General features: G+C 35.0%; 1 protein-coding gene across 4 annotated transcripts; it reads left to right on the forward strand.

Annotated features, from left to right (window-relative positions):
* Positions 1–35,691: 35,691 nt before the first annotated feature.
* AGL (amylo-alpha-1, 6-glucosidase, 4-alpha-glucanotransferase) lies at positions 35,692–111,800 on the forward strand. 4 transcript variants are annotated; one of them, XM_063107133.1, is made up of 34 exons: positions 35,692–35,758; positions 36,595–36,744; positions 47,810–48,020; positions 48,544–48,710; positions 49,538–49,741; positions 53,374–53,555; positions 53,844–53,955; positions 57,104–57,227; positions 57,578–57,680; positions 57,780–57,877; positions 58,526–58,665; positions 60,014–60,201; positions 61,820–61,943; positions 62,665–62,828; positions 63,103–63,204; positions 63,479–63,634; positions 63,753–63,903; positions 66,055–66,179; positions 66,272–66,384; positions 66,502–66,636; positions 69,542–69,672; positions 71,605–71,741; positions 71,996–72,129; positions 72,868–73,043; positions 75,987–76,089; positions 85,525–85,750; positions 87,629–87,740; positions 98,246–98,381; positions 98,647–98,759; positions 99,460–99,671; positions 100,993–101,090; positions 102,756–102,843; positions 102,949–103,082; positions 109,282–111,800. In XM_063107133.1, the coding sequence occupies exons 2-34, from the start codon at positions 36,663–36,665 to the stop codon at positions 109,397–109,399; spliced, it is 4,599 nt and encodes a 1,532-aa protein (XP_062963203.1). In that variant the 5' UTR covers positions 35,692–35,758; positions 36,595–36,662; the 3' UTR covers positions 109,400–111,800. The 4 variants fall into 4 exon arrangements, with proteins under 4 accessions (XP_062963203.1, XP_062963200.1, XP_062963202.1 ...); XM_063107130.1 differs by having other exon boundaries at positions 35,701–36,035; XM_063107132.1 differs by lacking the exon at positions 35,692–35,758 and adding an exon at positions 36,099–36,240.
* Positions 111,801–127,389: the final 15,589 nt, after the last annotated feature.

The following is a 127,389-nucleotide window of genomic DNA, read 5'->3' on the forward strand; positions in this document are numbered from 1 at the left end:
TACTTCAGACAGAAAGTTACCCATTGGGAGGGTTATTCATATAGACTGATTAATCCTGCACAAAACTACCTTCCTACCCTTACCTACTGCCTTCTTGATTGAAATTAAGCATGCTTCACAGCCAAGACTGCTTCAATTATGCCAAAAAGATAATATGTGAGCACTTCCTGGGTTTAAATATATTTATCAGAACTGAATAAATGCTGTTCTGGTTTTCAACAAGAGGAGTAATTAAGTTCTAGAAAGTGCAGAGCTTGATAGCAAACCCCTACAAAACTCTAGAATGAATGAACTCAAAGATGCTGCATGAGAAAAGCAAATTTTAATCACTAGGAGCAGCTTAGTTCGTAAATAACTAATCACTCTAGGTTAACTTCCTTTATGTTTATCAGACTGGTTTATCAGAAGCATGCCATTGACATAACACAAGTGGCTCATCAATAGCAATATTAAATTTGGTGTAGTTTTAAAACTCCTGGTTGTATTTTGGGATCAAGCTGATGGTCTGTGATAAGAGATGTCACTCCCTGTCACCCATCCTTGTCTTTTACCACCACTTTGATGCTCTTAGCCAAGTGTTCCATGGGAATGAAGGATTTTTAAAAATTAAGAATAAAGTTTAATATTAGACATGACAACTATAGCTGCAATGATGTAATGCATCTGGAAGTTGATAAATTATCTGGCAAGGTCTGAGTTCTCAGCTTTAGGCTAAATTTTGTTCACTGCCAGATTCAAGCTTGTCCGTGCTTATTGGGGAATTACCTTTGCAGGCCCCACAGAACTTTCTTTGTATGAGAAGCTCAAGTACCTCCTGAGAAAGAAGTTATTAGTCCATTCCTGTTGCTTATAACAAAATACTTGAAACTGGGTGATTTATAAAGAAAATGCCATTTATTGCTTACAGTTTCTGAGGCTGAGAAGTCCCAAGTCCATCTGGTGGTGGCAACAGTGACCCACGAGTCTCACATTGTAAGACAGTGGAAGCAGAGAGAGCGGAGAGAGAGAGAAAGACAGACTCTCCTCTTCTTTTAAAGCCCTCAGAACCACGCCCCTGACCACCATTATTAATCCATTCACTAGTGCACAGTCCTACAGTCCAATCACCTCTTCAAGGCTCCACCTTTCAATTATCATCATAGGATTTCCCGCCCTCTTAACAGTCACAGTGGGGGCTAAGTTTCTAATACATAAAACTTGGGGAACACAATTTTGGGGGGGACATAATTCAATCCACTACATCATCCTAAAGGAATCAGGCACAAGAAGCTGATTCAGTAACAGAGCCCGGGTAGGTGGGTAGCAACAATTCTGAACACAGAGAGGTGTTTGCCAGTTATATTTATTTCCAAGAACAGTCTCCAAGGACTTATATTGCAATCCTAGGAAGAGGGGAGTGATGTAAATAAAACCAAAGAACTACATATTAGTTATCTATTGCTGCGTAACAAATTACCACACATTTACTGTCTGAAACAACACACATTTATTGACTCACAAAATCTGGACACAGCTTAACTGGGTCCTCTGCTTCAGGGTTTCTCACAAGGCTGCAATCAAGGTGTTGCAATCAAGTCATCTCATCTGCAATTAAGGGATCTCATCTGAAAGATCCGTTGGACAGTGATCTACTTCCAAGTTCATGAGGTTGTTAGCAAGATACAATTCGCTATGTCCTGAGGGACTGAGGGCCTCATTTTCTTGCTGGATGACAGCCAAGGGTCGCCCTCAGTTCCTTACAGCTGGGCCTCCCCAGCATGGCTGCTTGCTTGAAGCATGCAAGCCCAGAAGGCAATGGAGAGAGTATGCCAGCAATAGGGAAGTTACCATACTATGCAATGTATGACATCCCATCACCTCTACCACATTCTACTGGCTAGAATCTAATCACAGGTCACACCCACACTCAAGGAGAAGGGATAACACAGGGCATGAGTACCAGGAGACAGGGATCATTGGAGACCATTTTAGAATCTCTCTGCCTTAAACTGGTTCATCAAAAACTAAGTCATTGGAATATCAGCAACATGCTTTAGCAGAGTTTAACATAAGAGAAGAGAAAAGCATTCAATAGTGGAGTTTGGGTGTGAGTATGAGAGCACAAACTTAGAGGGATTTAGGGGACAATCTGAGGCTGAAGGACACTAAAACACAAAATTCTTTGTATCTTAGCTTAGAACCAGCCTTAAAAAGGAAACACAAGTTTGCAATAAATGTAGATATCCACGCGGTGGCAGTAGATGCCAGGAAATTCTAACAGGATACAAAAGAGCAAGTTTATCTCCCTATGTGACAACCCACGTTATCCTTTCTGTCTGGAGAGGGAAGTAACCAGTATCTTTCTACCACCTCACCCCCAAAGCACTACCCAAAAAGCATTACCACTAAAGAGTCAGGACCCAGACAGTTCTCTGCATTCCTCCCACAAGTCCTAGGACAGTAGTAAGGGTCTTTGGGAGAGGAAATGAGGCCTTCTGGAATACATACTTATGAAGATTTATCCTATCAAGTACTAAGAGCCAAACGTTGCAGAGCTACATTAATTAAAACAATGTCATACTTGGTCAGGTGTAAAGCCAGTCTAGTTCAGAGTTGACACCACTGGAGAAATTCCAGGGGGAAAGAAGTGTCAAATAAAAGGGGGAATATTATTTCTCCAAATGAGAGACATTAAGGAGAAAGTCTTAGGGCCATGTGCACACGCCTCACACACATACACGTAAGTATGTATTCACACACTTACTGTACACAGATTCATAGTTAACACTACCCAGTCAGAGTAGATCTGGCATTCATAAAGCAGGAGGTAATTCTACAGAATTAAATGCTTCAAAGAAGTTTTATTTTCAGAGAAGTTTTATTATCTGAATTTATGCATAAACTCAGAAATCTTAAGGCTCCTTCTGATTGTTCCATCTCTTCCTAGTCAATCCATATCCAGAGAGATTGACACCTGGCAATGTTGGGATTTTTCTTTTTTTAGGTAACATACATTCCCTTTTGTTCGTAGATGGGCCAAAGAGTTTGAAAGTGCCTTATCAAATCTGAATAGTCATTTTGGTTTTATAGAGTTGATAAAAGTCAAATAGTTGGCTAGTCTTGTAGGGATAATGAATTCTAGTGTTATCCTCTGCCAACTATATACCCATACAAATCATAATAACATGTAATCATTTGAGGAGTTAATTTGAGCAAAGGTCTGAATTAACTTAAAAAGTGAGCCATGGAAAAATATGGGGAAAAGATTATTCCAGAATGAGAAAATAACAAGAGCATGCTTGTTGTTCTTAAGGAATAGCAAGATGGGCAGTGTGTTTGGAGTGCAATGAGAAAGCCAGAGAATGGCGGGCAATGAGATCAGAGGGAGAACTAGGACCAGATTATGTAAGACCTAGAAAGCCACAGTAAGGGCTGTGGATTTTACTCTAGGTATGATGGGAAGCCAGTGGAGGTTCCTGAGCACATCTGGTGGTTTTAAATGATCACAATAAGAGACATATACTAAATGTTAAATGAAGTGTATACAATATCTATGATTTGTACCTATTTGGAGAGCTAACATCTGATGAGGTATGAATTACAATGAATTACAATACATTTTGAAGATAAAGCTGACAGAATTGGATGAATTTCTTTCTGTTGTTGTTGTTGTTGTTGTTGTTGTTGTTGTTGTTGTTGTTGTTGTTTTCCTGACTGGCTGGTATGGGGATCAAACCATGGACCTTGGTGTCATCAGCACCATGCTCTAACCAACTGAGCTAATCAGCCAGCCCAGAATTGGATAAACTGAATGTGGAGATGGGAGACATAAAAATCAAGAATTATTTCCAAGTTTAAGGTTGCTGTGGTCTGAATATTTGTGTTTGCCCAAATTCATATGCTGAAACCTAATCCCCAATGCGATGGTATTAGGAGGTGGGGCCTTTGGGAGGTCATGTAATCACCTTGCAAACAGAATTAGTGCCCTTGTAAAACAGGCCTCAGAAAGTTGCCTTGATCTATCCACCAAATGGGGACACAGAGAAAAGGCACCATCTATGAACCAGGAAATGGGCCCTCACCAGACACTGAATCTGCCAGCGCCTTGATCTTGGACTTCTTAGCCTCCAGAAGTGTGGGAAATAAATTTCTGTCATTTATAAGCCACTCAGTTTATGGTATTTCTTTAGAGCAGCCCGAATGGACTGAGACAAGGGAGATGGGGAGGGATGGAGCATGTTAGGGAATGTATCAAGATGTTCTTTTAAACTAGTTAAATTTGAGATGCCTAGAGAATTGAGAGCCATTTCAGACCTCAGCAGAAGTCGGTGACTAGTTGGATCTGAGTTAGCAAGGAGGAGGGAAGCAGAAAGAAATGACACCCTGTCAAATGTCTCTCGAGCTTGCTGTGTTTGGCTCCTCGATAAACAATTCCTAATACCTTCAGGCTTCAACCAAACACATAACCAATATATCCAGGATTGAGAGTTTCCAGATTATGATAAATTCAGAATATTTTCCTACCATAATTATAATATATTGAGTAAATGTATCTGGTTTCTATTCAGCTATAACTTCTTATTGAACTACATCAAAAATAGTCATTTTTTTTTTCTTTCAAATGGTAGTCACCATTTCCTTTGAATTATGTAGCTAAAAACAAATATATAAAAATGACTTCCATCATAACTACTCCAGATTCATTGTAGGTTTTAAGGGGATATTGGGTGTAAGTATTCATTAAGCAATTATTACAAGCCTGTCGCTCACCACAGTGGAAGGATGACAAAAAAAAGTGACTTCTGCCATAGATGATCTTAATATCAAGTTCAGAGACCAAGAATAACAGGAAACAACTAGAAAACAAAGCTAGAAATGTGTGGCATTCACTACAAGGTAAAGCACTGAAGAGAAAGGATAGTGTGGAATGGAGTAGTTAATGAGGGCTTCGTGAAGGAACTATGTCTTTAATTAGACATTGAAAATGGATAGTCAAAGGGGTGGGTAATTTATTTCAGATAAAAGGGTGTAAATACATCAGCTTGGAGGGCACTGGCATTATGAAGTGAAGGGTCTGACTAGAAAAAAAGAGTTATGTTCATGAGGGCACAGAGCAGAAAAGATAAATGGCAGAAATACAAAAGTATAGGCAGTCGCCAACTAATAAACAACCCAAAATTACAAATGTACCCCCAGCTTCTTTAATATCACTCACACATACAAATATCCCATGATCAGCCTGCTGACCTTGCTTCTTACCTCACTGGAAACTTGAAGGAATTACAAGAGAAAAACATCCCAGTCACCAGCCTACCAGCATTTTCACCCTGGCATTCTGCCTTCTCTCCTGTCCTCAACATGAGCTGTGGGTGTTCCTATCTAAGGCCAATCCTCCACTTGCACGCTAGGTCCCTTCCCTCTCACCTACTCTAGGTCAGCACTCGTGCAATCCCCCCTGTGTGGATTTCTTCTGTTTGTCCCTCCAGATCCACTTTCTTCCCTTCTCTACCCTGTTCTTTGCCTGGGAGTCTGACCTGAATCAATAGGCTCCCCTGACCTCTGGCTTCCAGACTGTTTTGGCCAATGGGAAAGACTAGGGATCTCAGGAAAGGGCTGGGGCTGTGTGGGAAGAAGCAAAGTGAAGTGGGATTATTTATTTTTCCAGCTCCCTCCCTGTGGGCTGGCTCCGTTCATCCACCAAGTGGCACAAGCAGGACGCTCTGCACAGCTGTCTCTCTCCAGTTCTGGGCACCTTTCCCCTTTCCTTACCCCTTCACGCCGGAGGTGGTATTGAAGCCAAACTGTAACTAGCCCCAGGGTACCGCACTTTTCCTATGGCTTCCTTATACTCTGACCACAACTTTGTATAATAAATACTCTCCTCACATTACCCAATTTGCATGTGCTATCTACTTCCTGCCAGGACCATGACTGATACATTCCCCTTTTCTATCCAACATCAGAAGTGTTAACTTTTTTACTGAGGTCATTTCTTTCAGAAAATAGGCATTCTGTTATTTAAAATAGACATGCTGTTCTCTCGTGTTAAAAACAAAAGAGGGGGACCTAACCCCACCTGCTCCCTCTAGCTATCACATCATTTCTCTGCTCCCATTTATGGAAAATCTCCTTGCAAGACTTGTCTTAGTAGCAGTTTTGGTTCCTCTCTTCCTCCACCTATCAGGCTTTCAGCCCTTCTCCTCCAAACCTACTCCATCTACAGTTTTCCTCACCTCACTCCATACTTTCAATTTCTTAGGCTAAAAATTTGGAGTCATGCTTGACTCGTCTCTTTTTCTCACATCCAATCCATTAGGAAGTCTTGTTGGCTGTGCCTTTGAAATAAAACCAGAATTTGACCCCTCTCACAATCTTCACTGTGTACCATTCCAGTCAAATGCACCCGGATTCTTGTGATAAGCCTCTAACTAGTCTCCCTGCTTACACCTCTGTCCTCCTGTAGACTGCTGTCAACAAAATAGCCACAATGACAGTGTTAAAATGCAAATCAGATCAGGTCATTCCTCTATGCAAAAGCCCCTAGTGGTGCCTGAGTTCACGCAGAGTAAAAGCCAAAGTCCTTCCAATTTTTCGCAAAGTTCTGCACAATCCAGCCCCTTGTATCACTTCTGACCTTCTTTCTCTCCTATTTTGCTCCAGCCACATTGGCTGCTCAGACACATCTGGCATGCTCTTGCCTTAGGACTTTGCCCTGGTCAATTCCATTTGCTGGTATGCTACCCCCTGAGACACGAACATGGCTCACTCTCTCCCCTCCTTCAAGTTTTTGCTCTAGTGTCACCTTCTCAATGAGGTCTACCCTGACCTCCCATTTAAATTGCAACCCACCCCTACCATTCATGGGCACTCTCAATGCCCTTCATACTATTCACTTATTACCTGACATGTTATATAATTGACTTCCGATATTTATGATCACTTTTCTATCTTCATCCACTGCAACATAAGAGCCATTCACCAGTATGTAAGCTCCATATGATCTTCTTGACTAAAAATATAACATAGCTTATATAAGGTAATCAATAAATATTTATTGAATGATTGAATGAATGAACATTTATTGAACACTCTGCTGGATATTTTCCACTTGTTGCTCCAGATCCATTTTCCACCTTGCTCTATGCTCCAAGAGGCACACAACTATGGACCGCCTCAACAAGTACCACATGTAAATATTACTCCATTTAATCCTTACAAGAAGCTTATGAGAGAGGTAATCTTTATTATATGCATTTTATAAATAAAGAAATAGAGGTCTAGAAGGATTAAATAGCTTCTGTACCCAGGCAGTCTGATCTAGAGGCACTAATTTGCAAACTCTGACCATGCATGTCAATGTATGAGGAGACAAAAGGAATCCAGAAGAAACAAATATTGCAGGAAACAGAAAGAAACTTAAAAACAAAAAACTCACTAAAAAAAATAACAGGTTGATATAAACAAGGAATAAACAGGGGACAAGGAAAAATTATTAAAATTAAAATATGAGGGCCAAAAGCAATTATTAAAATAGAAACCATGGAAGACAAAGCTGAAGGAAAGAACAAAAAGCCTCCAAAAAAACTAGGCTGGCCAATTAAATCAGTTGGTTAGAGCGCAGCCTTGTAACATCAAGGTCAAGGGTTCGGTTCCCATACCTGCCAGCTATCCCCCCCACCCAAAAAAAAAAAAACAAGCAAGTAGATAGAATATGAAAGAAACAATAAGAGGTTTAGAGAATTTAGTTAGAGGATCAAATATCTCATTAATAGGACTTTGGCGAGAGAGAAAGAAAATGTAGATGAAGTATATTCTTAAAAATAATAATACAAGAAAATTTATCGAAACCAAAGTACATTAATCTCCAGATCAAAACTGGCGCACCACGTGCCCACCAAATGAATGGTCTCCAGGTAGAAGATAGGGTACACGAGTTTCTTAGAACAGCCTTATGAGTAACCTATCAAACAGCCTTACAAGAACCACTTCAAATAGAGGCAGTCTTCCTTCTGGCCTACTAGTGTTCCAGGACAACTACTCCTCCTCCAGGTTGGGCATTCTGCCAGCTGGCTCAGTTGCCACCTGGGTGGGCTTCTGCTCTTCACTTGTCTTCCTTGCTCCTTCCTGAGAAAACTCAAGAACTGGGTCCTCTTCAACTGGATATGATAAGGGATTGCCCTCTTCATTCTTTAGATATAGCCACAGTCTCCTCGTACCTCACAGGCCTGGACTAACCTAGAGGGACTCCCTTCAAATCTCTAGACTAGAAATAGGCACCAGTCTCTAGATTTATGTTTGCCCCAAATTCCAGGGGACACAAGCCAAGCTCTCCCCAAAATTCTATCACCACAGTTCCATGACAGCTTTGAGATGGACCTACAGGTTCTGCTGCTCGGCAAGCATCCACCTGAGAAATAAGATGCCCCTCTCTCCCTGCTTGCAGGCTTACCAATCTTTTCTATTAACTTGCTCAGAGCGAGCACACCTGGGTTTGTATATGTGTGTTCACATATACACACACATACATGCACACTTTAAGGTACCTCTGCACTCCTCCCAAGGCTGCTTCCATTCCCCACTAATTTAGTCTCTGACAAAATTCCACCCCTCTAGTCTTCCTCAAGCCCCAGTGGGCAGGTATGAGGCTTAGTTGGTGGCTCTCTTTAGAATGTCAAGAACCAAGTGCCTCTGGTCCTCACATCTGTACTTTATCTATAATTCTGGAGCAAGAGGAAAAATCTCATTCACCAGCCCTTTACACCTGGGATCCTGTTATACTGAATTTAACCCAGGAGACCAACCACAGGAAGTCCCCCATGACCACTGTGGGGCAGCCTAAAGAGTTATCAGTTCTGAATGGAACAGCAAAGAGAGGTATCCTGGAACAAAATGGTGGCAGGGGAGGCACTGGAATTATTTAAGAATCAATTTGCTGAATATGATGCTGTGTATGTGGGGGGTGGGGGTGGAATACGTTATATGTTTAAAACTGACTCTACAGACTTTTCAAAAAGAAATTTGGAATAGTTGAATATGATCGGGGGTGGTGGGTGGTAAATAAATAGAGAGGCCAAATACACAGGTGGAACTCAGGCCTTTTGCTCTCACTTCAGGGTGGTTCTAATTTTATCTGGATAAGGGAGTGCCTCACCACAGCTTAGGTTTATTCCTATGAGTGTTATTATTTTGGCTGTCCTGTGCTTCCAGAATAAGAGGAAATAAATGATAACCTTGGAGTGGGTTTTTCTTTTTGTTTTTTGGTTTTTTGTTCTGCAAAATCCATTATGTATTAATAAGGTCAACACAGCTTCAGCTCTGGAGAACAGGTGTCTGACAATTGACTCTCATCTTAGCAAAGTCAGCCTCTCCTCTCAGTATATCTGTAGAGTAGGAAATGTTGCTTAAGAAAACTTGAGAACTTCTGCAAGGGAAGAAACCAATGCCCTACCCCATTTTCTCTGAGATTTGGAGTTATGGAGCTGGACTGTGTGGATTTAGTTTAGTCACAGTGAAAGTCTAAGAGTTTTCTGAAATTGAAAGTTGTCACAAAAGCATAGAGGGGACCAATGCCCAGCGCTGAGCCCCAGAACTGAGCCACAGGAGGAAATACCATGATTATTCACTTCACAAGGCAGTGAATGATGGAATCTGCCCTAATGCAGCCCTCCTGAGGGCAAATATGCACTCAGCAGAAGTCACTACATGTTATTTCAAAGACTTGGTTACTGAAGTCTAATCTTCAGGGGCTCAGGTTTACAGCAACAGAAAGTTCATGAAGTAGTGGAGTCCAGAATCTGAACTGAACCTATTCTCCTAGATCGATCTTTTAGATTCAAACCTGCGAGAATGGTTGGAGGAAGATGAAAAAAGCAATGAGTCTGGAGTTATGGTCAGTTTGAATAGACCCTTCCCCACCAGGGAAGTGAGACGGCTCTTCCTCACTATCAGCTGCTGCTGAGGCTCCAGCCCCCTGAGCAGCCCCGCGGTAGAGGATTTAACCCCAGTTAGGCAGGGAAGACACCCCAGACTGAAGACAGGGCACCTCTAATGCGGACTTTTCAATAAGGTAGCATCAAGGCAGTGGGGATCAGCACCACCCTCACCCTCACTTGCTCCTGAGTACTGATGATCAGTAACACAGGGACCCCCAGACAAATGGAAGGAGGGCTTTGAGGGAAATGAACCAGAACTGCTGTCAATATAGGTTTGTACATTCCAGTGTTCTGTGTTCTGTAGCACTAATGGGAGCTATTTCCACCCCAAACTACAAAAATGTTCACCTCAAGTATTTTTTTTTTAATATTAGGACTTGAAAAGAAGATTTCACAACTAAAAATAACTGAGCCAACATAATGTTCTCCCACACTTTGAGGCAGCCTCCACCCATTTGATACAGCTGTCTGCTGACTCTGCCAACAGGACAGTTAAAAATAAATGGCCAGTCACCCATTAGGGTGTTGCATGATTGATTTATATGGTTTTCCATATTTATTTATCTAGATTAGTTGTCTCCAAACATTTCTACTTGTGCTCCCTTAAAAGAAATTTGAAAACCTATGTATCCTTAACAAATTTTCAAAGTTGACCACCTAATATTTTTAATATGTTGAAAAGTGTATTTATACATGGGTTATTATTTCATTGCTAGAATGAGTCAGGATTTAGCTATTCCCATTTTTCACTTATATTTATAGCACTAAAAAGCCTTGTTTTTATACATAAGTAAATGCAATTGGAAGTCTTGTTAGCAATATCACTCAATTCTTTAAAGTAAAATGCCAAAGAACACGTAGTGATCAATTGTCAAAAATTGTTTTTAATGATCTATCTAGATGACAACCTATTTATGTCCAACTTAAATTTTGACAAAAGCAATGAATTGGAAATCACCTGACTTACAAATTTGCTTATTACTCTGTCATTCAAATCATTCATTTTCAGTTTCTGGGAAGTATACAAGAAAGGTTATATCAAGACTCACCAAATGACTATTCAATTGTTTCTCTTTTACCTTTTTGTAGCACTAGCATCAGATGAAACTGGTGTAAATAAAAACTCTTGAGTTAAAAATTGTATGTTTTTGTACTTTTCCTATTGACTGTGAACAAGACTACATAATTGGGACAAATTTCAATCTTGGGTCATCATGATGTACTTTAAAAAGGAATCATAGGGCCAAGTGTGCACCAATCGGAGAGGCATCCTGCTGGAGAGGCCCAAGATCGGTGGAGACCACATGCCCTGCAGTGCCAGCACATGACCCAGCAGGTCTGCCTCACCGCCGCCACCCGACTCCATCCCCAGCTCAGCCAAGTGCACACAGATTAAAGAGACACTCAGCCAGAGAGGCCAAAGATCCGTGGAACCACATGCCCTACAGTGCTGGCACGTGACCCAGCAGGTAGGCCTCGCCACCGCCACCCAACTCCATCCCCAGCCCAGCCGAGTGTGCACTGATCAGAGAGGCACCTCCCGGGAGAGGCCCAAGACTGAAGGCGACCACGCACCCGAGGCACCAGTGGGCAACCGAGCAGACATTGAGGCAGCCATGCCAAATTGGCAGCCCCAGCAGCAGCATCCTAAAGAGACAATATTGTTGAACCAGTGGATTGTGAAATCCCCTGCCACAATGACTAAACATCAAAGGACAGATACCAGAAATATGAAAAATCAAGAAAGCACACCACCAAAGGGTAATAACTCTCAAGCTCTAGATCCTATAAAACAAGAAGCCCTTGAAATGTCTGACAAGGAATTTTGAGTGATAATTCTAAGAAAACTAAATGAGATACAAGAAAATTCAGCTAGACAACACAATGAAACAAGGAAAAGTATACAGGACCTGAAAGAAGAAACGTACAAGGAAATCAATGCCCTGAAAAAGAATGTGGCAGACCTTGCCGAGCTGAAGAATTCATTCAACGAAATAAAAAACACAACAGAGAGTTTAACCAGCAGGCTTGCAGAAGCAGAAGAGAGAACTTCTGACCTTGAAGATGGGCTGTTTGAAATAACACAAGCAGACAAAAAAAAGAAAAAAGAATTTAAAACATTGAAGAAAATCTAAGAAAGATATCAGACAACCTTAAGTGCTCAAATATCTGATTCATGGGTATTCCAGAAGGGGAAGAAAAAGGAGATTGCATTGAAAACATATTCAACAAAATAGTGGCAGAAAAACATCCCAGGTATAGGAAAAGATACAGATCTTCAGATTCAGGAAGCTCAAAGATCCCCAATTGTATGCAACCCAAAAAGGTCTTCTCCAAGACATGTTATAGTCAAATTGGCAAAGCTCAAAGACAAAGAGAGAATCTTAAAAGTTGCAAGAGAGAAGCATCAAATCACCTATAAGGGAGCCCCAATCAGACTAACATCAGACTTTTCATCACAAACCCTAAAAGCCAGAAAGGAATGGAATGATATATTTAAAATACTAAAAGACAGAGATTGCCAGCCAAGAATACTCTACCCCACAAGGCTATCCTTCTGAAATGAAGGGCAAACAATATATTTCTCAGACAAACAAAAACTGCAAGAGTTCACTACAACACAACCCACCCTTACAAGAAATTCTCAAGGGAGTACTGGGTTTGGTACCTGAAAAATAACTGCCACTGCCAAAAAAACTCAAGAAAAATCAAAACCCTCTAGAAAAATAAAAATGCCAACAATGAAGAGAAAAAAAAGTTTACCTACAAACCAATGAAACAACAAATACAGAAAACAAACAGTAAATCAGAAAGAAAGGAACAAAAGACCCTTAAGACATCCAAACAAAAATAGATAAAATGCTAGGAATAAATCAACACTTTTCAATAACAACTCAATGTAAAAGGATTAAATTCTCCAATCAAAAGACACAGAATGGCTGACTGGATTAAAAAGGAAGACCCAACTATATGCTGCCTTCAAGAGATCCACCTCACGTATAAAGACTCACATAGACTAAGAGTGAAAGGATGGAAAAAGATTTGCCATGCAAACAGAAATGAAAAACAAGCTGGAGTAGCTATTTTTATATCAGATAAAATAGACTTTAAACTAAAAACCATAAAAAGAGATAATGAGGGCCACTACATAATGATAAAAGGATTGATCCATCAAGAAGACATAACAATCATAAATATATATGCACCCAATGTCAGAGCAGCCAGATTTATAAAGCAAACTCTATTAGACCTAAAGAAGGAAATAGACACTAATACCGTAATAGCATCCCACTATCAATATTGGACAGATCATCTAGGTAAAGAAACAGTAGAGAAACACAAGATCTAAACAATACCCTAGACCAATTGGACTTGGCAGATATCTACAGAACATACCATCCAACAACCTCAGAATATTCATCCTTCTCACCAGCACATGGATCATTCTCCAGGATAGATCACATGTTAGTTCACAAATCAAGTCTCAGCAAATTCAAAAAAATTGGAATTGTCCCATGGATTTTTTCAGACCACAATGGTTTAAAATTAGAAATCAATAACAAACAAAATTCTTGAAACTATACAAACACATGGAAATTAAACAGAATTCTACTTAATGACATATGGGTCCAAGAAGAAATCAAACAGGAAATCAAAAAATTTATTGAAACTAATGAAAACAATGATACGTCATACCAAAAACTGTGGGATACTGCAAAAGCAGTACTAAGGGGGAAATTTATTGCATTAAATGCTTACTTCAGAAGAATAGAAAGATGGCAAGTGAACAACCTAACACTTCATCTTAAAGAACTAGAAAAACAAGAACAATACAAACCCAAAGTTAGCAGATGGAAAGAAATCATTAAGATCAGAGCAGAACTTAATGAAATTGAAACCCAAAAAACAAGAAAAAAGATCAATGAATCAAAAAGTTGGTTTTTTGAAAAGATAAATAAAATTGACAAACCATTAGCATGACTAACCAAAAAAAGAAGAGAGAAGACCCAAATAACAAAAATTAGAAATGAAAAAGGTGACATTACAACTGATATCTCTGAAATACAAGGAATCATTCGAGATTACTATAAACATCTATATGCCAACAAATTTGAAAATCTGGAGGAAATGCATAAATTTCTGGATGCATACAAATTACCAAAACTGAGCCAAGAAGATATAGAATATCTGAACAGACCGATAACAATAAAAGAGATTGAAGCCGTTATCAGAAGGCTCCCAACAAAGAAAAGCCCAGGACCAGATGGGTTCACTGCAGAATTCTGCCAAATCTTCAAAGAGGAAATGATATCAATTCTCTTCAAACTGTTCCAAAAGATTGAAACAGAGGCAATTCTCCCAAACTCATTCTATGAAGCAAACATCACCCTGATACCAAAACCAGGTAAAGATACAACTAAAAGAGAAAACTACAGGCCAATATCCTTGGTGAATATAGATGCAAAAATCCTCAATAAAATACTAGCTAACAGAATACAGCAACACATACAGAAAATTATACACCATGATCAAGTGGGATTCATCCCAGGGATGCAAGGTTGGTTCAACATACGCAAATCAATAAATGTGATACACCACATTAATAAAATCAAAGAAAAGCCACATGATCATCTCTATTGACACTTAAAAAGCATTTGACAAAATTCAACATCCTTTCATGATAAAGATTCTCTTCAAGTTAGGCATAGACAGAAAGTATCTCAACATAATTAAAGCCATATACGATAGGCCCACTGCCAATATCATCCTGAACGGGGAAAAGCTGAAAGCTTTTCCCTTAAAAGCGGGAACTAGACAAAGATGCCCACTCTCACCACTCCTATTCAATGTAGCATTGGAAGTACTAGCCAGAGCAATCAGAGAAGAGAAGGAAATAAAGGGCATCCAGAAAGTGAAGTTAAGCTGTCCCTTTTTGTAGATGATATGATCCTATGTATTAAGCAGCCTAAAGCTTCTATAAAAAAACTCCTAGAGTTCATAAATGATTTCAACAAAGTTGCAGGTTACAAAATCAACACACAAAAGTCAGTAGCATTTCTATAATCCACCAGTGAGCATGCAGAAAAAGAAATCAAGAAAGCTAGCCCATTTACAATAGCCATCAAAAAAATAAAATATTTAGGAATAAAGCTGATCAACAATATGAAAAATCTCTATGAAGAGAACTACAAACCACTGTTGAGAGAAATTAAAGAGGACACAAGAAGATGGAAAGACATCCCATGAGCTTGGATTGGAAGAATCAACGTTGTGAAAATGTCTATATTACCCAACGTGATCTACAGATTCAATGCAATCCCCATCAAAATTCCAATGACATTTTTCTCTGAGATGGAAAAAGCTATCCAGACATTTATATGGAACAACAAAAGACCACATATAGCCAAAGCAATCCTGAGCAAAAAAAAATAAAGCTGGAGGCATAACACTACCTGGCTTTAAACTATATTACAAAGCTATAATAACCAAAACAGCAGGGTATTGGCATAAAAATAGACACACAGACCAATGGAATACAATAGAGAACCCAGAAATCAATCCACATACCTACAGCCATCTGATCTTTGACAAAGGCAGCAAAGCTACATACTGGGGAAGAGATTGCCTTTTCAACAAGTGGTGCTGGGAAAACTGGATGCTCATATGTAGGAAAATGAAACTAGACTCTTATCTTTCACCATATACCAAAATCAACTCAAAATGGATTAAAGAATTAAATATACATCCTGAAACAATAAAACTCCTTAAAGAAAACATAGGGGAAACACTCCAGGAAATAGGAGTGTGTACAGAATTCATGAACAGGACCCAAAAAGAACTGGCAACTAAAGGTAAAATAAACAAATGGGATTATATCAAACTAAAACGCTTCTGTACAGCAAAAGAAACAGTCAACAGAGTAAAAAGACCACCAACAGAGTGAGAGAGAATATTTGCAAAATATACATCTGACAAAGGATTAATATCCATAATATACAAGGGACTAAATAACTTTACAACAAAAAAACAAGTAACCCATTTTAAAAATGGGCAAAAGAGCTAAATAGGCATTTCTCAAAGGAAGATATATGAATGGCCAATAGACATATGAAAAAATGTTCAATATCACTCAACATTTGGGAAATGCAAATCAAAACCACACTGTGATACCATCTCACTCCAGTTAGGATGGCTAACATTGAAAATACTGAGAACAATAAGTTCTGGAGAGGTTGCGGAGAAAAAGGAATTCTCATCCACTGTTGGTGGGACTGAAAAATGGTGCAGCCTTTATGGAAAATAATATGGAGGTTCCTCAAACAATTATAGATAGATCTGCCAGATGACCCAGCAATTCTACTGCTGGGAATATACCCAGAGGAATAGAAATCATCATGCCAAAGGGATACCTATACTCAAATGTTTATTGCAGCTCTATATACAATAGCCAAGAGCTGGAACCAGCCCAAATGTCCATCATCTGATGAAGGGATAAGGAAACCATGGTACATCTGCACAATGGAATACTACTCTGCTATAAAAAAGAATGAAATACTACCATTCGCAACAACATGGATGGACTTAGAGAAAATTATATTAAGTGAACAAGTCAAGCACAGAAAGAGAAATACCACATGTTCTCACTTATTTCTAGGAACTAAAAATTAATAACTAAATAAACACACAAACAAATAAAGGGTAGGGGGAAGAAGACAGAATAACCACAAAAATTCCTTGAACTATTTCAGTCAAGTGCACCGATACGATGTGGGTGGGGAGGAGAGGGGGTGGAGAGGAACGGGTAAAGGGGCATGAAAATCAAGTACAATGTATTTTGAGAAGTAAAATTAAATTAAATTAAATTTTTAAAAATTAAAAAATATTTTTAAAAGAGCAAATTCTCTTACCTCCGCTTCAAAAAAAAAAAAAAAAAAAAGAATTCTGGGCTGGCTGGTTAGCTCAGTTGGTTAGAGTGCAGTGTGATAACACTAAGGTTAAGAGTTCGGATCTCCATGCCAGCCTCCAAAATGAGAGAGACAGAATACCAACATTTAACATTTAACAATACTTAAGTCTTTAACCCATTTTGAGTTTATTTTAGTATATGGTGAGAGATGAATGTCTAGTTTCATTCTTCTGCATATGGATATACAATTTTCCAAGCACGACTTATGGAAGTGGCAATCTTTTCCTCAATGCAGGTTTTTGTTGCCTTTGTCAAATATCAGATGGCAGCAAGCTAAAGTTATTAAGGGAAAATATAGGTAAAACACTTCAGGATCTAGGTCTGGGCACAGACTTTATGAACATGGCCCAAAAGCACAGGCAACAAAAGAAAAAATAAACAAACAGGAGTATATCAAACTAAAAAGTTTCTGCATAGCAAAGGAAACAATCAACAGACTTAAGTGACAACCTACAGACTGGGAGAGAATTTTCGCTAACTGTGCATCCTACAGGAGATTAATATCCATAATATACAAGGAACTCAAGCAATTACAGAGTAAAAAAACAAATAACCCAATTAAAAAATGGGCAAAGGAGCCGAACAAACATTTTTCAAAGGAAGACATACAAATGGCCAACAGGTACATGAAAAAATGCTCAGCATCACTGGTCATCAGGGAAATGACATTGAGATATCACCTCACTCCAGTTAGACTGGCTATAATCAAAAAGACGGTGAATAACAAATGCTGGCAAGGGTGTGGAGATAAGGGAACACTCCTACACTGTTGGTGGGACTGTAAATTAGTACAACCACTATGGAAAACCATGTGGAGTTTTCTCAAAAACTACAGATAGATCTTCCACACAATCCAGCAATCCCACTTCTGGGTATATACCCAAAGGAATGGAAATCCTCATGTTAAATGGATACCTGCACTCCCATGTTCATCGCAGCTTTGTTTACAATAGCCAAGATATGGAACCAACCTAAATGTCCATAGATGGATGATTGAATAAGAAAAGTGTGGTATATATATATATACCATGGAATACTATTCTGCCACAAAAAAAAGAACGAAATTCTGCTATTCGCAACAACATGGATGAGCTTGGAGAAACTTACGTTGAGTGAAATAAGCAAAGCACAGAGGGATAGATACCACATGTACTCACTCATAAGTGGGAGCTAAGAGAGAAAGAAGGAAAGACCACCGTGGTGTGTTGGACTTGCAGAGGGAGAGAACACACCTAGGAATACAAAGTGGAGTGGAAAAAGGAAGACGGGGAGGGAGGTCAGGGATAATTGGGTTTGGGATAGGGGGTATAATCACAATTTGTAGTAATGGGCATGCTGCCCGTATGGATCTGGCCCTCACAACTTGGGCACGAGTGGTGACAATCAGCTTTGTATCTCATGAATATTCATAACCAATAAAAAAATGTACTATGCAAAAAAAAAATTTTAACAATAAACATGTTGTGCAAGATGAGCCCCTTTGTAATAGCCGCCGAGGTTCACCAGAGCTCAGGGTGAATTTTATAATACCACCGGTGTAAGGGTTAAGTCGTAGGCAAACTCAAGGAGTCAGCATCAAGAAAAGTCCCAAGTCCTTTGACGCTCCCATTGTTCCTGTGAAGAAGTATGCTGGGGCCATACCTTAATGGACACTCAGTTCAATATTCCAGGGAAGAGACCCCACCCCACTGCTACTCTCCCTTCTTATCTGGCAATCAGAGTACTTGAACTTTGGAAGTCTCAATTTGCATGCTAGCTAGTTAGAGCAGGTGACTGAAGCTAGCTTTTCAGCACATGAAGAATAGTGGGGGCCGTATAAAGTAGTGGTTTCTGCAAGAGGGAAAAATTGTGCCATCAGTTTTATAGGAAATTGAGTTCATATGTGGCTTCTCCCACTACCAAATGATAATTCCTTGTTCCAGATGGCCCATTGGTACAGGTAACCAAGAGTGAGGGCTCAGGTTCACATTTGGACAATGCTACTCCTTGTGTTATGAAATTCTATGTATCTCAATAAATGACATTTATGATAGCTTGCTGTAAGTGTATTTCATCAGATTTCTTTCACTTTATTTCTTCATCATTCTGTGTGGTTTTTAGAGAAAATGAAGAAACAGAGGATATGGTTTCAAAGTGAAGAGGTTCTTAAGAAACAAACCATAAGGTTGTTGGTATTTATCAACTAAAACGGTTTATGCTTATCTTACCGAGAATAGTTCTAAATGTGACTTCTGATACAAAAATAGTGTAAGCAAAAATAGTATATACTACCTAAATTTCAAAATGGCAACACAGTCCATGAGGGTTTCTTCCTTTTGTAATAAAGATAGAAAAAACATAGCAAACAAAACTAAGAGAACAGAGAAGAGAAAATGTCCAGTAAAGATTTTTCCCTAATTGATTTAGTGTTGTAGAATAACATAACAGAAGATCTATGACTAAGACAGAAAATATAGCTACATCTGGGAGAGATGAAAGTTCTGAGCACCAAGATTTCTATAATGTTGTAAAAACTCAAAAAAAAAAAAAAATCCAGACACAAAACACAAAAAGTTGAACTTGACAGAGAAGGCTACCAAATAGTCCCTATGGTGTTTTTTTATTTAGAAGGTACTATAAAGCTACCTAAAAATATACAACATTGATATTAATGGCAACTTATATTTTCTTATTTTCTTGTATTTTTATAGAATTCAACAGTATATAGAACCTCAGTATATCCATGCTATTGAGGAAAATGCCACGGGGAAAAAAAAGAGAGACTTCAGGTTGATCAGAGAACAAATATGAAAGCTAGAGGTAAGTCTTTGCTTCCAACTCCAAAAACAAAAATCATCAAGGAGAAAGGGGTGAAAAATATGGGGAATCCAAAAGAAAAGAAGTAACCTTTCTCTGACAAAATAAAGGAGAAACAACTTAGGGCACAGAAAGTAAGAGGTTTTAGAATTTAAAAAAGCATCCAACTGAATTGGCTAGCTGACAGCCTGCAGCTCTCTGAAAAGTAGGAAGTAGAGGATCTCTAAAAATGGAGGTTTATAACTTGAGGCACAAAGGCATGACTAGTGCTTCTCAAACTTAAATGTGCTTATGAATCACCTGGAGATCATGTTAAAATGCAGACTCTGACTCAGAAGGTCTAGCATCAGGCCTGAGATTCTGCATTTCTAACAAGTTCCCAGATGATGCCAATACTGCTGGTCCTTGGATCACACTTTGAATAGCAAAGCACTGATGACTCCTGACTTAACATGGTGTCCAGGAAACTCAAATAGAAACTCTCCACATATTTATTCAGCCATAGAAACAGACCTTCACAAGATTAGGAAATCAGTGGCATGGAGAAACAGAGTTTGCTACCAATAGCAATGAGTCACTGAATTAATTTTTGCTTTATGCTAATCAAACTTATTAACATACTGCTGTCATGAGAACACCTGTGTTATTTTTCAGATAGCCCTAGAAGCACTGAGAAAGCAGTACATGCTCACCTGGCAACATTTTATGAAAATACACATGGGGGTTATAAAATGCAGTGGCACGTATTCTACAGCAGTAACATGTGGACACCTCACAGTTGTAATCTATGGATTTACTTGAGTAAAGCATCTCATTTAAGTCACAGGTAAAGCACATGCCTTGTAAGATGAACCATGTGCTCAAGTGCCAGAAGAACATTGTTTCTTGCTCCCTGCCCACATATGTTCTGTCCAGCATGGCGGACTAAAGATATTTGCTCAGCAGAGTGAGCCCTACCAATGAGAGCCACATCTGGAATGTATTATAGAGTCTAGAATTAGCCTGTTTTCCCTACATGTCAACGGAGAATATCTGGGTGACATTTTCCAGCATACTAAATAGCAATAATCTCTTTCCCAAATTCCATGTCCAGATCCCACTATGTTTTCCCAGTATCTTAGACTGAGCAACTACCCCAGTCCTAATTTGTGTTCTAATTCTGCAACTAAGATTGGAGCCTGGTAAAGAATCCTACACAATATGACTTCTGGAGCACTGATAACCACTTCCCAACCTCTTCACTGTAGGAGGTATTATAGCTGATACCTGTGGTTCAACTCCAACACCAAGAACAAAGATGCTGTCATTCGACTAAAAGTAGTGTAATTAAGGCTACTCTTATCATGTCTCACCCAATCAGATTGAATCTTTGCCTATTTATGCCAGCCTGGATGGGATCTTTGCTGTCTCCGAAACTGTACTGTTTTATTTACAAAAAAAATTAGTCGTATGGCCAAATGTTTCCTTTATCTCTACATAATTCTATAATACCTTATGGCCAGACCCAGAAATCAAAAAACCTGATGGAGCCGGCATGGGGGGGAGGCGGGGACGATGGAGATCCAAACCTTTGACCTTGGTATTACCGACACCACTCTCTAACCAAGCAAGTTAACCAGCCAGCCCCCAAAAACCTAATCTTTAGTTCTCCGCTATCATTGACTAGCCAGAGCTTATTACCAATATTTCTTTACATTTCTGGGCCTCACTTTTCTATCTATGATATAGAGTTAATAACTATCTTGTCTTCTTCACAAAATTGTGATGAAGATTAAATGGAATCATGAATATTGCAATACTTGGAAAACCTGAGAAGTACTATATAAGTATCAAATATTATCACTGAAATTGCAAGTTTAATTTAGAAGATGGATAAACTACTTTTAAAGGCAACTTCTTCAAGCCTGAAACAATGAAGTGATAGTTAACATCATATTCTGCTTCTTCAACTCCAAGGATTAAGGGGACAACTTGATCTGTAGGAATGCCGCCAAATAAAATAAACCTTGTGTAGGTTTATGCACTCCTAAATGCATTGGCTAACAATACATGACTACTGAACTTGCAGATGCCACAGCATTCTGGGGTCAGCTTGCTCCTTACAGTAAAAACAATTCTGAACTTCCACAATTTAGCTTTTTCCTATTTTTGACATTATAAGCTAGTTAGATCATTTTATCATGAGACAATTAGATTGTCTTGCACTGAGTAGGTACCCAGTAAATATTATACTAAATAATTGATGTGTCAAAGAACTCTGTCAACCCACAGATAACACCATCTATCATAAATCCAACTATATGAATAACATATTTTAATCATAGAAAATTTGGAAAATATGTATTAAAAGTATAATTTGGTTCTACAATATTTATACAAAAAAACATCACATCATTCCACTAAATATTTCTCAGGATTGCTGAGAAATTCCATTTTAATCCAAGCTCATGGTACCTGAAATGAAGTGATGGATGTAAGATACCTGGGAGACTAGATACTAAATATTGTAGCTTTGAGAGTGGTGGCAAGAGTCCCTGTGGCTGAGCCTCCAACTAGTAGAGAGAACAACTGTGAAGAGCATCCTTAATCTTACCTGGAGCACTGCCTGGTCCACAGTGGAGAATCAGCTCCTAACAGAAGTACTATGTAGCACAAAGTACAACGCCAACAATGGACTAAGGATCAGAACTCTAGGTCCCCCAAGATTTCCGTAAATTCTATGGGAGAGACCAGGTAGGAGTCTCAAAATCTTCAAAGGCTTTCCTGTCCATTACCATCCCACGCTTCTTTACCTTGCTGAGTGAAGGCATGTCTATGAGGGCATGACAGAGCTCACTTGATTTACTGCCTAGAAAGCAGCTATCTCCTGAGTTAGGTTACCCAAAAGCCCTCCAAGTTTTCCTGAAATTCAGTTTCATCAACAAGATGTCTAACAGAAATTCCTCTGATTTCTGAAATATGGATAGTACCTCATGGTGCATTCTGATGCAGATTTCCCCCTTTTTATCCATTCTAGATTAGAGATCATTGTATTGATACAAAACAAAGGCTCTGAGAGTGACTTGTGTGCACAACTAATTAGTGGCTCAGCAGGCTCAACAATCATCTTTCCTGACATACACTGTAGTGTTCTTCCCTTTAGGTCACCTTGCCTCCTAAACGGTCCAGAATTATAAACATGAGAATGCTGTTTGATGCATTGATTTTAATGTTACTATTAAGATATAGCATGAAAGAATGAGAAAGTACCTCAAATTTTCATTACTTTTTAAAATTTATTTTAAAATATCAAAGAATCAATAAGCATTGGAAAGAAGAAAATTCAAGATGAATCCTACAGAATATATTAAATAAATATGGCATGATTTAAAAAATCAGTTCAAAACCTTAATATTGAATCGGTTCTGAATTTAATGTGTATTGCATACATTGTACCTCAAAAACGCCATTATCAAATTTAAGCCTCATATTTTTTTAAATGTAACTTTGTTATGTTTGAATCACTACATAAATTCTTTCCAATAAAGCACTTCTTTAAAAAAAGAAAATGAAACCTTATTAGTACTTTTCTATATAAACAAAGACATAATCATTTGCCTTGTCAGGGCATGTGACCTATGTTCATGGAATTAACCTTCCAAAATGCCAATTAATTTAATTTAACCTTAATGTTCTGCTGATTGTCCACTATGTTGCATTCAAAATATACTCATACAAACCCTTTACCACTGTGTAAGCAGGAAAATGACTCCCACAGTCACTGTAAATTGAGAAGAGGGCTTTTTTTAACCTTTTGGCAATAAAAATAGATTGGCCTTTGTAGTTATGCCGTTGACCTTTCCTCTGAGCTTATTTGATTGGCAGTGAAATACTTCTGTCAAGTGCTCTGGTAAATTAGGTTGGGCTGGTCATCAAACTAAGAATCTATATAGCAGGTATCACTCATAGAGCATACTTCATCTAATTTTATTTTTGCTCAATGTACTATGTAATTATCTGTATAAAATGAAGACCTACTTTGAGGGATTAGTTACAGTACCTTTATTTTCCAAAATGTAGCTTTATATTACTGTTTGGCCTCAGATAGTTTATTACTTAACTGTTGAGAACTGAATAATGCATGCATCTCCATAGCTTTGAAAAGAGAAAGAAATCAAGAATGACACGGTAAAAAAAAAAAAAAAAAAAAAAGAGTAAAGTCCTCTCTTTAATATTAAACTCTAAATCTTTCAATTCAACAATACTGAGTCAAATGGCATAAGTGCTCACTTTTGTACTATTTGCAGAACTTGGCTACTTTCATATTAATCCTTCACAGTAAATTAACTATATGGCAGTTACTGAGTTTGCCACACTCTCTTGGGGAAAGGAGAGGGGAGACAGGGAAAGGGATAAATCGTTTTTCTTCAATTACTTCCCAAGATATCTTATTAAGGATTTGCTACACAACAGGCACTGTTCTAGGTACCAGGGTTTTAGAAGAAAAGTTATTTTCTTCTCTCAAGGAGGTCACTCTTTGGTAGGAGAGACAGACACATAACTGTTATTGTCAGGATACTTGATGCATTCTTACAAGTACTTCCACTATGAAAGCTTTGTTTTGAGAGTTTTGTTCATTTTCCACCCTTCTGAGCTGACCAAAACACCCACAAAATCAGCTTAAAAATCAATTCCTATTCATAACTGAGAAAATTTTTTAAAATAAGCTTAATCAAAGTTAATGAAGAGAAGAGTGCTACTTTTGAAAAGACAGTAACTGCAACTTTTTGAGTACCATGTTAGTTGTGGGCTTACCATACTGCCATGAGATATAGAAAATTCAAGGCACTTAGCCTTTCATGTGACACTTCAAAAGGAATGAAATGTGTATTCTTAACAACAACAAAAAAAGATCATCTCAATTGATGTAGAAAAAGTGGTATACAAAATTCAACACCTTTTCGTGATAATGACATTCAACAAACTAGGAACAGAAGGAAACTACCTCAATGTAATAAAATCCATACATGAAAAACCTCATGAACATCATACTTAAGGATGAAAGACTAAAAGCATTTCCTCTAAGATCAGGAACAAGGCAAGGATGCCCAAGTTCACCATTTCTATTCAACATAGTACTGGAAGTCCTAGCCAAAGCAATTGAGCAAGAAAAAGAAATAAAAGGAATCCAAATTGGAAAGGAAAAAGTCAAATTATCTCTGTTCACAGATAATATGATTTTATATGTAGAAAACTCGAAAGATTCTACAAAAAAAACTGTTAGAACTCATAAAAAAAATCAGCAAAGTATGAGGATACAAAGTCAATGCACAAAATCAGTTGCATTTATATACACTAACAATGAAAAATATGAAAGAAAATTTTAAAACAATTCCATTTACAATAGCATCAAAAAGAATAAAATATTTAGAATTAACTAAGGGGTAAAATACATGTACAATAAAAATTATAAAATGTTGCTAAAAGAAATTAAAGAAGACATAAATAAATGGAAAAACATCTCATGTTCATGGACTGGAAGACTTAATATTTTTAAAATATCAACACAAGCAATCTACAGATTCCATGCAATCCCTATCAAAATCTCAATGATGTTTTTTGCAAAAATAGACAAATCAGTGCTAATATTCATATAGAATCTTAAGAGATCTGAAATAGCCAAAACAATTGAAAAAGAAGAACAAAATTGGATGACTCACACTTCCTGACTTCAAAACTTACTACAAAGCCACAGTAATCAAAACAATTTGGTATTGGCATAAAGATGGACATATAAACCAATAGAATAAACTAAACGGCCCAGAAATATACCCTTATATATATGGTCAAATGTTATTTAACAATGGTACCAAGACCATTCAGTGTGGGAAGGGCAGTCTTTTCAACAAATAGTTCTGGGAAAACTGGATATCCACATACAAAAAAATGAAGTGAGGCCCTTACTTAACACTATATACAAAAATCAATTCAAAATAGATGAAAAGCTAAACATAAGAGCTAATACTAAAATTCTTAGGAGAAAAGATAGGGCAAAATCTTCATGACATTGGATTTAGCAATGATTTGGAGGGGATATGACACCAAAGGTATAAGCTACAAAAAATAATTGTTAAATTGGACTTCATCAAAATTAGAAACTTTGTTCATCAAAGGACACTATCAACAGAGTGAAAAAAGCAACCCACAGAATGGGAGAAAATATCTGCAAGCCATTTATTTGATAAGGGTTTAATATCAGAAGACACAGAGAATTGAAACTCAACAACAAAAAACAAAACAGCCCAATTAAAAAATGGGTAAAGTACTTGAATAGATATCTTCCCAAAGAAAATACACATATAACCAATAAGCACATGAAAAGATGCCCAACATCACTAATCATCAGGGAAATGCAAATCAAAACTACAATGGGATACCACCTCACAACCATTAAGATAGCTACTATCAAAACCAAAACAAACCAAAAGGGTAAATAGCAAGTGTTGGTGAGGATGTGGAGAAATTGGAGTCCTTGTGCACTGTTGGTGGGAATGTAAAATTGTACAGCCATTGTGAAAAACAGTATGGCAGTTCCTCAAAAAATTAAAAATAGAATTACATGTGATTCAGCAATTCTACTTCTGGGTGTATACTGAAAAAAATTGAAAGCATCATCCCAAAGAGATCATTGTACACTCATGTTCATAGCAGCATTATTCAAAATAGCTAAAACATGGAAGCAACCCAAGTGCCCATCAATGGAAAAATCAAAATGTGGTATACACATACAGTGGAATATTATTCAGCCTGAAAAAGGAAGGAAATTCTGACATATGCTACAACATGGATGAATTTTGAGGACACTATGCTAAGTGAAATAAGCCAGTCACAGAAAACATATTATATGATTCCACTTATATGAGGTACTGAGATAGGAGTTGCTTAGTTTCCCTGGACTTGGGTTACAGGACATGCCTCTGGGTTACAAGCCATTCCCCAGAGTTTAAGTCCCCTCTTCTAGGCTCTCCCCTAGAGGAAAGTTACTGTTGCTAGTTAGGCCTATTTTCGGCACCCACACAAGGAAATTGAGGACTCAGGGGACTGGTTTATGTAAATCCAGTGGCTGAGCATGCTCAGTAGAGAAGGGTTATATAACCCTGGTAGCTGAATGGCCTTCCACTAGGGGTGCTAAAGAGCACAGAATGTTCTTGTATGTCTGGTACCTGTGATTGGATTTGACCAATGAACATGCTCCAAAAAGGAGACCAACTTAGCAGGTGCAAGATTATGTTACATAACTGGGAAGCAGCCCCTTAATTGAATATTTATTAGATAGTGAAACTATAAAAGCCAAATTCCAGCAGAAGGTGGGACTGTTGCTCAGTCTCCTAGAGCCAGCTTGAACTCTGCCTATGGTGTGTGTATTTCTTTCTTTTTGTATCAAACTTACTTTTAGCAAGTAGCTGCTCACTCTCTTGCGCCAACCTGCACTTTGTACTGAACTTTAAGCGTGTATTTCTTACTTTTATATTAAACTTGGTGTGAGCCCTGCCCAGTCTTTGGAGCATGCCACACTCTTTCTGTGAAACCTGTATTTCGTATCTGTTAAATTAAATCCGTTCTCACTTTCTACTGTGACTCTGCTCTTGAATTCTTTCCTGTGGCAGAGTCAAGAACCTAGTAAGAGGACAGGGTGGTGAGGCTTACTGTTGGCCCCCCAGACCCTTCCTCCAGTATCAGTACCTCATAGAGTATCAAAATCATAGAGACAAAAAGTAGAATGGTGGTTGCAGGGGTCTGGGAGAGGGAGAAATGACAAGTTACTGTTTAACAAGTATAGTTTCAGTTTTTTAAGATGAAGAGAGTTCTGGAGAGAGGTGGTGATGGTTGTACAACAATGTGAATTTAAAATGTACACTTAAAAGTGGATAAGATAGTAAATTTTACATTGTGTGTATTTTACAACAATAAGAAAAAATTGAGGAAAAAAATTTCATTGTAGCTCATTGTGTTTATTTTGGAAGCTTTTAACTGAGTGTGTTAGTTTTGGAAGATATTCAACTACTGACACAAGAGGGAAAAAAGAAATACAAGGAAAAAAATTTAAGATGTCAAAAAGTTAGCCTAAGTAAATTATTTATCAAACCAGAAACAAAAGTATAGATTATAATACAATTCATTCACTTCCATCTTTCATTCGTTCTTATAGGCATTATTGAATCCCTGTAAGTGCCAGGCATTGCACCAGGTAATAGAGATCCCAGTGCAATAGGGATAATACTTCTAAAAATATTAATGTGCCTTACTCATTTGCCTTTGTAACATACAAGACTTTCCCCATTTGGCCTAAGACACCTATCTGCCTCAGAAGGAGACTAGGATTGTTTATAGAATGAATGCAAAGAGAAAGAAGATTAATATTAAACATCTGACATTCAAAATAGGATTTCTCAGCAAGACTATAAGCATTTTTGAGAGAGAGAAAAATTTCTCAGTTCTTTCATCTCTCACTGATATGGATTGTGTCCCCCAAGTTTTATGTATTAGTAGCTTGATCTCCACTGTGACTCTTAAGCGATGGGAAATCCTACTATGGTGATCGAAAGGTGAGACCCTGAAGAGGTGACTAAATTTTAGGACCATGCTGTAGTGAATGGATTAATAATGGTGGTCATAAAGCAAAGGAGAGCACATGAGAAGCTACCTCTGTCTCTGCTCTGCCATTTTCTGCCATGTGAGATTGCTGCATTGCTGTAAAACCACCACTAAGGATGACCCTCACCAGATGTGTTCCCTCGACTTTGGACTTCGCAGCTTCTGAAACTGTAAGCAATAAATTTCATTTGCTTATAAATCACCCAGTTCCATGTATTTTGTTATAAGCGATAAAAACAGGCTAATACACTCATTTAACATATTAGGGGCTGTGTCTAATGGACTAGTTCCTGATAGGAAGAAAGGGAAACCCATTGCCTTGAGAGCTTGTGGAGAAGAGAAAACCTTAAAAGAGAAGATGAAAGAAACAGTCTGTTGCATCCTGACAGAAGCAAGAAGATAGTTTGAGGGGATTACTAGACTATAAACTCCATGTGGGTAAAGATTTTTGTCTGTTCTATTTATTACTGTACCCTCAGTGCATAAAACACTGCCCAGCACACAACAGCTGCAGTATTCGTTGAACGCATAGAGGGCCTTTTGTTCTGCTCCATGCTCTGAACTCTGGGTGCAGAGTGCTATGCTAGGTCCATAAAGAGGGGGGTCTCAGCATGGTTAAGAGGGTAAAGCAAGGAGATCAGTTACAGACAGGACCTAGTTTCATCCCCAGCACACATTTCACGGATCCATCATGGCAGAGGTGAAGTAACTATAGCAAAAGTTTATGAAGTGATGTCTTGGGCCTTATACCAGGAGGAGAACATTTCAGATACTCAGCAGTGAAAGTAGGAACTCAAGGGGGCAAAGGGGAGATGTCTTTAGACTCTGACCAAGCCAAGATGGAATGATCAGGAAGTTATCAGCTACAGACATCAGTAGCTTATGCCAGCATGATAACTAGGAATAGAACCAGACATATATTTCAGGTGATCCCAGCCCCTGCACAATGTCCTGTGCCAGGTCACAGCATTCAACTCCCCCACTGCAACCAGTTCATTTGAGACCTGGCTGCATGCACCAGACACCATCTCAGAAAGAACTAGGGAGAGGAAGGGACATCAAAACAATAGAACAATTATTTCAAAGAAACAGAGTTAATGAAATTTAAATAACTTGATCAGAATTAGTTTTAAAACAGATTAGACTAAAATTATTTTTGTTTTCCCATGATTGTTGGGGAATGTTAAAGGAAATTAGAGCTGTTTTTTAGAATAAATTAGTATATCTAAGATATCTAATATCTTACTATATCTAAGCAGTGTAAATAATTTCATAACTCTGCCATCCAGACACAGAGAACAGCGTCTCTGTCTCAAGGACTCTAGTGGGAAAGGGAGAAAATTTAAAAGGCAGTTATTATACAACATGATACAACATATCATATAACAAATAAGCTTAATGGATCACTTAACCTAGACCCATGGGAAGGAGGGCACGGCAGGCAAAGATTTCCTGAAGGAGATGTCTTCAGATGACTGAATGTTAGATTAACCAGAATATCCCTAGAAGGAAGAAAACAAACTCACTGTTGACACAGATGTATATAAAGTCAACAACATTCCAGTTTAATTTATAAAAACTTTGTTGATTACCAGGTCATGGAAATAACATCAGTGCCTTTGGATATAGGGTTTACTGAACAGAATCACTGAAAATGCAATTGAAGTCACATTCGTCCACCTGCTCACTGTGTGATGTTAAATAAGTTACTTAGTTTGGAGGACTCAGTTTCCTGATCTTTAAATTAATAATAATAGTGTTTATTTTGAGAATTGAATTAGCACATGTAATAGACTTAGAACAGTGCCTGGCACCTCTTAGGTGTTCATTAAATATTAGCTGTTACTAACTATTTATGGGGCATGTATTAATTTTCAAAACATTTTATACATTTTATTTTTGCAAACCTTAGAAAATAAATAACAGCTGAGGGATTAGGGCAAAAAAAGAGGTTAAATGACTTGCATAATGTCTGAGGAAGATGCTTTTCCCTACTTCTGTTTTCTTTGAAGTGTGAGATTCCCTAAACAACATCCTGGTTTCTCTTTACACTTTAACTCACTCTGTTCCTGGAGAGCCAGAGATTGGTAAATTTGGGAAGAATAATTGTGTGAGGTTGGCTCACCTCTGTCCTTCCTTTGAGGAGTGAACATGCAGCGAGCATGATTTCCTCAGTCCCTCTGTAACGAGGAGGGTAAGTTGGCTCAGTTCTAGAGTTCAGTTTTAGCAAGCTGATTTGGCTGATGGATCTAAAGCTGCATTCTCCAACAGAACTTTTCTTTTCTGTTTTTAGCGTGTTTGCTTGCTTAATTTTCTGTGTGCCAATCTTTGATTCACTCCCAAGCTTTCTGACAAAAAGCTGTGAGGTGTTTCTGAAACACCTCTCAATTTGGCCAAGCACATTAAATAATCAGTTCCTTTTCTTTCTTGGAGACATTTCTCCTACAGCCTTCCACTTTCCTGTTGCAAACTGTATCGCTTTGATAACAATTAAAATTTACAATAATGTACCATGCAAACTGTGGCAGAGACTACTAGATGTCTGCCAAAATCCATTCTCTCTTTCCTTAATAACAAAACCCAGGTTTTAGCTAGTATCATTGCTGCCTTTATGAAGGTTACATTTGTGTGTACCTTGTGACTAAGTTTTGGTTAACGAGATACAAGGAAAAATGCTGTATGGTATTTCCAAAAATTTTCCATAAAGGAAGGAGGTTCACATTTCCTTTCCTCTTCCTCCATCCTGCTGCCTGAACTCGAGTGTGACAACTGGAGCTGTGGCAGCCTTATTGTACAATGAAAATGAGGTCCACACAATAACAGGGAGGAAGCTATGAGCTGGAAGGAGTCTGGGTTCCTGATGACTTTATAGAGCTGTTACACCGGATTTGAACTGCTCACCTCTAGACTTTTATGTGAGAGAGAGATAAACTTCTCTTTTTTTAAGCCACGATTGTTTTATTTTTTCTGCCATATATAGCTGAAATAACTCGACAAATATAGAAAATCAGCTTCAAGCTTCCCTTCAAAATCCCCAGGAATGATCTTTTCTCCCCAATCAGACTGCCTACTGTGAGCTCTCCTTTATGGAACTCTGGAGTCCACAATTTTAATAGGAAGTTAAATTTATTTGCAAGGGTAAAATGAATTTGTTTTAAATTTGTAGCCAAAAAACATTTTAAAAGATTTACCCTAAGAAAAAAGAAAAGATCACCATTAAAAAACCCTCTTGAATTTCCTCCTGTCATGGTTTCCAAGCATTCCATACACTGTTTTTAGCTAATTTGTTATATCAATGCTTAGGAATTTTTTTGTGACTTTTCCTATGCAAGCTCCAAGAGCCCAAGTTTTGTTTTCTTTTGTTTTCAATAGAAATACAAATATCTTTACCTCTCTCTATATACCTCTCAATAAATTTTCTAACAAATATTTATTGTATCCTGAATAATCCTTACTTCATTCTTAGACTCTGCCCTTCCTCTGTTTTCTATGATTTGGTCTGAAACCTTGGGCTCTGCCCTTCATGGAGTAAGAAAGAAACCTTCTGAAGCCTCTTGTCTCTGCTGTGCCCTGGGAGCCTCCTCTTCATCTGATTTGTCTGACTACCGTCCTTGACCCAGCAAGGACAATCTTTTTTTAACCTATCATTTATTAAAAGCCTACTATATGCAAAATGCCATAATAGACACTTCAAGTGCTTTCTTTATTTCATCTGCTCTTCACATGGACCCTGCAAGTGAGGTGGTATTCAGAGAGATTAAAACTAATCCAAGGTTTGCTTGTCTCTACAGTTAATTTTCTTTTAGTTGTGCTATCTCCTTTTTGAAAAATCTCTGATTTTCCATACCTCTATATCATTACTCCTACTTCTCTGGCATCAACTCTATTTTCTTTCCTATCCTCCCTTTTTCTCCTCACTAGCTATATCTGTGTATTTCAAAAGTGCAGAACAAGTTGTTCAATTTAAAATGGATTTTGGAAACAAAATTCCAAGTTTTACAAAATAAAATTATGACATTTTAAGAATGTCAATATATAGCACTGTAAAATAAAATACACAGAAGATACTGAAGAGTATAAAATAAGGCAGCCCCATCCATTTGAGATCCAGAAGATCACAGGATAGGATCTAACTATAAATAATACCCCAATAACATCTTTCCTCTCAGAAGACATGCACACACAGAAACCTGGAGAAAGCCCCTCTGACCACAGCCCTTCTCCCACCCGCCAAGTGCATTAACATCAGTGTCTTAGAAAACACTCGAGTCACTGCCAAATAGCAGACATTATCCATCAGATATCCTGCAAGAAGATTCTTCTCCTGACAAGTACAGCATTAGATTATTGTGTATATATAAATCACTGTCATACACAGGACAGGCACATGACAAATGTTCACCAAAATGAAGGCTGCATACGGTACCACTGTAGTCCTAGAATACAAATTCACTGGCATTCCAAGAACTTCACAAATAGCACACGAGTATGACTTTTCTTTTTAAAAAGGACACTGTGGCTTATAAAATTAATCTTAGAGGCACATCATATTAAATGATAATGTTTCCATTACTTAACATTCTTCACTTTCTTTGACAATATGAAATCTCCAAAATTCAAACCATTTGGATTGACAAATCATCTTTTAACATTCAAGTATTTGTGAAAGAATAATTCACTTCTAAGGAATTCATTTCATTAATCTGTTTTGCTCCTTACATCTAGCTAAAACACTGGGTACTAAAGTGAGAGTTTTGCTGGAGGAAGAACTGTAGGAAAGGCTAATTTTGGAGCCCTAGAGAACAGCGATCAACAGGAAGGCCGGCCATAGAAGAGACTGAAAGTGGAAGGAGTAGGGAAAGGGAGAACCTGAAGACAAACATAAATGTGATCTGTGTTTCACAACATGGTCAGAGTCCCACTCTGCTAATATTTGTACTTACGCCAGTAGTTAGTATGTATTAAGCACAGTTCCAAGCCTTCATTTAATTTATAGTAGGTACTATTTTCATCCCCATTTCTGGAAAAACCAAAACACAGAGGTTGAGTACCTTCCAAAGCTTCACAGCTAGTTAGTGGCAGAGCTGGGATTCAAATCCAGGCAACATTTCATAATCACACAATTTAACACAGCAGGCATTCTAGGGCAGTTGCTTTTAATCTAGTTTTTAACCATGACTCCTAGTAGGAATACATGACTCAGACCATCAAAATATAAGTAATAGAAACAAAAGTTTTGTGAAATAATACTTTTACTGGATGTAATGAGTTCATATCTTTTCTATTCTGTTTTTTAAAATTGCTGGTTGCAGTTAATAAATTGATTTTACAACACTCCAATGGGTTATGACCCATAATTTGAAAAACACTACTTTAGAGACCAGGGCTACAAATGATAATTCAATATGTCTACTAGGATGGTTAATAGTCATCTCAAATTTATCATGTTTACAAAACAAACTCCTGATTTTCACCCTCCAATCCTGCTCCTTTCCTTTTTCTTCTTTCCTCAGTAAGTGGCAACTTCTTCTGCACTGTCCATATGGTAGCCACTAGCCCCATGAAGCTATTAAGCACTTAAAAATAGCTATTGAAATTGACACATGCTGGACGTATAAGATACACACCAGATTTTGAATACTTAGTACAAAAAAAGAATGTAAAATATCACAATAAATTTTTATATTGATTACATGTTGAAATAATGTCTTACATATATTAAGTTCAATAAAATATATTACTAAGATTAATTTCCCCTTTTTCTTTTTACTTTTTTAATGTGGCTACTTGAAAATTGTAAATGCTGTTCTGATTGCTCAGGCTAAAAACTTTGGAATCATCCTTGAGTTCTTTCTCTCCACCAACAAATCTTGAAGGCTCTATCTTCAAAATAAATCCAGAATTCAAAAATTTCTCACCACTTTCACTGCTGTCCCTTTTCTCCAAGATAAACACACAAGTAAGTCACTTTCTCTTGCTTGGATAATTGAAATAGCTTTCTAACTGGTCTCCTTGCTTCCTTCTTGCTACACCTTACAGTTTATTCAGCTATTCTCGCCAAAGTTATAGTGATCCTTTTTTTTTTTAAAGTCATTAAGATTACATCACTCCTCTGTTCAAAATCCTCCAATGGCTCTTTTTCCCACAGTAAAAGCCCAAGTCCTTGCAATGGCCTACAAAGCCTTACAAGATCTGGCCAACCATCCCAACCTGTCTGTCCCAATTTCTTACCTCTCTGTTCTTCACTCAGCTACAGTGGCCTTCTTTAATCTGCCAGGTATGCTCCTACCTCATGGCCTTTGCACTTTCTTTATTTCTGCATGTAGTCCTATACTCTGGACACCCTTTTCCTTCTTTCTCTCAGCTTGACATCACTTTGTTGACCTTTTTATTTAGAATTGAAAACTTCCCTCTCTTGACTCCTTCACACTTCCCCCTTCCTTGCTTTATTTCTTAAAATCTTTTATTACCCTATGTACTTTATATTTGTTTATCTGTCTCCCACCAATAAAATGTAGGCTTTCCATGAGGACAGTGACTGTTTTATTGCTGCATTCCCAGCACCTACGTGCCTGGCCAATAGCAGGTGCTCATAAAGGAGCTGTGGGTTCTCAAACCAGTTGTGGGCCGCTTACAACTAGCCATTCTCAGAAATGTATTGAAACAAATATTTCAGTTTTCCCCCCCATTATTCTTCTTGGACGTACAGTAATTCCACAACAAAGCAACAGTCTTCTCACCTAACAACCCAAACCTGTTGTCAGTTTTCTCATGAGCATTAGATGCCCTCGAAAAGCCATGAATGATGGGTTTTTCCTTTTCCCTAGGCATCTGCAATGAGTCCTGAATTTGTGGCCTAAAATACGTGCAGCTTAATCTCAGACGATCTTCGGGTCTATCCGGCGTACATTGGGTACAACTGGACGTTGTGAATACCCGTGGTATTTGCACTCTCGATTGTCTGTAGACTGGCTACACTTCACCTGCCTAGTTCTGTGTCTGCACTCAAAATGTGCCCTGTCAGAACTAGAGATGCTGGACTCCTGTTGGATAGAATGTCAGAGGCTGTAGCCAGGCCTCTTATTTTAGACTCGGGGAAATCACAGCTAAGAGAATTTAGACTAAGTAAAAAAATCAAAACAAAGAAACAAAACACATAGTAGTAGAAAAGGCATCCGAAGCCAGATCGCTTGACCCCACCATTCAGCCCTTTCCACAGAAAGACCCCGCTGTGCATCTCAGTCAGTCATGAGCTCGCAGGCTGTTAAAGGAGGGGCGCGGTGCTTTGAGGTGAGCAGAAAGAGCGGCTCAGGGGCTGCTCCCGGAGACTGTGCGGCCACCACGCTCTCGCGAGACTAGCGGTCGGGGCGAGCGGGTCTGGAGTCTCCCGGAAGTGGGCGAGCGGTGGGGACAGATTCGCTCCCACCTGGGCGAGCGTGCGCACGGCCGGGTGAGGTCGAGGGTGTCCTCGGGGGCCAGCGGGAAGCGGAGTCGTGGGAAGCTCCCCGCAGCTCACACAGCCGCCTCGGCCCTGTGCCGCCCGCCGCCGCCCCTCCCTTTGCCCTTCACGGCGCCCGGCCCTCCTTGGGCTGCGGCTTCTGTTTGCGGTTGGGCAGCCAGCCTTTCCCCTTTTGCTTTCCTTCCCGTCCCCTCCCCCCGATTGGACTCTAACGCCAGTGTGGCGGGTCCTGCAATGTCCCAGAAGCCGCACGTATAACTTGCTCGGCGTAAGTGCTCGGAATGCCGCTGGCCTCTTGGGGCAGTGCATTCTTTCTATCTATAGCTCTCTTTCTGTACATCCTATGTCTGCGGCAGCTATTCCGGGGGCGACAACTGCTTCCCTCTGTTCTCATCTCCCCATTGGTGGCTTCCGACCCGAATTTGGGAATGGGGAGATCTCCCACCTGTTATCTTTGAGCAGACTAATCTCTTGTAAGCACAAGTGCCATTTGGAGTCTTTAGAGTCGCTTGGTCTGGAGCTGCGAATTTGTCCCGAACTCCAGGCTTTCTTACTTGTATTAGAGTTCTCTGAGAATGCCTTAGGTTTTTTGTTTTGTTTTGTTTTTTAATTGCTATAATCTATAATACAGTACTTTTACTTCGGTCTTACTGTGCTCGAAGGAGGGAAACAACTATTAGTTTGCCTTTTCGGATCTTATTTCTAAGATTCATTCTTTTTTGCTCAGCTAGGGTTAAAACATTCAGAACATGTAAGTGCCGCTGTCGGCTCTGGAGAGTTTAAGGTAATAGTTGGTTTCTATATCTTAATTCCTTTTTGTTTCTTAGGGGTAACTCGTTCGACTTTGGAGTTCTTTTAATTCTTCTGAAAGATTTCAAATCCTCCAGAAGCCAAAATGGAACACAGTAAACAGATTCGAATTTTACTTCTGAACGAAATGGAAAAGCTGGAAAAGACCCTCTTCAGACTTGAACAAGGTCAGTAGCAAGTTGTTTGATTAGTTCGTTTTTGTGTCTTTTAAATATTTAATTCATTGTCGGTCGTATTACATTTTTTCAAAATTTTAAGATGTATATAATTTCCAAAAATCTTTTAAAACTTGATTTGTGCAAAGACAGTGCTGTGTTCTACAAATATCACTGATGAGGGTTGATTTTAGTTAAGAATATTTTATAGCTGTCATGTTAGGACAGGATAAAATAGTTCAGTTTTCTTTGAATGCTAACTCCCATGTAAGTTGCATATATGATTTGAAGACTATTTATTTATTATTATTTTTAACAACGTTTATTATTAAGACTTGGTAAATTACTTCATATGTAACTTTGCTTTCAGTATATCTGTACTTTTGCATTTTTATAGTTCTCACTCTTTTCCCTTACAGAAACTTAATGAGTAAAATAAATTACAGCAAAAAGTAAACTATTTTTTACATTTATCAAAAGCCTCTCAAATATGGAGACCGTAAAAGCTGAAAATATTTTCTTGCCAAATGAAATAACTGATCAGGTTATGTTGAAATACATTTTAGCTGTGACTTAAAGGATCAAATTATATTTCTATAAGACTGATTATAGATGATCTGTTTTCTTGGACTTTGTAATTTTTCAACATCGAAAAACATCTCACACTTATGTGAGGATAACTTGTGAAACAGAAGTTTAATACATGAAGAAAAAATACAGTCCCCCTCATTGGTGTACCAAATGGACGTTGATAGTCACAAACATTTTGGAGGAATTTTTTTATTTCCCTGAGTTAAGTGTTAAATTTTTGAAAAAATTTCAGTCATTAAATGTGTTACCTTCATGCCAAATGCTCATCTTTCAATTTTGTTTGGCATTTAAGATCACCGAGTACTTACTCCATTTTTGGCTTTACTGACTCTGCACTTTTCTGTCTTTTTTTTTTTTTCCCCCTACCCTCTTGAGTTTTCCTGTCAACTTATTGGTCTCTTACTGGGCTCTCTTCCTTCCACATTTTAATTAGTTGTGGGTATCTGCTAGGAATCCTTTCTTTTTCTGTTCTCCTTCACTCAAACAATTCTATGTTCTCATGGTCATAATGTTGCCTCTGTGCTGATGACTCCTTTTGAAAGAAGGGCTTTGAGCTTTGCTTTCTTCTTGGAAGCTTTTGAATATAGTGACAAGGGTAAGGAACCAGAATTTTCCTCGCTCTGCTGCTAGCAAGCTATTTGACTTTGGGCAAGTTAAATTAATTCTGAACATTAATTTATTTGTGAAATGAAGGTAGAAATTTCTGCTCATCTACCCTCCTGGGTTTTGAGACTCAAAATTAGTAATATATGGCTTTATAGTGATAAAGCCCTAAATAGATATCACTCTACCTATCTAGTTCCAGCCTGGATCTTGGCTTTGTCTTGATATTATGCTATAGAATAGCCTTAGGATAGCTCCTCTTAGATATGCTTAAGTCCAACGTGTCCAAAACCATCCTCTCCCTGTTTCCAAACTGTCTTAACTTCCCTGCTTCCCTGTTTATTTTAGTGATGTCTCCATTTTCTTAGTTTCCCAGACTAGAAACCATATATATATATATATATATATATATATATTTTATGATTTCTTCTTTGTAACTGCAATCTCTCTTTAAGCTCTATAATTTCTTTCCAAATATCTCTGCTTGTCTGTCTCTCTCTTCACATGCCCAAATATAGATGCCAGAATAATTATATGCAGTCTCTTCCCTTTTTATTAATTGGTATCTATAAAGTCAAATTTAAACACTTTTGCCAAGCTTTTAAGACATTCTGTAATGGGACTCCATCTTCCCTAGTCAAGATTGTATCTCATTGTTCCTCATCATTAATGTCTTACATCTTTATAGTTCCCCCATTCATTCCTGTTAATTCTCTTCCTAGTGGTTTTTCTCAAGCCTCTCCTTACGCTCCACTCAGATTCCCCTGTATCTATTAAAATCCCTTTTACTATCATTTTGTGTGTTGCCTACCTTTCAACTTTCAGCTAAAATTCCACCTCCTCTTTGAAGTCTTTCCTTAATTTTTTGCTATCTCCTTTCTTTGATTTCTGATTACAGTGACCATAGAACAATTAAGTGCCGAACAATGAAGTAGTGTCTAAAAGCTTGTTAGTCTTACGGTGTTGAACTAGAGTTTAAGATATGTGAGGATAGAGACAGTCATACTAACCAAGTGCAGTATACAACAGTTAATAAATACTTGCTAATTGATTACTAAAACTCCAGTTAAAACTAGCAAAAATTGTTAATTCAGCTAAGCTATTTGAAGAAGAAACTATAAATGTTTTATGAAATAAGAATGAGTGGTTGACTGTGAGATTCTAGTTAAAGCCAGTAAATTCATCTAACTGCTATAAATGGTAATATGTCACATTTTTTTTTGCAGTAATGATGTGAGTATATTATTTTACAAGAAGATTTGTAATGTGAAGGATGAAAAGAAGCGACATTGGATACAAGAAATCGTTGAGAAGGCTATTAAAAAACACATTTGGTTAAAGATAAGGGTTAAATGACATCAGAGTTGAAAAAGAGGGAAGAGAATATGAGACATTTTAAAATTCATAGGACTTGGTGCCCAACTAAATGTGGGAAAAAAAAACTGGCAATTTTTAGTTCTTTCATATTCAATTGGTCACCAAACCCTTCTTGATTTTTTTTTTCTTTTTGCTAAGAAAGGATTCCTCCTGATTTTCAAGTCTGATGTCTCTACAGATTCTTCTAGTTCAACAAGTATAAAACTAAATAATTATCTTTTCTAACCAAATCATAGCCTCTTTCTGTATTTCCTGTCTTGTTTAGTGTATTCCCTATCTCATTTAGTGTCAGAATAATGAGCAAAATTGGTATTCACCAAACCTGGGACTCTACTGTCTTTTATATAGGTTGGTCAAACTTGGAATTTTTACTATTTTTTAAAGAAAATATTTATATATAAAGATTTCTTGATTAGGAGCTTGAGTTTCTATAAATTGAATGGAGGGAAGAAGACAGAAAATTTTACTTCACACTGATAGTTTGTTTAATCATTACCTTGCTAGTTGCCTGCAAGAGGGATTTGGCTGTTCGAGTCAAGTATTCCTAGTGTTAGTATGAGGAATAGGATAGCCACACCATGTACTGCAATGACCTAAGCTAATTTTAGCAAACTGAGTGATTAATTATAGAATCTGACATGCGTAGGTATTCTGATGTTTTATCTACTGTATATAAAAATGTTAGTTTCACTGATGTGGATTAGAGTGGCTGTGTACCTCTGGGGTACGCACTGATCTATGTATTTGGATATAGAAAGAAAATATAGGATCTTTCTTTCCTTCTTTCTACCTACTTTAGTTTTTTAAAAGTAGTCCAATTTTTCTAATCTGTGAATTAACAAACACTGATGCTGTGTTTGTATGTCAGATGAGTTATAAACAAAAAAGACATTCTGAGGAAAGAGTGGAGGTTATAGGTGTAGAAGGGGTTAACAGTCACACCCTTACTTGTTTGTTTGCAGTATGTTGCCATGAATTACACTTTTTCCTAAGCCAGGTTAAGTAAATATACAGGTTATATTATCTTAAAGAATAGTCTTTATAATACTTTGTAATGAGAGATAGAGTCACCACAACATCTTTTTTACCTCACAGAAGCTATTAAACTTAGTTTTCAAACTTTGAGTTAGAAAGTGTTTGAGATTTGCTCTTTGAGATTTGTCCCTTCCAGGAATGACAAATAGCCTTTGATATATGATACTTAGAAAATATTTTCAGAAAAAATAAAAACACTCATTTGACCCTTTGAGGTAAACATGATTGAAAAAGTTCACTGCTTTTTTGAACAAAATTGATGCTATGGAGCAGAGTTCGGCACATTTTTTCCTGTAAAGTTCAGATAGCAAATCTTTTTAGCTTGGCAAGCCATACACTCTCTGTCACAGCTACTCATCTCTGCCATTGTAGTCCAAAAGCAGCCATAGGCAATACATAAATGAATGGGTGTGCCTATGTTCCAATAAAATTTTATTTACAGAAACAGGTATTGGGCTGGTTATAGTTTGCGGACCCTAGCTATGTGAAAGCATTTTGAATATGTATTTTTAGAAATGCTTTGTTCATTGTATGATTTTACCCATATAAATGAATATCTTCCTGCTTTAAAAAGTTGAAAACATATTTTTCTAATCTGTTTAAAATCTTCCAAATAAAGGGTTTCAGTTGGTTTTCAAATCATCTGTTTAATATATAAATATAGAACATTTCTGATTAGCTTGTAAAAACAATTGCTGGATGTCAGAGAAAATATAAATTTGCTAGCCACATCTCAGCAAAAATCTTTACATAATTTGTGAATGGGATTAAAAATCAATATCAAAGTTTAATAAACATAGCCACCAAGAACTTCTTTCATTTGGATTTGGGTATCTTTGTATGGTATTTTTTGCATCTCTGAGGCCATTAAAACCAAGAATCAAAATATACAGAACTTTGAGTCTCTGAATCAGTTTATCACAAAATATTAAACCAAGACTTGTAAAAATAATTTATTTAACTACATTGCTTTCACTGACAGATATTATCAATGCTAATTTTTAGTGAGAGATAAAAGATTTTTTCATCCATTAATAATTATTTAAAATATTATTTCATTCACATCTTATCCCTTTAAGTTTATATTTGTGTTTTGTAATTTACACAATCTAATAGAACATCAGACATGTACATTATGTAAATAAATATTTATATTTTGGGAATTCTTGTCTTTTTTTTTCTGAAGGTAGATCACTGATCCAAATACTGTTTTAGAGATTTTGAATGAGTTTTAACCTTTGTGCTACAAGTTCTCTGAATCCTTGTGTAATTATAAAAACAATGTTTGTATAAACTTAACAAGGGACAGGTTGTTTAAATACTCTCACATAGTCTCTGATATTTGTACTTATTCAAAACGACACCATTTCCCCGATGATAAATTTATCATTCTTGCAAAGATGTAGATATTTGTGATTCTTGTAGTCACTGAATATTTTATTTTATATTTTAATTCTTTGTGCAGTTTTTTCTCAATCTATCCCTTTGTAATTGTAGCTCTAATTTTAAAATGATTTTCCCTAATTATAAACTTATAGAAATGTATAAACATGCCTTTTTTTCTATGCTTTTTTCTTTCAAAAAAATTGAGATTATGCTATCAGACAATTTTGTAACCTTCTTATTTTGCCCTACTTAATAGCAGTATTATCATATGTATATTCTGCCTCCTTGCTTACTGCCATGATTCAGCCATACTTTTTTTTCCATACTTTTTTTCTAAACATCTACATAGATGCATAAAGTGTAACAAAATAGAATAAGTTAAAAGTGCTCATTAAATGCTATTAAATATCTTTTGATAATGTCATTTTTAATGGCTTTACAGTATTCCAGCCTGCAGATTTACCATAATTTATTTATTCATTTCCAATCATTAGATATTTAGGTGATTGTCAGTTTATTTAATTATAACAAATGAGGCTGTGGTGAATATCTTTATATATAATCTATGTTTACTACACTGTTTCCTGAAATATATATATCTATGTAGAATTATTAGGTCAAAAAATATAAAAACTCTTGATATATTAATGCCAAATTGTTTTATAAAAAAACTTGTGTATGTAGTTGCTTGGGAAAAAAATTCATAGTTTTACTGTATAGTAAGAGAAGTAAAAAGTAAGTCTCCAGATTTTCATGTAGTTACTTAATGACTCTATTTGGATGATTTGTTTCTCACTTGCTAAAGCCATTTACTATGAATAAATTTATAACCATATTTTGGTCCAATCCAGGCATATGGTTAACAATATTTATCACTAGATAGTAACTTTTTCCAGGAATGCTTATAAATTTCATTTCCTCTTGTTATTCATATGCAAAGCAGACCATTCATATTTCTCTTGGCAATTATAGAAGTATTTAATTGGATTAGAGTAAATTGGAAGAATCCAGCATTCTCTTCATGTCTGTCACTGAAATCTTTTATTCACAGAGAATATCTTAACCAATAGTTAATATTGTGGTACAGAAGAATTTACCACCTGTCAGACCTCACTGTGAGGTGTTTACTTCCACCAAAGAGCAATTTTAGCTATGATTGGAACATATCTACATATTCCCAGTTTCAGGATTTGCCTTGAACTAAACTGAGGCTTTTTTAATGTACAAACAAACAGCAATATATACTGTTTTGTCTGATTTGTATCTAGCACAACAGCTTATTTGTAACATCTTTCTCTGACACTGAAAAACCTGGCTCTCATAACCTTTATTTTTTGAGAAATATTTTTCACCAAGTGTAGAGTTCTAGGCTGAAAGTTTAATCTTTCAGTGCTTTTAAAGATGTTGCTCCACTGTCTTCTTGCATGTGTTGTTTCCCATGAGAAGTCTGCTGTCATTCTTATCTTTGATTCTCTGTACGTACCGTGTCTCTTTTTCCTCTGGCTACTTGTACGATATTCTCTTTGTCAGTGGTTTTGAGCAATTTGATTTTTATGTTCCTTGATGTAATTTTCTTCATGTTTCTTGTTTGGGGGATTTGTTGAACTCCTTGAATCTGTAGGTTTGTTGTTCCCATCAAATTTGGAAAATTTTTCACCCATTATTTCTTCATATAATTTTTTATTCTCATTTCTTCCCTCTCCTTTGAGAACTCTAATTACCTGTGTGTTAGGCCACTTGAATTGTCCCACAGGTCACGTTGAGGCTCTTTTCAATATTATAGATTCTTTTTTCTCTTTATTTTGCATAGTTTCTATTGCTATGTCTTCAAATTCTCTATTTTTTTCTGCCATGTCTCCACCTATTAATTCCATTCTGTGCAGTTTTCATCTCAGAGATTATAGTTTTTATCTCTACAAGTTTGATTTGGATCTTTTTATTATTATTATTATTTCCATGTATCTACTTAACTTTTTGAACACGTGGAAAACAGATATGATAACTATTTGATATTCTTATCTGCTAATCCTATCATCTGTGTCATTCCTCGGTCAATTTTTATTGATTGATTATTCTCATCATTATGGTTGTGTTTTCCTGTTTCTTTGTTCATATAACAGACATTGCGAATTTTACCTTGTTCAGTGCTGGGCATTTTTGAATTCTTATACATTTTCTTGGTCTTTGTTCTGGAATGAAGTTTAGTTACTTGGAAGAATTAGAAGTAGTTTAATCCTTTTGGGTCTTACTTTTATGATTTTTAAGCTTAGTCTAGAACTATGCTTTGTTTAGGGCTTATTCCCCACTACTGGGGCAAGACACTTTTGGATATTCTACCAAATACTTCATGAATTAGGAGTTTTTCCTAGTCTGTTTTGTGAGAACAAGCACTATTCCCAGTCTTAGTTATTTTCCTCACAGACATGCACTCTTCAGTGCTCTACTGAATACTTAAAGGAAGCCTTCTGTAGATCTCAGGAGTTGTCTCTCTTTGAAGCTTTCTTCTCCTCACTCACTACCCTTCGTGTCATTTGGATATGTTGCCCCCCCACCACAAGTTCATGTTGAAGTCTGATCCCCAATGTGGCAGTGTTGGGAGTTGTTTGTGTCATGAGGGCAGATCTCTCATGAATAGATTAATGCCCTCCCAGGGCAGGGGGTTAGTGAGTGACTTCTTACTCTACTAGTTCCCATGAGAGCTGGTTGTTTAAAGGACCCTGGCACCTCCCCTTCCTCTCTCTCTTGCTTCCTCACATGGCAAGAGGTTGCCATGTGATCTCACACCTGCCAGTTGCCTGACATTTTCTGCCATGAGCAGAAGCACCCCAAAGCCCACACCAGGTGCAATTGGCCCAGACTCGTGAGCCAAATAAACCTCTTTATAAATTGCCTAGTTTCAGGTATTCCATTATAGCAACACAAAAACAGATGAATACAATTTTCATCTGCAAACTGGCAGATTTATTCTTGATCTCTGCCTTGATCTCTGTAGACCCTTCGCTCCCTCTCCTCAGCTCAGGCAGTTGGCCAGGCTCTGCCTGGGTTCCTCTTCCCTATGGCTTAACTTGGAAACTCCCTCAAGGTATTAGGCAGGGGCAGTTGTAAAGATGACCTTGTTTTCTATCTCTCAGGGATCACTGCCCTTTGTTGCCTGATGTCCAGAGTCTTGAAAACCATTGTTTTGTATATTTTGTCTGTTTTTTATTTCTTTCAGGGAGGAGGAAAAATCCAATCCCTCTTAATTCATCTTTGCAAGAAGCAAGTCTTAGGTCCTTTACATCTTCTGCTCCCTCTATGTGGAATGCTCTTCCCCAGATATCCATGTGGTCAACGGCCTTACCTCCTGTTTAGTATTTTTTTACTGGTTGCTAGACATTGTGAATATTCTGTTGTTACACCTCTGGATTTTGTGGTCTTGCTTTAAAGGAGCAGTGGGTTTTATATTAGCAGCCATTTATATTATCTGTGGATCAGCTTAATCCCTTTGAGTCTTGTTTTTAAGCGTTGATGGGATAGGTTTGTAGTAGTTTTTACTCTAGGCCTACTTTAGCCCTGCTGCTTAGGGCATGACTCTTCTGGGTTCTCTACTGAATACTCCAGGGATTCAACAACATCTCTTCACTCTGGCTGGTCAGAAATCAAATGGCTCCCAGAACTATGTGAGTTCTGGGAATTGTTCACTTTACAACTCCCAGTAGTTGTTCTTTGCTTGGCCTCATGGAGTTGAATCCTACTCGTGTACAGCTTAGTATACAGGCAGGCTCAAGATGACCCTAGGTAAATTTCTGGAGCTCCTTCTTTGCATAGCTCTCTTCTCTGCCATACTCTGCCCTGAAAATTGAAGTCTCTTCAACCTTCTCAAACTCTGATCTGTCTCCTCAACTCAGTGAGACCACTGTTCCTGTGCCCTGTGCCACAGTCCAGAAGGTTCCCTTACTCTGAAAGCTAAAGAGTTCTAGGGATCACCCTCTCTCAGTGATCACAGTCCTTCATTGCCTACTTCTGAAAACAGTTGTTTCATATATTCTGGTTTTTCAGCAGAGGGCAGGTCCAGTACCACTTACTCCATCATGCGAGAAGCAGGCATCTCCAGAGTGGTTTCTTTTCATTTTTTTTCCAGTGATATTTTTAATGCATAAATCAGATCATGTCACTCATCTACTCTAAACTGTTCACTGGCTCCTCATTTCAGTCAGAGAAGCCAAAATCCTTATAATGGCCTACAAGGCTCTGTGTGATCTGGTTCCCCTGTTACCTTTCTAACCTCACATTCTACTATTCTTCCCTCAGCTTATTCCATTCCAACTTATTCCAATCCAACTGAGCTTCTTGTTATTTCTGGAACCACCAGGCCTGCTTTTACCCTAGGTCCTTTGTCCTCTCTATTTCCTTTGCATGGTCTGTGCTTTTCCCAGATAGCCATGATAGACATTTGGCTGACTACTTCACTTCTCTCAAGCCCTTCAGCTTCTCAATTACCATCCTATTTAAAATTTCTACCACCCCTTGCCATCTCCCCCTGCCCCTGGTTTCCTTATATTGCTCCGATTTTCCTTTTCTTCCTGAGTATTTGTCCCCTCCTGACATGTTAATTTTTCTTATTTATTTGTTGTGTTCGTTGTTTAATGGCTGCCTTCCCTCTCAAGAACTCATGCTCCACAAGGACAGGAGTCATTGTTTATTTTGTTCCCTGTTACATGTTAGGCACTCAGTACATAATTTTTTATTACTTTGTTGGATGTTTAATAAATCGATTAGTGTGTTTCTTTTTTCACAAAAATTTCCTTCAGCATTAAAGATTATACTAAGCAAAATTAAATTTTCTTGCCTTCATTAGTTATTGTTGCCCATCATTAATTGAAAATTATATCTATGTTTAAAATTGATATGCCCTATTCTAACAGACTTGACTATAGCCAGAATTTTCACATTCTAATAATTATAAAGAATTTTTAAAGTCTGCCTTAAACCAACCAAAACTTTTCTTCCATAGTACAGTGTTAACTGTAATGTGTTCATTTTTTTTTTCTTTCCTCTTATGGTAAAATATTTGTAACAAAGTACACAAGTCTCAGTTATATTTTAATGAGAATAACCTAACTTTGGCAAAAGTGTGACTGTACTGGCTCTCAAGGTTCCAAGAAAGGCTTTAATAACTAGACCAAGAGTAGGGATATAGGCAGTAGTGTGTCAGACGTGTTCATGAGGGCTCACAAGGGCTGATCGTGCACATCTCTTCTCAGTTCCACTTTCAATGATATTCATGTTGGTAGCTTAAAATTGTCCATGGTGGGATTGTTTCTACCAGGCAGTCAGAAAACTCTACAAATCGGGGTTTCCTACCACCCCAGCCAGTTGTTAAATCTTCATTAGCACACTGCTAAATTTGAGCAGACATCAGACAGGAGCTCACATGCCTCCAAAACTCCTATTGGAAGTCTGAACACCAGCTGATAGTTATCCTGCTTGGTTAGAGTGAGGTGTTGATCACATCAAGGTCAAGGGTTCAAATCCCTATACCTGCCAGCTAACAAAAAATTCTGAGTTCTGCCTCTCTGGAGGTTGACTTCTCTCACTGAAGACTGGCTTTGTCTGTATGGTGGGATAGTTGTCTCATGTTACCTTCCAAGTTTTACACACTATCATATACTCTGACAACATAAACAAACTCATTTTCTCTCTTGTAGTTTGAAAAATACTAGAGGTCTCTGCTTAGATGCCCACCTCTGGGTAATTAATTCACGGGTCGGGGTAGGGGGTGGGTGGGGTTGCGGGGATCATGCTAAGTGGTGTCGTGTAAAAATTTTCACGTCTTAAAGTAGCCATGTCATTAGGAATCACTTTCTAGGGGGAGGAGCAGGGGACATTATAGAGCAGACAGTTCTGTTATGTTTACTAACTAAAATATAAAATTCAGCTAAACTGGAATACAAAGTAGTTCCAAAACAGCATTAGGTATGTGGAGTTATTTTAAACATAATTGAAAAAAATCACAGTTTTTGTAATACTGTTAAAAAAATATCAATTTTTTAGTATGGCAATATAAGTCCTGCAATTAGTCTATTAAAATGTGCTTTTTGTTTAGGGTTTGAACTACAGTTCCGACTAGGCCCAACTTTACAGGGAAAAGCAGTTACTGTGTATACAAATTACCCATTTCCTGGAGAAGCATTTAATCGAGAAAAATTTCGTTCCCTGGATTGGGAAAATCCAACAGAAAAAGAAGATGATTCTGATAAATACTGTAAACTTTATCTGCAACAATCTGGGTCATTTCAATATTATTTCCTTCAAGGGTAAGTCAGGTGTATGTTGGAAAAAAAAGTTAATTTATTCTATAATGGAAGTTATTTAACTTGTACAAAGTTACTGTATGAACCATGGCAGTGCAGTTTTTACAGTGCTTTCTTGAGATGCAAATAAAGTATGGTCTTCGGTTTCTAGGAAGTAATTGTATGGCTCATTTCAGATTCAGAGTGTTATGCAATTTTTTTTTTAAGTAATGGCTTAAATTCCCTAGTTTTTTTATGCAACTGATCATGGTATGCTATTTATTTGAGTGCCCTTATTATTACTGATAGATTTTAGTAGACATTGGATGTAACATATATTGTATTATGTAATTAGGTAGAGATTGGGGAAGGGCAAAAGCCAGCTTTTCCAGTAAAGTTTATTGCAACTTTGTAAATGATTTTATATACTTAGAAGTAAATATATTTTTAAGTGGGACAACTAACATTGCAGTTAAAATCAGACTATTAGATGACGATTTTATTTTCTGTAATTAATTGAAAAGTTATTGTTTGTTTTTTCCCTTAGAAATGAGAAAAGTGGTGGAGGTTACATAGTTGTGGATCCTATTTTACATGTTGGCGCTGATAATCATGTGTTACCCTTGGACTGTGTTACTCTTCAGACATTTTTAGCTAAGTGTTTGGGACCCTTTGATGAATGGGAAAGCAGACTTAGGGTTGCAAAAGAATCAGGTAATGTCAGCTTTCTTTCTTTTATTCTTTCTTCTTTTTAAAAGTAAATATAATTATCCTCTGTGATACAGATTTCAAAGATTTGGCTTCTTTTAATTTTGCTTCTTAATATATTTAATAATATAAATAAATAGGACCCTGTGCAATTTTTGATACTTGACCATTTTTAACCTACAGAAATGGCAAATTATGTGGTTCCACTTGATAAATGAAGGAACTCTATGAAAAAATGAGATCATTATCATTTCTAAGAGTTTACTTTGACATGTAAAAATTAATAGTTAGCTATTAAAATATGTAGGAAAATGTATTACCATTGCATATAATTTTAATTTAACAGGCATTGATTAACCATCTTTCATGTGGGAGGCACATGCTACCATGCAGACCAAGAGCAAAATGAAACTTAAGTTGTATTTTACTCTTAGGTAAAGGGTAATATTAATTTTCTACTTTCAAGTTGAGTGTAGTATAAAGGAATGAGAAGTGCACTGATACAACTAAAACAGAATATGAGTACTATGGAACATTAAAAATAAGAGAAAGACGTGTGTTGATATACTTGAGTAAGATATATTTTCTGCATGGTTGTGAGTTTTTCAAATACATTACCTCATTATCACTGATGTTCTGAAAGATTTAAGTAGACTTGGTTAAAGTCTCTTGTGGTACAGCTAGAATTTAAACCCAAGCCTTTTACTTCTTTCCCCAGTAGCATGGTTGCCTTGCTAGTTATAATTACTCAGGAAAGTTTAAATTTATATTTTGTTTAGTTTTAGGATGGTTTTCATTGTTTTTTTCATTGTCTTTGTTCTCTCACTTTACAGGTTACAACATGATTCATTTTACCCCACTGCAGACTCTTGGACTATCTAGGTCATGTTATTCCCTTGCTAATCAGTTAGAATTAAATCCTGACTTTTCAAGACCTAATAAAAAGTATACCTGGAATGATGTTGGACAGCTAGTAGAAAAATTGAAAAAAGAATGGAATATTCTTTGTATTACTGATGTTGTCTACAATCATACTGGTATGAACTTCATTAACTACCTTCATTAATTTTGATGAGAATATAATATTCTGATTATTTCATTCCTCAATGTTTTATATATTAACATAAATTTTAAAAATACAAATGATTAGGTGTCCTTTAATTTAAGAAAATCACTTTATATAGTATCACTTTTTTTCTTTCAAAAGAAAAATTGTTAGTTGAGAATGCAGTCAATATATAGATAATTTGCAGTGTGATGCTTATGAAAACAGGAGAGTAGTCATAGAAGAGACATAATCATTACATATTTTAACTTAGAGTATTAATATTTTCCAGACTAACAAATGAATCCTATATATCAGGAACTCTGAAAAACTGAATGACTTCTGTTATTTAACAAGAAAATTATTGATAAACTCTCAGAAGTTAAATCTGGAAATTTTATCTTTTGCATGTTGAAAGAGCTTATTTAAGTAAAATTAGGTTTCCAGGATTCCTTAGCAGTAGACAGTCATATAAAATATATTTTCTCAAGGGGTTATCCTGGAGTAGGTGATTGCTCCCTTCACCTGTCGGAGCAGCTGGGACTGGCCTGGTGAAGCCTCTGGCCATCAGCAGCTTTTAGTGTAACCCAGTGTACCTTACAATATTATCTTCTATGCCACAGTGTAGAAAAGTCTAGAAACCACTGATTTGCATATATAAAGAACAGGAATTCTGGGTGGTACAAACATTTAAAAGAAATATCTGCTGTTTCATGAAGTAGTTTTCCAAGTAATCATAGGATCTATGATGATATATAAAAGCTCATAGATCTGGTTCATCAATTTAGATAATAATCTCCAATGATAATTGCAAACAGTCAACATTAAGTAAAGAAATAAGTACATTCCAAAATTGGTGTTTCTGTACCTGGAAACCAAGCTTCAAATTCTACTTTAAATTTTATAATATCCAAGAACTCATTATTTTTCACTTGAAAACTTGATAGTATTGATAATTACTTTGAAATCTATAATATTATTTACATCAAGTTTATCAAATCACATGATAGCATTGTATTATTTACAAACTGCATGAGTTGGGATATGGCTTAGGCAGCTGTAACAAAGAGACAGAAAAACGCAGTGACTTAACCTAGACTGAAATTGTATTAATTCTTATAAAAGGTTGAGTAGGCATTCCAGGACTTGAATGGTAGCTTAATGGTGATAGGGAGCTAGGTTTTTTCTGTCATGTTCCTCTGCTGTCTCTTAATACTTTGCTTCCCACTCTTAATCAAAAATGGCTGCTCCAGCCCCTGTTATACATTCGACCCAGCAGAAATGGGGAAAGGGAAGTCATGCCTTTTAAGGGTATGATCTGGTATATGCGATGGTACTTTAAAAAGTTCGCGGAAGAGGCTGGCTCGATAGCTCAGTTGGTTACAGCGTGGTATTATAATACCAAGGTCAAGGGTTCAGATCCCCACACCTGCCAGCAGTCAAAAAAAAAAAAGAAAGAAAGAAAGAAAAAAGCTTGCGGAAGAATGTTTTTGAAAGATAATATGAATCTTTCCATGAACTTTTTGAAGACCCCTCGTATATTACTTCTACACATATTCCATGAGATAGGATTTGTCTCTTGTCTACTTGCCACATAGTGTTTAGTTTGTCAGCCATGTGTACAGCTGAACCTTGAAAGTTCTATTACTAAAGGAAGAAAGGGAGAATAAAAATTGGGGTGGAATAGCAGGCTTTGCCACAGACTATTTTTCTGAAGCAAGCAAGAGAATCTGTGCAATATAAAAGAAGTGAACTTTGCCACAGCCTTATTTGGAAAGTGTTGCAAATCATGTCATTTCTGTGAAACAGGTTTTCATTTAAAAAGTTATTATCCAGGGGAAGTCAATGGCAGTGTGAGTATCCCAGGTGCTCTACTCTTGGTAGATGTGACCAAGATGAAAACTCCCTCTTCCCCCAGCTCCCCGTCTGGGGTTATAGTTTCACCCTGGACGGGGCAGGCTGCCTGTTTTTCTTATTCCCCCAGCCCCATGTCATAGAAGTTCTATTCCAGTTGAGCAGGCAGAGAAAAATCACAGCTTTCCTTCTCCACCCAGCCCCTACTTGTAGGGTAGATTCCTACCCCAGGTGTGGCAGGCCAAGATTACTGGAAACTCAATCACCCTAAAGCAGGTTTTGGTTCAAATGCCACAGACTCTTGGTGTTCTTATCTTGAATAAGTGTTTCTCCGTATGCTGAAAGTCCTTAGGACAATTTCCAGAGACTTTAAATGATTGTTTTTCATAATTTTGACCAATTAAATTGTTCTGAGAGACAGTGTTTATACCAAGTTCCTTACTACACCACTCCAGAAGTCCAAGTTCAGTTTTTGATTTCGATGTATGATAAAATATAGTTTGGAGTATGACTCCTTTTTCCTGTAGAACTAGAAAAAATACTTTCATTAGCTAATGTTTAGAATTCTTTCATTTTACACTTGATTTTGTTTCAAAATAATTGAGAAAAGAAACAGTTTCAGGATTTTACCATTAAAAAATTGGGATAGCTTTATTCTTAATAAGTGAAAATCCTAATTGGATATAATTATCACTGCATTTTATCTTTTTAACAAAAACTGAATTTCAGTGAATGTGATATTGAATCTAGGGGAAACTATCTTAATGCAAATTTGGGGAATTATCAATTTAACTTTTATTACAATATCTCTGGTCCTTATGTATCCTGTCTTCATCCAAGTGTTTGTTCACAATGGGTATAAATAAATGCTAAATAAATAAATGATTTACTAAATAAATGACTGAAACTGGAAGTGATAACAATTCTAAAACTCTGTAAGAGTGTTCAGCTGAGTAAGTGAGGCATGAACACATTCATTTAGCAGCAGATCAAGTGGTTAAGATTGCAGATTCTGAAGAGAGACTTGCCCAAGTTAATTCCTGGTTGTATGGCTTGGCTAAGTTATTTGTCTCTCTGTGCCTCAGTTCCTCATCTATTAAAGGATCATAATATGTTCTACATGTGTGATAGAGGATGAAGAATAATAAATCAATACATTTAACTGCTTAGAACAATTCCTGGCGTGTGGTAGGTATTCAGTAGTTGTTACTGCTTTTTATTTTCTGTATACTAAGCCACTTATGCTCTTTACTGTGAATTCAAGGGGCATTATTTAAAAGATCAAACAAATTGTGTTTAATTTTTATTTTTTTATTTAAAAAATTAACACAAATTATCTTTAATGTTGTAAATACTTGAAATACGTTGCTAAACTGATTCTGATTCTAAACTTTTTATCCATCTGATAGAGATGGATAAAAAGATATAAACTACATTCTTATTCTTTGAGCACATTTCTTTCAGCAATTTCTCAGCCTCACTTTTATCAGTCTTATCAAAATAATATGTCTTATTATCCCTTTAGGATTAGCTGTGCAAAGTAGTTACCTATAAGAGAACTAATTTTTCTTCAGTCAGGATTTTCTAAGCAGAATTAAAGTAAAAAGGAAAAAAAAGTATGGTGAAGTGGACAATAGGATACTATAACCAAATAATTGATGTGGTAGATGAGTGGTAGATGTTGATATTTTATTTCACCTTTAAACTTAACACAGATACTGACTTCAATTTAATTATGAGATAGTCCTTCATGTTTCCTTTTTCTTTAAGCTGCTAATAGTAAGTGGATCCAGGAACATCCAGAATGTGCATATAATCTTGTGAATTCTCCGCACCTAAAACCTGCATGGGTCTTAGACAGAGCACTTTGGCACTTCTCCTGTGACGTTGCAGAAGGGAAATACAAAGAAAAAGGCATACCTGTTTTGATCGAAAATGATCAACAAATGCATGTCAGTATGTATAGAAGAATACTGCACTAAAACAATAAAAAATTTTCTAAAGTACAAATTAAATATATGGCTGAAAATTATTTAGAATCTGTATTTTTTTTGGAGGGGTGGTGGCTGGCTGGTATGGGGATCCAAATCCATGACCTTGGTGTTACACGCCTGCGCTGTAACCAACTGAGCTAACCAGTCAGCCCCTAGAATCTGATCTGTATTTTAATATGGTAAACAGTATTTGGTGAAAATATTTTAAATATATATATATATTTTTTAACTATTGAAATTTTTCAGTGCATTCGAAAAATAATTTGGGAGGATATTTTTCCAAAGATTCAACTCTGGGAATTTTTCCAAGTGGACGTTTACAAAGCAGTTGAGCAATTTAGAAGACTTCTTACACAAGGTAAAGGATATACACTAGAATGTCCCTATGAAATTTAATAAATTTAATATTACTCTTAAAAGCTTAACTCTTTTTCTCTTGTTCACATCCTTATTAAATCTGTTATTATTATATGACATTTGTGTTATTTTTTTGGTATTATAGAAATCTGATTCTAGAAGCTGAGAGTTAGCAGAGGCATCTAAAGGGCATGTCATGATAGTGTATAACATAATTATTTCCCCTGAGGGCGGTATCTTACTGTTGGTTCCTTAGCAGAATGCTCAGAATATAGTAGAAATCAGTATATATTTATTAAACATAAGACTGGGAGGTAGGTAGAGCCGGTTACTTCAGCTGAGAAAGGCTCGAAACAGGCTTTGAAACTGAGGGATGTGATAGTATTCTCCTGTCTGTACTAAGAATCTTAACTAATGTAGAGGAGCGTCCAGCTGATAATGCCCACCATTAAGGCCACCTAACATCTAGTGAGACAGAAACCGAATATTAGGCAGTAATAAAAGGTAAATAAGCAAATCTTCAGTTAAGGACATAACTAATCAAGAAGTTAATTAATGTGTCTGCAACAAAGTAGGATAGAAAAAACCATGCTAAAAGAGAAATTAGGGTTTTTAGGAGACAAATTAGAAAGAATTATTATAAAGAATATATCTACAATTAGAGTAGGACAACCTATCAGTGAAGATCTTTGGGCTCTCTTAAAATAAGGAATTTTTTTCCTCATCCAGAAACCAGAGCTACAGTAGGACCCAGTTATACTGCTTACTAAGTAGAAGTCAGTAAGGCTTGAGGTCCAGGAAGCACAGAGACAGATTCACACACCCACTTTTGCAATTTTGTAATACCTTAACACAGGAATTTTTGATTATTAACTTTCTTTCATGTTTCATTTTACTAAAGGGCCTCAATCTTCCCTTTCCTCTGATATTTATAAGCTGTATTATTTATATGTAATAATGTGTGCTCATTGTAAAGAAAAAATCAAACAGTTGAGAAATATAAAATAGAATGTGTAACTTCCTCCAACACCCACTTCTTAGAGGGAACTATTTTTTTTTCTGGCCACGGGCTGGTACAGGGATCCGAACCCTTGACTTTGGTGTTACAACACCTTGGAGGGAACTGTTTATTAATAGTTTATTGCATTTATTTTCAGACTCTTTTTGAAAGAAATTTAAGTTTTATATATAGTTTTATACATTCTATATGTATAAATTATGTAGGTTTTATATTTATATCCATTTTATATACATACAAATAAGACTAGAGCATAGACTGCTCAACAGCTTGTTGTTTTAGTTGACAATATGCATTGATTACAGCTGCTTATTTCTTTTACCCCTACATAGCAATACACTATTTTAAAGTGCTTGAATTTATTTAGCCTTTTAGATGAATTTTTTTCCAGTTTTTTCATTGTTTATTCATTCATTCAATGCATATTTCTTGAACCATCTACTGTGTGCTAGACACTTCTAGGAGTGAGGATTTAGTGGTGAACACAGCAAAGTCCTTTCCTGATGGAATTTGTATTCTTATAATCAGAGAATATACTCATGTACATGTTATGTTTACTTTCCTATGTAAGTAAATGTGTAGGATAAATTGTTAGACATAGAATGACTGGGTAAAAGGACATACAAATTTTAAATACAACAGATATTGTCAAATTGATTTTCACATCAAGTTATACGAACTTACAGTATCACTAACAATACCCTCACCAACATTAGATACATTAATCTGTGTAATCTTTGTCAATCAGGCAAAACATGCCTTATTTTAATTTGCATTTTTTTGTGTATTAATGAAGTATCTTTTCACATGTTAATTAGCCATTTATATTTCTTCCATTGATGTTTCTTCCCCATTTTTCTGTTGCCTTTTTCATATTGATTTATTATTATTACTAATTCCTTATTATACAGGCCTCACCTGTATTCAGCTATATTGTTGATCTTTTAATTCTTGTGTATGGTGGTATTTTTTTTCAATGTACTCATATTTGTTAATCTTTTCTTTTGTGCATCTGATTTTATATTGGGCTTAGAAAAGATGTTCCCTCTGCATTCTGTGTTTTCTTCTAATAATCTTATTTTTATTTTTACATTTAAATATTTAATATAGCTGGAATTTTTTATGTATTACATAAAGAAGGTATTTAACTTTATTTTTATTCAGAAATGATGTTGAGTTGATAATCTGCCCTTTTACACTGAAGTACCACCATAGTACTTCAAAGTATATAGTCACACGCTGAAAGTATATCAGTTATCTGTGCTCTTCCAGTGATCTATGTCTTTTATTTTATCAATACTAAAGTCTGCTTATTAATTTACACTGATAATATAGCTTTTGCTCTTTTTCAAACATTTCTTGGCAGTTTTTATATATTTACTCTTCCAGATAGACCTTAAAAACTGGATTTTAAGAATTTATTTCTATTTTATCTTATTATTTTATTTGTGTTTTTATAAGCCATTCAAAATCTCTTTACAATAAACCAGATTTAAATTAATTATTATAAAGTCAAGCCCAGTGGAGGCAATTCTGCACCCAGTGCCTGATTCCAAGAAAAGAATGAAAATTTCCCCCAAATTATTTATTTCCTTTCTAATTTTTTTGTTATTATCTGATGAATATGGTTGTTGATGAAAAGGGGGAAAAAGTACAAAAACAAATCTGTGTTCTTTCAAAGAAGCAAAGAAAGTCAAGTTGTTAATAAGACTTACTTTAGAATAAGAAGCAATCTTTGAGGAAGAACTCCTGAGGTTAGAATATTTGGTAGCACCTGGGAACAAAATGCTTACTACCAAAGTTCATAATGCCCTAAAAAAAAAAATGAATAGAATAAGTAAATGCTGACTGAGGCAGAAAAGTGGGGCTGAGGTTGAACTGACCGGAATCCCTGTGTTCTTTTTAATAATGTTATTTTGTCTCATCTGTTTCTTTCTCTCCTGTACTGTCCGCCTTGTGGGGGGCTAAGGGGGCAATGTGCAGGAAGATGGAGAGGAGAGGCAGGAAGGATACGTGTGAAATAAATATTTGTCTTATTTTCTATGAAAAAACTGTAGACTAAATATTTGAAATCAGTGATAGTTATAATCTTGTGGATATTTGCTTTTAAGATACCTTTTCTTTCTTTCAGAAAATAGGAGAATAACCAAGTCTGACCCAAAGCAGCATCTTAAGATTATTCAGGATGCTGAGTACAGACGGCTTGGCTGTACTGTGGATATGAACATTGCACTAGCAACTTTCATACCTCATGAGTATGTTATGCATTTTTTCTGTGAAATAAAGAATAATATTACTTATAACCTTTAGGGCTAGTATGATTTTCATACTACTTATTAATAGGACCCTAATAATAGAAAATAAGTAAGGCAGTGCACCAGAATTCTACTACTTCAACACATGACATTTTCATCCACTTTTTCTGTGTGCCGGGCCATGTTCCTATACATCGTGTAAAAATTTTTACAATTGGAAAACTTGTTCAGCTGTAATTAAGATCCTCATGAATATATTTGAGGTTTCTATGACCCTTGTTAGAAAATTTTTAAATGTAGAATTTATAAAACCATTAAATAATAAGTTTGTATTCCTGTATCTGCTGTAGTAATGGGCCAGCCGCCATTGAAGAGTGCTGTAATTGGTTTCATAAGAGAATTGAGGAGTTAAATTCAGAGAAGTTTCAACTCATGAACTATCATCAGGAACAGGTTTTATCTGTTTTTGAACTGCTGTTTTTCTTTGAGTCTGAATACTGGTTTTTTGTTGTTGTTGATGATGATCATATAACATAATTTGATGTTTTCTAGGCAGTTAATTGTCTTTTGGGGAATGTGTTTTATGAACGACTGGCTGGCCATGGACCTAAACTAGGACCTGTCACTAGAAAACATCCTTTAGTTACCAGGTATTCCAGTTTTGTTTTCTTCTCACTGATTGTTAAAAATTAAAAATTGTATTTAACCTTTCAAATTGACCTAAATGTTTCCTTTAATGTGTGACTTCAGTACATTTTTTAAATTGAAGTTTTAATTTGGAAATAGGCTTAATATTAATTAATTTTGTTGAGCAAAGCTTTAGTCAGAGAAGCTATCAGTATGTACCAATTTATAATTGTTATTTGCATTAATGTTTCTGGAGGACTGCATGCTTAATAATAAATTTGGTGTTAATCAAATTGAGTAAGCATCTAGCTCCTTACTTTATAAGGAACGTGCTGCATAGGTTGGGCAAGTAGAGTGTAGTAAATGCTTTTGCAAAGTAGTACCAGTTCTTCATTGATTTTCTTGTAATTTAATGAGGTTTTAAAAATTATTTAAAATGTTTGCTGGATATGCTATAATGTTGTCTTTCTATCCCTCAAATCCTACTAGATTTACTCAAAAAAGTCTACTGAAGATCTTTGACATATATTGACATTTATTTCCTATAAAGGTGTCAAACTGATTTTATTTAGACTATTCATAGAGAGGAAGTTTAATTTTAATGTTGCTAATTCAAATTCTCTCCAAGGAGTTTCTCTTTGTGAGTATAATATTTAAATGTATCTCTGTAGGTATTTTACTTTCCCATTTGATGAAATGGCATTCACCACTGAAGAATCTATGATTCATCTTCCAAATAAAGCCTGTTTTCTGATGGCACACAACGGATGGGTAATGGGAGATGATCCTCTTCGAAACTTTGCCGAACCAGGTACATCATTTTTAACTCCTCAATGGATAGGGAAAGAGGAGTTCATGGCAAGCTCAAAATGTACAGTCATCCATCTGTACCCATGGGAGATTGGTTCCAGGACCTCCCCTTTACCAGAATCCGAGGGTGCTCAAGTCTGATGTAAGATGGCATAGTATGTGCGTATAACCTATACACATCCTCTCATATACTTTAAATCACCTCTAGATTACTTAGAATACCTAATATAATGTAAATGCTATGTAAATAGTTGTTATACTTTATTGTTTAGGGAATAATAACGGAAAAAAGTCTATACATGTTCAGTACAGATGCAGGTTTTTCCTCAAATATTTTTGATCCACAGTTAGTTAAATCTACAGATATGGAACTAACAGACGGAGAACCCAGATATGGAGGACCAGCTGTAATCTGTCTCATTGATTTTTTTCTTCCCAGTGGGCTAGTGGTTTTATACTGCTTCACCACAGAAGTACCAGAGGTACATACAGTTTGAGAGAAGAGTCGACAAAAAGGATGGAGTTCATCTCCTTTTCTCTCCTTTGTCCTCCTGCCTCTTGTCTCCTCAGATAGGATAGCTTTTATGTACTTTTTTTATGTATTGTGGGTCTGTGTAAGCTTTTATTTGGGCAAAATATTATTGCATTTTTTGAAAGAAGTTTGAAACTACTATTATAGTAATAACTGCAATTACAGTTATATTGCCATAAGAGATATTTTCTTTCACTCATTGGCCAGAGAGATATTAAAGTATTTCATTGCCAGGAAGAATTTTGCACGGGGCCCATTGATATATTTATTTTTTAACATATCAAAACTAAGAATCTATCTTGGTGACATTAATGTTAATTCAGAAATCTTATGCTTTTTTTTTTTGTCTTTGAGAATATAACTTTGGCTTTAAGTATTTCTGCTGTCTCTTTTCTAGCCATTCCAAATTTTTAAAAAGTCATTTTGCTCTATTCCATGGATTTAATGTAACCTATTGCCCAAAATGGTTAGGAAGGTAGAGATGGATCTTTAAATGTTTTTGGTAGAACTATAGCATTAAAATACCTGTGATATTACTATTACTATTTTCCCTTAAGAAGCAATTTGGATTTTTGAAATTGAGCACACACTTTTAGAAGAAACTATCAGCCAGATGTTTCACAAAATAGATATGAGATATAAATTAATATTAATTTTTTAAAACTTTATCTCATACCATTTTAGATATAATTTTAACCATTTTTTATCATTTGTGGTAGAAATAATCAATGCGATTTAAAAACAACAGTGTTTCCTTGACGTAGTTGTTTTATTTTATTTCTTGAACAATTGAAAGCAAAAGCTTCTTTCTTAACAGGTTCAGAAGTTTACCTAAGAAGAGAACTTATTTGCTGGGGAGACAGTGTTAAATTACGCTATGGAAATAAACCAGAGGACTGTCCTTACCTCTGGGAGCATATGAAAAAATACACTGAAATAATTGCAACTTATTTCCAGGGAGTACGTCTTGATAACTGCCACTCAACACCTCTTTGTGTAGCTGAGGTACAGAAAAATAATTCATCTATATTAAGAAAAGAAATTCAGTATTCTTTCCTAGCTTTCCTTAGGTAGACTATGCAAATACATGTTTCTTTTTGCTGGTTGGACATCAGTATTAATTTGGTGGTAGTATTTAACACTTTTGCATAATTTGCATAATTCTGACAATCTTTTGATGCAATTGTTATGAATACTGGGCTATAAAATGTTTAACAAGTTAATTTTTTAATTTTAATTTAGGGAAGTGATCATATTGTCTCTGATAACATATATCACCACCATATTGTCTATTGATAATATATGAAATATTGATTTGTCTTATTTTTAGGTGTTTTCAAGATATAGTAGTAGTAGCAACTGTGAAGTTGAGTAGCTTTTTATAGTGATTATTTAAACACTAACATTATGGCACATTGAAGGTAGTTTTAGCTTCACTGACTCAGTTTCGTATTAATTATTTATAAAAATATAAGTATAAACATAGATGTTGTCTATTCCTCTGTGGGCTTTTTACAGTAACTTTTGAATAATGCTAATATTTTTAGTACTATCCTTTACCTAATGCAATTTTGTAAATGAACACTCATAATTTTTGTCTTGCTTATAAGATCTTCGATAGCTTCTTAGTCGCAAGTGTCACTTAGGTTTTCTTTGGAAGTGTGCTTATCTGAAAAATATCTATTTCTATAATTTTAAAGCAGTATTATAACGTATGTGTTTCAAGTCCTGTGGTAAAAAGTTGATTTGGTTTGGAGCTATTTAGTGAACATTAGTTAAGCTGGTAGAACATTATCTCCAAAAATTTGCAGGGTTTTTTTTATTGGGCCTTTAGCAACAGCAAAAAAATGTATACTTGTAAGATTGCTATAACATGATAACAAAACAGAATGTTAAAACTTAATTTGCTTTATTTTAAATTACAAAATCCTCTAGGATTCCACTTGTTAGCTGATAGAATTTTAACTATTGTATGAACATTTGTGCAAACATTATGTTTAAGAAAATTTTGGAATCAATCTGATTTTTTATTATAAGCCAGTATTTTCTGATTCTCAGCTAGATAGCACCATCATTAAACATAAATTACACAAGTGGAAATTGTAAGGTGTAAGAGTTTAAGAGTTTATTATCATTTGCAGGAAAAACTGGCTTCAGTCTGGTCAGTAAGATCTAATCTTTGCAACAACTAAATAATTCACCAGCTATCAATAATAACTTAGTCAACCACCTGTAAATAAACAGTCTGATCAGAGGTATTAAAAACAAACAAAAAATAGGGGGAAAGCCTGCCAGAACTGCAGTGTTATGGTTTACATTTTTTAATGACACTAACATTTTTCTTCTTCCTTTTTCTCCATGTCTTTATATATTTGCAAAACTAATCTTCCTTTTTAACTGTTTTATTCTCTTTGTAAATTCTCTTGTTTCCTATGTGTATTGGTCTGTTTGATGTTTGCTTATATATGCACAACGGAATTTATTTGGAAATTCTTTCTGAATTTCCATTTTGTCTTGCTACATATTCTTCTGTGTCAAATTCATGCCTAATTTTGCCTCTTCCCTCCCCTCTTCCCATCTTGCTTTTCTCTTTCTGTTATGTTTGTGACTATGCTTTTTGCAGTACATGTTGGATGCAGCTAGGAAATTACAACCCAATTTATACGTAGTAGCTGAACTCTTCACAGGAAGCGAAGATCTGGACAATGTCTTTGTAACTAGACTGGGCATTAGTTCCTTAATAAGAGGTAGGCTTTTAAAGTGTTATTTCCCATCCAAAACTTTAGCTTTTGTTTAAGTAGATTAAAAGGCATTTAATAGCTTTATGTGCAGTGCTTATTGATTTTTAACATAGTTAATGTTCTTTTAAATAATCTGTATGAAATTTTCTCATATGACAGTCTGTTTATCAGTAAAAATTTCTACTTTGGGGTGAGATACCTCATTTCAAATTGAAAGACCAGTGGGATGAACTGATGACTCATGAACAAAATCATTTTTTTACAAATCTCTTTTTCATTTTCTATAACATAACCTCTAGATTTTTTATGATAGATTTTGTATAGCCAACATTCTAATAAACAACATATGTTCCCTTTTCCCCACATGAGCCATTTCTCCAGTTAAGTTATAGGAAGGCTTTTTTTGTCACTTAAACTGTTGGACACTTGTTAAAATGCTTAAAGCCCATGGCTCACTCAGGACAGTGCAGCGCTGGTAGCGCTAAGGCCGCTGGTTCGGATCCTATATAGGGATGGCCGGTTCACTCACTGGCTGAGCGTGGTGCAGACCACACCGTGCAGAGGGTTGCAATCCCCTTACCAGTTAAAAAAAGAAAATGCTTAAAGCAGTTTTATTTTTGATAATATTGATGTGGTCTGTATTTTGAAAATCAGTCATAATAAGAAATATAACCTCTTCTTGTACATAAATAATGGAGATTATTAAAATATTCTGTATGTTCTACAGAGTCAATGAGTGCATATAATAGTCATGAAGAGGGCAGATTAGTTTACCGATATGGAGGAGAACCTGTTGGATCCTTTGTTCAGCCCTGTTTGAGGCCTTTGGTGCCAGCTATTGCACATGCCCTGTTTATGGATATTACCCATGATAATGAGTGTCCCATTGTGGTAAGCATCTAATCTGTTTCTTGTTTTCACTTGTTTTGCTAAGTGTTTTGATATTTAGTTCTCTGATACTTAGTAGCAATAATATCCATGTACTTCAAAGTAGTGTGTTAGATTTATAAGTGGTATATAGTTTTTAGAATGTTTTGTTATTCATTTAAAAACAAATGTACCTTATAGAATGTATTTATGCAGTAATCCCTTTACTTCATTATGCTATAGAATGGCACTTTGCATTTGAAAGAAAGTAAACTTTTGCTTTGTTGTTGTTTTCTAGCACAGATCAGCATATGATGCCCTTCCAAGTTCCACAATTGTTTCTATGGCATGTTGTGCTAGTGGAAGTACGAGGGGTTATGATGAATTAGTGCCTCATCAGGTTTGTTTATGTGTTGTTTTTAAAATGATAATAGTAATAATATCAGGTAAAATATAAGATCCTTACAACCACATAATTCCATCTATCCCACCCCATCTTTTGTGCTATTGTCTGAAATTTTACTTCTATATATGTTATAAAACACAAAATAAAATGTTACAAGTTTTGTAAAATAAGATAAAAATAAAATCCACATGGCCAACAGCTTTGAGCATTTTTATCAGAAGATCTCATTGTAATTAAAATTACATGGCTAAGTTTTACCTTTGTCCAGATTTCAGTAGTTTCTGAAGAACGGTTTTACACTAAATGGAATCCTGGAGCATCACCATCGAATACAGGTGAAGTTAATTTTCAGAGTGGCATTATTGCAGCCAGGTGTGCCATCAATAAACTTCATCAAGAGCTTGGAGCCAAGGGTTATATTCAGGCAAGAAACTAAATTTTCTAAATTTCTTTTTTAAGGTTCAATTTTAGAGTGATTCTTTCCATTTTGAGCTCTAGTTCGCAGTTTGAGAACTAACCTAGTTGCTCTTTCTGTTTCTCAGGTGTATGTGGATCAGGTTGATGAAGACATAGTGGCAGTAACGAGACACTCACCTAGTATCCATCAGTCTGTTGTGGCTGTATCTAGAACTGCTTTCAGGAATCCCAAGACTTCATTTTACAGCAAGGAAGTGCCTCAAATGTGCATTCCTGGTAATGCAATCTAAAAATTGTTATTGTAATTATATCATTTTATTAAACTATACATAATGTTATATTAAATTGTGGTAGTATAATATGTATATTATAACAGTGCAAGTGTGAACCTAGTTGAGAAAAGGAATTAGAAATATTTGGTAACTTATATTTCTAATGCATGGAACAAATCTTAGACAGAATACTCTCAAATGTTAACATTTTTTGAGTTCTGAAATATTTTTGTTTATATCTTAATACATTCATTTATTTTCTAATTTGTATAAAATAAACATGTATTTTTTTAATACCCAGAACAATGTGTATTTATGTGTTTGTATGTATGTAGATGCATTACATATGTGTGTGTATATCAGTGTGTGTTTGTGTATGTGAATGCACATACATCACCACATATATATAAAAACTAAAATGGAAAATAGTCTCACCTAATATTTAAGGCTTTATAATCCATCCCTTTCTACTCTCCTAGCCCTGTGTCACTCCACTATTTCAGCCAAATAGATATATTCACTGCTCCCCAGGTAGTCTTTCTTCCACCCATATATGAATTGTTTACATCTTTCAAGGACTAAAGTTCAACCTCCTTTGAGAAACTTTCTATAAGTACTCAGTAATCTTTTTCACTCTTTTAAACGTATAGCAATTATAGTCTGTCTCTCATTTCACAAGTATAAAATATGAGCAATGAGATATGTCATTATTCCTTGGCATTTTTCTAGATATGTGTATTTTATTTCCTTTCTTACTATTATTATAGACTGCTCCAATGCATGCAGCAACTGTCCAAGTTTGCTGATTGATTAAGTGAATGAAGATTCCCATAAAAATCATCATATTTTACATTGGTTGCTGGTTGCTGAATATGCATAACTCCAACTTTTAAAAGTTATTGACCTGAATCGTTTCAGAGTTAAATGTTCATTAGTTTCTTTAACTCTTTTCAAATTTATGTTCAGTAATCTCATCTGGTCTTTGCTAATGTACACATATAGTTTTACAAGACTACAGTCACTGTGTACAATATTATCTCTGGTTTTGTTAAGTCATTGATCAATCTTAAAACATTTCCATTTGTCTGCAAAATTGTGATGTTCATTACATTAAATGTTGTGTATTTTGTTATGTTAGTATTTCATTTTTAATATTTTTTCATATGTTAGTATTGTTCTTATTTATTGTTTTGAACAATTCTCCTAGTTTATATTTAGGTAGAATTTCTGGATCAAAAAGTACTGTCACTTATTGCCAGATTAATTGTTTAAAGCTCAAATCATTTAAATAGTGAAGTTGAAATTTTATGTATCCTTTAACCCAGCAATTCTACTTCTAGGTATATATCCAAGAAATTCTCATACATTTCCACTCAAAGACATTCACAAGAATATTCATTGCAGAATTATTTATAATAGAGAAAAATTAGAGACAACCTTCATAGAATGAATGCATTTTGGTATATTTATATGGTAGAATACTATTTGGCATTGGACATATATGAGCTAGAGCTAATGTAGCAATGTGAATGAATCTAAAAATACAGTGTTGACCAATAGAAAGCAAGTTGCAGAAAAATATGTATAACTTGAATCCATTTTAATAAAACTTGGAAATATGGAAAATAATATTATATGTTATTTAGGGAAACATACATGTGTGGTAAAACTGCTAGGAGAAATGAACACCAAACTGCAAGTAGCAGTTACCTCTAAAGGGGAAAAAAGTATACACAGGGGCTTCAGTTGTATTTGTACATTTTTTTTATGTGAGGTAGTAGGACCTGGATTTTTTAAATTTTTCTCTACTTTTTGTATTTGTGAAATATTCCAATTTTTTTAAAATGTAAGTCTTTCAAGTGGTTTATTTCTCTGTTCAAAATTAGGAAGAATGTAGATTGTTCCCCAGAGCCATTGTTATTTGATAAGATCTCTTTTCAAATAAAACTTTGTTAATTAAGTTGTAATTTTTTTAAAAAAGCATATGTGAAAAATGCACCTTTGTTGAATCATCTACCTTCAGACCATTTTGTATTTTTTAATTAACTGATATTTAATCTTCAATTTTAAGTTAAATGATATGAAACCACTTTAGCAATTCCTAATTTTAAAAGGTTCCATATGAAATTTTTTTTTAATTTTTATATATTCCTAGGCAAAGTTGAAGAAATAGTTTTTGAAGCTAGAACTATTGAGAGAAATACAAAACCTTACAGGAAGGATGAGAATTCAATCAATGGAATGCCAGATATCACAGTAGAAATTAGAGAACATATTCAGGTATTTGGGATTCTCATCTTACTACTATGTTTAACATTTTAAAGACGTTAGAATTATTTGTTGAATGGATTTTTATATAATTTTCCTTCAAGCTTAATGAAAGTAAAATTGTTAAACAAGCTGGAATTGCCACAAAAGGGCCAAATGAATATATTCAAGAAATAGAATTTGAAAATTTGTCTCCAGGGAGTGTTATTATATTCAGGTATGTTAATTAGATTTCAAACTGTTGACTTTACTTCTATTTTAAACAGTTTGCATGTCCTGTTAACTTTGAATAAATTACTCCTAAAAATTAACCATTTTTTATTAACGTTTTCAGAGTTAGTCTTGATCCACATGCACAAGTTGCTGTTGGAATTCTTCGAAGTCATCTAATACAGTTTAGTCCTCACTTTAAATCTGGGAGCCTTCCTGTTGACAACTCAGACCCTATATTAAAAATTCCTTTTGCTTCGTAAGTATGCTTTATTTTCTAGAGATTTGCCACTTTAATAACTATTAAGTTATCACTAATCTGATTTAAGCGGTTTTCAGAGTTCCCTATATAGTTGGTACTCAAAGTGTGGTCCACAGACCAGCAGTGGCAGCATCACCTATTGCTAACATTTTATGCTGTTGCTTTATTATTTGTGTGTGCGCTCACACAGGCGCCCTTTCAGGCTGGTGCACTCTCTCTGTATAGATACATACATGCCTACATACATACACACACATATATACACAAGGGAACTTCAAAAATTTCGTGGAAAAGTTCATATTATTCCTTAATTCTTTTTTTCCACAACCTTTTTTATGTACCCTCGTACATCTCTCTACCTAGGCACACACACAGTTTGTCTGAACTATTTGAAACTAAGTTGCGTACATCATTTTTTTTTAAATTACCACATATTTTACCACATGATTTTTTTAAAATGCCAACATATTATTTATTATATTGCTGTACCATAATTTATTGACTCAGTCTTCATTTTTTGAACATCTAGATTGCTTCTAATTATTCTCTATTATGTATGTCTTTGTACATTCATCTTTGCATAAATTCTTAATTATTCCCTCACTAATTATTTCCTTACTAGGCGGTACCACATAGTATCAAAGAATATGGGTTTTGAAGTTTAGACCTGGGTTTAACTTCAGCTTCACTACTGTCAGTATGATGTTGGACAAGATATTTAGAACTTTCTTCATTTCAGTTTCCCATCTGGAAAATGGGGATTATAGTAGTACCTACCTCTTAGATTTTGTAACGATTAAAAGGATAATGTGCATAAAGCACTTAACACAATGCCTGGCACATAGTATATGCTTAATATATGTTTGCATAGTATATGCTTAATATTTGCTTAATATATGTTTGCTAGGATAAATTTCCTGAAATGGAATTTGGGGATTAGACTCTGTCCGTATAGTTGACGCTTTTAATACATACTGTCAAATCCCCTCTGGAAAGATTGTTAATTAATTTTTTCAGCTCTTTGTAAGAGTGTCCATCCTTACAAGTACTGAGTATATATTACTATAATGTAGTGTTTAAGAGCATGGAATATAGAATAGACTACCTGGGTTTGAATTATATTTCAAACTCTTATTAGCTATAAGATGTAAGACCTTCATCAAGTTATAATAGATACAATTATAGTGCTTCTCATGCAGAGTTGTGAGGATTACTTACATAAAATATTTAGAATGGTGTTTGACACAGTAAGTGATTGATAGGTGTTAGCTATTACTAATTAAATTGGTAAATACAAAATCATTAAAAATAACATCTCCTTTTAATTTGAGCTAAAAAAAAATTTTGGCCTTTGGCCATTTGTCTTTATTCAATGAAATGTCATTTTATGTATTAGTCTATTTTTCTATTGTATTCAATTTTTGTTTGTATTAGTCCATTTTTGTGTTGCTATAACAGAATACCTGAGTCTGAGTAACTTATAAAGAAAAAAGGTTTATATGGCTTACAATTCTGGGACAGCTGCATCTGGCGGAGGCCTCAGGCTCCTTCCACTCATGGCAGGCAGCCAGAGGGTGCAGGATCACATGGTGAGGAAGCAAGAGAGAGTGAGAGAGGAGGTACCAGGATCCTTTTAAACAATCAGGTCTCTTGAGAACTAATAGAGTGAGAACTCACTCACCTCTTTTCCCCCAGGGAGGACATTAATCTGTTCATGAGGGATACACCTCCTATGACCCAGAAAGCTCCTAACATTGTCAGACTGGGGATCAGATTTCGATGTAAGCTTTTGGGGGACAACATACCCAAATTCTATCACTGTTCTTACTAAAGTAGTTGCATTGTGAAAGAAATCTGTGATGAAGTAGCTTTGCATTTCTATGGAATGCTTATAAAATGCACATTTCTCCTTGGACCCACTCAGATTATCTTGGGTCAAGGCCAAGAAATCTGCCATTTAATAAGCTCCCCCCGGGGAATTCTTATGGAAGGAGTTCACTGGCTATGTGATGAAAAACCCTAGAGTTGAGTTGGTGCTGAGGCTGCTGATGGATCTGATTCAGGCTTGACTCACAAATTGTGGTTGTGAAGAGGGAGGCTGAGACAGAGGGAAAAAAGCATTGCTGACAAAGAGTTTTTAAGAAGAGAAGGAAGTACATTCAAGAGAATATGTGTTCACATAAAATGGCAGTTATGTAAATTGACTTTACCTGGGCACTAGAAGCTCAAGAAAATACGGTTTCAGTTGTATTCAGGTGTGGTCAGTTGGACAACCTCACTGCTAACTGAACAAAGGGAGATAAGTGCCATGATAGTTACACTTCCCTCTGACCATTGTCAAGAAGCATCTTTCTCTGAGAAAGTTCTGGTTTCTTGAATAACATAGCTGAGGGACAGTGCAACCTTACAAGAGGAGAGAAGGGACTGGGAGGGAAATACAAAGGCAGAGACAACCTGATTTCTGAGGTGGTTAACTTTGACTGTTGGTTATCCTTTTCCTGGACCTTTGGTAAGTATTTTGGATTTAAGATAACTAACAAAAAAATTCTCACTTAGGAGAACATAAAGGAGGAAAAAACTAAGTTCAAACTAGAAAGATTTAAAAGACACATTTATCAGGTAAAGGATATAGCAGCCAAAAGATTTTTCTAGCATACTTCTAATCAATAAAACTTGGCACTTGATTATTTCCTTGGTTTGGGAGTAATGTTATTTCTAATTGAATTTTTGCCCTTTAATTATTATTTGTAATGTTTATATATATTTATTCTTAAATATATTTATATTTTAATGTATATTTGACTAAGGCATTTTATGATTATAATTCAGATTTTCTTTTGTTTTTGTCAGCAAGTGAAATTTCAGTGTATTTAACCAGTTGCCTTTGTTTTTCAATTCTTAGTATTGCCTCTAAATTAACTTTGGTTGAGCTAAATCAGATACTTTACCGATGTGAATCAGAAGAACAAGAGGATGGGGGAGGGTGCTATCACATACCAAACTGGTCAGCCCTTAAATATGCAGGTCTTCAAGGTAAGCAGGTGTGAGGACAGCTAAGCTTTCTGTTTTTCTTTTAGGGTCATACGGTATCTTCTTTATAGAAATTAGAGGGTGGGCTCAGAGTGTGACTGCTAGTGTTCAAATTATGGCTCTGCTGCCTATGTTTGATTGGCCTTCGGCAAGTAACATAACTTCTCTGTGCCCCAACTTCTGCCTGTATAAAATGGGGATAATATTACTTAATTTAGAAGGCTTTTGTGAGGATTAAATGTAAAACACTGAAAACAATATAGCACAAAGTAATCACTCAGTAAATGTTACCTAGAATTACTAGTACTATGTCATTATGTTACCTAGAATTACTAGTTCTATGTCATTATGGCTTTCTGTTTTTCTTCTAAAACATTATTTTCAGCACGAAATGTTTTGTGCTGTGACTAATAAAGAAGTGTATATGTTACCAGTTTTAAGCAATTATTTACTCCATTTTCACTCTGATCTGTTGAACTCCTCCTTCTACTTGACTGAAAAGACCACATTTTTGTGAACTCCTTTTCTGGCTTTTGTCTTTCTTTAAGTTAATTCTGGTTCTTTACTAATTCTGTTTTACCCTTCTTATGAAATGATTCTACTCATTATTTCTAAATATAATTGCCCTTACCTGATTTACTTTTTTACTTTTTATCAATCTTTTTCCCTCTGATGGTTTAGTATTTTTAGCAGCCCAAGGGATAGTTCCAGCAGACAGTTACTAGCAGCCTCAGATTAAATCAGACTTAACCACTTCATTGACCTTTCTCTCCCCTAAACAAAATTCCCTTCCCTATTTCCCTACTTCTTTTAATACTGTATATTCACTCATGTTGGAAACCAGAAACCATTCTTAGATCTACCCCTTTCCGTATTCAATCAGTAATTATGATTTATGGATTCTTTTTCATATTCTCTTTGGTATACCATATTCTTTTCATTTCTATAGTTATCACCCTATGCTAGAATTAAGTAATAACTACAAAACTAACTGACCAGGGGTTTTTTAAATTTTTTTTTATTGAAACATAGTTGATTATACATGTTCGTAGGGTACAGAGTTGACTATCAGTACTTGTGTACAATATGTGATGATCAAATCAGGATAATTAGCATATTCATCATTACAAAATGTAATCATTCTTTGTGTACATTAACCAATTTCTCACTAACCCCCTTTTCCCACCTCTAGTAACCACAGTTCTGTTCTCTCCTTCTGAAAGTTCAGCGTATTATTGTGATGGTTCATTCATTCTTCCTTTCTTTTTTTCCCCAATGTTAAGTATCTATTTTTTATTTCTTTCTATATTTATCATTACACAATGTAATCATTTTTTATGGCCCTTTACCAATTTCTTCCTCTCTTTCTTTCTTTATTTTTTAGCTCCCATTTATGAGTGAGGACATGCGGTAGCTTTTTTCTTTTAGTACTTTGAATATATCATCCCATTCTGTTATGGCCTGTAAGGTTTCTGCTGGGAAGTCTTATGTTAGTCTGATAGGGCTCCCTTATAGGTAACTTGATATTTTTCTCTTGCTTGAATATTAATGAATACACCACTTTTCAACATGAAAAGACACAGGCTTATCCATTTTTTCCCCCTAGATGTCTTAGGACAGGAGAGCCATGCCGGTTGCCTTTGAATATTATAACATTAAAATCCAAAAGAATAAGACCAGTCCCAGAAGTTATGAATCTTGGAAAGCTCTGTGTAGCCCTTGTGACAGTAGTCCCTTTCAGTATGCCTTTGCATCCTGGTTCAAGCCACACTTACTTCCAACCATGTTCAGTGCCATCATGGATGATCCAGCCCTTGAGTCTGCCTCTGCATGTGTTCACCCTGAATCATTCGAGGCACGACTAGCATCAGTCTACGCTATGGGAACAAATTGACTTTTCCAATAATACAGCATAATATGTCTTTCAATTTTTAGGATTAATGTCTGTATTGGCAGAAATAAGGCCAAAGAATGATTTGGGGCATCCTTTTTGTGATAATTTGAGATCTGGAGATTGGATGATTGACTATGTCAGTAGCCGGCTTATTTCACGATCAGGAACTATTGCTGAAGTAAGTAATGCTGTATTCTAGTCCAAAAAAGTCAAGGGCACAATAAGTATTATATTACCATATTATATACAATGTTTGCTTTATTTTCTAACCTGAATCATTTTCCTCCTTTCTTCGTCATCTTTCAGTTCTAATAAATGGAAATCTTAGTTGATAGATTGTGAGATAGTAAAGTTTATGTTTAGATTTACATTTTAAAATACACTCAGCCTGTACACATACCAAATTAACTTTTAAAATTACTTTTATAACAGGTTGGTAAATGGTTGCAGGCTATGTTCTTCTACCTGAAGCAGATTCCACGTTATCTTATTCCATGTTACTTTGATGCTATATTAATTGGCGCATACACCACTCTTCTGGATATAGCATGGAAACAAATGTCAAGGTATAGCCAACAAAGCTTGAGTAAATAATCATGTTTATGTGGAAACTATATACAGAGTCACTTTATATATGCTCTTAAAAGACCAAACATGAGGAATTGGCATAGACTCATAGAGCTAAAAAAGTTTATAAGTGAATAGAAAATTCATTAACATTCTTTAGTCTGGAGCATACAGAAACAATCTTAGATATTAAAATCTGTTCTATAAAGCTAATGAAATATGTTGATGGGAAAATTAAATGGTTTTATGTTATTCGTTTCTATTTATTCATTCACTTATTGAGTTATTTGATAAAATTTTTAGAATATACTTGCAATTCTTCTTCTAATTTTTCATCAATTAAGAGAAAAAAATATTCTTCTGTTACTATGAATGAAATTTGCCTTTATTGATGAATTTCCCTAAAATGAAACCACAAATTGAAATGTACCAGTGAGAGCCACTAAATTGATTTGGGCATAATTTCAGAAAGAGCAAATTTTTTAACCCTACCATTTGTTTCACAACAGTCCATGGACTTAAAGCCAATAAAATAATAGATGAAATGTAAGCAGTTTTGAAATCTAACCAAACTGAAAATTTTATTTACTAATATTATTGTTGCATTTTGTTACACATTAGTATTATAATTTATGTAGAAAAATTATTTGAAGGAAAGGAACCAAGTAAAAATAGCGCTGCTAAAAAGCTTTCTATTTCTACCAATAATGTTTTAAACTCTAACACCTTTGTTACAGCTTTGTTCAAAACGGTTCAACCTTTGTGAAACACCTTTCATTGGGTTCTGTCCAACTGTGTGGAGTAGGAAAATTTCCTTCTCTGCCACTTCTTTCACCTTCACTTGCATATGTACCATACAGGCTAAATGAGATCACAAAAGAAAAGGAGCAGTGTTGTGGTTCTCTTGCTGCAGGTAAGAAATTATGTACAAGATTAAAATGTATAAGTCAATAGTATTCAAAGAGGAAATGTTATGGGGATAGGATTGTGATGGTATCCAAGATTTTATGTTACTGCTTAGTAAAATTTCATAGTTGCTATGTAATATAACTGTGCATCAGGAATTTGTGTGCTTTTTATTGTGTCTATCTAATTCTTCTGCATGTTTCTATTTTTTCCAACTCTTGGCATTTTGTGTTTTTTAAATAAAATTTATTTTACTACCCTTTTTCCTGTAATATATTTTTTCCCCAATTTTTAAAAATAAACACAACTTTGTAATTACCAAGAGATCATGTAAAGGTCCTCTACAAGTTAAAAAACACAAATGTTAAACAATTTTTTTATTATATGTATAATTGCAGTCAAATGCTTACAGCCATATTCATTGGCATTCTTTCCTGCAAGTTGATTTAAAACCTGAATAAAATAACAAATTCAAGTAAATAAAATACGCTGAAGGACAGGCTTTTGTTCTCTTTTTAATAGATTTCAAGTGTATTTTTAGAGAGCATGTAGTATTTGAGGCCACTAAAGTTTTGAACTTTCTAAACTAAACCCAAAAATATCAAATTGCAGGAAGAAAGTACTAGTAGTATTTATGTGATCCCCTCTTTTTACCCTTAAAAAGACTTAGTAGCACCCAACAACTAAAATAGAAATTGCCTTTTCATTTAGAATGATCATGAAACATTCATAAAATTCAGACTTTTAATTCTATAATTGTGTTTTAGATTTTCATTTGACTGTTTGATCTCCTTCTGGTACCTGTTTTTTCCCTGTGAATCCATGCAGAGATGCTCATTAAACTGAACTGGGCCATTGTGGGGAAAAAAAAGTGAAGAATTTGGTTTTAAAGCCTATTTTTTAGAAGCCTATTACATAAAATAATGATCTCAACCTTTTTGATTGTGCACTACTGCTGTTAAACACCCCCAAAATGTACATTTATACATTATACATGATAAATGATATGCTGATATAAGTTATGACACCTGATATACTTACATATTAGATATAACGTAAAATGAAAATCAAAACTAAAATTATAAGTTGATAAATGAATATAAATAGAAGTTCTGGTATTTGCTTCCAGATCCCAAGGGACTATTTTTCCATACTTCCCACTTGCAAAAGATAGGACTATACTCAGATTTGCAGTCAGGTTTTGGGGGGGTTCATTTTAAACTGGCTTGGAATGCCTGCCTTTGGTGATAGTATTGCAAAAAAAATTATAATTGTAAACTTTTATAATAACTGACAAGGTAAAAATCACTTAGAAGATATGTGGTCTATAAGTTGTACACTCTTAGAAGTCAAAAAGTTAGTACAGTCATTTCCACATATTAGTGCTAAGGATTTTACGGTTTAGACTTTTTAACCAAAACAGACTGCCTGTATTGTAGAGCATACCAATTCAGCTCACCTTTGAATCTGTCTATACTCATGTTTCTTACAAGGTGTTATATGGGTTAAAGTATTAGGAAGTCTGTATGGCACAAAGTGATATATATATATCATATGTTTATATGTTAACTGCTGTCGTCATCATCATCATCATCATCAAAATTTTCCCCAGCAATACATATCAACCATACATAAATAATACATAGTGTGTTTGGGGAAATTTTGTACCAGCATTTTGGAGACAACATAGAAAAAATGTTCTAACCATGCCTTTAGTTCTGATCTTTCTTAACAGAAGAAAATCATGTCTAATCCCCAAGAAAAACAAGACCCAATAAACAGAAACTTCAATTGTTAAGTACTCTTAGGAATCACCAAAATTTTATGTCAAATTCTTTTACTTTTCAATTTACACTTTAGTATTAATCTTTTATTTCAGTCATTCAACAAGTATTTATAGGGATATATTATGTACCGGTTACAATTTTCAGTGTATAGATACTCACTGGACTTACTTTCTATTGGGAAGATACTGTCATTCATTCAGCAGACAACAAACAAGCAAGATGATTTCAGATGTGCTTTAAAGATAGTTATGAATAAATGCTATGCACATTCTATGTCCTCAGTTTTCCCTTCCTGAAATATTTTATTTATGCTTTCGCACATTTTTAATGAATTTCTAATTTTCTTTGCTTTGCTTTCCTTTGACTGTTGTTTTTAGTACAAATACAGAAAACAATCATATTTCTTTAAATGTTTGATAAGAAATCAAATTCAACCTAAAAGTAAAATTTTAGATTTTATTCATTAATTATTCTATTTTATCTTATGCATAAAGGAAGAAATTACCTATTTGGGTTATTTATCACATGCAATCCTTGTTTTCATTGGTGAAAACTGTTTCTGACTAAGAAAGTATAACAACTTTTTAAAATTTAATTAATTTTTTAATTCACAAAAATTGTATATATTTCTTGTGTACAAAGTATAACACTTGTTTTTAATATAAATTTTGACTCATGGTAAATTAATAAACATATTTAGACATCGTTATGGTAATCGTTTCGTATTTAGATTTATCTATTGTCCTTAAATTCAGAGAAGAGTTTTTTAAATATATAATCAATGTTATATTAAGTTTTTTGTGTGTGTTAAGTATTTAATCTCTGATTTCAGTCTTTAAATATAATTTATAAAAGAAAGTTTGTCTGTGTTTAAAGATACACATTCAAATCAGTTCCGATAAGCATCCCTCTCTAGCACTGGTTCTTAATCTCTTCTGGGTCACAGATTCTTTTAAGAAACTGGTGAGACTGTGCAAATTCATTTCATTAAAGTTGGCATAAGTATAGACATACATTTTGCAGACAATTTTAGATGATTTGCAGACTCTTCTTAAAACTCATCCTTGTAACCCAGATTTAGAGTGACTGTTCTATATTAATGGAGTTCATAGTTTGTGTGCATTATTATGATTAACATATTACTTTGTTCTATTTTCTGTTAGGCTTACCTCATTTTTCCTCTGGTATTTTCCGCTGCTGGGGAAGGGATACTTTTATAGCACTTAGAGGTCTACTGCTGATAACTGGACGCTATTTAGAGGCCAGGTAGGAGATACTTGAAAAAGTTGCAATGCAAGTTTATGACTAAAAGTTTCTTACATGCTCTTCTTGACTTTCTTCTTACCCATCTATTTTCAACAACATCTTGATGGTGTGTTTTTCTTAATTTTTTTTAGTATGTTCATTTATTAGAATTATAGAATTTTTCAAGGGCTGAATATCTTTGGAGTTCTTCTAGCCCTTCATATTACAAGTCAGGTTATCTTCAACATTTGCTAATTTTTTTCAATAAAACTAAAAATTTGATAACCATTTTATGCCTTCTAAAATGAAGGCATTGCTGGCTCTTTGAGTCTTGTAGAAAGAATTATATTAGGTTTTCCTCTATTTGTCGTCAGGCCTTGTAACCTCCAGTTTTATGTTTTCTAGACTTACAGTGGTATTTTCTTATGTCACAGTAATACGAATGAATTTACTGGAGGTTGAAAAGTTCTACAGCAGTGCCATTCAAAGTGTGTTTCACAAATTAGTAATGTCACCATTCTCTAAGAGCTTGTTGGAAATACAGACTCTTGGCCCGTGTTCCAGACCTCCTGAATCCAAATTTGGGACGGGGAGAACAGGATTAGAGGGCAGAAATCTGTGCTTTCACAATGCCTTCAGGTGATAGCAGCAGCCTAAGGCTAAAGTTTGAAAGCACTGCTCTACAAGTTAAAACTTTCTTTGGATTTCCTTTGTTCTTTAATAATACGGAAAGCTGTTACTTCCTCCCCTCCTCACCACCCCCTACCCCCATTGATAACATGTGCTGACGTCTAAGTGTATGGAAATGACATCTGTGAACAGCGGATGGATGGGGGGCTTTATGGATCACTGAAACACAAAGCTTCCAACTGCTCTTCTTATAAAAAGACATTAAAAATTTCTCACTTTGAGGATGTAAAATATACTTCATTTTTACGAAATTAGCGTGTTACTCAAAATCATAAGCATTATCTGCAGCTCACCTAAACTATTCCATGGATAACTGACATATAAATACTCATAGCCCATTTGGTGTCTCAACTGGGAAACTACAGTGGACTGGCATACATATCACTGTAGTCATGGGAAAAACTCATGACGAGCTAGAACTGTACAGATGACCATAACCTTTTCTCAAAATAGGAGGAAACTGCATGTCATGTGACATGTAACATATTGTGTCATTCAAACTCTACAATATCAAAACAATAATGCCAAATATAGAAGGTATTTTAAAATTCTTGGATGATGTTAAGCAGGCACCCCACAAACACCTGTGGCCCAAAGTAATGAGAAGTCTCAAGTCCTAGAATCTTATGTCCAAACAATACTTAACAGAATTGTCAGCTCAACATTTCTTTTAAAGAGTTAGAATTAGAAATCCATAGTCTACGTTAAGGAGCCACAGATAAATAAAATATGTATATAACTTTCTGAACACTTCCTTCAGGTTGTATATTTTCTGGGGCATTCTACATGTGTTACTCTGCATCGAGCTCTTCACATTACTTATATTTATAGCATTTCTCTACATTAGGAGATTTCTCATGATACGAGTTAAAACTTTTAGCAGAAAAGCTTTTATGACACCTTATTTTGATGCCATAAGGAAAAAAACTGAAGTTTGCCTCTTCAGATGCAAAAGTTTTATTTTTGCTCCCTTTAAAATCGAAATTTCTAGGGCTGACCAGTTAACTCAGTTGGTTAGAGCACAGTTTTATAACACCAAGGTCATGGTTTCAGAGCCCGATACTGGCCTGCTGCTACAAAAAAAAAAAAAAAAAATTGAAATTGAAATTTCTAGGTAGACATCTGAAATAAATTACATTCTTCCCTGCTAACCTAATAACATAGTAGGACCTTTTTTAAATTCTCATTATGGGGCTATAGAAGTTTGGGAGTCTGCTTCTTCCCTAAGTGACCCTAAATGACTGATTTAGAAAGAGGAAATGGAACATCAGGATTCAGCATAGTATAGTGTTGAAGAACTTGGGTTAGGGCTAGACTGTCAGCTTCTAATCCTGGTTCCAAACTACCAACTGACAAATTACTTCTGTCTTTGTGCCATCTGTAAAAAGGTTATAGTATTTACAGTACGAAGTTTTTGTGATGATTAAATGAATTAATGCAGTTAGAGTGTCTAAAAGAGTATTTGCCACATACTAAGCTTACCATAAATGTTAATTTTTTATTATTGTTGTTGTTTGGACTCTCAATTATCGGTTCTATGCACTATCAAAAAAATTTTTTTTTTTTTTTGTGACTGGTAAGGGGATCGTAACCCTTGGCTTGGTGTCGCCCGCACTGCGCTCAGCCAGTGAGCGCACCAGCCATCCCTATATAGGATCCGAACCTGCAGCCTCGGCGCTCCCAGCGCTGCTGCGCTCCCAGCGCCGCTGTGCTCCCGAGTGAGCCACAGGGTCGGCCCCTATCAAAAACTTTTGCTTCTCAATTTTATATATGACTGTCTAGGTCATGGGTCAGCCAACTTTGGCCTATCACCTGTTTTGTACAATGTGTAAGCAAAGAAAAGCTTTGACCTTTTTAATGGTCATTTAAAAAAAAGAAGAAAGGAAAGAGAATATGTGACAGACCATATGTGGCCCACAAAGCCTATAATATTTACTATACAATCTTTTACAGAAAAAGTTTGCCTACTCCTGATCTAGAAGATTTTCAGAGAGTAATGTATTTCTTAGAGTAGTGATAGCTGCTATAAATTATACACTTTTAAATTTCAATGGCTTTTTACAAACAAAATTTATTTCTTGCTTATAGTCCTAGATGGGTGTTTAGTGGGCAGCTTTCCACATAGTGATTCAGGAATACAGGTTCCTTCCATCTTGAGGATCTGTCATCTCCCAGGGCCTCTGAGTCCTCTTCAGTCAGCTGGCAGATAGGGGAGGAGAGCCTGGGAAAAACACACCTGTTTTCTATGCACTTATCACACATCAGTTCCGTTCTCATTCTGTTGCCTAGAATGCAGTGATCTGGCCACAAGCAATTAGGTTGGTTGGGAAATGTAGGAAATCCATTTTGGTGGACACAAACCTATACCACATATGGTTCTAATTCTTCCCTCTACAGAGGTATTCATGGATGAGAGACCTTTTCATTCAGTTTTGAAGGGTATGACATTGTTTTTGATGATTAAGATTGCTAGCACTCTGACCTTTTATTAATTGGAAATGTCACTGGCCATACTAACACTTTTGTACAGTACTCTAGAAAGTAAAAAGTTTACTGTTGCACTATTGTTTAACAGGTGGGCATTAAACTGAAACATAGAATTAATAAAATTTCTGAATGATTTAGCCAAAAAGCACTGAGGCCTAGGCATTTTAAATGACTTTTCTAAGGTCGTATAGATGGCAAAGTTAGGATTTAGACCCAGCCTTCTTATTTCATAATTTCATGCTCTTTATAGAATGCCATGTTATAAACTAAGTTATCATTTGGTGTATGATAGTAGAGTAACATTTTAAAAGATAAACTGTCTTCTACCAGTTTTTATTTTTATTTATTTATTTATTTAATTTTATGATGACAACTGTTTTATTACAAGAAGGTATAATTCAATGTTAGGAAATCTATTAATATAAGCAATATAAATCATCACCAATGATGATAAAAAGCATGTGAAAAAATTTAGCAACCATCCTGATAAACACTTAGTTAAATAAAATGAAATATCACTTTTGTCTTTGGGGAAAAAAATCAAATGCTAGCAATTTATTATTATTCAACCTAATAACATTAAATAAAATAGAAATAGTTACATAATAAAAACATATTTATCTCAGCTCACAAGCCATTGCATTTTTAAAACAGTAAAATGTTAGAGTTACAACATTTTGGAAGGAAGATGTAAATTTATAATTATTTCCTGAGATATAGCTGCTTACCTGTAGAACCCAAGAGAATCAGCAGGACCTTATTACAAAAAATTCAGTATGCTAAAGGAATATTAAATTAATATTTGGAAGCCAACAGCTTTCATATTTGCAAATAACAGTTAGAAAATACAAGAAAAAGTCCCTATTTACAATAGCAAGATTAAATACAAAAGAGTAATCATTACAAAGATGTAAAAGATATTTTTAAAGAAAACATTAAAATAGCATTGCAAGGCAAGACACAAACATGAAAAAATATAACCACATATTGTCATTGAATAGGGATGCTGAATATCATAAAGATTTTAATTCTCTGTAAATTACCTTATAAATTTGACACAGTCTGTGTAAAAAGAACTGATAAAGAAACAAATGACAAAATTTATTTTTTTAATAAGAAAACATAATTCATTCTACATATCGGTGGGGTACAATGTTGACTATCAATACCTGTGTGCAATATGTGATGCTTAAATGCAACATTACACAATATAATCATTTTTTGTGGCCCTTTACCAATTTTTCCCTTATCTCTCCTTTCCCTCCCCCTCTCCCACCTCTGGTGTCCTCAGTTATGTTCTCTCCTTTGGAAAGTACAACAAATTAATATGATTGTTGTATCTTTCTTTGTTTCTTTGGTTTTTGTTTTTGTTTTTTATCTTCCACTTATAAGTGAAGACATGCATTATTTCTTTTTCTGTGCCAGGCTTATTTCACTTAACATAATTTTCTCTAAGTTCAGCCATGTTGCTGTGAATGGCAAATTTCATTCTTTTCATGGCAGAGTAATATTCCATTGTGTATATATACCACAATTTACTTATCCTGCCATCCATCTATGGACATTTAGGTTGGTTCCATAGCCTAGCTATTGTTAATAGAGCTGCAGTAAACATGGGAGTGCAGGTATCCCTTCAACATAATTTCCATTCCTTTGGGTATATACCCAGCAGTGAAATTCCTGGATTGTATGGCAGTTCTATCTGTAGTTGTTTGAGGAACCTCCATACCGTTTTCCATAATGGCTGCACCAATTTACAGTCCCACCAATAGTGCAGGAGTGTTCCCCTTTCTCTGTATCCATGCCAGCATTTATTATTTTCTGTCTTCTTGATAATAGCCAGTCTAACTGGAGTAAGATGATATCTCAGAGTGGTTTTGATTTGTATTTCCCTAATGATTAGTGATACTGAGCATTTTTTCATGTGTCTATTGGCCATTTGTATATCTTCCTTTGAGAAAGATGTTTCCAAGAATTGAGTTGCCTACTCAACTCTTTTGCCCATTTTTCAATCGGGTTACTTGTTCTTGTACTGTTAAGTTGTTTTAGTTCCTTGTATATTCTAGATATTAATCCCTTGTTGAATGCATAGTTTGCAGATATTTCTCCTATTCTGTAGGTTGTCTTTTTCACTCTGGTAATTGTTCTTTGTTGGTCTTTTTTTTCCCCCCTCTTATTACCTGTGCTTTGGGGGTCTTATTCACAGTCTTTTGCCCAGTCTTACTTCATGAAGTGTTTCCCCTGTTTTTGTCTAGGGGTTTTATAGTTTCAAGTCTTATATTTAAGTCTTTAATCCATTATGAGTTGATTTTTGTATATGGTCAGAGGTATGGGTCTAGTTTCATTCTTCTGCATATGGATGTCCAGTTTTCCCAGCACCATTTATGGAAGAGGCAGTCTTTTCTCCAACATACATTCTTGGTTTCTTTATTGAAGATCAGGTGGCTGTAAGTACATGGGTTCACTTCTGGGTTCTCTATTCTGTTTTATTGGTCCGCCTCTCTGTTTTTCTGCAAGTACCATGCTGTTTTGGTTACTATATCTTTGTAGTATAATGCCTATGGCTTTTTGTTGTTGTTGCTCAGGATTACTTTGGCTATTTGTGGTCTTTTGTTGTTCCATATGAATGTTAGACTTGTTTTTTCTATTTCTATGAAGAATGTCGTTGATATTTTGATGGGCATTGCATTGAATCTAGATCACTTTGGGTAGTATGGACATTTCCACAACGTTAAATCTTCTAATCCAAGAGCATGAAATGTCTTCCCATCTCTTTTTGTCCTCTTTAATTTCTTTCAGCAGTGGTTTGTAGTTCTTGTTGTAGAGATATTTCACCTCCTCGGTTAAATTGATTCCTGGGTATTTTATATTTTTGATGACTATTGTAAATGGGCTTCCTTTCTTGATTTTTTTCTGCTACTTCATTTATTGGAGTATAAAAACACTACTAATTTTTGCTTGTTGATTTTGTATCCTGCAACTTAACTGAAATTGTTTATCAGCTCTAAGAGTTTTTTTTGTAGTCTTTAGATTCTTCTGTATATCGGATTATGTCATCTGCAAAGAGGGACAGTTTGACTTCATCTTTTCCAATGTGGATGCACTTTATTTCTTTCTCTTTCCTGATTGCTCTGTCTAGTACTTCTAATTCTGTGTTAAATAGGAGTGGACATCCATGTCTTGTTCCTGTTCTTAAGGAAAAAGCTTTTAGCTTTACCCTATTTAGGATGATATTGGTGGTAAGTTTGTCATATATGGCGTTTATTGGGTTGAGATTCTTTCCTTCTATACTTAATTTGCTGAGAGTCTTTATCATGAAGAGATGTTGAATTTTGTCAAATGCTTTTTCTGCATATGTTGAGATAATCACATGGTTTTTGTCCTTGATTTTGTTGATGTGGTGTATCAAATTTATTGACTTGTGTTTGCTGAACCATCCTTGCATCCATAGGATGAATCCCACTTGATCATGGTGTATAACTTTTTTGATATGTTGCTGTATTCTGTTTGCTAATATTTTGTTGAGGATTTTTGAATGTATGTTCATAAAAGATATTGGCCTGTAGTTTTCATTTTTTGTTAAATCTTTGCCTGGTTTTGGTATCAGGGTGATGCTGGCCTCATAGAACAAGTTTGGGGAATTGGCTTCTGTTTCAATTCTTTGGAGTAGTTTGAAGAGAATTGGTATTAATTCCTCTTTCAAGGTTTGGTGGAATTCAGCAGTAAAGCCATCCCGTCCTGGGCTTTTCTTTGTTGGGAGACTCTGATTACTGTTTCAATCCCATTGTTTGTTATTAATCTGTTCAGTTTTTCTATTTCTTCTCAGTTCAGTCTCAGTAGTTTGTATGTGTCCAGAAGCTTACCAATTCCTCCAGGTTTTTAAATTTGTTGATTCTTTGTATTTCTGTGGTATTGGTTGTAATATCTCCTTTTTCATTTCTGATTTTTGTTACTTGGGTCTTCTCTCTTCTTAATCTAACTAATGGTTTGTCTATTTTGTTTATCTTCTCAAAAAACCAACTTTTTGTTTAATTAATCTTTTGTATCATTTTTGGGGTCTCTATTTCATTTAGTTCTCTCTGATCTTATTTCTTTCCATCAACTAATTTTGGGATTGGTTTGTTCTTGTTTTTCTAGTTGTTTGAGGTGTACCATTAGGTTGTTTATTTGAAATCTTTCTATTCTTTTGATGTGTTTATTGCAATAAACTTCCCTCTTAGTACTGGTTTTCCAGTATCCCAGAGGTTTTAGTATGATGTGTCTTTATTTTCAATAATCTTAAGATGTTTTTTGATTTCCTGTTTAATTTCTTCTTCTACTCATAAGGTCATTCAGGAACATGTTATTTAATATCTCTGTATTTGTATAGTTTCCAGAGTTTCATTTGTTATTGATTTCTAGTTTTTATACATTGTGAAAATATACTGAAATGATATTAATGTTTTTAATTTTGTTGATACTTGTTTTGTGACCTAACACGTGGTCTATCCTGAAGAATATTCCATGTGCTGATGAGCAGAATGTATATTCTGCAGTTGCTGGATGAAACATTCCGTAGATATCTGCCAGGTTCAATAGGTCTAAAGAGTAGGTTAAATGCTTTTTTTCTCTGTCAATTTGTTGCCTAGACAATCTGTCCAGTGCTGAGAGAGGGGTATTCAGGTTGCCAGCTATTATTGTTTTGGAGTCTATCTCTTTCTTTAGATCTTTTTTTTTTAAAAAAGATAATTTATTATACGTTTGTGGGGTACAAAGTTGACTATCAGTAGTAGTGTACAGTGTACAATGGTCAAATCAGGATAGTTAGCTTATTCGTCATCACAATACATAATCATTCTTTTTGTCTGTTAACCAATTTCTCATTAATACTCCTCCTTCTCCCCCACCCCTCCCCTTTTCCACTTCTAGTAACCATAGTTCTGTTCTCTCCTTCTAAAAGTTCAATGTTTTGTTGTGATTGTTGTTTCCTTCTTTCTCTTCCTCTCTCTTTATTGTTTACTTGTTTATTCATGGATTCAGCTCCCACATATGAGTGAGGATATGTGGTATTTCTCCTTCTGCACCTGCATTGTTTCACTGAACATAATTTTCTCCAGGCTCATCCATGCTGCTGCAAATGGCATAATTTCATTCTTTTTTATGTTGCTCTTTGGCTGCAGTGGGTGACCCTAGGCAGACTTGTTGGAACCCAAGCTAGTGTCTTGCGACCCTGATGGGTGCACTGGGGTATACTGAAACTTCTCAGTTTTATTGAGTGATCCTGGGTGAGGTTTCTTTCCTCTTTCCTATAGGCAGAAGCTCTTCCTAGATTCTTGCTTCGCCCTATTGGGGGATGGTTAGTGGTGGTTAGGAATTTTCTTCCTTATTCCATTTGACTATCCTGTGTTTTTGCACTCTACAGGGCTTCTGTGTATATCTCTCCCCAGATCAAGACAGTTACCTGGTCTGTGCATGTACCTCACACTGCCAGGTGTGTTACTGTGGAGGGCATTGTAATTCTCCCATGGATTGGGCCACTGGGTCACAGGTCTGCACTAGCTCTCCTCTTTCCCTAGGCTCCACTGGTGACCCTCATTGTTTCAATGCAGTCAAGTGGCCAACAGGCCACCTGCTTGGCAGCAGGTTACCCTTGTGGTGGTGATGGCTTTGGCAGTGGTTGTGGCAGACCAAACACTGCCAAAGTCACCACATGGCAGTGATGTATGTGGCAGCGGCAGGCAGTCTCCAATGGTGCCCTGCACTGCTGCAATGTGTTGGTGGGGGTTGCCTTCAGCTCCTGAAGGTCCTCACAGTCCTGCCAGCTGTTGGTGGGGACTGCCATCCTTCTACCAGTTTTTGAACATGCATTATGTTTTTCAAGGTCAGCTTCTCCAGTTTGTTTTCTTATATGTTTTGCTTTTGTTATCTACTATTTAAAATAATAAATCATGATCAATAGTTACTTAGATTTTGAAATACCATGGATTTCAAAAGCAGAATGTAGAGTTTTGAGGGACCTTACAAACCACCCAGTCTAATACCTAACTCTACAGATGAAAGCATTATATTAGAGAGGGTAAGTCACACAGATTGTTACAGAAAAAGCCATGGCTTGAATCAGGTTTTCTGACTTAATTCAGTGCTTGTTCTATCATACTATGACTGCTTTCTACATGAAAAATAAAGAGTAAAAGAGAAAAATCTTCCAAAATATAGCCACCAAAAGTGACTGTTTTTGGTCTTCAATTTTTTAAGTGTTTGTTTTCATTTCAAATGATCCATTTAATTCTATTGTTTTAGGAATATTATTTTAGCATTTGCTGGTACCATGAGGCATGGTCTCATTCCCAATCTCCTTGGTGAAGGAATTCATGCCAGATACAATTGCCGGGATGCTGTGTGGTGGTGGCTACAGTGTATTCAGGATTACTGCAAAGTGGTTCCAAATGGTCTAGACATTCTCAAGTGTCCAGTTTCCAGAATGTATCCTACAGATGATTCTGCTCCCTTGCCTGCTGGCACACTGGTAAAGATGATTTCTTAAAATACTTTTTCCTGATAAATTACTTTTAATTTCTTTTATAAAAATAAATGTAATTAAGGATTATTCAAATATTTGTATTTATTTATCACTTGCTGGTACTGTGAGGGATTGCAGAGATAAGACTTGCTCCTTGCCTAGGGAGTTTGCAACATGGTAGAAGAGATGTTGTGTACATAAATTTGGTCATTGCCACAAGGTGTAGAGGAAGTGCTGTGTAGTATCATGAAAGAGAGAGAGAAGCTGGGTTTTGGGGAGGACTTCAGAAGGTAGCTGAAATTTCACCTAAACAAGCCTTAAAAGTTGAATAAGATTTCAGGAGAGATGGGGGAAGTTGTGGGGAGATATTAAAAATGAAAGGAATAGTAAAGTGAATGGTAGATTGTACAGTTTAGGATACTCTGCTCAGTCTAGTTTCGCTTTTTGTGCAGGGTACCTGCAGGGTAGTGAGAAATTGTGGCAAGAGTGAACCAAATTTTGGAGAGCCTTAGCTAACAATCCAGGGAGTTCAGAATTTATATTATGAACAGTGAAGAATGGATAAACATTTTTAAGGGTTTTTCCACACAATTAAGAATGTTCAGTGATATTGTACTTTTGTCACTTCTGACCTGACTTTATATTTTATTTACTATATGACTGTGAGGGAATTGTAAGTTACCTAAGGGCTAGAATTTTTGTGTCCCCATGATGTTTATTTATATCATGAAGTACTCGAAGAACATTGTCCAAAGTTTTTTTTACCTGTTTTCTGTGGTTGACTGACATTTTAGTTACAATCAATATAGGCTCATATTATTAGGCAGGTACTTATTTTACATATAACTATTTGTATCCTCATAGTCTATCTGTATTAGTCCATTTCTGTTGCTTATAACAGAAATACCTGAAACTAGGTAATTTGTAAAGAAACAATACTTATTGCTTACAGTTTTGGAGGCTGTGCAACCCAAAGCCCAGGGAACCCATCTGGTGAGGGCCTTCTATGGTGGTGACTTAAGCAATGCAGGGTATCATATTTGGAGAAAAGCAGAAGCAAGAGAGAACTAACCTCCTCACTGGCTCTCTTTTTAAAGCCTTCAGAACCACACACATGACCACCATTAAACCATCGATGGATTAATCCATATACTAGGGCATGGCCCTCACAATCTAACCATCTCCTCAAGGCCCCACCTTTCAATTACCATAGTAGGATTTCTGACCCTCTTAACACTGTCAGTGGGAATTAAGCCTCAGTGAATTTGGGGAGATATCAAAAAAATGAATCATAAACATATAAGGAAGAACTCTAAACATTTTGCTTCTATTTAACATTCTTTACCTTATTTTTTAAAATATAATTATGTGTCTCCCTGTATATCATCATGATATCACATTTATTATTTATATGGGCAAAGAAAATGACTTAACGACACTATATTCATTGGGAATATTTTCCAAAGTCATCATAGGTCCCCAAATTTGAGAGTACCACTTTTGCATATGACTTATCCTCTTTACTTGTGTATGCCAATGAGTAAGAATAGCAATGCCAATTTAAAACTCAGAATGCAAGATGACAAGCTAGGTTCATTTATTAGCTGAACAACTCACTCTAATAGAAACTATACACACTCATTTATTTTCGTGTATCGGCAAAATTATAAATTATTTTATGTCACAAACATGAATAGTCAAAACTACTAATGTAAATAGTGTTATTTGGTGTATAGGAGTTGCTTCTTTTCCTGATCCCACCCCTGATTCCTATTTCTCCCTCCAAAGGAAAGTGTATGTTTTCACATTACTTCAATTGTGAGATTTTGGGGAAGATAAAAATATAATTTCTAACAGAAGTAACATCTATTATGTCTCAAACAGGATCAACCATTGTTTGAAGTAATACAGGAAGCTATGCAGAGACACATGCAGGGCATACAGTTCAGAGAAAGAAATGCTGGTCCACAGATAGATCGAAACATGAAGGACGAAGGTACATAACTAACTGCATAGTAAAGGTTTACTGATGTTGTAAATTAAACCTTGTAATTTCTCTTTTACTTGACAAATATTTGTGTGCAAAACCTCAGGATATAACAGCGAAAAAGATTAACACAGTTCCAAATCTCACCAAGGTTTTAGAGGAAATAAAATATTTATATCATTTGTTGGACAATTTGAAAGATAATTTTGGTGGTTCCGTTTATAATTGTAATAATAATTGCCATTAATTGAGTGTTTACTGTGTGCTAGGCATTCGGCTAACTACTTTACCTATGTTATTCCCATTTAACATTGGGAATGAATTATATGTATATTGTTCCCATTTTTACCTAATGAGAAGACTGAAACAAGGTAGCTTGCCAAGAGTAACACAGCTACTAAGTGTCAGAGGTGGGAGTTTAACCATGGTCTGTCTGTCTCTATAGCCTAGACTCTTATAAAATACTTTTTGTAAAAAGGTTTATTTGTATATGGCGTTAAAATAAATATACTTTTTCAACTTCTTTTAAGTTCATTATATTCCTCATCTTATGGCACACTATCATTGCTAGACAGTGCAAGCCTAACAATAGTTTATTTCAGTTTATTCCCCATCCCCCTTAGAGAGTCTAAAAGGCATTTCAGTAGATTTGTATATTTATTTGGCAAAACCTGTATTTTTTTGTGCATGTAGGTTTGTTTGGTTTTTTTTAACTTTGTAATTTTGGAAGAATTAGAGACTCATAGAAAGTTGCGAAAATGATGTATAGAGTACTGTGAACTCTCCATCCAGCTTCTCCCAATGAGAATGTCTTATATAACAATAGTACAATATCAGAATCAGGAAATTGATATTAGTGCAATATTGTTAACTAGACTATAGACTTTTTTCCATTTTTACATTAATCAGTGTGTGCATGTTTGCATTTATGAGTGTGTAGTTTCATGCCATTTGACCCCATGTATAGCTTCATATAACCACTACCATAATCAACATACAGAATTGGTCCATCACCACAAAGATCTATGTGTACCCCTTTATAATCATGTCTACCAACTCCACCCACCCCTGGTTTCTGGCAACTACAAATCTGTTCTGCATCTCTGTAGTCTCGTCATTTTGAGAATGTTATATAAACGGAATCATACAGTATGTAATCTATTGAGACTGGTTTTTTAAATAAGCATAATGTCCTTGAGATCTATCCAAGTTTACATATGTTAATAATTTATTCCTGGGCTGGCCAGTTAGATCAGTTGGTTAGAGTGCAGCCTTACAAAACAGAGGTCAAGGCTTCAGGTCCCCATAATGGCCACCCACCAAAAAAAATAGTAATAATAATAATAATTTATTCCTTTTTATTGCTGAAGTCCCCCTTTATTGATATACAGAGTTTATTTAACCGTTCACCCACTGAAGAATATTTGGATTGTTTCCATTTGGGGATAGTACAAGTAAAGTTACTACGAATATTAGTATACAGGTTTTTGTATGACACATAGGTTTTTATTTCTCTGGGACAGATGCCCAAGAATGTGATTGGGTCATATAGTAACATGTTTTATAAGAAATTGCCAAATTATTTTCCAGAGAGGTTGTACCATTTTAAATTCCCACCAGCAGACTGGAGGGATCCAGCTTCTCCACCTCACACTAGCATTTGGTGTTACCATTATTTATTTTTTTTAGCTGTTCTGGTAGTTGTATAGACCGCTACATATTATGGCTTTAATTTGCATTTTTGTAATGGATAACTGTGGGCAGCTTTGAATATCTTTTCATGTGTTTATTTGCCATCTATCTTTGCTCTTTGTTGAAATGTCTGTTTGTGGTTTTTTGCCCACTTTTTAATTGGATTGCTAATTTTTTGACTGTAGAATTGTTTTTTTTCATTGTGGTAAAATACACATAACATATATTTACCATTTTACCATAAAATTTTAAGTGCAAAATTTAGTGGCTTTGAGTATATTTACATTGTTGTGCAACCATCATCAGTACCCATCTTCAGAACTTTTTCATCATCCCAAACTGAAACAACCCAGGAAACAATAACTCCTCATCCTCTCCTCCCTGGTATTCACTATTCTACTTTTTATTTCTATGAATTATGAATTTGATTATTCTAGGTCCCTCATATAAGTGGAATCATATAATATTTGCCCTTTAATGTCTGGCCTATTTCACTTAGCACAATTTTTTTTTTAATTCAGCTGTATTATAGCATGTGTGAGAATTTCATTCATTTTTTTTGTTTGTCGGCTGACTGGTAAGGGGATCCAAACCTGTGACCCATGGCTACACTCTAACCAACCTTCATTTTTTTTTTTTTTACTCTTTTTTTATTGTGACAAAAAACATAACATTAAATTTGCCATTTTAGGGTTTTTTTTAAGTGTACAGTTCACTAGTGTTAAATATATTCACATTATTGTGCAACAGATCTCTAGAAATTTTTTATCTTGCAAAACAAACTCTATACCCATTAAACACTAGTTCCTCCTCCTTCCCTGCACCTCCTAGCCTTTGGCAATCACCTTTTCTATTTTGTTTCTGTGATTTTGACTATTTTAGATACTTCAGATGAGAGAAATTATACAGTGTTTGTCCTTTTGATTTATTTCACTTAGCATAATGTTGAGGTCATCCATGTTATAGCATATGACAGGATTTCCTTCGTTTTTAAGACTGCATAATATTCCATAGTATGTATACACCACATTTCCTTTACCCATTATCTGTCTCTGTATTATCTGTTAGTGGACATTCAGATTGTTTCCACATTTTGGCTATCGTGAACAATGCTGCATGAACGTGGGTATGCAAATACCTCTTCAAGATCCTGTTTTCAGTTATTTTGGCTATATACCCAGAAGTGGGATTGCTAGATCATATAGTAATTCCATTTCTAATTTTTTGAGGAACCTCTGTAATGTTTTCCATAAGGCTGCACATTTACACTCCCAACAACAGTGCACAAGAGTTCTAGTTTTTTTGCATCCTGGTCAACACTTGTTATTCTCTGTTCTTTTGATAATGGCCATCCTAATGTATTTCCCTAATTATTAGTCATGTTGAGCAACTTTTCATATGCTCGTTTGCCATTTATACATCTTCCTTGAAGAATTATCCTTTCAAGTCTTTTGCCCATTTTTGAATCAGATTGTTGGGTTTTTCTGTTATTGAGTTGTAGTACGTCCTTTTATATTCTGGATATTAACATCTTATCAGATATATAAGAATTTTATTACTTTTTAAGGCCGAATAATATTCCATTGTATGTACATACTACATTTTGTGTATTCATTCGTCAGTGGACATTTGGGTTGTTTTCATCTTTTGACTATTGTGAATAATCTTGTTATGAACATTGGTGTACAATATCTGTTTGAGTTCCTGCTTTCAATTCTTTTGTATATATACCTAGAGGTGGAATTGCTGGATCATAATGATACTTTTGTGTTGAACTTTTTGAGGAAATACCATACTGTTTTCCACAGTGGCTGCACCATTTTATATTCCCAACAACATTGTGCAAGCATTCCAGTTTCTCCACCTCCTCACCAGTACTTGTTATTTTGTTTCTGGTTTTGTTTTGTTTTTTATAGTAGCTATCTTAATGGGTATGGTTTTGATTTGCATTTTCCTAGTGATTATTGATTTTGAGAATCTTTTCATGTGCTTATTAGTTATACATATATCTTCTTGGGAGAAATAAATATCTGTTCATTCAGGTCCATTTTTGAATTGGGTTGTTTGGGTTTTTTCTTGTTGAGTTGTAGTTCTTTGTATATTCTGGAAACTAAACCCTTATCAAATATGGTTTGCAGATATTTTCTCCCATATTGTGGGTTGTCTTTTCACTGTCTTGAAATTGTCCTTTTGAGCCACCCATGGGACAGCTCTGCCCCTTTTTCCCTCCTCCCTCCACCTCCAACCCCCCCCAACAACATCTTAGAATGGAAAAAATAAGAAAAAATTAATTATTTAAGAAAGACAGTGTCCTTTCATGCATGTAAGTTTCTAATTTTGCTGAAGTTCGATTTATCTATTTTCTCTTTTGTTGCTTTTGCTTTTGGTGTCATATGTAAGAAATCCTAACCAAATCCAATGTTATAAAGTTTTTCCCTGTATTTTTTTGTATAAGAATTTTGTAGTTTTAGCTCTTACATTTAGGTCTTTGATCCATTTTAAGTTAATGTTTGTATATGGTGTAAGGTCCAACTTCATTTTTTTGCATGTAGATATCCAGTTTTCCCAGCACCATTTGCTGAAAAGACTGTCCTTTCCCCATTGAATGGTCTTGGCACCCTTTTGAGAAACATTTGACCATATGTAGAAGGGTTTATTTCTGCTCTCTATTCTGTTCCGTTGGTCTGTATGTCTGTTTTTATGCCAGATTCATACTGTTTTGATTACTGTAGCTTTGTAGTCAGTTTTTGTTTTGTTTTGTTTTGTTTTGTTTTGTTTTGTTTTGTTTTGTTTTGGCGGCTGGCTGGTATAAGGATCCAAACCCCTGACCTTGGTGTTACAAGGCTATGCTCTAACCAACTGAGCTAATTGGCCAGCCTGCTTTGTAGTAAGTTTTGAAATCAGGAAGTATGAGTCTTCCAACTTTGTTCTTTTTCAAGATTGTTTTGGCCGTTCAGGGTCCCTGAAGATTCCACATGAATTTCAAGGTATGATTTTCTGTTTCTGCAAAACATCATTGCTCTTTGAATCATTTTTGTGATTGCTTCTTTAAAATCTTTGTCAGATAATTCCAACATCTGAGTCATCTCATTGTTGTCCTCTGTTAATTGCCTTTTCTCATTTAAATTGTGATTTTCCCTGTTCTTGGCATGACAAGTAATTTTTCATGTTTCCTAGACCTTTTGTATTGTTATGAGACTCTGGATCCTATTAAAGCTTTCATTTTATCAAGTTGTCATTCTGTTTATGTTTAGCATGCAGCTCCTGGCCTACTTTAGTGAGCTGTGGTTTCAGTGACAATTTAGTATTCAGCATTGTTATTCTGCTCTGCTTCATTTATGGGCAATCAGAAAGCCACTCTGAAAACCTGGGTGGTATATCATACTGCAGTTCACTTCTCAACCTTCTGATGTGTTAATAATTCTCATCTGTTTTTCACGATTCCCACATATTCAGTCTTCTTTCATGCCATTTAATTAATTTTTTGAAATTCTATCTGTAAAGATCTTGAATATATTCCTCGTTTGTTAATTTTTCTTTCTTGTTGGTTGCTGCTAGCATAGGGAAATACTATTTAAGCTGATATTGTATCTGAAAATCTTACTGAACTCTGATATTCTAAGCTTAACAATTAATTCTGTTTGGTAGAAGGTATGTCATATCTACAAATAATAAGTTGTATCTCTTCTTTTCCAATTCTTACACCCTTATTTCTTTTCTTTTTGTTATACACTGTTGAAACTTCCAATATAGTACTTTAAATGGCAATGATAATAATAGTAATTCTTATTTCAAATCTTAAGGAGAATGCACCTAAAATTCCTTCATTAAGTATAATTTTTGCAGTAGGATTTAGAATATTACCTTCACCATGTTCTCTCCTATTCCTAATTTTCTAGGGACTTTTATTTATTTATTTTTTTTCTGCTTGATCTATTTCTGGGTGTCTTAAAATCTCCCATAACAGTTGTTGATTTATCAGTTGCTCCCTATATGTTTCTGTCAGCTCTTGTTTTTACTGCTTGAGACTAATTATTAGCCACATATATTGTTTATGTTTGTTTACAGTAGTTATACAAATATTCCTTTTACCTATATTTAATTTCACTCCTTGCCCTTAGAATTTTTTTGCCATGAATTCTGCTTTTCTCTTATTACTATTTGGCTTTCCTTTGGCTTATATTTGCTTGGTGTATCTTTTTTTCTTCTTTTATTCCAAGTGTGTCTTTTGCAATATAACATATTATTGGATCTTGTTTTTTTAAACCAATGTTGGAGTTTCTGGGTTTTTAACTGGCGGATGTAATCCACTTACATTTACTTGTGTCATTTTATCTTATATTTTCCATTTATTGAGGTTATTTCCCTCTTCTTTTCCACTTTCCATTGGGGGCGGCTAGGGAATATGTCATTGAGAAGGTCACATGAGAGTTTTCTAATTTGTGATGTATGTGATGATATTATATTTCTGGGCTAGAGTAAAAGGAGAAGGATGCTAATTTTATGCTTGTTCCTTAAAATGTACATATTTTCATGCATTCTTTTACTTATGCACTAAAAAAAATAAAAATAAAACAATCTATTGTTTTAATTCATTCTACTTGTGTTCTCAATGATTTTTATTCTGAAGACCCATATCTATATTCATTTACCATCTCAATATTAGTTTCTTTAATTTATTAAAATCCATTCTAACATTTACAAAACTAGTAATTTAGCATGCACCCTCCTCCCCAATCCCTCTTTAGATATTATCTAGATGAATTTCAGTTTGAATTGTTGTAAATATACTATTTCTTTTTTTGATTATTTCTTTAACAGTAAACCTTTATGTGTAATTTTATCATCTTTTCTTTCTATATCTCTTACAGCATCCTCATAGATTTATTTCTTTCCTTGTTTGAGTTAGATGAGTTAATCTTATTTATTTGCATTAATAAATGAAACCTCTCAGAACAGTGCCTAATACAAAGTAAGTGCTACAAGTTTTTATTGTTGTTATGTGAGTACTATCTTCAAGAGTGTTTTCAAAGTTGGAACTTATGTGTCAAACCTTCTGAGGCCTTTTATGACTGGAAATATTTTTATTATGCTCTCACATTTGAATTACAATTAGATTGAACATAAAATTTTAGCTCAAGTTCTTTTCCTTCAGTACTTCAAAAAATGTTATTCTATTGAATTCATGCTTCCAACATTGATAATGAAAGGTTTGACCTACATTTTGTTACATTAGAGGTTATCTACTCTTTTTTTCTTGAAACTTTTAGAGCCATTTGTCTTTATTTAGGATTTTACTCTAATGTTTTTTATCTGTTTCATTTGTCATTCTATGAGCCCTTTCAATCTGAGATCTTTGTTAATTCTGGCATAATTATCATCCTTATTTTTTCAATTTTCTCTTCTCCTCTTTCTTCTTTCTGGGAGTTCTATTATCTGTATATTTTCTTGTTTATTTCTACCCCCATAGCTTTTACTACTTTTCTTCTATTTTTTTTTTTTCTTTACACATTTCTGCTGCCTCCAGAGGATTTTTCAATCTGATCTTTTATCTCACTGATTCATTCTTCAGCTGTATCCATCTACTCATATTTAGTTCCTTTATTTTTTTCTGTTTCAACTATTTAAAATTTCAAACCTGACATCTCCACTTAGTCATTTTTAATGATTTTTTTTTCCTGTTTTATATTATTAATACCTTTCCTTGTCTCTTTGAGGGTACTTATTTTGCTTATTTTATATTATTGGTTTATCTGTTCTAATAATTCTGATTTGTATGAATATGCTGCTTCAGCTTCTCTCTCTTTAATAATGTTTATATCCCTCTGATATCTAATGTTTATTTTCTTCTGATGAGCTTATGTTCCCTTGATTATTAGCTGCTCTGTACAGTGCTGGAAGGAGGCAGTCTCCTTAGGTTGTAGTATACCAGCCTTAAGGGCCTAGGAAGAGTTAAAGCTCAAGAGTGACTGGTCAGATCTCACCTGTTTTTATCAGTTTCTTCCAAATACCGAATATTATGTTAGTTCTTCCAATCAGTACCTCATATGTACTTCTGTAGTTTCTCCAGCATTGATTTTGGAGACAGAACCAGTAGCCTGGCAAACATTTCCATTCCATCAGGAACTTAAAAGTGCTGATTTTCTACAGCACTTTCATTGCGTATTTGAAAGCAATTTATTCATTCATAGTCATTTTAATCTATGTACCTCATTTTTGTCAACTCCTATGACTTTGTAGCTAAATCTGAGAGTAAAACCACTAAACATTGATTATCCAGCTATTGTCACATATTTAATCTCAAATAAATTAAAAAGCTCTTCACCTTTGTGTATTCCTTGACAGACATTTTCTGTCCCTAGCTCACAGTACAGGAAACAAGAACAGAAGATAAAAGTGGCTTACACAAGAACATGCATGTCAGGGCAACATCGAATCTCTCCAGTACTCAGACAAATTTATATTACAGTGGGTCACCATTTTTTTCCCGACTAAATTATTATAGGAAGCAATATAGTAGTGAATAAAAGGGCAGATACTGGAGTTTGATCCTGTCTTGAAATCTCACCTCAGATCACTTTGCACTTTTTAGCTGTATTCCCTTGAGTAAGTTTTAAATTCTCTTTGCCTCACTGTCTTCACATTTGTAAAAGTGGGATGACAATAGCACCTGTCTCCTAAGGCTGATATGAGGATTCAATGAATGATGTATGTTAAAGCACTGAGAACAGCGCATGGCACATAGTAAGTGCTGTAAGTCTACTATTTACTAATGTCAGAAAAACAATGTATTAGTTTGCTGGTACTGCCATAACAAAGTACCACAAGCTGGATGGCTTAAATAACAGAAATGTATTAACTCACAGTCTGGAGGCTAGAAGTACAAAAATCAAGATGTTAGCAAGGTTGACTCCTCCAGAGGGCTATGAGAGAAGGATCTGTTGCAAACCTCTCTTCGTGGGTTGTAGATGGATATCTTCATGTTCTCATGGTGTTCTCCTTGTATCTTCTCAGCATCCTCCCTCAGTTCATGTCTGTGTCCAAATTCACTCTTCTTATAAGAATACTAGTCAGTTTGGATTAGGACCCACCCTAATGACCTCAGTTAGGGTTAGGTCACATTAACAACCAGTAACAACAGTAACAATTTTTAGTTTTAAGAGGTCTCATATACTACTGATGGCATTGTAGATTGATTCATTTCTTTTGGATAATGATGTCTACAGTGATGTTGCTTATAATTACACAAAAGGAGGAAACAACTCATATCTAACAGGAAATATTTACAGTGACTTGAATGAAAAAATTTTATAATTATTACAAATTATAACTACTAAGAACTTTAAAGTACATAGGTATCAAGCTTACATGAAAGATAGTTGGATACAAGATATTTATGAAAATATAATAATATAGTAACACTCTATTTTTAACATAAAGTAATAAGCTTTTTAAGTGACCAATTCCAGCTATTCCAGGTAACTCACTAACTCACTAGCAAAATTTAATGTAGACTCAAGAGCATAATTCCTTCTTATATGCTCTAAATTATATCTTAAACAGTAAATAAACCTTGTTAATTTATCGTTTGTTGTGGTAACAAACAAATCTTATATCCAAGTTAGCTGGTAACATTTACTGATACTTTTTTATCCTTCACTGGCTGAATTCAATAGAAATAGATTTTATATTTAATGAACATATTTTGTGATATATCTGAATTATTTTAGTTCTTAATTTTAATTTTGAAACATTTTGATTTACAGAAAGTAATATAAATTATACCTTTGAACCTAGCACTGAGATTAAACAGATACTAACATTTGGCCTTATTTCCTTCACTTCTTTCTCTTTTGTTTTGAGAAGAAATAAACCCTATCAAATATATCAAAAGCTTCATCTCCATCTCTTTCTCTTCCCCCTCTCTCTAGAATTAACGACTAGCTTATAATCAAGGTTTAATATTTCCATGTATTATGTTTTTGTACCTTATATGTTTAAGTGTGTTTTAAGCATGTGTAAATTACATGTTATGTATGATGTAATATATATTCAGTGTACTATGACAATACATATTCATATACTATATATAACTATTTGTGTTTCACAATTTTACAGGTATTATATTAGACATGGCCATATAGATATACATAGTTCTGTATATTAATATTTTCTATGATTAAACTTTTACACAAAAGTTATCTTATTATACATATCCTTTGCAACTTGTTCACTTAATTGTTTTGCTTTGGGGGTTTATCCATTTTAATACTTGTAAATCCATTTTATTAATTTTACATTATGTAGAGAGCTTCCCATTGTTTGAATAAACCAGTGTTTATCCACTTCTCTACTGAGATGTTGGTTTTGTTTTTGGTTTTTGCTAATGTAAGCAGTGTTGTAATGAATATCCTTGTACACATCTTCATGTGCATATATGTAAGGGTGTCTCTGGAGTATATATATAGGAATGAAATTACTATGTGGTAGAATGCGCATATCTTCAACTTTCAGGATATTACCAATTGATCTTCAGAGTGGTAGTCCTAGTTTATTATATTCCTTTAAAATTTTATAACTGCTTTAAATAAAATATTTGTATATACTTATGTATAATATATATTATAAAACATTTTATCTTTTTTTTTTTTCTTTTTTGTGACCGGCTGTGCCCAGCCAGTGAGCGTACCGGCCATCCCTATATAGGATCCGAACCCACGGCAGGAGCGCTGCTGCTCTCCCAGCGCCGCACTCTCCTGAGTGTGCCACGGGGTCGGCCCAAAAACATTTAATCTTATAAATGTTTTATTTTACTTTTTTAGGTTTTAATGTAACTGCAGGGGTTGATGAAGAAACAGGATTTGTTTATGGAGGAAATCGCTTCAATTGTGGCACATGGATGGATAAAATGGGAGAAAGTGACAGAGCTAGAAACAAAGGAATTCCAGCCACTCCAAGGTGGTGTTTATTTTATAATGCTTGTATATTTATATGCTTTTTAAAAAAATACATGCTGTAGTATCTTTTATCCTATTAACCAGGAACTCTTCATATTAAATCAATCAAAATGTGATACACATTTCTATACAGTAAGGATCTTTTAGTACATAGTTGTTCTTATAATACATTAGTTATATAATTCATCAGAATTGTTTATTGAGAGCCCTTTAAAGAGTGCTTAAATGACTCTAACTTAAAGAATAAATTTTATTTTTAATTTTAGAGATGGGTCTGCCGTGGAAATTGTGGGCCTGAGTAAATCTGCTATTCGTTGGTTGCTAGAATTATCCAAAAAAAATATTTTCCCTTATCATGAAGTCACGGTAAAAAGGCATGGTAAGCCGTACACTTTATTTACAAAAGAACTTACTTTCTCTAATCTTAACCTTTGTAATCATCATTTGATTCAATCAACTAATATTAGAAAACCCTTAAGATTAAGAGGAAAGAAAAATTAATTTACTAGTATGAAAATTGTAACAATCTGGTTAGTAACCATTTTTATAGCGGCTGATCTGAGGAAAAGCAGCATAGTTATTGCCTTACACAATGTTTTCCTTTTCTCTCAGTATGACTGTGAGCAAGTTACATTTCTGTGAACAATTTTAAAATCGTTACATGTCTTTTTCTAGAACATGGCTGTCCAATATAAATATAATGTGATCCATATAACATAATTCTAAATTTTCTAGTACCCACATTTAAAAAATAATAAAAAGAAACAGATGAAATTAATTTTAATAATGTATTTTATTTAACTCAATGTATGTAAAATATTATTTCAACATGTAATGAATATAACATTATTCATGAGCTGTTTTACATTTTGGGGTGGAGGTACTAAGTCTCCAAAATACAGTGTATATTTTACATTTATAGCACATCTCAATTCAAACTAGCCACATTTTTCAAAAAGTGGGTAATTTATTGCCTTCTAGTAGATAAAAATAAGTAAACTAAATATTACTCTTTGGTTGGAACTAAATGAATAAATTGCTTTGAATGTTTAAAACTGCCATGTCTTATCATTTTTCAGGAAAGGTTGTAACAGTTTCATATGATGAGTGGAACAGAAAAATACAAGACAACTTTGAAAAGTTGTTTCATGTTTCAGAAGACCCTTCAGATTTGAATGAAAAGCATCCAGATCTGGTTCACAAACGTGGCATATACAAAGATAGTTATGGAGCTTCAAGTCCTTGGTGTGACTACCAGCTCAGGCCTAATTTCACCATAGCAATGGTTGTGGTAAGTGATTTGTCATTTTTAAATTTCAAAAGTGTTGTGATAGTTTACTTAGTTACTTATTTCCATTTGTTTTCAAATTCAGTATGTATAGTCTTTTCTAATTAATAAAGTATTATGCAAATCACCTTTAACCTATAGCATTCAGTATCAAAAAGTAGAAGATAATGGATGGTGACTAATGAAGTGCATTCCAAAATTTTTTTACATCATAGCACACATAGAAAACGATATTTGTATGTTATATAGCACAGTGTGCTAAGTGGATTAGGCTGCTTATGCCAGATTCAACTGCTTCAGTTAGCCCCAGGCCTCACCAGACTGCCCTGAAAGCTGAGGGTATTTGTATTTTGACACACCTGTGCCACAACCAGTGCCACAGCATATGAGTTGGAAAGCTCTGAACTAGTGAACTAAAATGGGTAGCTTAAATTTGCATTCTGTTTTTTCTTTGTTGTATTATTGTAATTAATTCTATCTAGCCAAGAATTCTAGACTCTCCTTCTTAAACTCTACTTTGTCTAAAAATAAACTACAAGGGCAGTAAAACAGGTAAGGAATGTGATCCTCCATGCCTGCCTAGCTCTTTCCACTTTTTCAAAAGGAGGACTAAACTTAGTACTATATTATACTAGAATGGAAAACACAAAGGTAGCTTCAGTTCATTGTGCATTTGATTTCATTTAACCTTTAAAATTAATGCAGTTTCTCGGTCAACAGTGTTTTCTCTCCTCTTGCTCCATATCACAAGGAAATTTACTCATGCTGTTGGAATACATGTTCTTCTATATTTTATTATGACTCAAGATGCAAAAAATAGGTACTAGATATACTAAAAAAAAGCTATTTTAAATCTTCTGAAGAATGCATTAAATGAGTTTAAGTGTATTCTGCCTTCATTGTAGCTGTGGAAGGGTTTTTTTTTTTGGAGCTGGTACACTTTCTTAAAGTGACACAAGGAAATAATAACCTCTAAGAGCTTTCCTAACTTCTTTTTTCTTTTTTTTTGGTTTTTTGTTTGTTTGTTTGTTGGCTGGCTGATACAGGGATCCAAACCCTTGCCTTTTGTGTTATCAGCATCACACTCAACCAACTAAACTTACTGGCCAGCCTAGTTTTCCTAACTTCTAAGACTAAGAACAGTGCTTCCAAGTCAGCCTCATAGGATTAGATCTCATTAGGCATTTGCACTCAAATTCTATCCCACACTGTATATATAAGTAATTTTCATTCTTTTCCAAGTTTATGAATAGTTTACATGGATGGGAACTAATTCTTCTGTCATTTTAAAATGTTTGTGGTTTTTTTTTATGATATTTATTAGGCCCCTGAACTCTTTACTGCAGAAAAAGCATGGAAAGCTTTGGAGATTGCAGAAAAAAAATTGCTTGGTCCCCTTGGCATGAAAACTTTAGATCCAGAGTAAGTTGGAATATAAGTATTAAGAATGTTATCAATATTATATTTATTCCAAATACAATGACATCTACCATAAATTTTTTTGCTTACCAATAACATCTGTAAATGGCCCTCAAACTGAGTTTTTGAAAACATCTTCTATATCTTCTGCATCAGTGTTCAAAATGCCTTTGGCTTATCCTATATTCAGTAATCAATTAAAGAGTTTTAAGTTTATAAAACTAGTATGTCATGAATATTTTCTAATGCCTTTTTTTCTGATTATAAAAGTAATACATGATTATTGTGGACATTAAAAAGTATAGACATTTATAAAGGAAAAGTTAAATTTCTTAATGTCTCTGCATCCAGAGATAAGCATCACTACCATCTGGCCTATTGCCCAGTCTTTTCTGTGGATTTTTGTGCATTTGGACCATGCATGTACGTACCTAGAAGAACTTACATAGAAGATTTCAGTCCCTTGCTGCATTTCTCCACCCCCAATTCTACTCAACAGAAACAATCTTTATGTTTTAAGTTGTTTCTCCTAGTGGTTCCTTCCATATTTCTAAATAATAGGTGTATGCAGCTATTTTATGATTTTTTTAAATATTAGGCATTGCGTACTTCTTTTGATGACAGATGAGTTTTTAATTCTGTTCTCACCACCAATCCTCTCCATCCTTTCTATATAATTATACTGCTGTTAAATCACTAAGTAATTTTTTTGCTGTTTTATGATTGTGTTTATGCCGTATTATATTTCTTGTCTTTTTCAACTTTTGTTTTTTCCTGTTTCTAATGACCGTTCTATCTTTACTCTAATCTTTTCCCTTAAAGCTTGATACCCATCATCAATTTGCTTTCTATATCAATAGATGACAGAGCCCCACATTTGTAGATTTTTCCTACTTTACAGTGTACTCATTTCAATCTTGAAATGCAAAATTTTGTATGTGTGTATTTATCTGCATTCTGATGTGTTCTCTGTATTTTCAGAGGAATTAAGAACCATAGTCAAAACTAAAATCCACAGTTAACATTTACTCATTTGGCCAGTCTATCTCACTAAAAAAAAAAGAAAGAAAGAAAAATAACAATTTAATTAAATGGAATGTAGGTAAATTTCTTGTATTTTCTGTTGTAATAAGTTTATAATATTTTATTTAGTTTGTAAGTGTGTTATAAATTCTGTGTACTATAGCAATATGTATATTCAGTTGCTGTTTGTAATTCCCAATAATATGCCAATTTTAAATTTAAAATAGCATTATGGAAAAGTTTTAAAAACAGCTTTCCCAATCTATAATTAATAAAACTTATCCTTAATGTTTACTAATTTAAATTATTCTATGTATATTTTGATTAAGGCCTAGTGAAATAGTTCACTTTAAACCAACTGATATTTAGTTGTCAGGCTAACTCTTTGGAGGCAAGATAGCCAAATATTTTATGTTTTTTTATATTAACCAGTAAGTATTTGTTAATCATTCCCTAATACATTATTAAAATCCTCAGTACTAATTTAAGGGTAAATGAGTGATGTACTAATACTGAGCCTATTCTATAGATTGGAAGACAAATGATTCAATTATTTTTCTTACCTTTGCTATTGAAGTTTTTCTAATGCTTTCTGTATAATGTCTGATTTTCTTCTATTTAACTTATATTTCAATCATTTTGCAGTGATATGATTTACTGTGGAGTTTATGATAATGCCTTAGACAATGACAACTACAATCTTGCTAAAGGATTCAATTATCACCAAGGACCTGTAAGAATTTCACTTCTCTAAGTTTTTAGTTTAAATTATTTTTCAAATAATTTTAGATATTCACTGTTCTTTTTTTTTTTCTTATTTTTAAATTATCTTTTTTAGGAGTGGCTGTGGCTTGTTGGGTATTTTCTTCGTGCAAAATTATATTTTTCCAAATTGATGGGTCAAGAAACTAATGCAAAGACTAAGTTCTTAATTAAAAACGTTCTTTCCAGACATTATGTTCATCTTGAGAGGTAAGTCGTTGGGGCATGTAATTTCCATAACTAGTGTTTAGTCAGTTTTTTAGATATTAGGTAAATAACCTTTCCTTAGAAGTCGTTTCTTTATGTTCTAGGTGTCACAATGAAATCTGAAACCTTTACTCTTAACATGACAAGTTCTATCATGTAATTTTCACTTTCTCTTGATTATTTTAGGTTATTATTATTTTAAGTCAAGAACTTGATATTGTGTGATTATACATGTGGAATAGTCCTTGATTTTTAAAATTATGTGATATTTTGGGAGCTGGTTAGTGCAGGAGAAATATTAAAACTAAAAGTTCTCAGGCTGGGCCTTTTGAGTTAATCGATTTAAAGATATATGAAGAAATAATTTTCAGAAATGCTTTCGTTATAGTTAAAATATGAGTTGATCTTTTGACTGTTTTTTCAAAAACCATTTCTAACCTTTTTGTCCTAATTATTAGCAAATAAGCAGTGTCAGTGTTACACATCTTTATAAGATGGTACAAATTTAGTCAAAGGGTACCTTAATTTCTCAAATTCTAGATTATACCTAAATATATCTACATATTATTGGTCAAAATAATTATGCATAAACAGCATAAATTTTGTCTCCTTTCCTGCAACAACATACAGAGCTTCTGTCACCGTGAATGCTGTCAAAATTTATTTTTTTAAAAAAGTTCCTCTTCATTACCTTAACTGTATTCGTAAAAAAGCCAACCATGCCACACTTCTACCTCATCTAGAGACTCAGTCTGAGTTTATGTGATATGAACATTCTTATATTCCGTTCTTCATCGCTCCATGGTATTTCTCCTTATTTTCATTTATTTTCTCTTCCCTTTTGTGCACGAGAAGTAAGAATATCTGGCATTGCAGGGTTCATTCTACTTTTACCTGTGATCTCATCCCCTCACACCTGTTCCGTGACCTTGCTCTAGTAATTATCCTCTCTTAGTATTCCACTAGATTTTTCTTCTTAAGCTACAAAGATATTTGTCAGCCCATCCTCAAATAAAGTCCCTTCATACTTTTGCAAGCCTTGTTTTCTCATTCTCTTTTTAGCACACACTTCCTATCGGAGTAACCTCTTTCCTTTTACTTTCTGAACACCTGCTTAACCATTACTACCTACAATCTAACTTTTGCCCTCAGCACTCTGATGAAGCAACTCAACAACATCCCTTCTGGTTCCCAGATCCGATGACTTTTTCAGTTCTCTTCTTTGACCTGGCTATTGTATTTGACATTGTTGCTTTCCTCTTTTCATGAGAAACTTCATGCTGTCCATAGCATTAGGTTTCACTTGTTTACCTAGTAATAGTAACAACTATAGTAATAACAAATATTTATTGAGCACTTACTATGTTCCAGGTATTGTTCTAAGTGTATTTATATAAAATTGCTCATTTAATCTAAACAAGTATATAAAATAGCTACTACTATTATTGTTATCCTATTACTCTTATATATTAACCCACTTCTCCACTTACTAGCTATGTGACCATGGGGAAGTTACTTCTCTAGGTCTGTTTCCTCATCTATATAAGGGATAAGCTGGGATTGTTTTGAGGATTAATATGTTAATACACATAACATGGACAAACTTAGATATGAGCTATCATTAGATAATTCCATTTTATTTATGAAGCTAGAAAGGTTAAGTACCTTGTACAAAGTCAGATGGCAAGTAATATGGTAGAGCTTCTTCTGAACTCCAGGCAGTCTGGCTCCATGGTCTGTGTTCTTAACCATTACACTATTAACCTTTTTTTTTACTTTGGGGGGGGAGGTTACTCCTAACACCTAAATATATTCTTCCAAAATATATTTTTGACCTTCATTTCTTTTCTGTCTACATTGTCCTCTGTATATGTCGTCTGATTTCATGTATTCACTTATTCAGATAATTTTTAACTCTTCATAAACTTCACTCTGCTTTTCCACTACCTGATAATCTTACCTTAGATATCCTTCTACCATCACTCGTCTCCCTATACGTTTTTTCTTCCTGTAGTTTCTGTTTCTGTTATGGTATCACCATTATTCATGCTGTCCAAGCTGAAACACCCCAGGTTCTTTTTAATTTTTGTTACCTCCTCAGAACATGTAGGTAAACTGTTAAGACTTGATTCTGTCTCTGGACTGCCTTCTAATAAACAGCCCCTCTTCTTCGTCCTGTTGCCGCTTCCTGACTTGTAGCTCATAACTTTTTTCTGCAGTAGGCAATAGCCTCCACACTTCCAAAGTCCCTTCTCTCCATCTTGTCATATTACCACAAACCAGATTAATTTTGTTGAAATATAACTCCGACAATTTTAATCTTACGTTTAAAAATCTTCAATAATTTCCCATTGCCTATAGAATGAAATCCAGATTCCTTAGTTTCCACAGCCTTTTCTTGAACTTGCCTTTCCATTTTTATTTCTTACTGTCTCCTGTAGCTACTTTTGATCATGTAATTGCTTCAAGCGTGAGTTTTGGGTTCAAGTTGGATTTCAAATTCTGCCCTTGCTACTTAATTTAGATGTGACTTCAAGCAAGTTATTTAATCTTTCTAAAATAAATTTCTTTCTCTGTGAAATGAGAATCGTAATATTACGTAACTATTTCCTGTCAAGATTAAATAAGATAGATCAAAAACACTTGTCTCAATTCAAGAAATGATTTCCTCTAAAGTTTATTAATACTCTTTTCATTATCTATAGAATCTGTACTGTTGTCATCATTCTCCTTGTTGATATTGGTAATTTATATTTTCTCTCTTTTTTTCCTGTCTGCCTGGCTAGAGGTTGATCAATTTTATTGATCTTGTTAAAGAACCAGCTTTTGGTTTGATTGATTTTTCTCTACTGTTTTCCTGTTTTTTATTCATTGATTTTTTTACTCTACTCTTTATTCTTCCCTTTCTTCTGCTTACTTTAGGTTTAATTTGTTCTTCATTTTCTAGTTTCTTAAGGTTGAAGTTAAGGTCATTGATATAAAACCTTTCTTCTTTTCTAATATAGGTGCTTAGCGCTATAAATTTGCCACTAAAAGTACTAAATCAGCAGTATCCCACAAATTCTGATATGTTGTGTTTTTATTTTTATATAATGAAAACTTTAAAGTACTTTCTATTTTTTCTTTTGATTTCTTCTTTGACCCTTAGGTTATTTAGAAAGGTGTTATTTAGTTTTCAAATATTTAGGAATTTTCCAGAGATATTTCTGTTACTATTTTCAAATTAATACCATTGTGATCAGGGAATATACTTTATATGACTCTAATCTTTCCCTATTTGTTGACAGTTGTTCTGTGGTTCAGAATATGTTCTGTCTAACTGACTAATCTGTTTGCAATTGAAAAGAACATATATTCTACTCTCCATGGGTGGAGTGTTCTATAAATGTCAATTAGGTCAACTTGGTTGAGAGTATTGTTCAAATTTCTTACAGATTTTCGGTTTACTTGTTCTATGAATTACTAACAGGAGTAATGAAATCTACTGTAATTGCCAATTTTTTCATTCAGTTGTATCAGTTTTTGTTTCATGTATTTTGAAACCCTATTATTAGGTGCATAAGCTTATTATGTTCTTTTGATGAATTAACACCTTTATTTATGAAATAATCTTCCTTATCACTGGTAATATTTCTTAGCTCCAAAATCTCCATTTTTTTGGTATTAATAGAGGTACTGCAGGTTTCTTTTGATTACTTGTTACCACGATATATATTTTTCTATATTTTCAACGTATTTTTGTCTATGTTTGAAGTGAGTTTCTTGTATACAGCAGTGTATAATTGGGTCTTGCCTTCTTATGTAGCCTGACAATCTCTGCCTTTGGAGTGTTTAGACCATTTATACTTAATATGATTATTGATATGGTTAAGTTTAAATCTCTTTGTTTTCTGTTTATCTTATTTGTTCTTTGTTAGCTTTTTCCTCTTTTTTCTGCTTCTTTTGGATTGAATGTTTTTTATTCCATTTCATATCGTTTGTTGGCTAATTAGCTATAATTCTTCTTATTTAAAAAAATGGTTGCTTTAGGTGTGTGATGTATGTCTTTAATAACTTATTATAGTTTACCTTCAAATGATATACCACTTCAAGTAGAATATAAGAACCTTAAAATAGTATAGTTCCATTTCTCCCCTCGAGGTCTTTGTGCTAACATTGCCATCCATTTTGGTTTTACATACGTTATAACAAGGTTGACAGGATTTTTTTTCTTCTTTCAGTACTCTAAAGTTGTTGCATTGTTGTGAGGAGAAATCTGCTGTCATCTTTATGTCTAATCAGCCATCAATTCTATCCAGTGCATTTTCCATTTTACACAATGTAGTTTTTATTTCTTGAAGTTTTATCTGGGTCTTTTTTATATGTTCCATGTCTCTGCCTAATATTGTGAACACATGGAATATAGTTACAGTAACTATTTTAATGTCCTTGTCTGTAATTCATTTCTGGGTTGATTTCACTTGTAATTTTTCTCTTTATTATGAATGGTATTATCCCGCATCTTTGCCTGGTAATTTTTTATTTGATGCCAGATGTGAACTTTACCTTGCTGGGTGCTGGGGGGGGGGGGTTGGGTTTGTTTTTTTGTTTGTTTGTTTTGTTTTGTTTTTGTATTTCTGTAAATATTCTTGACCTTTGTTTTGGAATGCAGTTAAATTACTTGAAAGACGTGTGATCTTTTTCGGTGTCAATTTTAAGCTTTGTTAGGCCTGACCAGAACAGTGTTTAGTCTAGAGCTAATTATTCTTCATTAATGAATTAAATCATCTGAGTTCTCTACCCATATTCCTAAAATTATGAAGTTATCAAATTGGCTGGGGGGAAAAGGTAACTGTTTCTGATCCTGCATCAGTGTCAGATACTGCTTCATTTAATCCTTTTAGGTGGCTCATTCCCACTCTTGGGTAGTTTCTTCTTTGAATTTGCTGATCAGTACCCTATGAATACTTGAGTGGGACCCTCTGCATTATCTCAAGGCTTCTCTGTACAGCTCCCTTCTCTCTAGTATTCTATTCTGAAAATTGTAGCTGCCTTAATCTTCCCAACTTCTCAGTTTAACTCAAGGAGTCTGCCAAGCTCCACCTGTTTTCCCCTCCTTGTGCCAAATCCTGGAAACTCTCTCAAGGCAGTAAGGTATAGCAATCACAGGGCTTGCTTCATTTGTTTCTCATTTCTCAGGGATTACTGTTCTTTTTTTTTTTTTTTTTTTTTTTTTTTGGTGGCTGGCAGGTATGAGGATCTGAACCTTGACCTTGGTGTTACAAGCCTGGCTCTAACCAACTGAGCTAACTGAGTTACTGAGGGTTAGGACTTCAACATATGAATGTGGGAGGGGGGTATATCCAAAATATCCCATATCTAGTGGAATTTTCTTTCATATTTATTATGAAATATTTGCTACCTAAGAAGAGTATATGTAACATAGTCATGAATTACAAAGCATAATAATGAAATATGTTCCCACAACCCAACTTAAAAAAGAAACATTACGGAGTTCTGCATTTTTCTTTAATTTATGTATCATATTTAAGGGATTACATAGAAATTAAGAATAAATTTGATATGCTAATAATACTGTGTTCTGATAGGGAGACCTGAAACAAGTTATTTAGCCTCTACAAATCTCTCTTACCTCTCTATAAATAGGAATAATTATGGTACCTACCTTATAGGGTTGCTGTGAGCATTAAATAAGATAATGTATATAAAGCACTTAGTATTAGAACATAATGAATGCATAATAAACAGTGTTTATTATTATTCAATAGAATGAGTAATTATTTGGCATTTTTCCCTAATTATAGTTCTTAGTGTTTCTTCATTATTTTGTCAAAATCACACATAATACATCTACATAATTACAATCTGAGTCTCATAAACTTACTCTCAAAGGAATAAAATTATGCCTGAGATGATATTTGTCTCTATATTTATATTTTGCTTGGAATGGTGATTTTTTGTGTTTTTTAAAACTTAAAGGTATTCCTTTCTATTTGAAAGTCGTAAATTCCAAAGATGGAATATCAAAGAATAATTTCAATCTAAGTTCTTTATGTATGTCTTTAGGATACTCTGTTTTATTTTGCAGCAAATGACTATAAATTATTGTTTTTTATAATAAAAGGCAAAAATCATCAGGTTTTGCCTATTTTGTTAATATATATTAGATTATGTCTCATAAAATATCTTTTCTTTCTTTCAGATCCCCTTGGAAAGGACTTCCAGAACTGACCAATGAGAATGGCCAGTACTGTCCTTTCAGCTGTGAAACACAAGCCTGGACAATTGCTACTGTTCTTGAGACACTTTATGATTTATAGTTGATTCCTGGATATCTATTAAATATGCAGTCACTTATATCATGGAATGCAAGGTATAATGTAAATGCCTTAGATGCACAGGCTCAAGTCATTTTAAAAATCTTATTCTGTAATATTGATGCCCAATTAGGTAAGATTATAAAAGCATTGGTTTTTCCTTTTTTTTTTTTATTTTAATGTACACAGGTAGCTTTCAATTTGAATCAGAAGGAAAAACTATTATTATCAATGGAATATTTTTCTTTTTAGTTCAGTAAGTATTTTTTAAATGCCTAGAAATCCAGAATTTGAAAAAGAAGAATCATGTAATCTTATATTCGTACATAGTGAAAATAAAGTATGAAAATGTAATAATGCAAAAAAATGGAAGGTATCTTTAAATTGTGGTATGTATTATCTGCAGTAACAACATATACTGAATAGGCTGTGGTTAATTAATGTTCTCACCATTTCTTGTAGTATTCTTAATACCTTGCTCACTATATTCAATAAATAGTTAATGAATGTTGAATGATAGAAGTTTCCACCTACAAATATGCTCATAAGTGGAGCACAGATGTTCAAAATGTGCTTGTATTTTTTCACCAATATATTAATATATTTTTTTAATGTAATGAATGCAACAGTATATTTAACATAATTTACTTGTGCCAATGATGCATAGGATATATGGAAAATATACAAAGCATTAGGAAATTTATTTCCTAAAAACAAGTCTTGAGTTCAGTGTCCTATTATGAAATGGTTTACATTTTCAAAATGGAAATTGTTGGGCATATTTATGAGAAAGAACTTTAAAGAAAAAAGAATGTTATATTAATTTTCCAAAACATAAGAACTATCTTTAGTTTGTGTGCAAAAATCTATTGATAGATCATAGTAGGTACTGGCTTCATATTAACCAAAATCTACATTCACAAGTTTAGCACTGAGAATAATTTTAATAGAAATATAGATATGAATTCAGTAGTTATCTTGAATTCAATGAATTTATTTGAAGAGTTTCTCATGTTATTTTAAGATACCTTCAATCTGAAAAAAGTCATAAGAGGAAAAGTTTTTAACATTTATATGAGTTAACATTTTTGAACAGTACTTATTTCCTAGATGGAATTTTTTTACTGTTTCACTCTTTTTGTCTCCAGAAAACACTTAAATTAGATTGTTATACTTTCAGCTGGAAGACAGTAGTTGAAAAAATCCGTTTATTACTATTTAATATTATTTAGTGGTGTATTTATAGTTAATAAACTAATGATACAGTAACACTTTTCTCATACCCAGCAACCTTAACTATAACTAAGAAATAAAAATAAGGAAGAAAAATAATCAAACTAAAACTTCTGGGTTATATGTAAATATATAAAAATATATAAATCCTTCAGATGTCAAATACCCATGCTTGAAAGCATCCAGTTGACTGTAAGATTACCTGCTCACCTCCTTCTTCACCCTACTTTAGGAATAGTTTTAACTAACTTAGTTTTCTGGTTTTACAAACCTAAAGCAGATTAAATTCTACAAATTTAAGGACAGTTGTGATAGTATTGACTACTGTCTATAAACACTTTGGTTTCCACATTTCTCTTTCTTCAATTTCTTCCTTGCTCAATTATAACCTTTTCTAAACTGCACAAGAATGGCCTTCCTTGAGAGAACCATTAGTTCATTAAAGGTTTATGTGGTTATATTGCTCTACCCTAACTTCTGTATTAAAGGAGGAAAAAGAGGTAACAAAAACCCAGCATATTTAACCAAAGCAAGAAGTAACAGCTGACAGTTAAATGTGATAAAAAATAAATAAATAATGAGTTGACAATTTTAAAAATGTAGCCATATTGGGTTATCTATAGTAGGGCAATACCCACCTCAGTAAATTTTTAGGATATCATGTTGAACTGGAAAACTAAGTGATTCATATTCCTAATGAGGAATATTAATCAAAGAATATTGGTATATTCTGCATGGTTGATTTTAAGGTTTAAGAAGGCATGTTACACATGATTCCATCCACAGTAGTTACAATAACAATTTTAGACCTTAGAAAGATAAATGTTATTTGACTAAAGAGCATTTAGGTAGAATGCTTCATTCCTGAGTGAGGCTGGATAAGATATTATATTACATTCGACAGTGGTCTGTGCCTTGGTTTTTCACTAATCCTAATCAGTCTTACACTTCAACCTGGGAAGTAAACTTGCCAGTTTAACCAGTATGCTGTGATATTTTAATAAGCTCTCAAAGATAATTGAGGAAACATGAGACCCATCATCATATCTATGAATATTGTAATATATGTGAATTGTAATCCATTTCTGCTGTGTCTTAAATTGTTCTATCTAGTGGGCAAATGTCATTTTTATGTCTGTGTGCCAAGAAAATAAAAATCTTTCATAAAGGACTATATTTTGTTTTCATTCCATCATTTACCAATTAATTTGTCAATACTGACCGCTGCTACTGAATGCTTGCTTATTTCAGGTGCTTTTACCTTTTTGAAGGATGTATGGGGGCAGAGGGAGGTTTGGTAATTTATTTAATTAGCCATGGTGAAATTAGGAGCAAAATAAATGTTTGATGTATAAATAGATCTGTTAGCAACTATAAATTCCTCTGGTATTTCTTGAAACCTTTTACACTGCAATGAATTTTTTATTTACATTTTATCAATTTACTAAAGGCAAGTACTACAGCCCAGAACAGACATAATGTAACCAAAAAGCTTTTTTCTGTTTTTAATTACATTACTCAATAGTGTGTGTGTGTGTGTGTGTGTGTGTATAATTACTCAATTGTGTGTGTGTGTGTGTGTGTGTGTGTGTGTGTGTGTGTGTGTGTGTGTGTGTGTGTGTGTGTGTGTGTGTGTGTGTGTGTGTGTGTGTGTGTGTGTAAAACATCTGATAACCAAAGTTCATCCATTTGGCCTTTGCCTTAATTACTGTTGGTTCATTGTAACCAAAGTTCATCCATTTGGCCTTTGCCTTAATTACTGTTGGTTCATTGTAACCAAAGTTCATCCATTTGGCCTTTGCCTTAATTACTGTTGGTTCATTGTTACTGCAGATATATTTATCTTTATTTTCAGATAGAAGGTATTAACCTAAAAATCCAAATAAATACCAAACAGTTTTAAGTGCTTTGTCAAACTTACCAGCTTACTTATATAGACCCTCAAGGAATTTGCTTAGTTGTTAGATTTTTCATTGTATGAACCTTGAATTATAAAGTAGTACTGATAGTTTGTCAGTTTGGCTATAATTCTTTTTCCCAATATATTTGCCTTGTTATTTTGGTTAGAGGGGTTTGTTTGTTTGTTTAACTTACAAAAGCTCTTAATTTTCTTTATTTAAATCTTTAAGTGTTTACCTTTACCTGTGTGATCTCTTCTGTCCTTCAAAATTTAATTCAGTCTCACTGAATAAACTTGCTTCTGTTTTCTACTAGTTTTATGTTTATAGTTTTTATAGCCGCATCTTATCTGAAATGAGACATTACTAGTGTCTTAGTTCATTTTCTGTTGCTATAACAGAATACCTGAGACTGAATAATTTATATGGAAAAGAAGTTTATTTTGCTCATGATTCTGGAGGCTAGGAAGTCCAAGCTTCTTGCAAAGGCTTTCCATACTGCGTCATAACATGGCGGAATGCATCACATGGCTAGAGAAAGGAAGCAAGTGTGTGCAAAAGAGTCTGCAAGAGCCAGGCAAGCTCACTTTTGTAATAACCCACTCTCATGAGAACTCACTCACTCCTGTGAGACTTAGCTCACTCCCACGATAACATTAACCCATTCATGAGAGCAGAGACCTCATTAACCAATCACCTCTCATTAGGCCAACCCCTCCCAACACTGCCATGTTAGGGACCAAGTTTCAACAAGAGTTTTAGAGAAGACAAACACCCAAATCGCAGCACTTATGTTTTTCCAAATTATTATATTCTAAACTCATAGTCGAATATGATTGATGGTGATTTCTTTTTTCAATCACTGAATTTTTAGTAGTAGGGTCTACTTCTAGGGTATACTGATAAGGTTATCTGTGCTTATTCACTCAGTTAACTATTATAGTTTTTTGTTTTGATATTTGGTAGAGCTTTTTTGCACCACCTTTCTCTATCACCAATCCTCTACTTGGCTATTTCAGAATCTTGTTATATATTCCCACCTATTGGTTCTTAAGTATTTTTCCAAACCCAAAAACTATTAACATTTTTACTAAACTTGCACTCACTATAACTTAATTTTATAAGAACTGGCATATTGACAGTATTTAATGTTAGAACATAGGGTATCTGCATTTATTAAAAAAATTTTTAGCTTGTGAGAATTCTTCCTAATTTTTATGTTTTTGGTTTCTGTGATCCATTTTTGTTCAATCTGTTGGCCAATTAGAATAAGAAATTCAAATTCAGCAAACATTTATGGAGTCCCTACTATGTAACTGGCAATTTTATATTTGAAGCATTGTACCATTTTATATATGGGCACATTGATAAAGCGTCTTGCCCTAAGTCAAATTACTGGACCAAGACTCAATCTCCGATCTTCCCACCACCAAACCTTTCTCACAGATCCTCAAGACTGCAGCCTTCTGTGCTTGTCCTCGTGCTTCCTCCCACCATCCACTCACAGCTCCAGCTGTTGCTACTATCAGTTGCCCCTCTGATTATGGAAAGCATTAAATCCTGTTCTGCTTGGGTCTAGGTATACCCCCTTATTATCATCTGATCAGCATTCTCTCTCTGCAGCCATCTGTCTTAATAAGATAACTGATATATTCCTGGCTTAATATTCAGACTCAAAGTGCTGAGCATGGGCTAGATCACACAACTGGTATAAATTTGCAAATGTAAGTATCTTATCAAGGAAAGTGAGACAGAAAAGTCAGACAACAGGGAGCAAAATATTTAAGAGACGGTCAAAGTTGGTACAAGAGAATTTTCAACAAAAGGCAGGGGTCATGCTTAGGCATACTTAATACCAAAGGAGGCAATTATATCTATGGAAATTTACTAGTAAATAATGGCTCTTAATTCTGTAAATGTTCAGTGTTTAATAACAAATACATTTATTGTAATTAACATATTTTGAAAGTACAAAACTGAGCACTAGTGTTATTAGACCTTTTCTTATTACATAAAGAAGTGCTCCAAAAATGACTTATCTTGACTCACTTCACATTCAGTGAATCACAAGATCTTTATACTTTTACCTGACTACACGTTCTCATAGAGTCCCCTCTTTCTACTTGCACTCTTGTGTTGTGCTTAGATTTACATCATTTCTTAATTGATCACAACTTACTTCATTCCTCATAGAACTATGAGGAAAATGTTTCTTGAACACTGATCATATCCATCACTGCTCAGAAGACACTGAGGATCCTCTATGATTTGGCCCCAATCTCTTTCCAGTCCTGTCATTACAATGCCTCTTTGCTGTTTTTAAAGCTGATTACTTGCTTCTCTGAGCCTTTGTTTCTTCAATTGTAAAAACAAGGATGACAGTAATACCTACCCCGCAGTGTAGTAAGACTTGAGGAAGGTGACCCATAGTATATAAGGATCAAGTTCATGTGTAACAGTGGTCTACACAAGGTAGAGATCCAGGGTGTGCAATTCAGGATTGATAACAGTAGTTTCATGGTCATCAAGAACCAAGTCTAGGGAGAAGCCAAACCCAGCTGCAACTAAGCAAGCTGCCACTATGGCCCAGAACCCCACTGGGGCCCGAGGCATGGAGCTGGGAGAATCAAATCCAGCCACAAACAGGTAAAGAGCACACCAAAAACACCATTTCTACGTGGGTAGCCCACCACGGCCACCCCAATTGCCATGGCTGCCACAAAAGCAGATAGTCTCTTCAGCAGCCGTCACAGCCACCATGGAGATGGCACACCAGACTCTCAACTGCACTGACACAAGGAGAGGCACCAGCAGAGACCAAAAAAAAAAGAAGTCCTTTCTCTCCGCAAAATGCACTCCAGAGTAATAGAAGCATCATCTGCTTTATGATAACGGAAGAACTTATCACACCTGTCTGAGTACTGGACAGATTATCTAGGCCACAAACCAACAGAGGAACAGTTAATCTGTCTAACAAATGGAGAGAATAAATCTATGGTTATTAGAGGGCTAAGGGGAGGGGTATGGGGAGAGGTTTGGATACGGGACATAAAGAATAAGTATGATTAGTAACAATGAATATGCTAATAAAAAATAAATAAATAAAACCAAGGCTAGCATCTAGTGACACAAAATATTCTATAACTTCCAAAATATAATTTTTTAAACGTGAGCTCAATGTCTCCTAAATGTTTTGAGCACAGATGGATGATAATCTATTTGCTTATTTTAATCAATGGATTCTCCAAATTACTTTTTATCTTGACCTCCCAAAGCCTGATTTGGGGTAAACAATTCAAAGTTTACATTGTCTGAATTTGTGGCAAACTTTATGGCTTGGTGAAAATAACAAATTTTCTTGTCTAAAAAAGTTCATAACTTCATACTTATATTTTAAAGAAGAAAAAGAGCTATTATTGAAGTCTTTACTAATAAAGCAATATAGAATTTTGTATGAATTTTTGTTGTTTTATGTTTGGTTGGTTTTAGTACTATTTTGGTCTTTCTCATCATTGAACAAAGGGAGAAAATGTATTTTAGATAAATAAATGAACTAATTTGGAATAAATACCTAGAGCATTGTTTGGTAGACTTCCCTTGTTTCTGAAAGTCTTTAGAAAAGATAGGTTTTTTTTTTTTTTTTTTCTTTAAGCAACTTCAAAGCACTATCTCTAAGACCTAAGGAAACCTTATATTAGAGGTTCACTTGACTTACTGAAATTCAGCTACGCTTACTCAGAAATAAGCAAATATATTTCTCCCCTCAGGGGGTCTTCATTTCTATGTTTCTCATAATGTGATTGTTCCACTGGGCCAAGTGTGATTCTAATGTTTAAAAAGATGTCATTTTCTATAAAATGTATTTTCCTAAACCAATGGTTCCTAACCTTTTACATATTGTGGAATACATAAAAAAAAGATAGCCTGCTGTGATAAACAAGAGGCGGATGCTGCTGGCTGGTGACAATCAGTCAGGGATGGGTTGCTTGAGGGGCTAAGGAAAACTCTCTCATTCATTACTCTTGCAACCCATTTGTCATGAAGTCCCACATTGGTAGAGAAAGTGCCCTCGACACAGAGACTAATCACTTTACTTTGTGTGCAAGCTAAGGAAGAACAAACTACTTACAATTAAAGAGGAAAATTGTCATGTTGGACTTGTTAAGGGGATAGTTTATCAGTTTTCAGCCTAAAAACTTCTTAAGGAAAGTTCAAGCAAATTACTTTGCTAGAGAAAAAGAAATTGTGTTTTGAAATATATTGCCCATATAAAAGAATTTATAACATATATGCACCTTCAAAGAATAATAATTAAATAAACAACATGAACCCACCACAGAGTTGAAAACTAAAGCAAATTTTCCATCCCAATTTTGAACAATATTATGACCAAGCAAAGATAATAGCTGTTTATTCCAGGAATTCCTGTTTAGGAAGATAAAACTGTAAACCAACTGTAAAACAGCTTGCTCATCAGTATTTTTCTATTAAGCATTTTGCTCATCAAGATTTCCTTCAAAATACTTGCCTCACTTTGCCCACCATTACAAAGATATTAATTTATAAACTCTATCTAATCCCAACTAACTCCACCTTGTAAGACCTGCCTTAAAAATCACCCAGCCAGGTCCCAAAACTCTATACACACCTTTTCCTAAGTTACACTTTTTTTTTTTTTTTTTTTAAAAGATGACCGGTAAGGGGATCTCAACCCTTGGCTTGGTGTTGTCAGCACCACGCTCAGCCAGTGAGCTAACTGGCCATCCCTATATAGGATCCGAACCCGTGGCCTTGGTGTTAATCAGCACCGCACTCTCCCAAGTGAGCCACGGGCCGGCCCTCTAAGTTACACTTTTTGAGAAACTACTAAAATTCTTTTAAGATGGTATGTTTTCCTTACAGCAATCTGTAAGGCATGATCAACAGGTTTTTCTGGAGGTATTTTACAGAGCTCCAGAATTTTTACAGAGCTTCAGAAGAGAACTGTATCAATATCACTGAAGTGCACTCTGCCCTTCCAAATCAGATCCTGCTCTGCCACTGGCATATCCTCCCTCCTGATTCTATGTTATTCATTTTCTGACTTATCTCCACAGTGTTATATATGTATATCTTAATATATTGTTTAGTTTTGCCTGTTTTGACCTTTGAATAATTGGAATTCTAGTATTTCTAATCTTTTGTAACTTGATTTTTGTAACACATTGTTTTTGAGATTCATCCCCATTGAGGAGTGTTGTCTGTGACTCATTTTTCTTCTTTGCCGTAGTTGACTTCATTATTTGAATAAACCACAATTTATATATTCATTCAAATAATTTTATACAAGAAAATAATATCAACTTTAGTCTCTAAAGTTCCTCTGCTTGTAATATGTGGCATATAACCCAAAATAAAGAAACATTCAAAGAGAAAGTCAACTGTGCTACATAATCAAAAGAAAAAACAGTAAAGGAAAGCAGATCAATAAATGATCCACATGCAGATATTGGCAGGTAGGACTTTTCAAATAAGATTAGACACATGTTAAAAATAAAAGAGGAGGATGTCTCTCTCCACAAAGCCCATTCCAGAGAGACAGAAGAAGCATCTGCTCTACAATAATACTGGGGGACCTGATCACACCTCTCAGCATTGGACAGATCATCTAGACAACAAATCAACAGAGTAACCATTACTCTTTCAGAAGGAGAGAAGAAATCTAGGGTAATTAGAGGGGGGAGGGGGAGGGGGATAGAATGGACAAGGGGCATAAAGAATAAGTACTATTTGTAACAACATATATGCTAGTAATATTGATTTGATCAACATACGTCAACGCTGAACCCCCAAAATATGTATAATCAATTGATTCAATAAAAATTAAAATAAATAAAGAAATAAATAAAGAAAGAAAAAAATGCATTTGAGAAGATGGAGAATTTCCAAAGAGAATTGGAGTCTATGTAAAAGAATCAAAAGGACATTCCAAATCTGAAAAAAAAAATCTGAAATTAAGAACTCATTGTCTGGTTGATGACAGCAGACTGGGCACTCCAAAAACAATAAGTGAAGTAAAAAAAAAAATAAAAAAAAAATTTAAAAAACTACTAAAAAATATTCACACTAATGCACAGAGAGAACAATAATGGAAAGAACAGAACACAGCATGTGAGACGTGTAGGACAAGGTTGAACAGTCTCACACACATAACTGGAGTCCCAGAATGGAGGAAAGAGATAACAGGAGAAGGACTATTTGAAGAGAGAACGACTGAGAATTTTTCAAGACTGTTCACCTATTGCTTCCATTTTATCCCATTTGTCTTATTGCTTTCTTATCTCTCTTTATAAACACACATATATTTACTGATACATATTTATGTAGGTATACGTATACACACATATGCTTCCTTATTTATTTATTATTGATTGACTGATTCTGAAGTATTTGAGTTTCTGTTTTATACATGATGGCCCTTTAACAATAATTCAATGTGTATTTCCTAAGAATAAAAATATCTTCATATGTAATTACAGTACAGTTATCAATTCCAGTAAATCAAACATTGATAAAATACTTTTATCAAATACACATTTAATTTCAATTTTGTAAATTTATTCAATAATATTCTTCATAGCTTTCCATTCCTGTCCAGTAAGAATCCAGTTAGGATCAGGTATTGCATTTAGTTCTTGTGTCTCTTTAGTTCCCTTTAATCAGAAACATTTCCACAATCTCTCTGTCATTTATTTCTTTGTCATTTATTTTCTTCATTCTTGAAAAAAAAGAAATTATCCCATATATTAGTGCATTTCTGTTGCTTATAACAGAACACCTAAAACTGGGTAATCTGTAAAGAAATAGAATTTATTTCTTACAGTTTTGGAGGCTGGGAAACAGTCAAGGGAAGCATCTGGTAAGGGCCTTCTACAGCAACTCAGAGTGTCAAATGGTGAGAGTGGACTAAGCAAGAGAGAGCTAAGCTAAGCTTCTCACTTGCTTCCCTTATAAAACCATCATAACTATGCCTGTGACCACCCATTAAACCATCAATGGATTGATCCATTCATAAGGGTACAGTCCTCAGAATCTAATCACCTCTCCAAAGCCCCGTCTTTCAATTACCGTAATTGGATTTCTCACCTTCTTACAATGTTACAATGAAGATTAAGTTTCCAATACATGAACTTTGGGGAGACACATTTAAACCATAGCATCTCACCTTTAAAATAAATAGAATATTCTTCATTTTAAGTTTATATGAAGTATCCAGGAAGGCAAATACAGAGACAGAAAGCAGATTAGTGGTTGCCTGGGGCTCAGGATGGGTAAGAGGAGTGACTGCAATTGGACATAAGCTTTCTTTTAGGGATGATGGAATTGTTCTAAGATTAGATTTTGGTGTTGGTTGCACAACTCTATAAATTTACTAAAAATCATTAACTTATACACTTAAAGTGAGTGAATTTTTATGGTAAGTAAATTATACTTTAGTAAAGCTATTTTCTAAAGTTAGATATATGCAGAGAAAAGAAAAGTCAGAAAAACTGTGATTAATAAACTGAGAAATACAAGCAGATATTGCATTCAGAAAACAAGAACAGGATATTTTTTAAAAAGAACATTTGGGGAACATAAAAAGAGCTCTTAGATATTAAAAACTCCAGCAGAAAACAAAGGGTTATATAATAAAGTTCAAGAATTCTCCCAGGGGAGACAGGATGATGTTGAAGGGAGATCTCAAGATGACAGCTGTAGAGTAGACCTAGAGATCAACCAATCCAGATTGAAGCAGCCCAGTGAAGAGGGTTCTCCAAGCCATTAAAACTGATGGAATACCTAATGTATTTGAACTTTGAGGACTCTTAGGTAGAGAAGTGCGATAGATTAATCCTGAGTATTCAGAAAACTAAGAAAACAATAATAACATTAAAAAGATACTTAACACTACAGAAAAAATTTTGCAGAAAAGGAGAAGTAACTAAAGTATATCATATGGCTCAGCTGTGAAGCAAACAGCAGAGTTATAATACTGTAAATAGTGAATTCTTATTTTACCAAAATTATGACACAATATTGGGAGGACAGGGGATGGGAAGTGTGTGTGTGTTTGTGGTAGGAGCAAGAAGTGATGGGGAACGTGCAAGTGAAAGAGAATTAAATGGTCATCTTTCATAGAAGTCTATAAGTAATGCCTAAAATTGAAAAAACGAATAATAAAAAAATGAGCATATTATATAGAAACATGAATGTAATATCCAAAACAATCAGTGCCGAATTGAAAATGGTCGAAGGAATGTGAAAGAGGAATTAGAGTTAGGGCTGACTGGGTGAACTGCTATTTGAGGAACAAAACTTATATATCTCTTACTGCCACTGGCAAGGAACCTGTAATAAAAAATAAAAATAAGGCTGGCTGGTTAGCTCAGGTGGTTAGAGAGTGGTACTGATAACACCAAGGTCCAGGGTTCAATCCCTGTACTGGCCAGCCACCAAAAAACTAAATAAGCAAATAAAATGAGATGAAATAAAAAACTGAACCTAGAGAAGGAAAAGGAAACATCGATCCATATTAGGGAAATAAAGGGACACTTATGTCATCAAGACATCTGACTCTGCTGATTGTTCCTAGGAAGCCAAAGAATATTGAATTATGTACATCAGAGTTGCTTTCAATAATAAGAAGATCCAATAGTAGCATATTACCAATGTCCTCATTTCTGAAAGTTATAATCTCCACAGACTAAAAATAAATGTCATACATATATTTTTAAAAATGCAGATCCAAGAAGTTTTCATTTAAATAGGCAGGTGAGGAAGAGGAGCCTACAAAAGAGATGAAATCTTTCCAAGTTTTAGTTTCCCCTTCTGCAAGGAGAAACTAAACTCACCTCCTACCATTGTCAAAAGGATTCCCTTCTCTCCCAAGTTTTATCTTCTTTGCCTCATTGTAGAAGAGAAGGAGGGAGAGAAAAGGCAACGAGTGGCACTACTGGTACCTGGCGAGACATTCCCCTTTTAAATTAGGTAGTACTTCCTTCTACTTTTTCTTTCCTCAATAAATTCAATTCCTTGGGGATATGAATGAGGCATTAATAACTCTGATGAGTCTAAAAAAGAGAATGCCTCACCAGGCACCAGGACAGTATCATTCATTGCCAGCTCTCACCATACTCTCTCACAGGACTTTGTGAAACTCCTTTGGAGCATTTACATGGTTGTAATTCTACATTAGTCATTATTTGGAGCCCAGAATGGAGTACAGTGCCTAGAATATAGCAAGCACTCAGTGATTATTTGAATAAATAAATGAGTTAAAGTTTACTGAGTTCAATAAATGGAATACCCATTCTATGGCTTACTATGTTCTAAGGATGCAAAAATGAAGCCCAATTTTATTTTAATGCAAAAACTAAGGAAAACTGCCAGGTGATTAAAGATTTAAAAATAGGCCAACAGGGGGCTTGACAGGTCAGTTGTTTAGAGTGTGCTGCTGATAATATCAATGTCCAGGGTTCTATCCATGTACCAACCAGTCAACCAGTCGCCAAAAAAACTATATATATATATATGTGTGTGTGTGTATATATGTATACATAGAGGCCAATGAATTCCTAAGATATCTGAACAATTTTAAAAATTATGTTGGAGCACTTTACCTTCTGGTAACCAATATTAATACACTCTTGAAATGCATTCTGTCTAAAGGTAGAGCCATTTATACATTAAACATGTTACCTATTTGAGGATGCTATTTTAAAATATTAATAGGTCTCAGGAACCATAATTTTTAAAATGCCATTGAATATATTCCCTTCTAATACCAAGGAAAGTATTGAACCACTGATATACATCCTTTCAATACATTCTTCAAATACTTTTACACCTGTCTTCAATGAATTAAGTCATACTTCCATAAGAGATTAAATCACCCCTTGGAGCAGAAATTAAAGCTTGATCACCATCAGCTAATAACGTCCTCTTTCTTAGTTTTTTTCCCCCTAATGTTTTGAATGAGAAAAGCTTTCACTGACAGTCTTGAATTTCACACTCCAGACTGAGAAAATGTCAAACTCTCAACTTCTAAAAATAGGTCAAAATTTTGGGGGGTATCTTATAAAACAGAATAAATGTAAGGGTGTCAGTAGCTTTTGTGTTTGTCATTAGTTGAGTTTTCAGTCACTTTCAGTGCTACTTCCTAATTATAGAAATTATAGATTTGCCTCTTAACTGAGTAGTTTCTAAACTAAACAGGGAAAAGAATAAAGTTTTAATTTTCTCTTTGTGGCAATCTGGCCTGTATAAAGATCCTGATTTATGGAATTTCACAAGCCTAGAAAACTACTCTGGATTATTCCTGGAATATGGAGCAAAGATTGATATTCTTTCAATCTTTCCCTTTGTTAAATTATTCTTACTCTTATTTTTAGGCATGTTTTATAAAGCTTTCATATTAGCACCAATTTGAAACCAATGACATTTTAAATCAAGTAATAACAGATTATTAGTCTATGTGCTAGTGTTATGCCTACTCATATACATTAGTTTCCAGAAAGGATATTTTGCCCAAACAAAATATCTCCAAAGGGCGAATTTAATTTTCTTCTTGGCTTCCATTGTAAAATTGGAAAGTTATTTGAAAGATTAAATACATTACCAGCTGAAAGTTTGTAGGAAGGAATAATTATAGTGTATTGACCAGTTGAGTATTCCTTTACTCTAAGATGTTTCACATCCATTTCAATATCACAAATTTCTCCTTTCCCTGGATAGTGTGGCATTATTCGCAGCTCCTATAACTAATTCCTCACCTTTCTCCTTTCTCCTCTCATTATTATTAATAAAACTAGACATTTCATGTTCCACTCATAGGTAGAGCCATCTAACTCCGTGGAACCCCATTAGAATATTCTTAAAAGTTTGATATTTCAAGGTATATGAAATAAATGTGGTATTTCATGAATTTTATAATTGAAGTCCTTAATTGTTGAAAATATTTCTTTCTACTGGCTTTGAAAATTAAACACATTTTTACATTTACTGAAATAAAGGTGTTTGTGTATATTTTATTAGTTTTTGTTTTTAATTTTTTGTTTCTAATGTATAGCCTATATTTCATAAAATCTTTTGAGAATTATTATGGAGGTTTTAGGGTTTTTCCTACTAGAAGCAAGTTCCATTAGTATACGGTCTTTCTTATTCACCTTGGGAGATAGAATACTATCTTCTAATTATATTTTTCAATGATATTTTTGAAGTGCCCTCATATATTCATGCCTGGCATATAGCACCTACTCAATAAATTAATTATCAAATTTTATTTTCTCAGGCTCAACATCTGAGAAGCACAGTGGCTGTGAAACATCCACAACTGAATTAATATTTTCTTCACAGTTAAATAAATATTTTATTCTATCTCCCAGGAGCTACAATTTTTCATAAGTTGGTATACATAGAAAGCTGGTAAAATGACTAGTTTACACTAAACTTTAGGAATTCTTGATTAAAGAGGTGTACTGGAAATTGGAATATGGAAAATAATGGGGTTTGGATTCACCTAAATAAGCTTATATAAGTAGAGAAATGGAAGTCAGAATAACAGTTTTCCCTCTGAGGTGTGCAGTGATTAGAAGAGGGTGTCAGAGAGGCTTCTGGGCACTGGAATGCCCTGTTTCTTGATCAAGTGCTGTTTATATGTGGAAGATCAGTTTGTGACAAACACTTTAGCTACACACTTACGATTTGTGCACTTTTCTATGTGTAGGTTAGACTTCATTAAAAATCTCTTCCCACTCCTTAATAAAAATATATTATAGAGCCTGCTGTAGATTGAATGTCCCTCCAAACTCATTGAATCTTAATCCCCACTGTAACCATTGAGGGTGGGAAATCCTATTACGGTAATTAAAACGTGGGGCCTTGAAGAGGTGATTAGATTGTGAGGACCATGCCATAATGAATGAATTAATCCATTTGATGGCTTAATGGTGGTAATGGGCATGGTTCTGTTGGCTTTAAAAGGAGAACACATGCAAAGCTCTCTCTCTTACTTCTGCCTTTCTCACAATGTGATACCTTGCATCACTGAAGTCACCATCAAAGAATGCCCTCACCAGCTGTGTTCCCTGGACTTTGGACTTCTAGCCTCTGAAACTGTAAGCAATAAATATTGTTTATTTGTAAATGGCCCAGTTTCGGATATTTTGTTAAAAGCAACAGAGATGGACTAATACAGATCCCTTGCACTATTTCAATAGTATTTAAAAAATATTGTCTACTTTACCACTTCGGATTTTAGAGACTCACTATCTGCTGTGTGAAGTAGTCTTTTCTACAAAATGTATATTAAATTTATCTTTTCAGGATTATTACTCAGACTTGATCAGTAGACCTGTGTTTATCCTAATTACATTTACATAATTAGCTTAATTATTTTATAGGCTTTTAGCATATCCCAAAACTTTCTTTTTATCTATTATCAGTTCTCATACACACACATCTTTTTACATAATTCTAAAAAAAAAAAATAGTGCCTAAGTACCTAATTCAGTGTTACATAGATTTTTAGATGCAGGTATCATGATGCTTGGCTCAACAACCTTTTTCCTACATCTCATGGCATAAGAAAAGAGCTGGTGCTTCCGGAGGACTTCCTTGATATAAGTGCTGCCATTGCCATCTTGTGGTAACATTCAACTGCTCTCTGGTTGTTTTGGACCAAGGTATAAAAGAGACCCTATGGTGGGGAGGTCAGAGAATTCAAGAAGTTAGAATTGACTTCAAAATGGTATAAACACTTATTGAAAGTATTTTACTTCTATGATATGGTAATTCATTTTGTATTCTAAAGGGAATTCCTCAATTAAAAAGCATGTAATCACTATTTTTTGAATGTCAAAAAACGAAAAACTCTTCTTTGAAAACTTGGGAACAATCAGGGTTGTTGCATGTTTGTTTGTTTTGGCCAGGCTCTTAACCTTGTAATTCATTTAAAATAAGTCCCTTCATTTGCAGGCTCCCTAAGGTCCGGGAATGTTGTGCAAGATTGAGGAATGCATCCAACCACTGTAGCCAGGTGCTAGCAAGCTCTGGAAAGAGCCACCAGAGGGCAGCCTGTCCTCAGCTCCCTTCTCTAACTCACAGTGGCAGGTGCAGTTCAACTGATTGCCTCCAGTGGAATCAACACTTTTAGCCTAACTCAGGGCTTTACCAGCCAAAATCAGGACGTGCATGTTTGCTTTAAATTTTATAATAAATTTAACTTTATAGTAAGTTTAGCCCCAATATAAATTATACTATAAGATAGGGATTTTTTTTTCTCAGAAATGAAACTTTGCTTTCCTTTTGAACCAATATTGAGCATACCCTTTACACACGCCTTTCCAAATATTCTAGATCAAACTTCCCAATAGCCTTCTGGGATTGGTGATATTTTCCACTGAGATGAGATAACTGATTCTAAAATACATGAGATGACTTCAACAAATCACTCAGTAAAAGATAGCCAATTATGTCATGAAAGTTAGTTCTGAAATTATAAATTCTTCCTGTTTCCATTAATAAAATATCATAGCTCTTTTACCAGGGACCTGCCAACATGGTCGACATTCATACCAAAACTGTGGAGACTTCCGGTCGAGATGGCAGAATAGATGGCCCCAGTGTCACTCTCTCCCACAAATCAACCAATTTAGAACTATAAAAGAGCTACAACAACCAAGCTGGGGCTGCTAGAGCTCAGGGGAAGAGGAGGAGAGACCCACAGAGTGCATGAAGGTGGGAGAAGCCACAACGAGAGAAAGAAAAAACTGCTCTGACTATTTCATGCCACAGCTACATTAAGGCTGGAACTGCTGATCACATGGAGCAGGAGCCGGCAAAAGCCTCAGCTGTGCCCTTCAGATGGAGTTACTTGGAGTCATCAGGGGAGAAGAGGGCCATGGTGGCCTCCAGGCCAGCAAGACCAATAACAGGGTTCCTGTGGACCCACGCAGGAGCAAGGAGCCAGAACAGCTGAAAAAAAGGGGTCACTCAGAGGCCAGTGAGTCACCACAAGGAACTGGCCCATGGCCCGTCCCATGGGAAGTATTTGCAGCACAGGTGGTGGGGGAGACAGGCCAGCAAGGGAACACTGGGGCACAGCAAGGACAGCTGATCTGCCCCCAATCAGCACAGGACTACTCAGAGGATACTGGTCAGGAATATAGAATTGCATGGGGTGCAGTTTGATGAAAAGACCCAGTCCCAGATCAGAGTTTCTATACAACTGAGGTACACTGGGTCTCTGGAGATCTGGAAGTACCTATAAAGTCAACCATTATAACCTGAGCTGCACAAAAAGCCTTCCCTAAGGAAGCAGCAGCAAAGCAGCAATTTAGCTCAACCACACAGCTCAAGTACTGGTCCCAACAGGAAGTTCCCCCACTTTAGAAGTAAGCAAAGGACAAAAAAGTAGTTCCTGCCCAGGCACACTGCGTCAGCACCTCAGGGCCCACCCAGGGACCCAAGCATGGAGCCATGGACCAGACCCCCCTCCCACAACCAGGCACACTGCCAGCACCAAGGAGCATGCCAAAAACATCACCTCCATGTGGGTGGCCCACCACAGCCACCACAATAACCATGGCTGCCATGAAAGTGGCTAGACGCCATAAACACCACACAGATGGTCCGCCAGCCACTGGAGTACATTGACACATGGAGAGTCACCAGAAGAGACTAAAAAAAAGAAGAGGATGTCCCTTTCCACAAAACCCATTCCAGAGTGACAAAAGAAGCATCTGCTCTACGATAATATTGGGGGACCTGAACACACCTCTCAGCATTGGACAGATCATCTAGGCAACAAATCAACAGAGTAACCATTACTCTTTCCGAAGG

The sequence above is a fragment of the Cynocephalus volans genome, chromosome 8 (genome assembly GCF_027409185.1).
Source record: "Cynocephalus volans isolate mCynVol1 chromosome 8, mCynVol1.pri, whole genome shotgun sequence".
In the NCBI taxonomy this organism is placed as follows: domain Eukaryota; kingdom Metazoa; phylum Chordata; class Mammalia; order Dermoptera; family Cynocephalidae; genus Cynocephalus; species Cynocephalus volans.

Coding starts and splice junctions, on each gene's coding strand:
- AGL (XM_063107133.1), top strand. CDS start 36,663: ATGGAACACAGTAAACAGATTCGAATTTTACTTCTGAACGAAATGGAA. Junction 48,021..48,543: donor CAATATTATTTCCTTCAAGG/GTAAGTCAGGTG, acceptor TTTTTCCCTTAG/AAATGAGAAAAGTGGTGGAG. Junction 69,673..71,604: donor TAAATATGCAGGTCTTCAAG/GTAAGCAGGTGT, acceptor TTCAATTTTTAG/GATTAATGTCTGTATTGGCA.